The 121,545-nt window shown below is 40.7% G+C and overlaps 1 protein-coding gene across 4 annotated transcripts; it reads right to left on the reverse strand.

Moving 5' to 3' along the window:
• Positions 1-17,980: 17,980 nt before the first annotated feature.
• Positions 17,981-90,484, reverse strand: enpp2 (ectonucleotide pyrophosphatase/phosphodiesterase 2). Of its 4 annotated transcripts, none has more exons than XM_052022749.1 (27): positions 89,952-90,452; positions 89,660-89,756; positions 86,506-86,661; positions 85,989-86,030; positions 82,110-82,235; positions 81,157-81,217; positions 80,227-80,324; positions 77,546-77,625; positions 76,091-76,210; positions 72,821-72,876; positions 71,939-72,004; positions 55,666-55,738; positions 52,633-52,741; positions 51,039-51,164; positions 49,597-49,628; positions 48,054-48,181; positions 46,368-46,455; positions 45,965-46,052; positions 39,068-39,237; positions 38,109-38,157; positions 36,927-37,066; positions 35,531-35,666; positions 31,680-31,757; positions 30,456-30,588; positions 24,290-24,443; positions 21,952-22,161; positions 17,981-21,321 (listed from the first exon to the last, which is right to left on the reverse strand). In XM_052022749.1, exons 1-26 carry the CDS (start codon positions 89,982-89,984, stop codon positions 21,991-21,993), a joined length of 2,610 nt encoding a protein of 869 aa, XP_051878709.1. In that variant the 5' UTR covers positions 89,985-90,452; the 3' UTR covers positions 17,981-21,321; positions 21,952-21,990. The 4 variants fall into 4 exon arrangements, with proteins under 4 accessions (XP_051878709.1, XP_051878708.1, XP_051878711.1 ...); XM_052022748.1 differs by having other exon boundaries at positions 86,491-86,661; XM_052022751.1 differs by lacking the exon at positions 85,989-86,030.
• Positions 90,485-121,545: the final 31,061 nt, after the last annotated feature.

Here is a 121,545-nt window from a genome sequence, read left to right on the forward strand (position 1 = left end):
TACAAATAGTGCAAAAAATGGTATATACAGAATACAAAATTAGTGCAGGGTTAGTGCAAAATCGAGTTGGACGAAAACAATACAGAACTCAGTGTGTTGCACTAAATGTATAAACATGTTCAGCTGCAGCCAAAGTTCTTATGCACCGTTGTGCAAACCAAGGCTTTTGATGTGGCATTTGTCTGAGACTGCCTCCAGGGTATTGAGGAGCCTGACAGCCTGGGGGAAAAACTGTTGTGCAGTCTAGTAGTTCTGGCCCAGATGCTCCGGTAGCGCTTGCCAGACGGCAGTGGGACAAATAGGTCGTAGGAGGGATGAGAGGGGTCATCTATGATTTGGCAGGCCTTGCGGGTGCTTCGTGTGTTGTAGATGTCCAGGGTAGAGGGAAGAGGTACTCCAATGATCTTTCCAGCCGTGCTCGCAATTCTCTGCAAAGTCTCGCGGTCTGAGGTGTTACAGTTACTGTACCAGGCAGAGATGCAGGTGGTCAGGACACTCTCAATGGTACCCCTGTAGAATGTGGTGAGGGTGGGGGAGTGCAGGTTTGCTCTCTTCAGCCACTGTAGGAAGCGGAGACGCTGCTGTGCCTTCTTGGCAAGGGAGGAGGTGTTGGTTGACCAGGACAGGTCATCTGCTATGTGTATTCCCAAGAATTTACAGCAGCTGACTCTCTGTACAATGGTGCCACTGATGCAGAGGGGTGAGTGGTCAAACTGGGCCTTTCTAAAATCCACAATCATCTCCCTTGTTTTGTTCACGTTCACCACAGATGCTGCCTGACCTGCTGGGTATTTGCAGCAGTTTCTGTTTCTATTTTCAGGCGTTATTATAACCAGAAGCTTCCCTTCCTCAACAGTGCCAGTGGGTCTGTGGGTAGATCAAAGACTCATTGTGAGTTTGATGCACTAGCAGGATCCTCTCTCGTGGAACACAGGTGGAACCAGTGAAAGGGGATTCCAATGAATTAGCACTGAGTATTGGGACAGGAAGAAATGAGAACATGTAGATGAGTCGTTTTTTAAGAAAATCTGCCATAAATCCATGCACTCTGGACACCGGCTCGCATTCTGGTCACATTCCGGACTAATGATTGAGCCAGAAGCCAGATCATCCAGATTTCCACATATAAAGATGCCAGATTATTGTTTTGCTGAATCACTTTAATCCACTTTGATTAACTATCAAGGAAATTGTCATTTGCTTTTTGTTTCAAAATTTTACATAACTAAATACTTCCTGAGAAGGTGCAGAAAATCTTGAGCGTGGCTGGAAAGGAGATTTGTGACGCTTGTTCTTAAAGCTTTGGCAATTACTGCATCAGCTCAAGAATAGTTTGAGGTCACTGTCCGAACACTGTACTGCTGCCTCTCAACAAACTTAACGTCATATGTCAGTGATAATAAATCTGATTCTGATTCTGATTCTGATTCATTCACCTCAAAGCAAGATTGAGGAATGAATAATTCGCCCACACCACCAGGTTCAAGAACAGCTACTTCCCTTCAACCATTTGGTTCTCGAACCAACCAGCACAACCCTAATCACAACCTCAGTCCAGCAACAGTATGACCACTTTGCACTACAATGGACTTTGTTTTTGTTCTAATTGTGTTCTTTCTTGTATAATTTATATTTGTTTTTCTTATAAATGTTGTGTACCTGATGCTATGTGCCTGTGATGCTGCAGCAAAAAAGTTTTTCAATGCACCTGTGCATACAAGTACTTGTGCATAGGACAATAAACTTGACTAACTTAGTCTTCCAAATAAGGCCAATAAAGAGAGCTCCCTGTTATTGCTTTTTAACTGATGGTTTCCCTGTAAGCAGGATGAAGTGCAGCGAAAATATTTTCTCTTATATGAGTAGTCATTGTCCCTCCATGACCCCACTGTCTGCATCCTTGCTCACATGACAATTCATCACGATGACTGTGGAACAATTTCAGTTCCTCATCCATACACCATCAAATTCCGTCACCTCATCAATGTCTGTTCACAGACCCTTTCAACATTGGGTCTTTCTGGGTCTTTAACATTGACTGCTACTCAGATCGCAAGTCCATGCTGAAGGACTAAAAACTGTGAAATCCAGAAATCTGAAATAATGACAAAAAAAAAGATTTAAAATATCCAGCAGGCCAGCACAGCATCTGTGGAGAAAGAAACAGTATTAATGTTTCAAGTTAAGCCAAAGCTCCCAATACCATTCAAGGCTGAATTTGATGCTTGCACAGTCCAGTGACAAGTCCCTTGCCACTGAGACCTGCTGTGCTCTGCAGTCTCATGGGGACATACAGAGCTCATGAGAGTAATCACAGGAAAACACCACAATCACTCATTTTTGTTTCCATAAAATTATCTAAAACTTGCCAAGGGAGAGTCATCCAATCATTCAACATTCCAGAGGGAAAAAACAATTATCTTTGGCACAACTTTGTATTGTCTTCCAAAAGACATAGTTTATACATATCCCAAAATGCAGTGGTTCATTTGCAAGACACAACGTTTAAATTTAAAGGGACTATCTGTGAAGGTCTGCAGGTGGGGCTGTATGAGTGTGACACCTGTGAAGCTGCAGCAGACCTTCTGCTCCTCCAGAAGAAATCCCTTTACCCAGAGGGTTGTGAACCTTTGGTATCCTCTACCCAAGAGAGTAGGCTCAGTCACACAGTATATTCAAGATTGAGATCTTCAGATATCATAGGGACCAAAGGATACGAGTCAGTGCAGCAAACTGGTGCAGAAGTATAAGATCAGCCATGATCTTATTGAGTGGCTCATTGGAGCAGCCAAGTTGTCTAGTCCTGCTTTCACTCCTTATTCTCAAATTTCGTTACAACAGGAGACCGTTTAGTCATAGAGTCATAGAGCACTACAGCACAGAAACAGGCCCTTCGGCCCATTAAGTCCATGCCAGCCTGGTTTTCTGCCTAGTCCCATCTACCTGCACCCGGACCATATCCCTCCAAGTCCCTCCCATCCACGTACCTATCCAAACTTCAACGTTACAATTGAACCCACATCCACCACTTCCGCTGGCAGCTTGTTCCACACTCGCACCACCCTCTGAGTGAAGAAGTTTCCCCTAAGATTCCCCTTAAATATTTCACCTTTCCCCCGAACCTATGTCCTCTAATTCTAGTCTCACCCAACCTTAGGGGGAAAAAGCCTGCATGCATTCACCCTATCAATGCCCTTCATAATTTTGTATACCTCCAAGCCAATACTGGCTCTCAGTACAATCCAATCAATCCCACTTGCCTACCAGTTTCCCTGTAACCTCCTCAGAGACTTTTTCCCAGGGCAACAATGGCTAACACGAGGGGGCATAATTTTAAGGTGATTGGAGGAAGGTATAAGGGGGATGTCAGGGGTAAGTTTTTTACACAGAGAGTGGTGGGTGCGTGGAACGCACTGCCGGCAGAGGTTGTGGGGGCAGATACATTAGGGACATTTAGAAGACTCTTAGATAGACACATGAGTGATAGCAAAATGGAGGGCTATGTGGGAGGGAAGGGTTAGATAGGTAATAGAGCAGGATAAAATGTCGGCACAACATTGTGGGCTGAAGGGCCTGTACTGTGCTGTAATGTTCTATATTCTGTGTTCTTCTCTATCACATCAAGTTCACTCTGATTCTCCTTCTGCTCATCTACACAGTGGGCAATTTACAGCGGTCGATTATCCTACCGACCAGCACATCTTTGGGACATGTGAGGAGACCTGGGCACGAGGGGAAACCCATGCAGTTATAGAGAGAAGCTGCAAACTCTACACAGGCAGCACTAGACGTCAGGATTGAACTGGGCTCACTGAAGTGTGAGACAACCGCACTACCTGCTGTGCCACCTGTGCTGCCCATTTCCCTTTGGAAGATCTTGCATGACATCAAATGTTTACATTACATTGTAACTGGCAGCTGAAGGATCCTCGCTGGCAGACCTGTATGTTGCTGACTACATTTGAAATGGAGTCATTCAGCAGGTGTTGTAAACCCTCAATGACAAGTCCCAGGAGGTTCATCAGAGGAACTCAGTGGGTCAGGCAGCATCTGTGGAAGCATGGGAGCTGGTCCTGATGCAGGGTCTTGCCCCAAAACACCAATCATCCCTTTGCCGCCACAGATGCTGCCTGACCCACTGAGTCCCTCCAACAGTTTGTTTTTTTTGCTCCAGATTATAGCATCTGCAGTCTCTTGTGTCTCCAAGGAGCATCATGGCTGTTTCAGTCATCCATGTGGACTATCTAATAAATGGGTTCCATGATTTTAGCAGTGGGATTGGTCTCTGTGTAGACTGGGCACCAGTTGCCCCCATGCTTACCCATTTGACTTGTACCTACTTTCTACCCAGGAAACAGACACACGCTCAGCAAATCTTACCCCTAATTGATCTAGGCACGAAGGTACATTTCGATGTTACGGTACCGGGAGTACAGATGTGGCTCGATGTACTAACTGGAACAAATATAAGAAAATAATCTTATTACTCAATCTCCAGGCTTCCCAGCACGCTGACATTCTTGTTTTTACAAGTCAAGCAATAGGAAGATTCACCTGCTGCAGGATTTTTACCATGAATCTGAAATCTGAAGTGCACACAAACCATTGAACTGCAGCGCCCTGAAGTGGTGAACTTCAGAACTGCTCCCTGCAGCACCATCCGTAGCTCACCTCTGTAGTGTGAAACTCAAAATCATTCCCCCTGTCCTAGAAGTCATTATGTCTGAACCATCTGCAGCACGATTTAATTCTGCCTCAACTGAACCTTAACCTGTGCAGATAAATTGCACACAGCTACTTTTTGATTAATCAAAATTATTAATCAGAACAAATTAGGTGTTAGGAACTAAAGAGGGCAGTTTCAAAGAGATAGCATAACAGAAATTCTTACCATGTAGGATTACCTTGCACGTCCAGCTCAGAAACAGGCCATTCAGGCCCACAGAATTCCTCCTTTACCATATCCCAACTTATCAGGTTATCCTTGTCTTCATTCCTGCCAGCAACAACCTACCCCCCCCCCCCCCACACTCACCCCCACCCATGTATTCATCCAGTTTACCCTTAAATGCATCTTATACAAATGTCCCAACTCTTCCTAGTGGCAAGTTACACATTCTCACTATCCAAGGTAAAGCAGTTTCACCTGAATTTTATTAGTATGCAATTATAGAAGTGTGTGCATGTGTGCGTGTGTGAATGCATGTATGTGTGTGTGTGAGTGCACACGTGTGTGGCTATTTGTGAATGTGCACATGAAGTTGTATGCGAGTGTGTGTGTGAGACTGTGCATGTGGGCATATATTTAGGAGAGGACGTGTGTGTAACTGCAGCAGTGTGTGTAGTGTTCATGTGTGTACGTGGCATGTATGTAAGTGAGATTGTGTGTGGATATGATTACTTGTCTGTAAATTCAGGTGTGTGTGCAAACATGTATGTGAACTTGTATGTGATAGTGTGAATGAGTATGAATGTGAGTGTATTTGTGATTGCATATGTGAGATGAGTGAATGTGTGTATTATCTAAGTGTATCGGGTCTATCTAGCTGCCCATGGGTGGGGAAGAGGGTGGTGGATGGCATTTTGTTCACTTTCATTAAATACCTAAAACTTGCCTAAAAACACCTGAGAGGTAATTTCATGCTCTTGCTGTGGTCTTGATGGAACTGCTGCTTGTCAAGTGGAACATGAACCATTAGAACTGAGAGCCACTCTGTTTTAGGTTCTTGCATTCCAACAAAGTGCACACTTTTGCGATGTTTCCCCTCCCAGTTTACCTTCTGCCTAGAGCCGTGGGTACTGAGGACTGGGGTCGGGGGCCAGGATGTTGAGTTGGGAGCAGTTACCGATAGCAGCTCGTGTGACAAAAAAATCAATGCTATGAGTCAACAAAAACAGTTGCAACAATGTCTACAAAGTAAATACTGCAGGGAACCAAACTAAATTTTACCTCAGCAAAATTTTAACTTTTGTTTAGGATCATAGAGCCATTAAAACCTACAGCACAGCAGGAGATCATTGTGATCTTGAAATCAATAAAGCGCTATTTAGGCAGTCCTCAGTCCCAGCTCTTGATCCAGAGCTCACGTTGTGATTCTTCAGTTGGTCAGCTAGGCACTTTGATTGAAGGTTTCAGCCTTTGTCGTTCTTTCAAGCAGTAAGTTCCAGAAACCCAAACGTTTCTCCACTCTCCTCTAACCTTTTCACCAAGGACCTCACACCCATGCCGGCTGGTTATGGATCATTCCACCAAGGCTGATAGGTCATTCTTGTTACCTTGTCCAGGCTTCTCGTAACTTCATACATCTGGTTTAAATCCACCCTCTAACAGTTAAGTCTACCCTCTGTTTCAAAGTAAGCAACCTTAGCCTGTTTCTTCTTATCACTAAAATTCTCCAGTGCTGGGAACCTCTCTGTACCCTTTCTAGGAGGACTGACAGCTCCTCAATTTTCTTCCCATTGGCCCGGCTCAGTTGGTGATCTGAGTGCTTCCTGACAATAGTACAAACCACGTTACCTCAGCTGATGCCCTTGTTGCCACATCATCTGGGAACCTGCTTCATAATTGCCTAAGTCTGGAGTCAACCTTTCAATAAATTTGATTTGTCAAGAATCAGAATAAGAATCAGGTTTATTTTCACTGACGTGTGTCATGAAATTTGCTGTTTTGCAGCAGCAGTACAGTGCAAAGACATAAAAATTACTATAAGTTACAAAAATAAATAAATAGTGCAAACGGTTCATGGACCGTTTAGAAATCTGATGACGGAGGGGAAGAAGCTGTTCCTGAATCGTTGAGTGTGGGTCTTCAGGCTCCTGTACCTTCTCCCCGATGGTAGTAACATGAAGAGGGCATATCCCCGATGGTGAGGGTCCTTAATGGTGGATACCGCCTTCCTGAGGCACCGCCTCTTGAAGATGTCCTCGATGGCGGGGAGGGTTGTGGCCGTGATGGAGCTGGCTGAGTCTACAACCCTCTGCAGCATCTTTCAATCCTGCATATTGGAACCTCCATACCAGGTGGTGATGCAACCAGTCAGAATGCTCTCCACCATACATCTGTAGTAATTTGCAAGAGTATTTGGTGACACACCAAATCTTCCCAGACTCCTAATGAAGTAGAGCCTCTGGCATGCCTTCTTCGTGATTGCTTCAATGTGTTGGGCCCAGGATAGACCATCTGAGATGTTGACCCCCAGGAACTTGAAGCTGCTCACCCTTTCCACCACTGACCCCTCAATGAGGACTGGTGTGTGTTCTCCCGACTTCCCCTTCCTGAAGTCCACAATCATTGCCTTGGTCTTGCTGATGTTGAGTGTGAGGTTGTTGAAGCGACACCACTCAACCAGCCGATCTATCTCACTCCTGTACACCTCCTTGTCGCCATCTGAGATTCTATGAACAACAGTGGTGTCATCGGCGAATTTAGAGATGGCACTTGAGCTGTGCTTAGCCACACAGTCGTGAGTGTAGAGACAGTACAGCAGTGGGCTAAGCACACATCCTTGAGGTGCACCTGTGTTGATTGTCAGCGAGGAGTAGATGTTACTACCGATCCACACTGACTGTGGTCTCTCGATAAGGAAGTCGAGGATACAGTTGCAGAGGGAGGTACAGAGGACCAGGTTTTGAAGCTTGTTGATTAGTACTGAGGGGGTGATAGTGTTGAACACCAAGCTGTAATCGATAAACAGCAGCCTGACGTATGTTTTGCTGTTGTCTAGGTGTTCCAAAGCCGAGTGAAGAGCCAGTGAGATTGCGTCCACTGTAGAAGTGTTGTGGTGGTAGGCAAATTGTGGTGGGTCCAGGTCCTTGCTCAGGCAGGAGTTAATCCTAGCCACGACCAACATCTCAAAGCACTTCATCACAATAGATGTGAGCGCTACCAGGCAATAGTCATTGAGGCAGCTCACCCTGCTCTTCTTGGGGACCAGTATGATTGATGCCCTTTGAAGCAGGTGGGAACCTCTGACTGCAGCAGTGAGAGGTTGAAGATGTCCTTGAACACTCCAGCCAGTTAGTCGGCACAGATTTTCAGTACCCTGCCAGGTACACCATCAGGGCCTGACGCCTTGCAAGGGTTCACCCTCTTGAAGGATGTTCTGACGTCGACCTCTAAGACAGAGATCACAGGGTTGCTGGATGCTGTAGGGATTCACATAGGTGAGGTGTTATTCTCCCTTTCAAAGCGTGCATAAAAGGCGTTGAGCTCACTGGGGAGTGAAGCATCACTGCCATTTATGTTGTTAGGTTTCACCTTGTAGGAAGTAATGGCTGCAAACCCTGCCACAGCGGTCGTGCATCCGGCTGTGTCTCTAACTTCACACGGAATTGCCTTTTTGCTCTCACGATGGCCTTCCGTGGGTCGCAGTGATCTCCCTCAGAAATGACGCAACAGAAACACTTCAGCATCTGAAAACAATTTGGCTCTTCAACTGAGACACAGGAGAATCTGCAGATGCTGGTATCTGGAGCAACCCACACAATGCTGGAGGAACTCAGCAGGTGGGAGAGGACAGTCGGGCAGTGGGAGAGGACAGTCGGACTGTGGGAGAGGACAGGCGGACAGTGGGAGGGGACAGTCAGACAGTAGGAGAGGACAGTCAGGCAGTGGGAGAGGACAGGCGGACTGTGGGAGAGGACAGGCGGACAGTGGGAGGGGACAGTCAGGCAGTGGGAGAGGACAGGCGGACTGTGGGAGAGGACAGGCGGACAGTGGGAGGGGACAGTCGGACAGTGGAAGGAGCATGTGTGACAACAGGAAAGGCCAGTGCAGCAGCAGAAGACAGCAGATGGACAGCAGGTAACAGTGGGAGAGGACTGTCCAACAACGAGAGTGACTTGTTGAACACCAGCAAACTACAGGTGCTGGAAATCAGAAATAAAAAGTGAAAATGCTGGAAACGCAGCAGGTCCGGCAGCATCTGTGGAAAGAGGAACAGAGTTAATGTTTCGGGTGAGGACCTTTCATCAGAACTGGGAAAAAGGTTAGAAATCAAACATGCTTTGAATTACAGAGAAGGAGAGAGATGGGGAGGATAGAGAGCTCAACACTGGTAGCGTGGAAACCAAGAGAGACGGAATGACACGAAGGCTGGTGGTGCCAGTGGGCAAAGAGTGAATTGCAGCTCGTCTGTCTGGAGGTGATGTTCTGTGAAGAAAAGGAGGTGAATACAAACAGACAGAAAATGACAAAACTGTGAGATACAAAACACTGTAGTTGCTGGAAATTTGAAATAAAAATTATGTTGGAAATACCCAGCAAGTTAGGTAGCATCTGCGGAACTGGAATTGGTTTATTATTGTCACACGTACCGAGGCACAGTGAAAAACTTGTCTTGTGTACCGTTCATACAGATCAATTCATTACACAGTGCATTGAGGTAGTACAAGGTAAGACAATAACAGGATGTAGAATAAAGTGTTACAGTTACAGAGAAAGTGCAGTGCAGGCAGACAGTAAGGTGCAAGGTCATAACGAGGTAGACTGTGAGGTCAAGAGTCCATCTTACTGTACTAGGGGACCGTTCAGCGGTCTTATAACAGCGGGACAGAAGCTGCCCATGAGCCAGGTGGAATGTGCTTTCGGGCTTTTGTATCTTCTGCCTAATGGGAAAGGTGAGAAGAGAAAATGGCCAGGGCAGGTGGTGTCTTTCATTATGCTGGCTGCTTTATCAAGAGACAGATAAACAGGGTAACAGGGCACTTCAAAAATAATAATAGGATTGAGCTATGACAAACTTTTTGGAGCTTTCTGAGGTGGTAACCAGCAGAACAGGAAAGGATGTATCAGTTGATGTGACGTATTTAGACTTTCAGAAGGCCTTTAATCAGGTGCCATATGAGAGATAAGTTAATAAGATTGAGCACTCAAGGTAGGAGGTAATATACTGGTGTGGATTCAGGATTTGTTAACAGACAGCAAATAGAGAGTAGGAATAAAAGGAACGTTTTTAGGTTGCAAGTACGTGAGTAGCAGGATGCCGCAGTGATCGGAGATTGGGTCTTAGATGTTCACATTCTATATCAGTGACTTGGATGAGGGGATCATGTGGAATATATCCAAGTCTGCTGATGATACAATATGGCAATGTGAGCAGATGGATTTCAGCGGGATATAGACAGGTTGTGAACAGACAAAGGCATGTAGGTAGAATATAATGTGGAAAAAATGTAGAAAAGGTGAGAAAGCCGATTTTTTTAAATGGTGAATGAGTGAAATGCGTTGGTGTCCGGGAGGACTTACATGTCCTTGTATATGACTTAGTGAAAGTTAACATGCAGGTACAGAAAGCAATCAGGAAAGTAAATAGTAAGTTGGCCTTTATGGCAAAGGATTTGAGTACAAGTTGTTTTGCTCCGATTATTATAGGCTCTGGTGAGACCACATCTGAATCTCAATGAATACTTCTCTTCAGTATTCACCGAGGAGTGGGGTCTTGATGACGCGGGAGGGAGTGCTGGTAAGGGTAATGTTCTCGAGGTTGTAGATATCAAGAGGGAGGATGTGTTGAAGTTGTTAAATAATATCAAGACGGATAAATCTGCTGGGCCTGGCAGGATTTTCCCCAGGCTGCTTCTAGAGGCGAGGGAGGAGATTGTTGAACCGCTGGTAAGGATCTTTGAGTCCTTGTTGTCCACGGGGATGGTGCCGGAGGATTGGAGGGTGGCGAATGTTGTCCTCTTGTTCAAAAAAGGTAGTAAGGATAGTCCAGGGAATTACAGACCTGTGAGCCTTATGTCTGTGGTGGATAAGCTGTTAGAAAGGATTCTAAGGGATAGGATCTATGAACACCTGGAGAATCATGGACTGATTAGGGACAGCCAGCATGGATTTGTGAAGGGAAGATCTTGCCTCACAAGCCTGATAGAGTTCTTTGAGGAGGTGACGAGGAAGATTGATGAGGGTAGTGCAGTGGACGTGGTCTATATGGATTTTAGTAAGGCGTTTGATAAGGTTCCTCATGGTAGGCTTCTTCAGAAGGTCAGAGGCCAAGGGATCCAGGGAAGCTTGACTGTGTGGATTAGGAATTGGCTTGCCTGTAGAAAGCAGAGGGTTGTGGTGGAAGGAGTGCCCTCGGATTGGAGGGCAGTGACTAGTGGTGTCCCGCAGGGATCGGTTCTGGGACCTCTACTTTTTGTGATATTTATAGATGACTTAGATGAAGGGATGGGAGGCTGGGTTAGTAAGTTTGTGGACGACACTAAGATCGACGGTGTTGTGGATAGTGTGGAGGGCTGTCAGAGCTTACAGAGGGATATTGATAGGATGCAGAGCTGGGCTGAGAAGTGGCAGATGGAGTTCAATCCGGAGAAGTGTGAGGTGGTACACTTTGGAAGGACAAACTCCAGGGCAGAGTACAAGGTAAATGGCAAGGTACTTGGCAGTGTAGAGGAGCAGAGGGATCTGGGGGTTCATATTCACAGTTCACTGAAAGTTGCCTCACAAGTGGATAAAGCAGTTAAGAAGGCCTATGGGATGTTGGCTTTCATAAGTCGTGGGACTGAGTTTAAGAGCCGCGAAGTGATGATGCAGCTTTACAAAACTCTAGTTAGACCACACTTAGATTACTGTGTTCAGTTCTGGTTGCCGCATTATAGGAAGGATGTGGAGGCATTGGAGAGGGTGCAGAGGAGATTTACCAGGATGCTGCCTGGATTAGAGCATATGGAATATGAGGAGAGGCTTAAGGTGCTAGGGCTTTATTCACTGGAAAGGAGGAGGATGAGATGAGACATGATAGAGGTGTATAGAATATTGAGAGGAATAGATAGAGTAGACAGTCAGCGCCTCCTTCCCAGGGCACCAATGCTCAAGATGAGAGGGCATGGCTTTAAGGTTATGGGTGGGAGGTTCAGGGGAGATGTCAGAGGGAGGTTTTTCACCCAGAGAGTGGTTGGTGCATGGAATGCACTGCCTGGGGTGGTGGTGGAGGCAGATACATTGGACAGGTTCAAGAGTTTGTTGGATAGGCACATGGAGGAATGTGAGATAGAGGGATATGCGGGAGGAAAGGGTTAGATAGTGTGAGGGTGGTTTGATGGACGGCACAACATGGTGGGCCGAATGGGCCTGTTTTGTGCTCTATGGTTCTATGGTTCTATGGTTCTATGGAAATATTGCATTCGGATCTGGTCTCCCTACCTAAGGAACAATATACTTGTAAGAGAGGTCAGCAAAGGCTCACCAGATTGATGCTGGGATGGTAAGGTTGTCATATGGAGGAAAGGTTTAGAGGTTGGACAAACTTGGGTTGTTTTCTCTAGGTCAACAGAGGCGGAGGGCAGACCCGATAGAGGTTATTAAGATTATGAGAGGCACAGATAGAATAGACAGCCAGTATCTTTTATCGCAGGGTTGAGATGTCTAATACCAGAGGACATGCATTTAAGGTGAGAGGGGGTAAGTTCAGAGGAGATGTGCTGCCTGGGGTGGTGGTGGACGCAGATATGATAGAGGCTCTTAGACAGGCACATGAATGTACAGGAAATGGAAGAATATGGACATTGTGTAGGCAGAAGGGATGAGTTTAGTTGAGCATTTGATTACTAATTTAGTTAGTTCAGCACAACATTGTGGGCCGAAGGGCCTGTTCCTGTGCTGTACTGTTCTGTGGTCAATAATTAATCAGACTAAGAATAAGCATTGAAGTGGACAAAACTTTACAGGGCTGACATGGTAGATCCGGAGTGGGGCAGTGGTGAACAATTATAAATGCAACAAACTGTCACCGTCTCAGGCCCCATATTTATTCGCCTTTCCATCCATGCCCGATCACTCACTCATTCTTGATTCCTCCATTTTGCGCCTCTTGCTTCTTTGGTCCCTTGAAGCAGCAGAGTGATTATTAAAGTGACCACATTCCCAGGATTGGGACTGGGCTTGCAAGGCTATCAGGCAGGTGAGATAAAGTGCTCAAGCGGTGTCCTTGGAGATGTTCGGTTAAGCTTGCAAGGTCCATCCTGAGCATCCCTACCAGACCCGAGGGAAAGACTGTTGCAGACGAGGTCTTCTTGAGCAGACGGATGGCAGACTGACCCCACCAGACTCCTGAAAGGAGAGCTGGGAGCCCCAAAACTTTTCCATCCTATTTTCATCAAAGGAGACGAGCTTTCACTGGAGAAGTGATTGGTATGGGGGAAGCAAAATCTTGATTCATGCAATTTTGGCTCAAACCACTAGGCGACACTGTGGATCAGTCAGTTTCTGCTTAATTTATTATTTTAGTATTTTTAAATAATTTAAATTATCATTTTGAATATTCATTTTGGTTTATTACAAAGTGCAGGCAGTAAATATTACATCATTTAGAAGACGAGCTTTTTATTTTATACTACTGTCTGCATTTCAATTACCTCTAACAAAGTTTTCCATTAAACATCAACAGCAATAGCTGTTGACGATAAAATCTGAGATTGATTCAGTGAGCCTTTTTAAAACCAAGGAGGACAATTTGGATAACAGTTGAAGACAGCGGGTGGGAGCCTAACACAGGAGTAAGCTGTGCCCCTGGGGTCTGGTGCAGGCAGCAGCACGTCGCGAGGGACTGCAGCACCAAGTTACTCCACAATACAAGTGCTGCAGCAGGTGCTGGTTCAAGGGGGATGTTCACAAAGGGAACAGTGTGCGGGGAGAGTGGGTTCTAGGACATTACAGTGCAGGTCTCAGCACAAGGGATGGGGGGAGACACAAGAGATTCTGCAGATGCTGGAAAACTGGAGCAACACACACAAAGTGCTGGAGGAACTCAGCAGGTCAGGCAGCACCTACGGAAGGAAATGGACAGTCGATGTTTCAAGCCGAGACCCTTCACCAGGACTGGATGAAGGGTCTCGGCCCGAAATGTCGACTGTTCACTAGGGGTGGCGGGATGTGCTGTTTTCACAGAGTCCAGGAGGAGATAGCTGAGGAGGTCGACCCCAACCTGCGTGCTGATCATGTGGTGACACTGATGACGAAGACACACAAGACGCCGGCAGTTCTGACTCTGGCACTGCACTTAGTTTAGAGCTTGGAGGCAAGGTCTGGGAAAAATAGCCTGCAGCCAGGCCTAAAGCTTGGAGTCTATCCTTTCCACCAATGATATGGCACCTGTTGGCTGACGTCTCATCTTCCTTTGCAACATAAGCAGCAACCAGCTCGTACCTGGGTGGTCAGACTACTGCCCTCGTGGCTCTGGTTCCCAGCTCCTCACGGGCTTGCAGACACTCAGGGTTTATGATGACCCTTATGGCTCTGCCCCAAGGAGTCACGGTGGTCTCTGTACAATGCAAGTCTGGCACAATCCAGGCAGCGCATGAGTAGTCTGCTGGTTCACCTTTGCTTGCGGCAGCATGTACAACAGGTACAATGGGTTATCTGCAGGAAGCAGGAGCCATACCTTCAGCGGACAGACGTGGGGGCACAGCGGAACTGCTTTGAATCACAGTACATCTCAGAGTTAACATGCAATGACCCAAGGCGATGAGTATTCAGTCAAAGGCAATTTATGCCATGGGACTGCCTTCACAAGGCCATGTGCTTTTCCCACCTGTTTGGGAAAAATGAAATATGCTCAGCGCTCTTTGAAGCAGGGTGATCGTTGCCCTCCTTACTGCAGCAGGGGGCCACAAGCTGTGAGAGGTTGGAAATGTCATCAACTCCACCACAGGATGTAAGCTTACAATGACCTTGACAGCCATTGGCTGTACAATCCTCTTCCCTTCTGAGGCTGGAGTTGTGACTAGAACAAGTGGTGGAATTTAGCAAGGAAGTCCTTACTGAAGTCAAGATCCTTCCCATGTTTTTGCTGGCTGAGGATCAGGTCAGGGATACATTTCCCCACATGGCCTTCTGCTGAGAGCCTTACTTCCCTTCTACTTCCTTCTCCTTCAAGCAGCCTGTTCTGTGTCCTCTCTGCTAATGATTCATGTCTGCAAATGACTGGTTGCTGTAGAAGCACTGAAATCAAGATGAAATCCTTCAGCCTGTAGACTCCAGTCTACTGTGGGCCCCCTCCAATACTGCCCAGGCAGCAAATCATCGTCTGAGCTCACGTTGTCTGAAGACTCGAGTAGACTTCAGCAACTCCATGACACATCAAACAATATTTAGATCTGCAAAAGCAGCAGGTTGAAATCAGTCAACGACCAGTCTGCAAGTAGTTTATTACCTTCGACCACAAGGCTGGCAATGGATCTTCCCTGCTCGTGTTCTGCCTTCCAAATAAAACATTAATTGAAAAATAGAGAAGCATTTTGGCAGAGCTGGTATCATCGCAACATTGTGTGCTTATCGAAATCATACTCTGTCAACTCCCGCTCTTTAGAAGGACAGGCAAAAAACATGGGGCAGCTCTGATATTACTGTATGAGATCAGTGCAGTAGTGATAAGTGATCTTGACTCAGATCAACTTGTAGAACCAATCTGGGGTGGAAATCAGAAATAAGTTTGATAAGTTCAAGTTTATTACCATAGGCATACATAAGATTTCTTTATTAGTCACATGTACATTGAAACACACAGTGAACTGCATCTTCTGCGTAGAGTGTTCTGGGGGCAGCCCGCAAGTGTCGCCACACTTCCGGCGCCAACATAGCATGCCCACAACTTCCTAACCCGTACGTCTTTGGAATGTGGGAGGAAACCGGAGCACCCGAAGAAAATCCACACAGACACAGGGAGAACATACAAACTCCTTACAGACAGCGGCGGAAATTGAACCCGGGTCGCTGGCGCTATAATAGCGTTACACTAACTGCTACACTACCGTGCATACCCAGGGTATAAGCGCCATGAAAGTTAGCTTTTTGCAGCAGCAGCACAGTACATTACAAACATGTTAACATAAACTTAAATTAACATAACTTATACATAACTTACACGACAAAATAAATATAATGACACTAGCGCAAGTTGAGAGAGAGAAAAAGAAATATAGTCCAAGGTAGTGTTAGGGTTTCTCAGGTGGGTTCAAGAACCTGATGGCAATGGGGGAGAAGCTGTTGTTGAACCTTGAGGTGTGGGACTTCAGGCTCCTGTACCTCCTGCCTGATGGCAGCATCGGGGAGAGCGCATGGCCCGGATGGTGGGGGGGTCTCAAGCCCCAACATTTCAATCTTACCTGAAGTCCTCCCTGATCACCACATTTTCTGGCACAGTGAGGCCTCCCTGACACTTTCAGGTACCTCACTGGTCTTCTGGGTGGTCTGTACTGCCAAGGCTCTTGGGTCTGTCCAGTGATCATAAGATTGCTGATGTATTTAAATGGCCCAAAACATTGTTTGTCATTGTGGCTGCAGATCTCAGCTTTAGAAGGTAAGAACAGGAATATTTCAGTGTTCCCTGGAGAGCTGGCTGCAAAATGTCACCACATTCCAGTGCTACCACATGATCCAATATAGCAATAGTGTGTCAGCTCCATAGCAGTGACTACAAAGACCGTGTATAAACCAAGAAATAATGGGGTCCTGAATCTGAAAGTCCAGAAGGTATTAGATAAGGCGTCACATAAAAAGTAATGGCAGAAGGTAAGACCTCGTAACATTGGGAGTACCATATGGGCACTGATGGACGATTAGCAGACTGACAGGAAACAGAATCAAGATACATGGGTCACTTTCAGCTTGGTAAGCTGTAACTAGCAGGGTGCCAGAGGGATCAGTGCTGGGGCCTGAGGTTTTCACAATCTATATTAATGACTTAGAATGAAGGAAAGAGAGAATTGTGTTCAAAATAGCTGATGGTTATTTGAGTGCTGTGGTTGAAAGTCTGCTCCAAGATGGTAATTGATGTGTGCACCTAAATTATGCCTTGGGCAACATATTGGTAATGGTCTTAGCACATGAGAACAAGAGAAACAGGTCCATATGGTGGGAAAGTGAGTTTTGAAGAGGGTACAGAGTCTACAGATGGATATAGGTAGGTTCAGTGAATGAGCAGGAATTTGGCAGATGAGGTACAATATGGGGAAATGTCTGGTTACCCAGTTTGATAGAAGGAAAAGCAAAGCAGAACATTGGTTAGATGGAGTGAGACTGGAGAACGCCGCTGTCCAATGGGACCTGGGTAGATCAGTAAATGAAACACAAAGTAGCAACAGGTACAGCAAATAATTAGGAAAACAAATATCAGCCTTTATTGCAGGGAGGATGGAATATAGACGTGAAAGCCTTGCTGTAAATATTCGGGATGATATTGAGATTACACCCAGAGTATTACACACAGTTTGAGTCTCCCGATTTAAGAAGAGCTTTACTTGCATTGGAGGCAGTTCCAAGAAGGCTCCTGGGATGAAGGTGTTGGCTAATGAGGAAAGGTTGAGCAGCTCCTGCCTGTTCTCAATGGAGTTTAGAAGAATGAGAGGTGAACCTATTGAAACATCTAAGATTTTCAAAGGGCTTGACAGGATAAATGCTAATGAGGATGTTTCCCTTCCTGTTGGAACCGAGAACAGGAGTCATAGTCCAAGAGTAATGAGTGGTCTTCTTCAGACAGATGAGGAGAAATGTCTGCTCTTGGGGTGTTGGGCATCTTTGGAATTCTGCACCCCAGACAGCTGAAGAGGCGAAACCACTGAATATACTCAAGGTTGAGAAAGATTATTGGGGTTTTTTAATGGAAAATCAAGGATTATAGAGAGCAGCAGGGAAGTGGAGCTGAGGCCAAGATCAGATGAGGTATCATTGAATGGTGGAGTAAGCTTGAGGGGCCATATGGACCTGTTTCTCTTGTTCTTATGTGCTAAGACCATTAGCAATATGTTGCCCAAGGCATAATGTAGGTGCACACATCAATCACCATCTTGGAGCAGACTTTCAACCACAGCACTCATTTAATAGGCACTGGAGAATTAAATGTTGCAGTCTATACCACTCAAGTAGATGGCAGACAATATGTAAATGGCGGCTGGTAATGAGGGGCCATTCACAGGGTATACCAGGATTAGTGTCTGTACAGTTTTTTCTTCCTCAGTCATCGGTAATCCACCAGCACAAATCCAGGAGGATAAGATATCTTTATTAGTCACATGTACATCAAAACACACAGTGAAAATGCATCTTTTTGCGTAGAGTGTTCTGGGGGCAGCCCACAAGTGTCACCACGCTTCCAGCGCCAACATAGCATGCCCACAACTTCCTAACCCGTACATCTTTGGAATGTGGGAGGAAACCGGAGCACCCGGAGGAAACCCACGCAGACACGGGGAGAACATACAATCTCCTTACAGACAGTGGCCGGAATTGACCCCGGGTCGCTGGCGCTGTAAAGCGTTACACTAACCGCTACACTACCGTGCCTGCCCAACGTGGGCCTCGTGTATAAATTGAATGCGTCTTTTGCGTAAAAACTTCAAAACAATACGCAAGGTGATCCTTTACTGTGGTATTTCTGACAAGACATTTAAATAAAAGAATTTCCTTTTGACGAACCACTTTTCATTGTTCAAGAGACAGGCTCCTCTCTCCCTCTCAGTCACTCCCCACACTTGCAGATCTGATCAAATTGATCAACAATTGATTGTGTTGTCTCATCCTTATATAGCTACATGGAATAAAACTATTGTGCCACATGATTTTGAGCTGCCTGTCTCCCTTATCACACCCCACTTTCTTCTACAACCCATACTTCATGCACAAATAAATTATTTACCCAACTTTGCCAGATAAAGGGTTTTTTTTGTATTCAGGAAACCAGCAAAAAAAACGTGGAATATTCTCTGAAACAGGTCTTTCATAAATTTCTTTCAATAACTTCAGTGGAAGTCCTTCCCCCATTGGATTTCACTCCAGACCCTCCCGTGCACAGTGCAAGCACTGACACAGGAGCAACCGTATAGATTTGCTGTTCATTTATCAACAACAACAATGACTTCTTTCAGATGCCAGGAAGTTGTCCATTTCCTTTCCACAACTCCTAAACGTTTTGCTGTTTGACCAGTTGCACTGATATTTTAGGTCACCTTTTGATCATCCTGTTGGTAAATGAACTTTGCCTGGCCTGTTTTCTAGCTTTGCATATTATAGAAAACCATGTTTAATTCTAAGTTATTCAACATTTAATTTAGAAGTCTTCCAAATCTCCATGAGAAAAATCGCCAGGCTCCATAATTTTTTTTCAAAGCAACCATCAACAATGGTTTGCTTTTATATTCTTGTCTCATAGGAGTTACTTAATGTTAGTTGATGCCCAGAAGATCAAAAGCACTATTGTTTTAACTCAATGTTGGCGCTGTCGTCACACCTTCACAGTCCTGAGTTCTTGGCTCCTCTACTCACTGACCTTGAGGCAGGTAAAAGGTGAGGCTGACAAAGTCCACACATACAACTTTGTGTTCACAATGTTTAAAAATATCTATTACCTCAGGTTAAGAAAGATTCATCTGCTGCAGTAGTGAAAGTGTTACTGCCAAGGGAAATGTTACGTGCCTGCTCCCCGTTGATAGGACTGGAACTACTGCAGCATCAGCAAGAACACTCGTAGAACAAATGAGTGGGTGCTTCTGGCTTGCAAAGCAAACAGTCCTGATGACAGTGATTGAAAGGGCAGATTTCAAAGATTATAAATATTACTTCTTTCAATGTTCAACTCAGTTTTTCAATTTATAGGGCTGAATCGCCTTTACAAAATCAATGAGCAAAACTGTGGATTATTGCAAGTGCTCAGGAATGCCCATACAATGAACAAAGCACAGAATGATATTAATCCTCGATCCTTTGAAGGACAGTATTCGCATCGATTAAATGGTAGGTCAATTGCCTGCTGGACACAAGGTTGAGTTTGGAGGCCTGGAGTTGCACAGATCTATCTGATTGTGCCTGACCGTCAGAAGGTTTGCAGAATCAGCAGCACTGTTTTCCAGTAAGAGGAGGGGGGAGGTGGAGAAATAATATGAAATAGTCACAGTTCTCACCACTCATTCAAAGGTCATGACTCAATCCATGAAGAGAGACATGAATCAGGGTCATCTGCTTCAGCACAATCCCATGAGGTGTTTTAACTGCATATTAAGTTCTAAATACTATTAAAACAGCAAAGAAAATACGCAAACTTTTACAATACAATGATCAAGGTTTTTCTCCCCCATCATGTTTATTTGTTCCCATTGTTTTATTAACCAAGTACACATAAATGACCTACTGTGGCAGGCCAATTCAATTGCAAGTACATTTTGTACAGCGCTCCTCCCAGTTCAACAGAAGATTACTTCAATGAAGAATCTGGAGGAAGCAGTACAAAATTACAGCTTGTTTTAAATGTATAGTCTACATTATCCAGCAAGTTTTTTTTTAATATGATAAATGAATCCCAGAGGAGATGTTATCTTTAATTGGAACAGATGTACATGTATGAGGAGAAGCAAATCCATGACAGATAAAAGAAACACTTTCCCCCCCTTTTTTTTAAGTAATATATGAAATAGTTCACTCCACACATCAGCCCAGATTATGTTAATTCGATAACCTCAGAAATATCTCTCTGAATCACAGAGATGAACAAAACTTCAACATGTTCATTTAGTTAGCTTGTCATATTTTGCACCCACAGCTCTGTTGTTAAAGTAGTACTACTTATTTATATTTGAAGTTTCAATTTCAAAAACAAAACCTAAATTTATGGGGGTGAAATCCTGTGCATACCCTCACTTTCTCTCTTAATTTTAGCAGCAGAGCTGTGATCCTGAAAAATTGGCAGAAGCCACTGCTGATATAGCACTTCCATTGTTGCATGGCAGAATGAAAACCAAAATTTCTGGTTGAATTCTTTTGTGGCAATCATCAACCTCTCAGCGCAATAATGGTGAGGCTTTTTAAGATGCACAAATACAGTGTACTTTGTACTTGATTTATCTAACTGGATTACATAAAATAAACTTATGTTAACAAGCATCAGTAATTATTTGCCACTTGTTTAAAACCAAGGCGGTAATCTTTGACAACATTTATACAGTGAATTTTGACATAACATTTTTCTTGCCTCTTTTTCCATACTATTTCTGTAACTGACCAGAGCATTTAGATTGCAGTGGACATGCCAAACTGCACATTGTTCCACGTCTGACCCATTTAATGTGGACTGACCCATAAACCCCATAAAGAAACTCATGACTTACTGAGATGCCAAAAAGCTTCTTTAGAAAATTTACATTTAAAATACATTGATTGCAACTTATTCCAGAGCTTGTTTGTACACGTAACATTTTCAATAACAGGTTGTCAAATATCAAAGAAAATAGATGACCCCCCACCCCCCAATACAAAAACAGCCACAAAACTATTTTCTGTTCCCGTCTGTCTTTTGATCGCTCAGGTCACATACATCATTTCAGCTGAGAGCATCTCTGCAATACAAGATAAGATATCTTTATTAGTCACATGTACATCGAAACACACAGTGAAATGCATCTTTTATCTTTTGCGTAGAGTGTTCTGGGGGCAGCCCACAAGTGTCGCCATGCTTCCAGCGCCAACATAGCATGCCCACAACTTCCTAACCCGTACGTCTTTGGAATAAAACTGTAAGTAAAAGCTTGTTTATTTTGCATTTTGTACATTTCACAGCAGGCAAATCATTTCTTCCCCAAATCAAAGCACAATTGTTACAATTTATTATATTTTTAGAACATGAGTAAATTGCAAATACAAGTCTACGTCACAGTAATAGTGAAGTATATATAGTTTTACATATCATCTCTCTGATATGCAAGACTGAAATTATAGAACAATGTACTGAATAATCTTGGATTTTTCTCAGTGTAAGTTTATAAATTCTCGCAGCCTATCCTAATATTGGGCAAAGATAAAAGTTGCAACAGTAACAACACAAACGTCACACAAATAACTAAATAATGACCAAGGAGGAGGATAAGAAAAAGGCACATGCTTGTTATTTTAAAAGCTTTAAAGAATCGGCTTTTAAAATATTCTGGTTTTGAATTAATAAATACAAAAACAGTATCAAAAATATACACCTGTAAATAAAAGATGTATTGCAAGACAAATAAAGAGATTTAGATTTCACTTTCAAATGTCTGTAAGAATGTCTTTAAAGAAAGGATTTCGGGGTAAGCTCTGCTGGTCTTGCGGTAGAAATCTAAACCAGTTAGGTGCTCGATGTCACGCACACGTGCTGTGTGTAACTTCATGAGATCTTCAATCCATTTTGGGTCCTCATCGTTACTCTGAAATTAAAAAAAAAGAGACTTCGTGTTTGCTAAACTTGTTTGTGTTCTGAATATATTTCTTCCACAAACACACTGAAGCAGTACTGTTCGTGGCTGGGGAGAGCAGTGTTCCTTGCCGATGATACAATGAGTATTGTTGAGCCTCTTGGCCACTCCTTGCCCTTTCCTATGCCTCTTGCAGGCAAGAGAGAAAAATACATTCCGGCCTGCATTCAATGTCAGTTCCAAGGATAACAAGGTCAAAAAGTCACCTAACTTGCTCGGATCTACATTTAACACACATCTCCCTCCCATTTGTCTAATCCTACTGAGTTGCTCATTTGTCTTTTCTCCCCCAAGCTGCTCAAAATCAAAACATTGGCCGCCTGCTCTTGTCACAGGTACTGATTGCTCTGCTGCGCTTTTCCAGTCTCTTCTTTCAGATTTGCAGTTTTCCTCTTTGTATTGTATTGTTTTAATTATTAGCACTTTTCTTTCTGCAGTGCCAGCTTTGAAAATCCCTTCCAAACTTTGCTAGGATTTCTCTTCCACTGCTCATATTTCTCACTGTGACTTCCTATTTGCCGAAGCCTGATTTGTAGCCACGACCCTTTTCTCACCACCTGCTTCCAACTCCAGCTATGGCTCCGAGTGAAGCAGCAAAATGCCCATGAGTATGCTTGGGTCTTCATGTACAAGACTGCTGTTCTCAGAGTGCAGTGAATTAACCAAACTGATAAAGTAGATTACAGATAAGATCATTTGAATTCTAATACACATTATTTTGGAGATGAAGGGGAATGAGTCGGAGTACAGGAAAGAGATAGAGAGCTTAGTGGAATGGTATCATGACAATAGTGTTTCCCTCAACGTCAGCAAAACAAAAGAGCTGGTCATTGACTTCAGGAAAGGGGGCGGTGTACATGGACCTGTCTATATCAACGGTGCTGAGGTCGAGAAGGTTGAGAGCTTCAAGTTCCTAGGAGTGAACATCACTAATTGCCTGTCCTGGTCCAACCACGTGGACGCCACGGCCAAGAAAGCTCACCAGCACCTCTACTTCAGGAGGCTAAAGAAATTTGGCATGTCCCCTTTGATCCTCAATTTTTTATAGATGCACCATAGAAAGCATCCTATCTGGATGCATCACAACTTGGTACAGCAACTGCTCTGCCCAGGACCGCAAGAAACCACGGAGAGTTGTGGACACAGCCCAGTGCGTCACGGAAACCAGCCTCCCCTCCATGGATTCCATCTATACCTCTCACTGCCTTGGTGAAGCAGCCAACATAATCAAAGACCCCACCCACCTAGGTCATTCTCTCTCCTCTCCTCTCCCATCAGGCAGAAGATACAGGAACCTGAGGGCACTTACCACAGGCTCAAGGACAGTTTCTATCCCACTGTGTTAAGACTATTGAATGGTTCCCTTATATGATGAGATGGACTCTTGACCTCACAATCTACCTCGTTATGAACTGACACCTTATTGTCTATCTGCACTGCACTTCCCTGCAGCTGTGACATTTTACTCTAGATTCTGTTATTGTTTTTACCTGTACTACCTCAATGCACTCTGTACTAACCCAATGTATCTGCACTGTGTAATGAATTGATCTGCAAGACAAGTTTTTCCACTGTGCCTCGGTACAAGTGACAATAATAAACCAATACCAACACCAGATTCAATACATTAAGGATTTGACCACACATGTGTATACTGCTGGTGTGAAGAGATTACCTACTGTACCTGACAGACCAGCAAGTGATGCACTTCCTTGTGTTTCTGATGACTTAGTTGATTTCACGCAGAATAGGGAAGTGGGTGTAACAACTGTACAGTTATGGTTCTCATCCATCTACCCCTATTGAAGAATGTGCAGTGACAGCTGCCTGGCTCCACTTGGAGACAATATAACACTCATTATCAACTCCCAGAAAGATTTAAGATGGCACTGGGTGCAATGGGCCATCAAAAGAAGGGTATCAGAGCATAGCCCGTTCTATCTTAGTCCCTCAAGTAGTGGTGGCCCTGGGAAATCACGGCATGAAAAGAACTTGAGGCATCCGTTTATATAGAGGTAAACAACGTCAGGCCCTTACAGGCAGTGGCACTGGAAGAATGCCATTGTTACACAGTACTTACGTTACAACTTTCATCATTGTCAGGTCGGTGTGGCAGAATGAACGATGATGCAGTGAGTGGCCCATCACATTTATCCACAGGCTGAGTGCTGTCCAGGCAGCTGGTAATGATGCTGTAGTAATGGGTTGGGACTGGGATGGATGCATCAACTTGCCTAAAAGAACAAACAAAATTCAGATGGTACCAAAAACCCAAATACACAATTGTTCATCTTTTCATTCCAGTGCAGATGCTTTAAGAGGAAGTACTAATTCATCATATTTAGGCATTTTAGACCAAATTCTATGAAGGCATACTCCAGTGATAGCAACATATTCCCTTATATTTCAAAAAGATGGCTGGTCAATTTGAGTGTGTTGCTGCTTTATGTCATGCAGTTGTCTTTATTATGTAAACTTTCAAACCAAGGGTGATGAATCTGAACTTTGCCCCCTCTGGTACCCAGATGGGGCCTGACCAGGGCTCTGTAGTCTAAAACATCCCTTATTACTTTTGAATTTCAGTCCCACTGAGATAAAGAACATGCCAATGGCCTCTGGGGACACCTCTCTGGACTTGTGCACCAGCTTTTAGGGATTTGCTACATTAATGCATCAGTCCTTTTGTTTTTAACAAGTTCCCAGTTTTTCAACATAAGAAAATACTTGGATTTGCCCTTCTCAAATCTGCAATGGATGACCCGCACTTGACCATTCCAAATATCACCTGCTACTTTTATTTTTAACCCTTTCATTTATTCTTCTGTTCCTCAGTGTCTTCTAATCCCCATCTACACATGACTGTACCCTGTACTCTAGTGTCAACTGCAAATTTGGGTAAATAACTTCTTATACTTTTGTCCAAAGCATTAACATGGTGTAACCTGTGCTCCTGGGAATGTTGGGTACCATCAATCAGAGAATAAACACTTTTTACATTGCACCATATACCCAATTATTGCCTCTCTCACATGGTCACCTAATCTCATTCTTGCTACTAATTTCAGCTGGACTTTCTTCAGTCCCTCATGGAAGCCCACACAGATTCTATCCATAGACATAAGATAAAGATATCTTATCCTATTAGTCACATGTACATCGAAACACACAGTGAAAAGCATCTTTTGTGTAGAGTGTTCTGGGGGCAGCCCACAAGTGTCGCCACGCTTCCAGTGGCGATATATCATGCCCACAACTTCCTAACCTGTACGTCTTTGGAACGTGGGAGGAAACTGGAGCACCCGGAGGAAACCCACGCAGACACGGGGAGAACATACAAACTCCTTACAGACAGCAGCCAGAATTGAACCCGGGTCGCTGGCGCTGTAAAGCATTATGCTAACTGTGTCTGACTATCTACACAGATGTGCATACCCACATAAATATTGGTCGCTCAAAATCTACTTCTAGGTTAGAAAATTCTGCTAGTAGATATTCTAAACATTTTGGCAGCTAAATTGGATAATGTGGGAATTGTGATGCACAATGAATTTCCCCATTTGCAAGAAATTCATGCCACCTGATCCTTTTCATCATTTAAATGGCTAGCCTACATTACAGGCCTTCATCCACAAGGCTCAATTTCTTAAGAAGGTAGCACTAAGTCCAAGCTAAAGCCAACCTACAGCTCTTGATGGGGAAATCCATTGTGTCTGTAATGGGTAATGGGAAGGCAGGTTAGGGATCAGTGATGCTCATTTCAAAAGATGGTACAATACCAAAATGAGATGTCCTCTACCTTCAGGGAGGGCTGGAGATTCCCGGGACATATGCTGAAACGGAAATGGGAGTGGAGAGCTATAGGGGTGAATGCCGTAAATGCAGTACCTGAATGAAGCCTTGCGGAAGGTTAATTACCTGACACTGTGGTTAAGTGAATTCACTTCTGAGTGTCACTTGACATAAACTGAATCAATGGCCTCACTCACTGCTCACCAGAAGCCCATACTTCAGGAACAATTTCCATCTGTTTGTTCTTTTACCCAACACTCTCATGCTCCACTAACCATAACAAGCACAACACTTCAGCAAACTCATGCCCACATCTCACAGCTGGCATACACTACTGCCTTTTCAATCCTGGAAGACACATCCAAACACATTCCACCATGGATTACAGCACAAGAGACAAGGTGGCACACAACCAGAGGCAACTGAAGCAAACTGGTGTGGAAGGAGAGTAATCAATGGTGGCCTGCACCACGAGCTTGCTTGCAATCCTGGTGAATCAGTGTGTTCACTTTGCCCACTGCTCTCTACCAAAGGTGAACAAAATGAATTCTGCTCTCCTGACCTAGAGTGCATCAACAATCATCCTGATGCATTACACCTTCTGCTAATCACAATATGGTACATCTCCTGCCCCAGACCAGAAAATCCCAGAAGTTGGTGGCTATCAGTACCTTAACAGCTCCTGGCAAAGCAGTTCTTACCCTACCATGTAGCAATAGTTATAGCTGTGGTACATGCCTCAGGACCTCCTGAAGGAGTATTCCTGTTGACTGTGGTCCATATTGGACAATTGGTCACTGAACACCATTGTTAGCTAGGACCCCATGCCCTTCTGTCCCTCGCTGATTGCCTTGTTTTGCTATGCTCTCCTTGATTTCCCTGTTGTGGTGTTTACTTGGGGGAAAGGGAGCTAAACCACCCGTCTAATGGAGTAATTTGGCTCTGCTGAAGCCTCTGAAAGGTGGTTAATCCTTGATCCTGCCACATCACTCCCTCAGACTTCACAAAGTACAAAGACCTCTGAAAACACCAGGAACTGGAAAGCAAAAAAAAACTGAAATAAAAGCAGAGAGAGAGAAAAAAAAACAAAAAGTGGTGGAAACACTTGGCATCTATGGAGAAAGAAGCAGGAGTAAATATTTCAGCTTGGTCATCCTTCATCTGTTTTTATTTGGAAACACCATGAAGTAGCTGATCTAAACCAGTACTCTCTACAAACCAATCAGCAATTAACCTGCAAGTAACTGATGATCCCTCAGTGTTCACAAGTTAAAGCCTCTCAGTTAATAGTTCAGGAGATGGAATACCTCCTGCTGGCCTCTCTGTGCAAATTGAAATGTGGCATTATCCACATGGCTGAGCTCCAATTTGACAGCATTGGAATCAACACAAACTCGTACGTCCATTGATGGCACATTCTGGCTACAAAGCATCCATCCGGCTTGTGAAAGTGTCCCACTCCAGCTCCCTTCCCAATGTTTTGGCTGACGTGACTTGAACTATATGCATAGATATTAGCTTTGAAGCATTATATGATGGAAGCTGTTATAGTCATTTGTGCAATTTTACCATAAAATGTCAAAGGTCTTTCCCCGAATCACTTTGCCACTTACCACTTCAAACAACCTTTCTTTTAAAAGATAACTCTCAGCATTCCTCCCAACACACTCTAAAATAACACTTTTAAGTTTATGAATCTTGTCACTGGCTCCTCAGTGCATCAAAATGCTTCAGAATTTAATAAATTAGGAGGCCGTTGATCTATCATCTTTTAATGATAAAAAAAAAATAATCTTGAGTTGAAAAGTGAGGGATGGAAGTGTAGCAGAGTACACTAGAGCAAGTGTGGTGATACAGCCTCCAGGACCATCACTGGTTTGAATTTGCTGTTCAACTCTAGATCGGTGCTGTATTACATTGTTCAAGTCCCCAGGGTGGGCTCTGGGTCTCTTCACAACTTTTAAAGTTTGTATGTAATGTTTTTAATATTTGGTGGAATGCATTCTCTCACCATGGATGCATTGAGGTCAACAACATGCATGCAGAGCTCCCAATATATTCACTAGGGTTTACTGGTAAATGCTAGAGTTGAGTCATTAGCTTCACTCTAACAGTTGCATTGCTCCTTTTCTTTGAATATTTTTCTGTAAATATTTGATAGTGCACACCAGCATTCATAGGTATCAAATTCCTCTTTAATCTCAAGCGAGAAGTCAGTCCATATTTACTTTCATTCTTGTTGCTGAGTGGGATTTTCCAAATGAACTCTAAAACAACAAGCAACATCATGAACATACTAATTCCTACAACAACAGTGATCCATAGCCTTTTGTTCTGTTTACAACTGATGCATTAGCTCTGGTATATATTCTACCACAGATCTGGAGAATTCTGCATCATTTAAGTTATAGTTTAAATAAGTAAATATTTCAAACTGTTTGTGATGGCCCGTTAAATGTTATGCTTTAAAACAATGTTTGTGCAGAGAAGCACCAAAAGATTTATGGTAAACATGCAAATATAAATTTTATCATTTAACTTTAGGCTTGCAGCAATCCAGGAATATTACTCAGAACCTTGCAGCAATATTTAAAACTTGATTTCAGCTCACTTGCTGGAATATCAAAACAATGAATAATGTCACATTAGACAAAGAGATTTATATCAAGCGTTTCTGAATCTTCACAAGACTTTTTTTTAAAAAAGAACTTCAGATCTGCTCTAAGGTTTCATTTTAAAAACCTTGAAATACTTGACATTTATGTTTTGTTCTGTTTCCTAGGTCCAGAATTGATTTTTTAGAATGGAAACCTTCAGATGTTGTTTTCCCACTCAGTCATGACCTATAATTTCAAATATTAACCAGGCACATTTATAGGTACAACGTGTTCTATTTATTTTGTGAAAGAGTGATATCAATATGTAGGTACTTAAATTGGGCAAATTATATTGTCCGCAGCACAACATTTTGTGACTTCATTTCAACTTTTTCCTCTTAAATTTTACCATTTCTTAAACTTTTTTTTAATTTTGGTTACCTCTTCACACTTCCCTTTTTATACTTATCACTGCCAACTTTCCATCGCTATAAGTTCATTGTCTTATTCCTCTTTTTATATTGTTACCATCACACGGTGAGCATAAAACTGAAGCCTTGAACAACATCCAATAAATGCAAGAAGTTCTGAAGACACTGGAATAGGCATGTTTCAATTTTATTTTTATCTCCCTCTGTAAATCTATTGTTTTGGTCTCTCCCTCTGCAAATCTACATGCATCTACTTCTTATTATTCATTCTCCTTCTTGGCTAGTCTGTTATGGTTCATGTAATTGATGTGTGAAGCAACATTCACATTCAGAAAAGATTTTTCTCTCATTAAATAAATGATCCCAGTCATACAAGCCTTCCAAAAGAACATATTTTCAGTTATAAGTTATTCTTTTTACTTATACTTCAAATTGTTTGATAAGAGTTTTTGAAGCTGAAATATTTAGCTTCATCAGCTAAAAAAATCTCAATGGGTAAAAGTAGGCTCATGACCACCTTTGAGGACGACAGGGAATGGCAATAGTTGCTGACCACGGCAGAAATGACCACATCCCAGAAATGAATAGAAAACTAATGTTGGGAAATTTCTTGAAGCTGGTAGCACCTTCTATTTTCTACAGCTGGAATTGTGATACACAGACACATAAGCAGTTAATTGAGTTTTCAGTAAAGTTATTCTGTTAGAGTGGGAACATTTCCAAAGAATTTCCTGTCCAATTTGAAAAAGTGGGAAAGGATAAAAGCATACAAATGCAAAAGGAAAGAAAAGGTGTTTAACATTAATTCCATGGCATGTTTCATTATTAATATTTTGTGACTGACATTCCTTGTCTAACTAAGTGGCAATGTGATTAACTGCATCTGGAGTTTTTGAAAAGTAGCTGTTTAAGTTCTTGCTCTGCTGGTAAATGAAAGGTTACGTGAAGGTCTGAAGAATAACGGAAGATTTACATTTAAAATAGCATGGTTCAGATCCCTTCCTGGTCTGAAAACACATTATAGCCAATTACTACTTTTAGAAGTATGATCACTGTTGCAAAATAGGAATGACAACAGCCATTCTGCAAACACCAGGGTCCCACAAATAGCAATGCAACAATGGTCAACTGTAGTAACACTGCAGAATAAATGCTAGCCTGGATACTAAGGTAAATTCTCTATTCTTTCTTGAAATAATGCTGTGAGATCTTTTGTATCCACCTGAGAGTTCTGGTTTAAGTGGGGAGAGAAAATAAGAGTCTGCCATCAGATTTATTGGGTCAGTTAATGATAAGCTTTTTGTGTTCTACTTGTTTAATTGTGTTTCAGTAACTAGCCTATCTCAAGAAATAAACATTAAAATGCAACATAAATAAAGTGCATCACCTTATATTTAAACAGACAAAAAGAAAAACAGTCTAGGCTTACCGTTTAATTTTATCAAGTGTGTCATAAAGACCATCATAGTCATAATCAAACACAGGTCCACTTAGAACATTAATTCCATTCCGTTCTGTTGCCAGTTTTTTCACCACTACCTTGTGAAAATGGTTCCACACTTCTGCTCAGCATCAACCAGAACAGAGAGAAAAAACAACAGCTAATGAAGGGAACGCAATTGTTAACAAACAACAGTAAAATGTAACTGACATTTACTTGGAACAACATGCACCTTGCCTACCTTAGATCCCTCACAGATACGCAAAACTATATTGATAGACATTATTGGGAAAGTAACCCAGAAGGCTGGATTATTGCATGTTGAGTGCTGCCAAATCTATTGCAGGATTGTACAAGCAGCCAGGTAGCAGCTGCTTGATGGCTTTACACATCAATTGATATTTTCTTGTTATCAAATAATATTGATAAAGCTGCAGAATACCTGGCTCTTGACTATTGTGATAGGAGCTCAAGATTCACATCCCTGCAAGCTTTTAAAAATTGTAATCTAGAGGAAAATTAACAACCGTGCACAGTCTCAAGTTGTTAACTGGTAGGGCACAAAAGTGCATTTCAAAATATTTTCTTCTCTTCCAAAAAGAAATTATAGTCCCAGGAAAATTGATGGATTGAGACAGGTAGGAACAGAATGATTTTGAAAAAGAATACCAAACACATGAAACGGTTACAAGGTCACTTACCACTGCATATTGCAACCAAAACCTTCCAAACAGATGCAAGGAACACATGCAAGGACTTGGGCTGATGAGTGGCAAGTGACATTCATGCCACACAACTACCAGGCAGAGATCACCTTCAATAAAGAAATGTGGATCTACCTTCCCTTGTCATTCAGTGGAATTAGCACTGTTGGATTCTTTACCCCATGGGGTTGTAGGGGTTAGGTTATTACAAGTGTACAAGGTGGAGCTACATAAATTTTTGAAAGATCGGGGAACTGAGGGCTATGGGGAACCGGCACAGAACAGGAGGTTGGAGCTGCCATGATCAGCCATGATCATATCGAATGGCAAAGCAGACCTGAGCAGCCAGATGGCCTTCTCCTGCTCCTATTTTCTTATGAATCCTTCAACATCACCACTGATCCTTGGGAATCACCACTGACAAAAAATAAAATCTCAGTAACAAAAATAAGGAACCAAGATTTCCCCACTTTCCTTTCTGAATTTCCAAGTGCTGACATATACTCACTTTTAAAAGCTGGATACATTGGAACTATATTTGAAGTTAAAAGGGCATCATATTTAGCATCAAGAGAGGATCCAAGGGCTGCAAATGAAGGAAAAGCAAATTGAGCAGATGGGAATTACATTGAAATATATATTTTCAAAGTAGAACCAATTTTGTATATCTGATTTAATATGCCCAAGTTAGTACTTAAAACTTCATTTGAAAGTAAATTCAATGAGAAATACCACACATCCAAGAGATCTAACTGCCTTCCTTTGTCATGTAAGGTGATTACCACTGTCAGATCCTGCTGCTAGAGCAGTACAGGGGCTGGGTATCCTGCAGTGAGTCATTCACCACATGACTCCTCAAAGCCTTCCCACACTCTCCAAGGGCACAAATAAAGAGTAGGTTTACTTTCTTGCCTCGATGAGTGCAGCTCACACCATCCAGGAAAAGCCACTTCATAGGCTTCCCATCCCCTGCCCTAAACATTCATTTCCTCCACCATCAGTATAATGTGGTTACAGAACAAAACATCCACAAGAAGCTCTCTTGCGACTCCCCAGTGCTAAAGCGACAGCGTCTACCAAAGTTTTAATTGCTGCCACCAAGCACACAGGACAGCAGGCACAAGCAAACATCACCGCCTCCAAGGTCCCCCCACACACACCACCCCAAATCGTAAATGTTTTTGATTTCCTTCATCCTCGGTGAGTCAAAATCTTGAAAGCTACCAGTCTGTACTGGGGGAGTAGTTTCACCACACAGGTTGCAGTAGTACTCTCAAGGGCAACTAGGAATAGGCAATAAAGGCAAGGTTTTCATTGATACCCCACATCTCGCAAATGGATGAAGAGAATAAAAAAGATACATAAACTGAATTTCAATCCCTGTCTAACCTGTGTCTAATCCCTAGAGAGAAAGATTTGATAGTCTGGGTTTGATTATCTGCATGAGTGAGTATTTTTCCCCTTGCAGCATTGTCAGAAGATAAGACAAGATAAAATTTCTTTATTAATCACATGTATATCAAAACACACAGTGAAATGCATCTTTTGCGTAGAGTGTTCTGAGGGCAACCCACAAGTGTCGCCATGTTTCCGGTGCCAACATAACATGCCTACAACTTCCTAACTCATACGTCTTTGGAATGTGGGAGGAAACTGGAGCACCCGGAGGAAACCCACACAGACACAGGGAGAATGTACAAACTCCTTACAGACAGCAGCTGGAATTGAACCCAGGTCGCTGGCACTGTAAAGCATTACGCTAACCGCTACACTACCATGCCTGTAGTTATCTGGAACAACTATAGAAACCTGGATTCTTTAGTCTTGAAAAGAGATAGCTAAGAGAGGCCTCAAGGTTATATAAAGTAGTGAGCTATATGGAGAAGTAAATCTAGGACCTGTGAAACCATGACAGCATGGCGTAGGTTCAAATGGTAATTTGATACCAACTTGGCTTTTCTATAGACAAGAGAACGTGAAGGTAAAAGAAAGCACTTTGGAACCGTTTAAAGAACAGTGGCAGAAGTAACGGAGCACTGCAAGATCTTGCTTTCTCCTGTACAAAGTTGGATCAAATGATTTCTCCCATTAGTGACCTTTCGTCAGAACTTCTCTGTTCTGATGAAAGGTCATTGTCCTGCAACAACGACTCTGCCTCTGCCTCCACATATGCTGCCTGATCCACTGAGTAATTGCAGCATTTTCTGTTATTTCATATTTCCAGCGTTTTTATTTTGCTTTTCATTTGTGTCTTCCAGCTTTGGTATTGGTATTGGTTTATTATTGTCACTTGTACCGAGGTACAGTGAAAAACTTGTCTTACAAACCGATCTTACAGGTCAATTCATTACACAGTGCAGTTACTTCAAGTTAGTACAGAGTGCATTGGTGTAGTACAGGTTAAAAAAAAACTGTAGAGTAAAGTGTCACAGCTATGGAGAAAGTGCAGTGCAATAAGGTGCAAGGTCACAACAAGGTAGATCACGAGGTCATAGTCCATCTCATTGTTTAAGGGAACCGTTCAGTTGTCTTATCACAGTGGGGTAGAAGCTGTCCTTAAGTCTGGTGGTACGTGCCCTAAGGCTCCTGTATCTTCTACCTGATGGAAGAGTAGAGAAGAGAGAATGTCCCAGGTGGGTGGGGTCTTTGATTATGCCGGCTGCTTCACCAAGACAACGAGAGGTAAAGACAGAGTCCAAGGAGGGGAGACTGGTGTCCATGATGCACTGGGCTGTGTCCACAACTCTCTGCAGCTTCTTGCGGTCTTGGCAGAGCAATTGCCATACCAAGCCGTGATACATCCAGATAGGATGCTTTCTATGGTGCATCAGTAAAAGTTGGTGAGAGTCAAATGAAATGAAATGTTATGTAAAGCATTATTTATTCCGAAATTGGGAAAGAAATTAGCAGTGGCCCAAATGAACGATGCAGCAAGTTAAAATCAAGACTAAAACTGGCAAGAACTTTTCCCCCAAAATATTGGGCAAAATAATCAGAGAACATTTTCACGTCTTCTATCGAACAAACAACCCTCTGACTGTGAAGAGAATGCATTGCTTACTATGTTGCTTTACATTTTGATCACTGGAATGGACAATGCTTATGTATTGTGAAGATCTCCTTTAAAAACAGAAATAAGTCATTGAGATTTTAACTTAATTATCTGCATTTAGATTTATTATTGATATTTTATGTCTTTCTAAAGGATGTTGGTATATCGAATAGAACATTTATTCATTTTGAACTTTAAGGCTTCTCAGGTCAGTCAAAAGCTTCCATTATACTGTCAAAAATGTGTGTTAATGCCAAATTCATTAAAGCATCTCTAATTTTCCACTTTCCACACCATCCATACATCCTACCCAATTGAGTCTATTTTTCATTCACTTGCAGAACAAACTAATTATCCCAGAGAAACAAAGGACTGCAGATGCTGGAATCTAGATGAAAAACACGATGATGCTGGAGGAACTCGGCAGGCCAGGCAGCATCCGTGGAGAAAAGCAGGCGATCAATGTTTCGGGTCAGGACCCGTCTTCAGGGACGAGTTCCTCCAGCATCACAGTGTTTTTCAAACTAGTTATCCCCTTTCCTTAGTCATTAATTTTCCAGTCAAAGCAAAAGAAGGTTTTGATGTCATAACGCCTTTAACATTAGAAAGATGTCCCAAAGTCTTACAGTATAGAAAGTGAATCTGAAATGCTAATCCTGGTTTAATAAACTGAGCTGCAGCTTTCTTTGGAGAACCAGTGTCATCCCCAATACAGAATCAAAAAAGTTAATATTTTAAATATTAGACATCAAGTTTTAATTTTGTATAAAAGATTAAGGTACCTTTAGTTGGAAATTGATCTGAATTGGGATGACCTCCAAATGTAATAATCGTACCCGCCTCTACAGCTTCCCCTGGCAACTCGTTCCACATACCCACTGCCCTTTGTGTGAAAAACTTGCCCCTCAAGTCCCCTTTAAATCTTTCCCCTCTCACCTTAAACCTATGCACTCTAGTTTTAAACTCCTCTACCTTGGAAGGAACGCTGTGCCCCTCGTGATTTTACATACCTCTCTGAAGTCACCCCTCAGCCTCCTACACTCCAGGGAGGAAAGTCTCAGCCTATCTAATCTCTCCTTATAACTCAAACCCGAGTCTTGGTAACATCCTCGTGAATCTTTCCTGCACCCTTTACAGGTTAATGACATCCTTCCTATAGCTGGGCGACCAGAACTGTGCACAATACTCCAAGTGTGGTCTCATGAGCGACTTGTACAATTGTAGTAAGAGGTCCCAATTCCTGTACTCAATGCCCTGAAAAGCATCAATTCAGTTTTGTATAGATTACTTGAAGTAAATTAACTTACTGGGAGGATAAAGAAACCCATATGAAATTTGTCTGTCTGCTCTATAAGCCGAACAACTTTGACTGTGACTTGCGGAGATGCGGATGTCAGGTCTCACACAATTACTCAGGAAGTCCGGAATGTTAAACAGCTCCACCTAGATTTGATATAAAAGGTTCTGTTACAATACTTTAGTGAACCTCTCACAGTTGCAAAGTGACCTTAGGCATCATTATTCTGGTAAAAATAAGCATTTAAGAAAAAGAAACTTTTGGCACTTTATGATCATCATGCAATCGTAACAGATTATTGGACTTAAACGATATCAGGACTGCCCAACTCCTACAGAAATGCAACAGAAAGAGAAGAAATTCGGCCCAGACTGGATGATAGTTCTCTTTACAGTTTTGTTTAGCAATGAATCAGTCCAACCTAAGTGTTCCCTGTGCAAGAGGCATGGTCATAGAAGGGATTTCCAATCCAGGAGCTTCAGCAGAATAAAACCAGTGCACCACCCATCTGGCTGTGGAATAAAGGCCTTCTTGAGGGGTCCAGTCCTGTGTGGTAGCCTGCTGAGATGCCCTTCTTCACGTCTCCATTCCTATCACACTAGAACCCAGCCTTCTCGATCAGGTTGATATACAAACTCCTGGAGGAGAGGCAAGCAGTCCATCCCACTCTCCAGAACCATATTAAATGTGAAATCCCTGATCATTTACACAAGATGAGATGAGATGAGATATCTTTATTAGTCACATGTACATCAAAACACACAGTGAAATGCATCTTTTGCATAGAGTGTTCTGGGGGCAGCCCGCAAGTGTTACCACACTTGCAATGCCAACGTAGCATGCCCACAACTTCCTAACCCGTACATCTTTGGAATGTGGGAGGAAACCAGGGCACCCAGAGGAAACCCATGCAGTCACAGGGAGAACGTACAAACTCCTTACAGACAGCGGCCAGAATTGAACCTAGGTCGCTGGTGCTGTAATAGCGTTATGCTAGCCGCTACACTACTGTGCCTGCCTGAATTTTTTTTTTACAGTTCAGTACCAGAACTAAAGGACACAACCAAGGTGTTGAAACTATAGATTTTCAGCCACTTCAACTAAAATATTTTCAGCCCTTTTTGATAACTGATAAATAATTGTTTAGCTATTATAATACTTGCTCTCTTGCATAAACTAGAAAATGTAACGCTCACACATTAGAACGTCTGGAATGAAAATCTGGTCAGAATGTGTTTTTACCAACAATTTGCAGCACTTCAGTACTCCTATGCCCGATATTTGTGTCCATCAAGGCAAACAAAGCACCTTCCTACTTTAGACCAGCAGTGTTAACAGCAAAGACACCCAAGTCAGCTTCAATCTGCTGCACTCACCATGTACTTTCTAAACAGCTGAGCACAAACCTGTTTGGGGACCGTGTATGAAGTCCACAGTGACATTGAGAAGGTTTCACTATAACCACTTATATAACCTTGATGATGCAAAATATAGTACTTGGTACGATAAAGAACACCAGGACGACCATAGAGTAAATGCTTGTTTTCTGAAGGGAGAAACCAAAAAGATGTTTTTTTTAAAACTAGATTATATAAATTCAGAAGTAATCAATTAAACATTATTCATTATTTAATAAACACATTTAAATGCAATATTCCTCTGCTTCTGGTGAGGCTGAGGGAGATGCTTGGAGATAAAAACAGTAGCATGAAATGAGGTCATTTTTGCTGCACACCCTATATTGTCTCATATAGAAAGACTACTGAAGTCTCAGCCAGCCTGCATAACCAATTAGAGCAGTAAGATTCTGTTACTTCCCAGAACAAACAAAAACAATTACCATTCATTTGCCACCTTAAAGTCATTAAAAAAAAAAGTCTGTCTACTTATCGAGGGTATGATTTGGCACAAAAAGGAGAACAATTTAGGAAAGGTGACCAAAGTTTAATAAAAAAAAGCACGGGTTTGAATGTTGGGTTAAAGACAAAGAAGAATGCACAAGGTCAGAGAAATGGCAAACCCCAGTGAGCGCGAGACCAGCCCAAATAAGTGCCTGGGAGTGTGTCAGAACTGGTGGTACAGGCATCGCATGGACAGATATAGTGGCTTTGGTTTTCACAATACTTTCCTGCTTGTTTCCATTTCATTCTTTACACCCCTTCACACACCATCTAAAATGTAGTGCTATCCAGGACTTTTTGTCTTCGGTTATGTACTTCTGGCAAATAATTCAACAATGCAAGAAACAATTTGCAATGGAACTGTGTGTTAAAGATTTGTAATGTCTGTAGAAGAGCATATTGAAGTGACCTACGTTAGTTAAACCTTCAGGAAGCTAGATAAGCAAAAGGGCTAAAATTTCTCTAGCAGGATTGGGAATGTCAAATTTTTTTTAAAACAAACCAGAAACAGCCTAGCCATGGGGATAATGGATGGTGGAAGTCCAGCTTCTCCCAAATGATTCTAATCCTGCTAAGTGAGATGACTATCAGGCAGACTTTGGACTGGTTAGGCAAATTGCTCTGCCAGATTACCCGTCGTGTAGTGAAAACAAAAACTGAGTGTGACTTCAGTTCTGAAAGACTCACCTTCTGTTCCCCTGTGCTGCAGACGTTTATTCAACTCATCTCCTTTATTCTAAAAAAAGTAAGATACATTTAAAAAGGCAATGAAACCATTGAATGTAATATAATCAGCAAATCTGACAATAACATAGACTTTCAATTTTGAGAGTTGGAATAAACATTAAGTTGTAATTAATCTAATGTCAGCACTGTATAAAGAATCAAAGATCTACAACTGCAACCTTGATCTTGGGCTTGAGATGTGCAGGTCCAGGGGAATATGGACATGGGAATGAAACCTCCAGCCTGCACCTGATGGGAATAAAATGGAGGCTGGTAAACTGGTGTGGAGTTTTGGATGGTAGAAGACTGCCAATGCAGATCAAAGGCTGTACTTCCCAAGCACATAGTAAATGTTTGGTGGGTGGGTATGGAGATAGCTGGGAGCAGGGTTTCTGACATGGTCACTAGCGGGATGAAGCAGCGTGGACCTCTCTGGTTCCTGAGGGAAGCATTCCATCTCTTCCTTAAATATTAAAACCATCTTTTTAGCCCAACCTCCGTGGGTTTTGTCTGATCACAGTTCTGCTACTAATTGTCACAGTTCCAATTCCAAATTAAACTCATGCCAGGATCAGGGGGCCACAAAATTTCTGTATTAATAAGGTTGATGCCTACACGCAAAACCAATTAAAATGATAGAAGGAGTGGCATTGCACTGAAAATACAGCAAGTAGTGTCTTTCTACCATTTTGCCCTTTGCAGGCACCCAAGTGAAGGTTAAAAATCAGGGCTTTGTTTTCTGAGCAAGGTAAAATAAAGTAAGTTTTGAATTAATAAATGAATGGGGATTTTGCTTTAAACTGGATTAACAGGCAAAGTTGCATAAGGAAATATTTTTCTATCAAGGTAATTGACCACCCCAAATATTATCTCAGCAATTGAAAGGAACAAATGATTGGAAGATGTAACTATTCTCTGACCCTCTCATCACATGTACAACCCAGATCATCCTGAACTGCTGGAGCAGCTACAACGTGAGTCGGTTTAGACACTTCATCTGGGATGGAAGGTCTGAATGGAGGGTTTCGCAAAAGATGGTTCATACTGCCATGGGTTCCATTGTTAGGAGCTGGTTTCAGTCCAAGAAGATCTGAAAGTGAAAAAATATTGACTGCTGTAATTTTTCATAAAGGAACTGCACAACATCAGGAATAAAGTTATTAACCACTGCACACAATTCACCCGGACATCCTGTGAAAGACTAGCTTTCCTGCCAAGTCTAAATAAAATTTCAGATCTCGAAACCATGAGATAATCTTCATTATTAAGCTTGACATATTAGGACGAGACATTGGACCTCTGCTCTTGGATTGCAAACTATTTCTAATATATCAAATCAAAAATCAGCTTAAATCTAATCAACTGAACAATATAGTCAGTAAAACAAAGATCAGGCAGAGAAAAAGAATGAAGATAATGCAATACAATTGATATTAAAACACAAAAAATAGGGTTAGAAGGTAGAATATATGGTGAATAACGTACATGGGATGTGAGTGGGATTATGATGTAGTTGCGATAAAAGTGGGCAGGATCGGGCACTGAATGTTCTGGGATGTAAGGTGCTCAGAGAAGGCAAGGAAAAACAAAACGGAAGCTGAGCAATAAGGCTAGGAAATTAACTTAAAAGGGAGAAGGCAGGATGTGGTAGCAAACGGTTGTTATTCAGACTGGTGGATGGTAGATAATGGTGTTCCCAAGGAGTCAGTGGTGGGACCCTTGTTGCTTTTGATAATACATTGATGACCAAGACACAGGTGTGCGGAGTATAAATTTCCAAGTATGAAGATGATACAAAGCTTGGAAGTGTGGTAAACAGTGAGGTTAGTAACAGACTGCAAGACAGAAAACAGGCCAACAGTATGGGAAGACTAGTGGCAGATGAAATTTAAATTATAAAGGGTAGAGTGATACAATTTGGAAGAAAGAATAAGAGACAATATGGACCAAATGCCATTTCTAAAGGGTGTACAGGAACGGGAGGACCTGGGTGCACTTGTGCATCCTTGAAAGCGGTGGGAGGTTCAGGGGAGATGTCAGGGGGAGGTTTTTCACCCAGAAAGTGGTTGGTGCATGGAATGCACTGCCTGGGGTGGTGGTGGAGGCAGATACATTGGACAGGTTCAAGAGTTTGTTGGATAGGCATATGGAGGAATGTGAGATAGAGGGATATGCGAGAGGAAAGGGTTAGATAGTGTGAGGGTGGTTTGATGGACGGCACAACACGGTGGGCCAAAGGGCCTGTTTTGTGCTGTATTGTTCTATGGTTCTATGGAATGTTGGGAGTAAAGTTAGTGAACCAGCTGGAATCTTGGGATTCATAACCAGAGGCATATTTGATTCTGATCTCCACACTCGAGGGAAGAACCTGGTGAGGGTGTAAATCCCATTTACTAGATGGTTCTAGGGATGAGGGCTCTCAGCTTTAAAGGTCAGATGAAGAAGCTGGAGTTCTACTGAGCAAAGAATGTTGAGAGGAGATTTAATAGAGGAGTAGAGATCATGACTAAAGTAAGTTGAGAGAAGTTGCTCTCATTAGCTAATGGCTCAATGACACTGATTTACAACGTTGGTCAAAAAATTCGGGAGAGATTTGAGAAAATGTTTTTTTAACAACACCAAGAGTAACAATGATTTAGAATTCTCTGCTGTACAGGCAGTGGAAAAAGAATGAACCAGCACTTGCACAAGTAAATTGAATTGGCACTAGAGAGAGAGCGCGAGAGAGAATAATTTGCAAGTGGAAAAGAGGAATGGGGCTGATGGGATTGTTTTACTAGCAGCCTGCTGGATTCAATGAACTGAATGACTTCTTTCTGTGCCATAATGATTCTATGATTTCATATGAAAACATATTTCTCTTGATATTTAGAATTATATTTTGTGAAGACCACCTTTCATAAAATTTTGCATTTGTTTGCCTTCAAAATTCAAAGAAAAATCTATGCACGGATGTCACGTTACATCACTTTCAACAGCTGAACTGAGTACCAGGTAAAGACACAAACATTTAGGCAAAATATTAAAATTATTATCCCCATCTCAGGTATAGTGAAGAAGCACTGAGTGTTGTAAACAGGTTGTAATTCCTCTTTGTATACATTCCTTTCATAAAAGTTTGCAAGAAGAAAAAAATAATCAATGCTTCAGTTCCGACTTGTTTATTGACAAAAGTCATTCAGAATAATTTCCTTTTGTCTCCTTCCCTGTTCTGTCGGAGGGTTTTCGACCTGAAACTTTAACTCTGCTTCCCTTCCCACAGATGCAGTCTGACCTGCTGCGTCTTTCCAGCATTTTGTTTTTACATTCAGAACCAGATGTTACTTTGCCTTTGGCAGAAGTCTTTGTGAGGCAGATGGAAGATTATAAGTCGTCTCTCAAGAAAGATGAGAGAGAAGCCAGTTCACAAAACATCACGTATATAAAGCAGGTTCAATTAGAACCGATAATCCAAGAAAGATGGATAACCCTGTCACAGAGAAGGAAGGAAGTAAGAAGGACCCATCTGTACTTGTTATGACAATCAAATATTATTTCTCAATATTGTCTTACACACACGTAACTCAATGTATTTGGCAGGCAGGCTTTTGAAAACTGTTCAATAGTCAGCTAAAAAAGTCCCCTGAAGTAAATCTCATCAATTTATAGCTACCCATTTGGACATCCATTCCAAATGTTGATCTCATTATTATTTCCATTATAATTTTGTCCTTATGTTCTGCTGTTAATATTTAGTTTGCTGTAGCATTCCTAATCTATAGTTTTCATTTTGTCATATATGCATCAAGGCAACCAGCAAGGAAGCCGATGGTTCTGTCATTTATCCTCATAACTCAACCTTCCAATATTAAGGATCAAGCAAGATGGCTCTACTCTGAATTATCTCAAGTAGTTGTACATCCCAGAACTTCTCTGTTCACCACTTTGACACAATTAGGTTATCTTTTTTTAAAAAACTTCTACACAAGGCATTTTTATACTTGCTAATCAAATTCAATGTGCCCTTATCCCATCCATTACATAGTGATTAAGTCACGTTGCAGTTCCCAAGCTGTCTTATCAGATTTAAGTCCCCAACGTTTCTTGGCATGACTTTGCATTGAGCTCTGAATTAAAGTTATTAATGCGAATTAGTAATAAGGATTAAAACCTCTCCTCCGATATCACAAAGAACCCCAGTTTTAAATCATTTCATGAATTTCTTAACCATCCTTTTAGCTTGAATTTCTACCACTTTATGTTTAGGTTTAAGATTAAGCAATGTGTCAGATGCTTTTCAGTAACTAATAGGCATCACCATGCTTTTGTGAAAACTCATCAAAAAAAAAATCAGATATATATAGTCATGTTGAAGTAATTGCCTGTAACTGGAGGTGATGCAGAGAACTGAGAACAACTATTCAAGAAGTTCAGACAGATTGGAGAAGGAGTGCTTTTTTTTGTATATAACCTTGCATTTTCTGTATATAAAATTGCAAAGGATTGTAACATCATACAAAACAGAGGCTCCAGAATGGAAATATGCCTGTCAATCCAAGTAGTCATAGATTTATACAGCATGGAACAGAGCCTTCAACTCACTAAGTCCACGCCAATCGTCTACTCTGTACAATCCCCTTTTATTCTCCCCACATTCCCACCACCCAAATAGGCACTAAGGGCAATTTACAGTGGCTAACTAACCTAACAAACTACATGCCTTTTGGAAGAGAGAGGAAACAGGAGCACCCTGAGGAAACGCATGCAGTCACAAAGAGAACGTGCAAACTCCACACAAACAGCACCAGAGGTCAGGACTGAACCCAGTAAGGCAGGAACTCTACTGATTGCGCCAAAACAGTTTGTGTCTTCTCCCTTGTAAGCAAAAAGGTCCTAATCACAATTAACCTCAGTTTCTTTATTTCATCCATTTATCCCAGCTAGTCATGATTGCAGACATCTGGTTGAAATTTTCTTGGAGCTACTATTGCTTCATGGCTAGAATTTCCCCAGAACTGCAATGGATCAGATGCCTCAGATTTTATAGATGTAATGACAAAGAGACCATAAAAGCGTGTTGCAATTAAACTAAAACTGACAGTATCTTTGGAATATTTACATGCTTAAAGCAGAAACACAGACAGTGATTCTGAAATGTCTCAAGCTTCTGAGACAGACCGTTCTGTTCTGCAGCTTTCTCTACCTCCATAGCTACTAAAGGTGAAGGAAGTACATTTGAGAATAATCTAAAGGACCGAATAAAAAGAGCCCAGATATCTCAGAGTGTCGTGGGCTTTGAGGAAACAGGGAGGGGGAAAATACCATAAGAGGATTTGAAAAAAAATGGGGGAAAAAAATGAAAGTTGAAGCATAGCTTAACTGAAGGCCAATGAATACCAGCAAGCAGAGCAGTGAGAGGTTAACCAGACGGTGAAAATTAGGAAACAAGTAATAGTTTTTAAGATGACATCAACTGTTACACGAACAGAAAATAGGAATAAATTGAAATAGTCAAAGCAGGGGTAACAAAGAAATGGATGAGTGTCTCAGCAGTAGAGGAAATGAAGCAGGAACATGGTCAGGCAATGTCACACAGATGAAAACAGACCATCTTAATAACGGCTCAAATATGTGGTCCAAAGGTCACTTCAGGATAAAATATGACAATAATGTTGTGACCAGTGCAACTACATTTCAGAGAACAATCAGAAAGTGAGGCTAATCACAGAAAGTGGTCAATGATATGTGTTTGTGATAGAAGCAAAAAACAATGGCTTTGGTTTCCCCCAAAATTTAAATTGAAAGATTTCTGTTCATCTTGTTTTGATGATCTGCACTACCATGGACAAGGGCTTCAGGCACACGGGAACACCCATCACCTCCAGGTTTCCCTCCAAGTCAGAACGCCATCCTGAGTTGGAAATATACTGCCATTCCTTCTTTGTCCCCGGATTTACATCCTGGAAATCTCAACCCAACAGCAGTGTGCAAGTACTTTCACCAGATTGCAGTGGTTCAAGGAGATGGCTGACTACCAGCTTCTGAAGGGAAAATAGGGATTAGCAATAAATGTTGGCCTTCCCAGTGACGTCCACATCTGGAGAAACAATTTATGGACAGTGGAGGGATCAAGAGAGACGGTATTGTAGATCCAGGTGGCAACCAAGTCAATGTATTTTCATATGCCACTGCTGAAGAGCAGCATGCAGTGTAGGAGGTGATGGTGGCCAGGTGCAGGAAGATGATCTATTGCTGGAGGTTCTCGGGTGATGCCAGGATGCATAGGAAGGGACCCAGCCAACTGTGGTCCCACCCGGCTGATTACAGTGGGGAAACAATGGAGGAGGATGATATGCTTAACTGCATCAAACCAAGAGCTCTGAGTAAGATGGGCATGAATGGAGTGAGGCAACACATTCAAGAATATCAGGAGGAATGCAAGTTTTAAAACAGAGCAATTGTGGACAAGAGGCATTCCATCTGAAAGGTTAACTATAGTGGCTCTCTCTACAAATGCTGCCTGTCCATCTCAGTATTTCCAATATTTCCTGTTTAATTTCAGATTATCAACAGCATTTTCTTTTGCAATGTTATACATATGCAATGAAGTTTATGTGACTTTACAGTTTCACGCACCATTGCGAAGAAGTTGGAGTTCATAGTCAATACCAAATTATTTATGTAACTGTACAATGTTAGAAAGCTTCCTTCTGTGTCCATACACCAAATAAAATTGACCTAACACTGTTGATTACACTCTCTTCTATAATATATTGCAAGTGCCCACATTATAGCTGACTAATGGAATTTAAGGCCCATTCCTAGCCTTAAGTAAACTTTAAGAAAATCTGTCCTCAGCTCTGAGAAAATTTGGTACCCAATTTTGTAGCCATTAATATTAATGATCAGAGAAGATGTTACACAAGGAGCAGTGTCTCCGAATATTTATCTCAATGACTCTGAATTATCAGAAAGCATTTACATCATTGAAATGGGTCCTTTGTCCAAACTGGTCAATACTTGCATTTATGCTCTAGACAAGCCTCTTGTTATCATACATTTTTCTCGCACTATTAACATATCCTTCTATTCATTTCTCTCTCATTGCTTATCTATCTTTCCCTTTGTATCTGTCTTATAACAAGCTTCAGTCTAAGTGATAATGAGCTCCAGATTTTAACTATCCTTTGAGTAAAGACCTTTTTCCCCAAATTCCTTATTGGATTTATCAGTAACTTATAATTGTGGCTTCCCACAACATCTCCCTTACCAGAAACTTTCATAGTTCTAAGACTTCCAAGAAAAATCAACTCCAAGCTTTTCCCTTTCTTGAAAGAAAGATACCCAATTTTTTGATAGTCATAACACTTCAGTCCAGGTTTCTTCCCACCAAACTTCACAAATTCATTCATCTCCAGTGTCAACAAAACTGCAAGTTTTAGCTGAATAAAAAGGGTGTCATAAAAGTGATAATCCAGTAGCCCAAAGAGGCGAGTACAGAATGTACTTTCACATAAAATAGCAGCTCGGAACCTTTCCCACATACCTTAGAACACAAGGGAATAGTGAAAGCATTTACCATTGTTACTTAGTGGCCTTTACATAAAGTCAGATTCTTTATATTAATCACATATTTTCATCTCTTAACATCTATGAACATTTTTTTTAAACCTTCTTGAGATTACTCTTTCTCTATGAAAGATTTAGTCCTGAAATGTCTGCATGAAAGTACTTTGGGTTTATGTTTTTGTGGCAGAATACATTTGAAATTCCAGGTTACAAGCTACATTTTTCCCAACGGTGTATGCACTTTGATATAAATACAAAAAAAAACTTACCACACATAACGTTATATAGTTCAATATTTTCAAAAGGTGGCACTTTTGTTTTAAACTTGAAACTTGGCCCATACCCGATAAAAACAGTCTAAAGAAAACAAATCAAAACCAGAGAAATTAAGTCATCAAATAATCCCACTAGGCAACCCATACAAAGAGCCACAGAGTAATGCAGCATGGAACAGGCCTGTTGGCCCAATTTCTCCATGCCAACCAAGATGTCCACCTAAGCATGCTTCACTTGCCCGTGTTTGGCCCATATCCCTCTAAACCCTTCCTGAACGAAGTGCAAAAAAAATATGAAATTGATGACTGAATTTGCTTCTACCCAGGCTGAAAGATTCCCAAAATGTTTTTAGAAAAAGGATCATTCAAGCAATTGAAAGTAATTACATCATCCTACCTGCATGCTATTGATCTTATTGTCATAACCATGGTCACCTTGAAAGGTACATTTTCCAGAGGGTTTTCTGGTTCCCTCTATTGGTCTTCTAAATGAAGGAGGGAAAGTTAATTTGTATCTTCTTAAATAGTATGTGCATGCAATTCTTTTTCAACATAAACATAGCACAAGGTATAAACATGACATATATGCATTTGCTAATTTATAGAGAGCACAGGACAGAAAAGGATTGCAACTATCTTTTCTAGCCCAGAAAGTTTCTCTGAATGGCTTACTATATTACTGTCAGAGTCACAGAGCAATATAGCACAGACACAGGCCCTTCGGCCCAACAATTCCATGCTGACCACAGTGCCCGTCCAGTTAGTCCCAATTTCCTGCGTTTGGCCCATATCCCGCTAAGCACCACCCCTCCATGTACCTATCCAAGTGCTTCTTAAGTGACATTATTGTACCTGCCCCAACCAGGTACAATAAATGTTTGAAAGGAGGTAAAATTGTTTCTCTGTATGATTTTATTTGTCAATCTCATGCCATTTTGTGGAAATAGCTGCATTGTTTTTTTCCCCCATTATTCCTCAGTGCAATAACTCACTCAACATTGTACTTCTCTGCTATTCACATGTGTACTTGAAAGCATTTTATTTTAAGCAATTAAACATTAAAAATGCACGACAAGTTCAAGGAAACAAACAGCGAAGTATTTAATCATTAACTCTCCAGGTATAAATAAGTTTTAAATTTAAAAATAGCTAGGAATTGGTCCACAGGGAGGATGCAATTACAATTTATTGTGGAATGAAACAGAACTCAGTATCGCAGGAGTGGTATTACAAGCCACGATGGCGCGAACCATGAAATACAGCTGCGGTGTGTGAAATCCAAAGCAAAAATGTTGGTGGCATGCAATGCAAACTTTACTTCTATTTTATACTTTAAAAAAACAAATCACTTTTGTGTGTATATTTGAATAAATACCACCAATAAAAGTAGATATTTTTAAGTGTGGGTTTGGAGAAATTGGACAATGATAGAATTTTAAACCTCGATACATTATGAGTTTGTAACGGCTTGTAGATGAACCAAGATGCACAACATGAATATCTGTGGGTAAATAACTTGTATGGTATTAGCAAAGTAGGTTTAACTCATCATCTTGGGTTATTTGGCCTAAGATTCACGTGGATGCATTAAAAACAAATATAAGCTAGTCCAGTCATTTGATACATAACATATCTCAATGCGAGGCTCTGAACATGATCTTTAACTTAATCCTAAAAATTCAGGCAATGGTAAATCATAAGAGTCAGGCTCAGGTTGTTCACACATTTTAAGAACAGACCAATTTACAAACAAATTCAACTCTCACTGAAAAAATAATTTGAGTTACAGTCTCAACAAAGTGAAAACATTATTGAAGTTTACAGGAAGACTGTAATTATACAAAAGCCAAATATCACTATGGTATTATTAATGAGAGACACTGTCACAATTCAAAGTGTGTCAAGAAATTAAAAGACTACTAAATTTTAATATTTTAACAAACACAAATCTCAAGAAAACGCAAAGAATGCAGTTGCACACATATTGTGTATTTTAGTTATTTTTAAATGGACAGTCATTTATAATAAAATCTTAAAGCACAAACAAGCAACCTGTGATTTGTAAACAATTGAGCATAAATACCTTGCAACTAGCCACTTCCTCTCAACCATTAAATGAACATCTTCAATTCTTCTGTTATTAGCATAATGCAAACGCTTTGGGAGGTTCATCTTCAAGTAGGGCTTAAAGTGCTGGTCAGGCCTTCTACACTGAAAACAAATGAAATGGAACAAACGTTAGAATATATTCAACACTTAAAAAGCAAATCATGCAAGGGCTTAGTACTAAGCTACATCTGCTTTTAGGTGTGGCAGTAATATGTAAGCAGTGGAAATAGACAATGCAAAAAGCCATTTCGCATACCCTACTCAGCTCTTCCATTCAGGATGCACATGGCATAGCAAAAGCAGAAACCCCATCACTTTATGGTGCATATTTCTTTCCAGAGCAAAATTCACAAAATATAGTGAAATTAAGTACCCATTGCTAACCCCCTGGACAACATTTAGAACCAGAATGAATTGTACGCGTGCACACAATTCTGCCTCTAATCATGGCAGATGTCAAACTGGTTAAGGCATAATAGGCACATAGTTAACTAGCACTGGGAGTACACAGAACAGGCACATCACAATGTCAATCAGCATGCAATGCTACTTGATGGTAGTGCCAACATTTTGGATTTACACCTGCCTATGCTCTCTTAACACATCAAGGAACATGATATTAAGCAGCAGGTATGACCAGAGTCCACTACCCATGTTTTTAAAGCAATCATCTGTTATTCGGATTACATACTTGATGGTTTCCTCAGATAATGATACGAGTCTACAAGTTATTTATGCTTTCCACGGTTATTTAAAGTTTCAGATGTCTACAGGTAGAGGTGTGTCAGCTGCTCATGCTGACCAAGTCCTCTGCAAAAATCAGCTGCTGCCAAACATTATTAAGTATTTCCACCGAAATATAGCATGACTGTTAGAAGCTAAATAGGACAACCAAATGCTTGAAGAGGGGGGATAGAAATGCTCTAACCAGAAGGCTATACCTGCTCTAAGTGTTGAGCAATTCTTCTACCCAAGACTATAAACATGGAAAAATTTTTATACTCTTTAATTGCCTACTTGCACTACACTTTCTCTGTAACTGTAACACTTTATTCTGCATTCTGTTATTATTTTACCTTGTACTACCTCAATGCACTGTGTAGTGGATTGATCTGTATGAACGGTATGCAAGACAGGTCTTTCATTGTACCTTGGTACAAGTGACTATAATAAACCAATACCAATTAGTAATGAAAATGATTTTCTTCAATAATTAGGAAATGGATTAGCCTGTAGCCTCTAATATGTTATGATTAACTGTGAGTAAATTGTCGAGTAAACTGTAGGACATTATAGTAAACCTTTAGTGATTAGATCAATAATGAGAAAAGTATTTCAGCTTCTGTACTTGCCAGCCTTAGGTATTCTGCTTATTCACTTCCAAGAACAGAAACTCATTTATCAGTGAGAGCAGAATTGAAAAACCCTGACTATCTTCAGTAGAATGCATGATTAATCAATATTTGATAACTTTCAACTATCCTTGTTTTTAAGTAGTTTCATTAGTATATACTCACAGTAAGGTTGGCTACCAATGCTTTGGGATCATCTGTGAAGAAAAGTAATTGCATTTTTTTTAAAAAAAACACTGGACAGTAAACTGAAAGTGCAGCAAAAAGGTTACTTAATAAATAATATTTTGAATAAATTAGTTATATTCTGAGCTGACCACAAACCAAGAGGTGGCTGTAACAACAACATCATACTCCAAGCAGACTGCACCAAGCATCACTGTGTTTAAAACAACGATGATAGCCCTCAGAGGGAACAAACACTGGGCAGCAAATTCTGGTTAAGGTCAGGTGTAACTACCCGCCAAACAGTGGAAATGGCCCCACCCAGAAGTCCAGGCAAGACTGTGGCCTGAACCCTGAAAAATTACGATTTCAACATGGCCTCTTAGAAATGGTGCTGGGGGGGTACACTGAAGTTCTTTCCTGAAAGTAGGCAACTTACCCAAGAACAGGCAGTGCCATCCACATTTGCAGTTAGGCACTTGAAATCCACCTTAATTGCCACAGGTACCTTGCATCAGTGTACAAAACTGGTAACGTACTGATATCAGGAGATAATGCAGGCAAAGACTAAATTCCCAGCCATACAAACCCATAAAATGCTTCAACACATTCAGAAATATTCCTTCTACAAATACTGCTTCCAGAATTAAGCCTTTCCAATAGCAAACATGACTTGCACTGAGCAGAAACCAGGGTCTGCTCCAGGTACTTAGCTTGGAAAATTACTCGACATATTGCTGTAAATGAAGTTGGTGAAATGGTTTAATTTGGGTAAAATGTCTTGTAAATCAGAATTTACAGATTTCATATGTAGAAAATTAAATTTAAAAATAAACTAGCCAAAATCAGCCACAAAAATGTGCTGAAATTACAGCAATTAGTTCAATCCAGGATTTGTAGGTTACTTCTGATAGAAGGCAACCAAGTCAAAATGTCAACTTTGCTTCTACCTCCACAGATACAACCTGACCTGCTGAGTATTTCCAGCATTCTCTGATTTCTTGCATTTGCAATATTTTGATTTCGTTCAATGTTAGCACAAATAAAAGATCCCAAGTTCTGCAAACAATAGCAAGCATTATTTTAAACATTAAAATCGCCCCTTCCTTTAAAAATACTTAAATGTTTCAGATCTATTCCTTGTACCTTATTTTTTTTATATATAAAGAAAGTGAGGTACTGCAATGACAAACTTTGCATCTCATCATTTTCCAGATTTATTGAAAGATATTTTGTTTTAATTCAATCCACCATGAGGGCATTCTCTCCACAAATGGTGGCAATGCACAGTTCCAACTGGTGGATCATAAGCATAGCTAATCCATCAGAATGCTAATGAATCATTGTAAAACCAGTATGAAGATTTAGAATTTTTGTACGGAATGTTGGAAAGCAAAGATAAACATTAAAAAGGGAGTGAGACCCATCTAAAATTTACTTACATCTGGCATTGTTACTGTATCTGGATCGAATACGTCCCAGGGATCCAGGGAACAAAATTATGTCATCGATATTGGACAGGTAGTTACTCAAATACTCAGTCTTATCACAGCTGGCATCTTCCATTCCTTTAAGATAAATCAGAAGTGGTATTACTTTTCTATTCTTAAGTTTAATATGTAATTGAATATTGGGTTTAGTCAGTTGATACTAGAGAAACAAAGGACTGCAGATGCTGGAATCTAGGTGAAAAACACAGTGATGCTGGAGGAACTCAGGAGGACGGGTAACCTGGCCTGCTGTGTTCTTCCAACATCAGTGGTTTTCATTTACCCCGCTGATGCTCCATTCATACAGTATTTAGTAGTTTTTTTTTTAATTATAGATTTGTTTCTTGAGTTTTACTGAATTTGCAGATGTTTTATGATTTGGTATTGGCTGTTGGCTAGCACACTGTGGAAGTGATGATTAGAAGTATATTCTGGAGCAAATCACACATCACTGAGAAGTATGGGAGCAGGCCACCCGAGTTCATTCAATTGCACAATCACTTTTATTATGAATAACGAATGGGTTCGCCAAGTAGCTGTCCAAAATTAGAGCCAGGTTGGTCTGGTAAAAGTTCTGCAACATGTGCAAGTTTATTTTGTAATAAAATTGGCAAGAAACATTTGATACTAGGTTTCAGGAAAGCAACACCCAGCTGGAGATTCATTCTGATTCAAGTGGAGAACACAGAGATGACTGAAGATAACTTTCTCTTCAACTTAAGTCAACAGTTGTTCTATTGTTCTGCACATTCTCCTCCGTTTTGGAGCCATAAGCTATAAAATTTCAAAGCAATGAACTCTCTTGACAATTCCATGTTCTATACTTTTGTTTTGATTGATTTACCAGCACATTATGTCAGTTATGAACACCAATAAAAACAGCATTCTAACAATTGTAGCACAGTTTTATTTCCTTTACTTCTGGCCAGATGGCATTGCTTTAGGATATGAGTTTGGCAGAACTGAGTCAATACTTTTAGATCCTTTACTGGGTTACAAGGAAGTGCCCACTGTAGTATCTGTTTTGAGAGAAGACTTCACAGTGCTAGAAGCGGAAGACATTACCTCCTCATGTCCTTTGATCTGAGTACACCACAGAATTGATACTCAATCCACACACACACACACACTTTCTAAGCTGCCCTTGCCAAACAGCAACATTTTGAGTGAAGGATAAATATAGGCCAAGGCACCAGGGATAACTCTCTTCTCTAAGGTAATGCCACTCAATCTGTTCAGTCTACTGTGAGCTTAGGCAAGACTCCAGTTAAACATCTCCACTCAAGGATGACACATCAGAAAAGGCAGCTCACCCCTACCGTTGTACAGGAGTGTCAGCCCAGATTTGTATGCTCAAGTCTCTGCAGTGGAACATGACCCATAGTCTCAGGGAAGTGCTCTCCACTATCTCATTCCTGACACACTTGCTAAAATTCAATTAGCTGTAAATGGCAACCAATCGAGAAGCAGTACGCCCGTTGTTTTTGTTTTGTGAAAGTAAATTAAAATTTCAACACCCAAGAATTCAGCTGTTTAAATATCTTACCATGATCACCAAGAAAGATGATGTTGACACAACGGTGGAGGTTCATTTGTTTGAGTCCATCCATTAGCTGCCCCATAATTCTGTCTATTTGCCGAAGATTTTCAGTCACCTAAATGTTAAAAAATAAAATACTGGTAAAGGAAACTATTTGCATCCCTTTAATTACTTTATAAGGCTATTTGAGCCACTTAATATAATTATTTTTTACCTCTACGTTATTTTCATTTACCATCAATGTACAAATGCTTACTTTTCACAGGACAAAGTTACCTATCACTTGAGCAGGACAATAAGAGTTGCAAGCTGCAAAGCAACAACTTGGCATAAATCTAGCACATTTCCTTGTGTTTATTAGTTTTCCATTAAGTACAATTTGGTCTCGAGCCAAAGGCGGCAAGTAAGAAAAATCTTGCTGAAATATAACTTCAATTATACCCTGCAGATTTTAAAGAAGATACAACTTTAAGTTAGGAATGTGGTTGTAATGTTAATAATTCTTTCAATCATATATTGTAGATATAACAAGAGGTGGCGGCATTTCTTCCAAATTTTTATATAATAAAGGCAGGCCAGATCACCTCCACGTTCTCCAGTGACTAAAGAAAACCACTGAATAAATAGAATATCTTGCAAATCATGATTCAGGATTACTTGATTTTCCAGTATGTTAACCCCACTCAAAGATTCTACATCACAGCTTGAAATCAGAAAATGTACTCGTATGTACTGCAGCTCCACCAAATTCAAGGGCTGTAAAACTGTAAAGGTTTAAATTAATTGCAATTAGTTATTAATATTGAACAGTTCTACTCTTGACAAAGTTAACTGTAATTCATTTTATTGATACCTGAAACTGATGAATTCGATGAATATTACAGACTTGATATCTATACTCAATACGTTTATTAACTGTGGTTGAAAGTGTGTCTGCGATTTGTAGGACCTCCTGCTTCCACAGTCCTGCCCAGTTAAACAGTTTTTACCCTCGGACCCAATATTTGTCTAATTAATATTCTCAACTGTCAAAAAAACTCCATTTTTTTTAAAACTGCCCCTACGATTTCATTTTTGAGTTGTTTCTACCAGTGTCCAGGTTAATCTTCAATTTAAAGATGTCCAAACAATCCTAGAGAACAGTTAACAACACCATTTAAAGAAAAGGTCATTGCCTCCCTGCCCGGGACAGCCCCCTCCTCGCCCAGGACTGAACTCTTCTGCCACTTATCATCACCAAACTGGTTATTCATTGTGAATTGTCAGATAGCAGGGGTAGCAAGATTTTGTGTTTATTCAGCAGGTTATCTGCACGATAGTTCATTTCAAAATCAATGGATCCGTGCAATCACTTCTGAGATGACTTTGCAAGATGAAATGTTGCGTACAGGGGACAACGGACAACTTTCATCTTGGGGATCAGGTCAACCTGACTATATTCTAACAGTCAGTCTCTCTTGGTCTCCACTCTGTCACAGACATCCGTTTTGTTCTCTCCAACCTAAAATTTCTAACTTTACTCAGTCTGAATAAAAATTCATCAAACTCTGCTATTCTCTCCACCCATGGTGTCTGATCTGCTGGACACTTCCAGCAGTTTGATTTTAATTTCAGACTTCCAGGAACTGCAGTCATTTTCTCTTCAATTATCTTTGAACATTCAGTTCTCAGAACAGCAGCTTTCAACACTAAAGAATTCAACTTCAGTTAAACAACCAATGCTAAAACTTGTAGCATAAACAAATTCTACTTGAGAAACGCAAAAGGAAGCATCATAGAATGAAAGTGGTCTTTGTCAGTCACAGAAAGCAGCTGCATTGTGAACTGGCAGATCACTTTGCACTCAATTTTCTTTTCCATTACATTATTTTCTTTGACTAATCTCAATAACAACTTCTGGCTAAGATCAGTTTCACCCCCTTGTATATACACAGCACCTCTCAACATTCAGGATGTCTCAAAGAACTTTGCAGCCAATAAATTAGTCATTGTTATTGGGAAATGCAGCTGCTGTTTTGTTTAGAACAAGACCCTACAAATGGCAGTAGGATAAAAGACCAATTATGGGTTTTAATAATGTTGGTTGAAGAACACATGCTATCAAGGAGTGTGTTATAACTTTTCTGCTCTTTTTCATGGAGTGCATGGCATCTATTACACCCATTTCAACAGGCATTTGATAGGGCAGCACTCCCACAGTAACGTCTCTCTCTGAAATAGATGGAAGATATTCCTTGTTATAATCGAAGAGACAAAATGCTCTCCAGGTGATTCTGGTAGCCTTTATTTCTCAATCAACATTAAATTTCTGGTTATTTAGCTCATTGCGGTTTATGGGGCTTGGCTATGAGCAATTTGCTAACATCACAACAATGTCTTTACAGCTAATACTCTTCATGGGTTTGTGAAGTTACTTCTGACATTCTAAGAACAGGATTTGAGTATTAGCTTCCACTGCAATTTAAGAGATTAAAAAATAATTCAGATAAAAGCTACATTGAGGAGCCTTGAGCTCAGCAGGCTGAATGGGATGTCTCCCTTAGCCCTGGCTGGCTGTGTTTCAGAAGAGAAACTGGCAGTCAAGAACTGAAAATACCCAATTAAAAACTGATTTTGGCCAAGCAGTAAGTAAAATAAAATCCTGAAATACATTGAAAAGATGCCGCTCAATATTTAAACTTCTTATACATTGCAATATTTTCAAGATAAAGCTTTTTTTAAAAAAAAGAATCAGAGATACTTTCACACATTCAACACCATGGGTGCACTATAAATGATCTCATTTTCAAGCAGTCATTTGTGTTCTCCAATCTTCAGAACTTTCTGCATTTATTTCAGCTTACTTTTCCCCACAGTCTGGACACATGGAAATGCACCAGAGAACAAGAACAAAAAGCCTTTTTTCCAAAATAAAAAGCAACAACATCTGGTTAACATTAGCCATTAACTTCTAACAGCAGCACCAGCGACAGGTGTTTCACAGATGGAAAGGTTAGACTTCATTTGTGCCCCAGCTTAATGCTAACACGCTTTACTAACCTCTGTACTAAATGGTCCGTATTTGTGACCGACAGCATCTGGTTGCTCCGAGTAGAAGGCATAAACATAGGGCCTGAAATTGAAGCAATTGTTGAAATTGAGTCGGGCTATTTGTTGAATTGGGAAAATCTGGTTCCTCTTTCTTTCCTGGAAGCATTTCTGTTCAATGTTTAGACAGGCAAAGTAGTCTGCTGGACATTACAGCTTTTCCATTCACCTCAATTAACTAATTATTGATCCCTCATCCTGTGTTTCATTAGATCATTAGCTCACTTCAAAGAAAGAAAGCACATAAGCACACAGATTTCTTTGAACTATGATAAATTTAATAGGTTCATCAGACTTTTGTCCTTAAAAAAAATACAAGCCACTTCTTACCTTCATTACATAAACAATGTTAATAATGATCAAACCACATGTCCAGAATATATACTGTCCATCCTCAAACTACTTCCCTTCAACTGGCAACAATAATTGCTAGCTGTTGAGCTCGCTTACAGAGAGAAATTTCAGGGCCGAGAGGAGTTGTGCAATCAAACAAAGTCAGAGAGCGAGGGAACCTTTAACCCCTTGAAGCAGGTGCTGTCAGTCCCCAGCAATGGCAGCACTCTCCGTGCTGGCCAAGGTACTGTCCCGAATCTCACATCTCAGTGCTGAATAGCCTCACCGCTCTCCCCCAGCCCTCACCAGCAACCTTGCTACTCTGAAGCACAGGGCGATTTATGGCTGCAAGAGTGCCAATGGAGGGCAGGGATTTGGCCCAGGTACCTGGCACTGCAGTGGAGTGGACCGGGGTTCACACCAGATTTCCGACACGCACCTCTGTAATAACCCCTGAGCACCGATTCCAGTCACGTTCTCTTTCCTGGGAATGCATCCTGAGCACTAAGTGATTAACCAGTGAAATAGCCAATTGGTGCAATGGCTTAAAATGAACTTCACATGGTGTTCCTTGAGGGATCTCTAATCACTATATATGTGTAGACTGCCCAGAAAAGTTAGCCCTTAATGCATCTCCCTAGCCACTGCATGCCAATCTCACCTAGATATTGTCATGTCACCTGCATTGCCTACAATGGTGAGTAGCCAGCATCAATGTTTAGCAGTAGTCCAAAGCAGTCAAGCTCTCGACCAACGTTTACCCCTGCAGAGTGCAGCTTTCCTGAAGAAAGCATCGTTTTGTGGGGATCATTGTTCTTTAAGCCACGTGCCACTCATAAGAAAATGCAGGAATATTTACAGCAAAGTCCTAAACCGGATTAGGATTTCATTCACAATGTGTTAGCAGTGCAGGCGAACCCACGCACGTGGAAGGAAGTGAAATTTATACATCGTCTGGGCTCTTCAATCTGGTTATTGACGCAGTATCAATTGGAGTGTGGAGGAGATCACTTGGTTTGCTCTAGGGATAATTATTATTTAACAGGCTCCTTATAAAAAGTATCACTCTGTCAGAGACTCCCCCATAGTCCAAGCAGACAATCTCTCCACCTTCTTCTCCGTTGAGAAACAAGCCTGAATTTGAGCTAGAACATCCCCTTGACCTCCTGCATCGTCCTTCTACAAAAATAGAAAGCGCTGGAAAAACTCAGCAAGTCAGGCAGCATCTGTGGAACGAGAAACCGTCGACACTTAAGGCTGATGAAGGGTCATAGACCCGAAAGGTTGATAGCTTCTCTTCCCACAGATGTTGCCTGACTGGCTGAGGTTTTCCAACACTTCCTGTTTTTGCTTCAGAATTCCAACATCTGCAGTTCCTTTTTATTTTCAGCATCCTCCTGGCTCTGCCTCATGGACCTCAGGCTGCAGGTCGCCACGTAGTTCATCCTCCAACCTACCTGGACTCAATAAGGTTACTGTGCAGCATGCAACACACTTTGATGAAATCTCTGCACCTGGCTGGCATATACTGCAGGACACCCCAGGCTAATGTGAGGGCAAACAAATCCCATCTTCAGAAGATCAATGAAGTCTCCTACTGCACCCCTGTAGTCGTGGTTGGAATCCACACTGATGGGGGTAGGGTACAGATAGAGGGGTGGGTATAGAGTGGCTCTTGTCTCCAGGATCCATCCGTTTTGGAACACTGCTAGTCACAGAAGGTGTGCAGCAAAGTAAACACCCTTCGGATGAAGGAGTTGTGGCTGCTACCAGCTAACATGGCATTGAACTTCATGAAATTCTCTCATGATCATCAAGCTGTATATTTAAGGAGTGGAAACCTGCTTATGAGAAGGCCTAGGTTATTAATTGGAGACTTTATGGTCACATGAGTGCAATCAAAGGTTGCCTAAACTCATGGGAAGCCACCAGTGTTCTGTCCTTACTAAAAACAAAACAGATGAGATCATTCCTTCATGAGTCCAGAGTCTTGGTGAGCTCTTTGTTCTACGGTGAGCAGTAAATGGAACGCTATTACAGCGCCAGCGACCTGGGTTCGATTCCGGTCGCTGTAAGGAGTTTGTACATTCTCCCCATGACTGCTTGGGTTTCCTCCGAGTGTTCCAGTTTCCTCCCATATTCCAAAAGACGTATAGGTTAGGAAGTTGTGGGCACGCTACGTTGGCACCGGAAGCGTGGCGACACTTGCGGGCTGCCCCCCCAGCACATTCTTGGACTGTGTTGGTTGTTAAAGCAAAAAAGACGCATTTCACTGCGTGTTTTGATGTACATGTGACTAATAAATAAATAGATAAATGGAGGTACATGGTGTGAATCTGTTGTTGCCATCTGGTAAAATCCAAGACCAGGAAGTTAAGAATCATCACCACCTTGATCTCCCAAGGTGAGAAGTCCAGACACAAGATCATAGCCGAAAGTCATCTTGCAAAGTTTCGCCTCTTTCCACACCCTTTCCGGGGAAAGGAAATCAAAAACTAGAGGGCATAGGCTTAAGATGAGAGGGGAAGGATTTAAAATGGACCTGAGGGGCAACTTCTACCAGAGGGTGGTGCATATATAGAACATTCTGCCGGAGAAAGTGGTCGAGGCAGGTACAATGACGACATGTAAATAAACACAAGGATAGGAAAGGTTTAGAGGGATATGGGCCAAATGTGGGCAAATGGGACTGGCTGAGGTGGACACTTTGGTTGGCATGGACGAGTTTGCCCAAAGGGCCTGTTTCCATGTTGTGTTGCTCTATGACTCTTTCACATTGGCATCCTGTGAATACATTAGGTTTCAGACAAGTCCGCGTAGTACATGGCGCTTCTGAAGACTATGGGAATGGGTTCTTCACAGATAGGCATGTCTTTGCCTCCTGCCCACCTCTCCTAACTCATCCAGTAATGGAGCAGAGATCCAGTAACGGAGCAAAGCCAACAGCATCACCACCAACACACCCATTGAATGCGTTGCTCAGCAACTAAATGCTGAAAAGGACACCTGCTCTAAGATGTAGCCCGCTCTGTGGGCTTTGGAAGGTGCTTGAACAGCATGCAGTCAGTGCTGAGATTGCCCAGTCAACTTTCCCAATGCCTGCAGAGTTTCCCCTAAAGTAGAGAGAGAAAATAAAACTAGAGTCTAGCCTCCTACTTCTGCTGAGACTGTGCGGAGCAGTGAGCCCCAGTTTCTGTGGGCATGGGTAGTGTGCCGTGCATAACCAATGACAGCATTAGGTGGTGGGGAAAGATCAAGTGCACTGATGTGGATTGTGACCGGAGCGTCCAGTACAATTTTACTCCAGGTAAAGTCAATTTTCGATCATCTACTGCTTTTTGAGGTTTCGCAATACAACCTGTTTTCTCACTTGGGATACATATTTTTGATAAAACATCTTTTTAAATGTGGATGCAATTAAATAAAATAACATTCACAGAGATCCCCACCAGGTTATATAGCTTACACTTAGACAAAAATTAAAACAAAGTCACACATTGGAACTCCTCTGCTACCTCATCCCACAGTTCAACTTAAGGCAGAAACACACCCTGTGACCATTAAATAAAGAAATATCGGAGCAATTAGAAGGTGAATTCAGAAATTATATTTTGGTGCCATAGAAATCATAGAATGAAATAGTAGGTTCGGTTCTGGCAAGAGCCAAAACAACAGCCATAAAATATACCTGCGCCGGTTTTGAGGTCTGGTCATTTTTCTCCACAATGTACCTTGTTCTCGGGGGAAGCAAGTCTGGGACAACTAGGCAGTGCAGAATTGCACTTCCAACCGTTTTTACAGATAATTTCTACTGCTGAGCCTGTTTTATCCGCAAGACTAATATCACCTTCAATGCCAAGTCTCCATTGTGCTCATTAATCCAACACTTGTGATGCAGACAATAATTGCAACTTTCCCACTTTATAAGAAAGAAATATTGACAATGAAAATGATGACAGAAAGAATGTTAACTTCAAAAGCTGTCTGTGCTAAGCTCAAAGTACAACAATAGAACCAAAATGATTTTGCTGGTCAAAAAAGTGGTCATTATCCAATGCCTTTGTGCAGGCTCTTTGCAAGAGCAAACTTATCAGACTGTTGTGATGTCACATATTTACCTGGTTTTTCACTTAAAGAATGCAGTGATTTCAGCCACAAATACTCCATGACAAAACTTTCAATACTTTAAAAAACACTGCCAATAAATAAATTTCTTTCAAAATCATTCCTCAATCTCTTACTAATAATTTCAAACTCTTGCAAATATATTTCACAATACTTTTAGTTACTCTTTTTAATCTCAACCACTAATTGAGTAAATACAAGGCACACTATTCATAGTGTACTGCAACAAATATTTTCTATTTGAATTATTAAATGTAAAAGAAGACTCCACCAAATAATAGAAAAATGTTATTTTAAATTTATCCATTTTGGACTTCAAAATCAGAGCTTTGCCCTGATAACTTTGTTGATATATGGATCTCCTGGAATAAAAAATAAGTTTTGTTTTTTGTTATAAACTAATCTTCAGAGATTACTTTAAAAAAAACTAATTAAAAATTCCTGAATGGCACTGTCTGTGCTGTGTGAAAGGCTGCACGTGGAAGAGAACTTAGTATGAATGTAAGCAAGCTTGATTTATTGTCCTCTCACTTGATTTTCAAAACCAGAAAATGTGTGCCCCAAAAGGGCAATTCCTGTTGAACCAAACAAATCTATACATCTGGAGTGAATGTCACCAAAAAGTTGCTTTGCAGTTTGTTGTCTGCAGCAGCTGTCTTTCCTCCTCAGCACAAAAACTTTGAGACACTCATTTTGCTGCAATTGTATAAAGTGCTCTTTACTCACACTCCACATAAAACAAAGACTTCCTCTTTCCTCATGGCTCTCTTTCTCCGCATCTAACAATTTGTTTCCTCCTGCCCTCACACTCCCCCTCCCATTTTCCTTGCCTCTAGAATATACCTTTACATTCAATGTTACACTATACCCACCCAGCCTCAAAAGCCCCACATCTGGTAAAGAAAACTTTCTTGCTGTTGTGCATTTCCTACAAAGTCCATTTTGGTCTCTCCATTTACCAGTGTACAATAATGCTCAAATATAAAAATAAAAGTACTGTTTTGCTCATTGGAGAGGAACACCAGCACATGCATGCATCAATTATCTTCATTTTCTACTGACATCTTTTGATCACTCTCTCAGCCAGGAAGGCTTCACTTCCCATTTCTGTTTTAAATCTCTTTCCTGTTTGTTTCTGCAACATTTCCCTTCCCTCCATATCACCCTACTTCCCAACTTCTTGTAAGGTTCTCACGCCAGGACATGAAAGCTGCAGGCAGGAAAGCAGCAGAACACAGAATGGGCAGGGTGAAATCAGTAGCCAGTGAACACAGTAACTTCATTGGGGAACGCATTGGTAAAAGTGGCTTAGCGCTGTGCATCAGAAGGCAGATAAAAATAAAGTTCTAAAGCTGAACAAACTTGACATTATTTTGATGAATGAATTTAGATAGAAATATTTTTGCTGGATGTAATGGAAGAGAGGTTTTATGCAATATAACTCAATTATATACAGAAACTGGTTGAACTCTTTGACCAATAAAGAGAAGAATAATTAAATCCTCCACTGACGTAACACACAAGACAGGATAGCAACACCAGAGGAAAGAGCCCCCATCCTCAATGAAGCAAGAACATGGCTAATTTTTTTAAACTTTCCAACATTCCCAGCAATTTCTATCTCCCTTAGATTTTTGAATGCTGATGGAAACAGTCAATCAGGCTTGAATAAACCGAATGATTGAGTATCCATAATCCTCTTGGGAAGAAAATTCCAAAGGTTCAAAACACTCTATTGTAAAAGCTCATCTTGGTCTTGAATAGCCAATCCCTTATCTTGAGACGGTGCTCACCAGCACTAGACACTCCTTTTACAGGACTATTTAACCAGGTAGAAGATGAGCCATATCTACAATGAGATATTTTGAGGACAGAGGAAGTAGAAAAGAGAGAAAGTTTTCCCTCCAGCCAAAGGAAGTGCTCAAAATACATTGGCAATTCCTTCCACATTGTTAACTGGGCATTCATGAGGTGCTGTGGGTCACCAACAGCAGCAGAATTGTACTCAACCCCAATCTACAATCTCACAGCCCAGCAATATGCAGACAAAGTGATCCCACAAATAACGGATCAGATCTAAGCTCTGCAGCCCTGCTACATCCAGTCATGAACGGTGGTGGACAATTGAACAACTCACTGGAGGAGGTCCCATAAATATCCCCATTCTCAACAATGGTGGAGCCGAGCACATCAGAAAAAATGCTTAAGTATTTGCAGGAATCTTTAGCCAAAAGTGCCCAGTGGATGACCCATTGCAGCCTCCCCCGTGGTCCACACCATGATAGATGCCAGTCTTCAGCCAATTCAACATGTGATATCAAGAAATGGCTAAACAGCAAGTCTATGGGCCTTGACAACATGCTGGCAATAGTACTGAGGACTTGTGCTCCAGAATGTGCTGCGCCCTTGGTCAAGCTGCTCCAGTATAGCTACAACGTTGGCATCTACCCAACGATGTGGAAAATTACCCAGGTACGTTCTGTTCGCAAGAAGCAGGGTAAATCCAACCCAACCAATTATCACCTCATTAGTCAAGTGGCCCTTGCTTAGCAATAATCTGCTCACAGAAGCTCAATTTGTGTATCGCCAAAATCAGTCAGCTCCTGACCTCATTACAGCCTTAGTCCAAACACAGACAAAAGAGATGAACTCCAAGAGGTGAAGCGACAGTAACTGCTCTTGATATCAAGGCAGCATTTGATCGAGTTTGGCATCAAGGAGCATTGGGTAAACTGGAGTCAATGCGAATCCAGGGAAAACCCTCTGCTGGTCAGAATCACACCCAACACAAAGATAGTTGTGGTGGATGGAGGTCAATCATCTCAGCCACAGCAGGAGTTCCTCAGGGTAGTGTCCTTGGCCCAACCACCTTCAGTTGCTTCATCAACAACCTTCCTTCGGTTGCAAGTTCAGAAGTAGAGACGTTTGCTGATGATTGCACAATGTTCAGCACCATTCGCGACTCCCCAGATAATGGAGCAATACACAACCAAATGCATTGAGACCTGGACAATATCCAGGCCTGCGCTTACAGGTGGCAAGTAACATTCACACCACAGAAGAGCCAGGCAATAACAATATCCAACAAGAGAAAATCCAGCTATCACCCCCTGACATTACCATCACTGAATACCCCACTATCAATATCCTAGGGGGTTACCATTGACCAGAAACTGACCTGGAGTAGCCATATACACAATTTGGCTACAAGAGCAGGTCAGAGGCTAGGTGTCATGCAGCAAGCAACTCACCTCCCAACTCCCCAAAGCATGTCTACCATCTGTAAGACTCAAGTCAGAAGTGTGATGGAACACTCTCCATTTGCCTAGATGAGTGCAGCTTCAACAACACTCAAGAAGCTCAGCACCATATAGGACATAGCAGCCCTCTTGATACACACCCCATCCACAATCATTCACTCACTTCTCCACTGATGCACAGTAACAGCAGTTTGTACCTTCTAGAGAATGCACTGCAGCAACTCACCAAGACACCTCAGGAGAGCACCTTCCAAACCCACCACCTTTACCAGCTAGAAGGACAAGGGCAGCAAAACATTGGAACACCACCCCCTGGAAGTTGCCTCCAAGCCCAACACCGTCCTGACTTGGAAATATATTGCCGTTCCTTCACTGTCATCGGATCAAAATCCTGGCACTTTCTCCCAACAGTATTGTGGGTACACCCACACCTCAAAGACTGCAGCGGTTCAAGAAGGCAGCTCACCACCACCACCTTCTCAAGGGCAACTAGGGATGGGCAATTGAATGCTGACTCAGCCTGCGAAGCCCACATCCCTTGAATGAATATAAAAAAGTTTCAATAAGATGACCTCCAATTCTTCTAAATTTCCAAAAAGCCCACAGTCAAAGTTTCTCAGAGGCATCAACCCTGTGGAATTTATGCCACACTCTCTCCAAACTATATCCTTTCTGAGGTAGAGACCAAAGCTGCATGTTGTTCCTTATGTGGTTTCATCATAGCCTTGTATGATTGCAGGCAAGATTTCTTCTCCCTTCTACACCAACCAAGGTTAACATAGCATTTGCCTTTCTAATTGCTGACTATAACTGCAGGTGTGTGGTGTATACAGGCACACCTAGATCTCTCTCTACACTAATAGAACATAGGAACAGCACAGGAGCAGTCCCTTCGGCCCATGATGTTGTGCCGAACTAATTAAATTATTAATCAAATGCCCAACTAAACTAATCCCTTCTGCCTACACAATGTCCATATCCCGATATTTCCTGCACATTCACGTGCGCATCTGAGAGCCTCCTGAACACCTCTATCGTATCTGCCTCCACCACCACCCCTGGCAGTGCATTCCAGGCACCCACCACTCTGTAAAAAAAAACTTGCCCTGTACATGTCCTTTAAACTTGCCCCCTCTCACCTTAAATGCATGCTCTCTGGTATTAGACATTTAATAGTTATTTAACAATAGATGCCGATTCTTCCTATTTGAAAACAATTCTGTTTTCCTTTTTTTGTGAGCCAACTCACTTTTCCCCAGGTTATACTCCTCCTTGAAATAAAGCTGCAGATCAACCTTATTTTGACCATTCTTTGTAGAAAGAACACAAAATGATAGTGACTGACATTTATGTTTTAAGTCACAGAACACTGTCGAACAGAAGAAATAATGGCAGGAATAAGACGTGGCACCCCCAAGCTACTCCGCTGTCCCAAAAGATCCTTGCTGAACATCAAATAACATGAATTCTACATTGCTGCCCTGTTCCCATTCCCTAGATTCCCTTAGTGCCCAAAATCCCACCTATCTCAGCAATGAACATCCTAAAAAATTAAACACCCACAGTCTGCCACAGAGGGACAGGTCGTGCCTCACGAGCCTGATTGAATTCTTTGAGGATGTGACAAAGCACATTGATGAAGGTAGAGCAGTGGATGTGGTGTACATGGATTTTAGTAAGGCACTTGATAAGATTCCTCATGGAAGTCTCATTCAGAAAGTCAGGAGGCATGAGATCAAGGGAAACGGCTGTGTGGATTCAAAATTGGCTCACCCATAGAAGACAGGTGGTGGTGGTAGATGGAGCGTATTCTGCCTGGAGGTCGGTGACCAGTGGTGTTCTGCAGGGATCTGTTCTGGGACCCTTGCTCTTTGTGATTTTTATCAATGACTTGGATGAGGATGTGGAAGGGTGTCTTAGTAAGTTTGCTGATGATACAAAGGTTGGTGGTGTTGTGGATAGTGTAGAAGGTTGCTGTAGATTACAACAGGACATTGATAGGATGCAGAGCTGGGCTGAGAGGTGGCGGATGGAATTCAACCCAGAAAAGTGTGAAGTGATACACTTTGGAAGATCGAATTTGAAGGCAGAATACAAGGTTAAGGGCAGGACACAGCAGTGTGGAGAAACAGAGAGATCTAGGGGTCCACGTCCATAGATCCCTCAAGGTTGCTGCGCAGGTTGATGGGGTTGTTAAGAAGGCGTATGGTGTGTTGGCCTTCATTAGTCGGGGGATTGAGTTCAAGAGCCACGAGGTAATGTTGCAGCTTTATAGAACTCTGGTTAGACTAGGCTTGGAGTATTGTGTTCCGTTCTGGTCACCTCATTATAGGAAGGATGTGGAAGCTTTAGAGGGGGTGCAGAGGAGATTTACCAGAATGCTACCTGTATTGGAGAGCATGTCTTATGAGGATAGGTTGAGTGAGCTAGGTCTTTTCTCTTTGGAGAGGAGGAGCATAAGAGGTGACTTGATAGAGGTGTACAAGATAATAAGAGGCATAGATTGAGTGGACAGTCAGAGACTTTTTTCCCCAGGATGAAAATGGCTCACACGAGGGGGCATAATTTTAAGGTGATTGGAGGAAGATACAAGGGGGATGTCAGAGGTAATTTTCTTTCTATACACACACACACACGCGCGTGGTGGGTGCGTGGAACGCATTGCTGGCAGAGGTTGTGGGGGCAGATACACTAGGGACATTTAAGAAACTCTTAGATAGCCACATGAATGATAGAGAAATGGAGGGCTATATGGGAGGGAAGGGTTAGATAGATATTAGAGCAGGATAAAACGTTGGCACAACATCGTGGGCCAAAGGGCCTGTACTGTGCTGTAATATCCGACGTTCTATGTTCTCTGGAACATGTGATTGAAAAAAACTTGTAACATTGAAATTTCTCTGAACTTCACTCCTAAACAGCAGAATTATACTATCAGTATTAGTCCCAGACCCTCCAAACAGGGTGATAATCCCTTGGCTTCAAACCTTCTAAGAAATTTGTATGTCTCAATTAAATTACCTGTCATTTTCCTGAAATCCAGGAGATTAGAAGCCCATCCCATTAACTGGGATCCAATCTAGTGGCATCCACTGCAAACTACGTTCATCCTTACTTGGCTAAGAAGACAAATCTGAACAGAATTTCAGTCTCTGTTGTACATAAAAACTTAAAGAATTTGAGGCCAAATTACCTCTTGAACTGTTCCACCATTTAGTAAGATCTTGGCCCAGCTTCACTTTCCTACCCTGCAAGTCCAACAATCTATCTCAACCTTGACGGTATAATGATTCAGCCTGAACAGCTCTCTGGGGCAGAGAATTCAAAGGATTGACAACACTCCAGAGCAGAAATTCCTCATCATCTTCACCTTAAGTGGATAAGCTTTTATTGTAAAACTATGCCCCCTTGTTCAAAATGTCCCCACAGGGAGGAAGTATCCTCTCACCACTTGCCCTGACAAACTCCCTCAGAATGTTCTGTGTTTCGACAAAATCAGCTCTCATTTTTCAAAAGTGAGTATAGGCCCAATTTTCCCAAACTTTCCTGACGAGACAACTCCTTCATCCCAGCATCAATGTAGTGAACCTTCTCTGAACTGCCTCCAATGCAAGAATATGCTTCCAGAGTAAGAGTATCCCTCCTTAAATAAACAGACCAAATCTGGCCTCACCAACACCCTATACACCTAGAAATAATCGCTTAAATACGGAGGGTTAAATTTATTTTGGATCGTACAACACTGGGGAGAGAAAAGTATTCTGCAACACCATTCCTGGGTATTGGTTTTCTGTCTGTTAACCAATCCCAAATCAATGCTTATATATTTCTCCCATCCCATGAGCCTTATAGACTCACTGGTGGCAACTGATGAAAATCCAACAAAACAACGTTCACTGGTTTCCCTCCCCCCTTATCCATCTGTGGGTTACACCCTCAAAAAAACCTCATTTCATCCAGTTTCCATTTGTAAAACCACATTGATTTTGCCTAACCTCCCACACTCTCTCTAGTGACTTGTACTTCATAACAGATCCCTGCATCGCTGTAAGATCGATGTCAGGTTCTTTTCACCCTCTTTTCTTGAGATTGGTTTTATGAGATTATATCATAGGGACCTTGATACTGCCTGACCCGCTGAGTTCCTCCAGCGTTGTGTGTTGCTCCAGATTTCCAACATCTGCGGTCTCTCTTGTGTGCACTAACTACCTCTGCACCCATCTCTTATTCTCGTAACCCATTAGATGCAAGGCATTTGTTGGTTTTGGGTTCCATGCATTTCTCTTGTTTTTTTTAAAAATTAGAAGTATTAATTGTTTCAAGCTTTTCACTCTCATTGGACCCATCATTTCTAGTAAGCTTCAGTAAGATATTTGTGCTTTCAACTATGAAGACAGACATAAAATATTTGTTGATCAACTCTGCCATTTCCTTATTTCTCATTATAATCTTTGTTCTCTCCCGCTAAGGAACACACATTATGCTAATCACTTCTTTTGTCCATATTTATAAAAGCTCTTAAAATCCAAGTCTATATTTTTTGCTTGTAGATTAGATATTCATCTCCCCACCTGCACCAAATATTAAAACATTAACTCCATAATTTAACACAGAGGAAGTAAGAGCTAATTAATAAAACTAAAATCAAAAAGATTAAAATGAATTTACTGACTATATGTATAGCCTGACAGTAGTAACCGGGACATTATCAGGGGGCAGAGGCAAACAATATAATGGCATTTTAACTCAGTAGCTGAAACTTGCAGTAGAACTCTGAAAAGACAGCCCATGGATCTCAATGGAAGGCCAGCCCTTATTTCTCTGGCAAAAAGGTTTACTCTATATGAGCTCAAACACAGATAAGGAGAAAGGTAGCAAACACATCTAGTAAGACAAAAGATCAAATCAATGATTTAGAATGGTCCTTATCTGGGATAGTTGTATAACTGCATCCTCAAATATTTTTTGTGGAAGACAGACATAAAACAAGAATATAATCTATTACCTAAACTGGGATGAGCTCATATTTGGAAATTGTCAGCTGGCATCTGGTTTACCAATGGGATGAAGCAATTAGAATTATGATTGATCGAGAGCACTCACCTACTCCTTTTGAAATATGGTACTTAAGTTGGTGCAAAAGAGGCGAGTGTGGACAGACAACATAGAGCTATCCTTGGTTTATCACAGTTCGAGAGGATAACCACGAGGAAAACTATGACTGTAATGCAGACAATGGACTGCGAAAGCTGAGGGACTAAAATGGCTTGCAGCTGGGAGCTCCAGATGGCCATTACAGAGAGTGGACAGGTGCTCAACAAAGTGGTTGCCTAGTCTGTACATTATGCCCTGCTGTTTGTTAGCCACCTCTGTCCAGGTAATGTGTCAGTTCACAAGAAAAGAGTGAAAATATTATACATGCTTTCATGAGGTGTGACATGTCACAAGTACTCTTACCCATGAGCTGGAGCCGTCCAGATGCTCAGCTTTGGACCTTTAGCCACCACCCAGAAATGGAGCCAACACACACAGAAGTGATCATCAACTGGAGAACTCTGGCCCGAGTTAAAGAGCAGGAAACAGAAAGCCTCTATCTCTGGTCCTTGCCCTTCCTTTCTGGCCCATCCCTGCCTTTTTGATATCTGTTACTACCCCACCCCCCCACCCCCGCCTCGGGTGCTTATCACACAATCAAGTTTTACATCACTTGCAAATCTTGACACTGAACCCAACTCTAACCCTCATAAACCTTAGAGAACTTTACGAAAGATTATATAGGATTTACAACACAGAAAGAGGCCATTTTGCCCAACCAGACTATGCTGGCATTGGTGCTCCGTCTGAGCCTTCTCCTATCTTTCCTTATCTAACCATATCAGTATAATTCCCATCTCCTTCCACGTCTGTCCAGCCTTCCCTTAAATGCACTGAAACGATTCTCTTCACCACTCCCTGCAGTAAACCATTGACCTTGTCAGCAATTTTGATTAAAGCAGCATCTTTTGAATTCCTAGTTAGCTTTTCTATGACTATTTTATGACCTCTCGTTATGCGCTTCCCAACAAATGGAAACATTCTTTCTGCATCCACGCTATCAAAACCCTTCATTTTAAAAACCTCTATGAGGTTACACCTCAAATTTCTGGAAAGATGTAGTAAATCATACCTGCATCTTCTCCATTGCTCAATATGCTTCGTAAAATATGGTATCTAGAAGCGGACACAATGGTCTAAGTGCGTCCAACCAAGATTTGATTGAGGGTTAACGCAATTTCTCATTCTTTTCACACTATCCCTCTAATGATTGGCTTGCTTTCTTTATGGTTTTGCTAACCTGTGGACCAATATCCAGTGACCAGCATAAATCCTCTATTCCCCCCCCCCCCAGAGTCAACCCTTCCCAGTAATTAGCACAATCCTGCACTTATCTGTGTAAAACCTCATCTTCTATTAATTGGACCACTTTGCAAGTTTATTAATGCCCTGTAATTAATTGCAATTCTCGACAGGAATGACTAACCCTTTCCTCACTCTATAACTCCTCCCAGTATAGTATTGTGCTCCTGATTAAAAGTCTAAATCACTAATATATATAGTGACCTGCAGCAGTCCTGGCACTGATTCTTGTGGAACCCCACTACCCACCACTTGTTAATAGCTACTCCCCACTCACAACCTCTACTTTCTGTCCTGAAGACAGCTAGCGATCCATTCTGCTCTTTGTCCCCAACTCCATGTGCTGAGAGCCTTATTCATTAGGTCATCATTAGGTTTTATTGAAGGCTCTTGTAAACAGTACTGCATTACTGTTGTCTATTTCCTCTGTGATCTCTTCAAAAAATTCAATAAGCTGCATTAAGCGAGACCCTCCCTTTTGAGAGTCGTGCTATTCACGGTTATTTTCTTTTCAAGATGTTTTATTCTCTCGTTTAGAAGCTATTCCATTATTTCTTATATTTGGGTACTATGTTACTAACCACCAATCTGCTAGCACTATACCTTTTTCAAACAATAATAACTATGCAATAATAACTCTGTTATCGTTTCTCTAGATTCTGATATGAATGCAATCCAACTGGACCAGGGAATCTATCCTCCGAATTTGATTAGAGGATATCTCCTTTCTTTTTTTTTTTACTTTAAGTGCATCTGTCTTTATTCCTCATTTCATCATCCAACGTTACGTTCAAGTGGCTTACTCCTGCTCGTATGTTCATATCTTCCCAGTAAATACCAAAATAACAGCAATTTAATATTTCAGTCATTTTCTGTGGTATTATGTCTTTTGTCAAAAGACTGCATTCCTTCCATAACCTTCCTTTTTTGTTGAAGTATCTGCAAAATATTTTACTAATTTTGTTTTACATTCCTTAACTATTTAATTTCAAAGTTCCTCTGTGCCTTCCCTAATGATTTTCTTTTTAAAACTTTTCTCTTTAGCACTTCATATTCTTTCTCAGCATGGACTCCTCTGATGGATGGTCCTTAATATATTCCTCCTTCCCTCCATCGATTGTTCCCATATGCCTTATTCATCCAGAGTTTCATGTTTAATTTGCTATTTACATTTTGTGGAATACAAGATTTTGTACTCTGTGAGCACCATTTTAAATGTTTAACATTGTCGTTGCCAATACTGTTGCCATTTCATCTTCACAAGTTCTATTCTCAGCCTTTCCAAATTAGCTTTTCTCAAATCTATTAACTTGGTCAAGCTTGTACTTACGACTTTTGCTATTATCATCTTAAAGTTTATTTTATTATGATCACTATTGCTTGGATGCTCCCAAATTTTTCATTCTTTGATCTGCTCTGGTTATTGACCATTACTAGATCTAATTGCAAATCATCTCTTGCTAGTATTTTCCCCCACATTTTGGTATACAAAAAAAAACAGCCTCAAACACACTGTAGAAATTCTATTATCTCATCTTCTTTGACTACCTTTTTAATGCAAACAGCTTTGGGGTGGCTGACACTACCTGCGATTGTTCTTGGATATTTTGCATTCATTATCCCAATTTGCTGACATACTTCTTTCCCCACTTCTCTTCTACTATTAAGTTTTTATATCTATCTCTAGTTGAAGAAACAGCCAATCACCCTATTTATGTCTTAATGAATTTGGTTTCATTGTTGTTGTTCTGAAATTTACCACATGGCTTTTGAACTCTATATCCATACTGTCTGCAGGTCCTCACCCAGCCTCTCTGGGTATTATCTCATCAATGAATTCAACCAAGGTAATCAAACAAATTTCTTCCTTAAAACAATCTTTTGAGATTTATATTCCATGCGGCTTTTAATTTTCTCCTATCCATGCAGCTATCAAGCTTCCCACCACTAATATTAAACTGTAATTTCCAGGTTTATCTTTACCCTCATTATGCTGCTTAAAGCATAAAATTATCAAATGAATATTTTATTAAGTTTGGCCCCAATTTAAAAAAAATACTGTTAAACGAGATTGTTAATTTTATAGTACAATCTATTGAATAAATATGTACCTTTCATTGTCTGGTAAATTCAGCCACTGAAGTATCGTAAATACCCGTTGCTCATGGGGAATAACACTGTGATCAAAAAAAAATACAAAATAAGTGAATTAACAAAGGCCAAAAAGTAAATATAACATTAAAATCAATTACTGGAAGTAAATATCAGGTTATTAGGCTTCTAATTTGTAACCAGACATGAAACTCACAAAAGAATAGCCTTCTTCATGCAAAGTAAACCATGACATATGAGCAACTTCTTGCAAATATGTGAAAACAGGACAGGCAGCAAACACAGGCAAATGTAAAGCATACAAGTTAGAGGAAAGGATCAGTAAATGCCTACTGCAAATTATAAAAATTTAAGTGAACAAAACACACATGCTAAGAGAGCACAGTAGTGTAGCAGTTAGTGTAATGCTATTACAGCACCAGTGACCCAGGTTCAATTCCGGCCACTATCTGTAAGGAGTTTGTACATTCTCCTTGTGACTGCGTGGGTTTCCTCCAGGTGCTCCGGTTTCCTCCCACATTCCAAAGATGTACAGGTTAGGAAGTTATGGGCATGCTATCTTGGCGCCAGAAGCGTGGTGACACTTGCGGACTGCCCCCGGAACATTCTACGCAAAAGATGCATTTCACTGTGTGTTTCGGTGTACATGTGACTAATAAAGATATCTTGTCTTAATTCAAAATATACAAATATATTTTACTGATGCCATTAAATTGACAAAAATATAACAGAATATTATATCTGAAACACATTCATATATTATGTCTCAATTTTATTTAATTGGAGTATTCAAACATTGTGTCTTTTAAAACAATCTCAATTGAAAGACCTTGGCCCATCAGTAGAGTGAGTGCCAAAAGAGAATAAAATGTTTTACTTACACAGGCCAGAAAAATGTGCCAGCTTTTACTGCTTGATTGACAGTTGTTACCCAGATCTAGCAAGATGCAGGAAAAGATATCAGTCGTCATCGTATAGGAAAACGTAAAAAGCTATGGAAGTAACTAATGAGCAAAGTTAAAAGTTAGCTTTCTCTTGCAGTGTATAATGTACATTTATTCAGTTCTGGAAGTAGGGCAGGTCAGCAGGTGTTATACATGGTGGTGGATCCCTCAGCTGCTGATGTCAAAAAGGCAAAGGTATTTCCAGGGTGGGGTAAGGTAGGAAGTCACAGCCTTGCGATGAAACATGTCCATGGCTGTTTGGTATGTCGTTTAAGAGGAACTTGGTGGCAAGTTCTTCAGCCAGAGGGTGGCGAATCTGTGGAATACGTTGCCACGGAGGGCTGTGGAGGCCAAGTCATTAGGTGTATTTGAGGCAGATAGGTTCTTGATTGGTAAGGGAGTTAAGGGATACAGGGAGAAGGCAGGAGAATGGGGTTGAGAAAAAAAAATTAGCCACGATTGAATGGTGGAGCAGACTTGATGGGCCGAATGGCCTAATTCTGCTCCTATATCTTATGGTCCTAATAGCATTGCCTTCTGCTTGTCCTTCTAGGGAAGCTTTCAAAGGCAACCCATCTGCACCCCAAAGCAGGTGAAAATGAGGATAGACCATGGATCTTTTCAGTCAACGTAATTCTTCATTAGAAGCCATGATTTTTGATTGTAGACTGTGAAATGATTTGCATCACAAGGTAGGTCACAGGCGGTGCAAGAATCGTTCTACCCAGAAGTTCCACGGTTGTCTGGTTCAGCGGAAAGAGCTTCCTTTGGGGAGGATACAACATGATGTTAAACTGGCCTTGCTTTACTTTCATCCAAGTGGTGATTTTTGATTTTCACAGGGTAGTCTCATCTCATCGCTTCACTCCCTCCCAGTAACTTTGTAAAAGTGATCACCAACCCTTTTAGGACATGCTAGATTTTCATTCCATTTAATACCCTTCCTACGCCAGAGTGTACATCCTGGTGCAACGGATTGGTATTGGTTTATTATTGTCACTCGTACTGAGGTACAGTGAAAAACTTGTCTTGCGTACCTTTCATACAGATCAATACATTACACAGTGCATTGATGTAGTACAAGGGAAAGCAATAACAGAGTGCAGAATATAGTGTGACAGCAACAGAGGAAGTGCAGTGCAACCATTCAATAGTCTTATAACAGCAGGATAGAAGCATAGAAGCTGTGCTTGAGCCTGGTGGTGCGTGCTTTCAGGCTTTTATATCTTCTGCCCGATGGGAGGGGGGAGAAGAGGGAACGTCCGGGGTGAGTGGGGTCTTTGATTATGCTGGCTGCTTCACCAAGGCAGCGAGAGGTAGAGACAGAGTCCATGGAGGGGAGGCTGGTTTCCAGTAAATGCATTTCTGACAGGGTCCACGTAAAGGAGGCTGCTGATGGGGTCAATGGGGTGAATGCTCGAGTCCTTTGCATCACTATATTTAAGCTGAAAATCCAGTTCTTTTATTAATTTGGTGGAAGGGTCTTCTCCTGCATTGGGAGGGCACATGCTGACATAGTTAGATAGCTCCTGACTTCAGTAGTGGAAGAAATAAATGGGTTTAGAGCTGGCAATCACTGCCAGACTGTTGGAGATGAGAACAGAAAGCGGCCTCCCACCTCCAGGCCTGCTTAACCTTTCAATAAAACCAGAGTCATCTGGTCTTGGCGTACTCCTGCCCAATCCCTATTGCCCACTGTAGTTCTGTACTCCAAAAATTAGTCACCCTTCTCTATCTGTTCTACCTTTCGCTTTCCCTCTACTATTGTACTTGCTTTTCCTGACATCTCACCCTCAAGTAACCACATCCCTCTCAACCACCCGTTCCTATCCTGAATGCCCCCTTCTCCTCCCAAACAAGCCCTCTCTCTATTATTCGATTTAGTTATTTTGTCTCATTTTTTTCTTTCCTTCCACTGTCTTGCTGGAACCTACACGAGAACATAAGAATTAGAAGCAGGGTATCTGGCAATTCAGACCTGCTCTGCCATTCATCAAGATCATGGCTGATCTACCTCAACTTCATTTTCTGCACCATCTCCACGCCCCTTGATTTCCTGAATAGCCAGAAATCTATTAATCTCTGTTTTGAATTGACTCAGTCAATGAGTTTCCACTACTCTATAGGTAGACAATTCCAAAGGTTCACCACCCTCCAAATGAAGAAATTTCTGCTTATCTCTGTCCTAAAAGACCTCCCCCTTTCTCTGAGACAGTGATCCCTTGTTCGAGAGTCTTCAGCCAGGGAAACATTCACCCTATATTCAGCTGGATGAGCCCTGCAAGGATTTTCTTTGTTTCAATGATATCATCTCTCACTTGTCTATACTTTTGATAATAATGGCTTGGCGATATTTTTCCAGTGCCTTGAGATGGCTGCTGCAAACAATCCAGGTCTTAGAGACATATAGGAGTCCAAGGATCAATGAAACTGCCTGGAACTGAGGGAATATCAGACTGCAAATACCATCTCATCAGAATGCAATAATTTCTGAAGTTATTTATGGAAATGTCCTTTTCAAAATCTTGTATGCTAAATACTCTAATATTGATGAAAATTATCTCATGTTATGTGTGTGAACATCATAAGTTATGAAAAGCCTTTCAAGAAAGAAAACTGAATACAGTGCTTTAGTACGTTTCAAAATATTTTTCAGAAGTACTCATTTGGGACTGAAATGTAGCCCACATCACAATAAAGAGAAATTATTGCCCAGGACACTAGAAGTCTTCCTAGCTCTTCTTGAATTGTACCAGGAGATCTACCACATTCATCTGAGAGCAAATGGGCTCTCAGTTCAGTGTATCACATAAATGAAAGCATCTCTGATAACTTAGCGCTGATATGTCGGGTGAGATTGATGTTGAAGACCATGGAAAGAACTGATAAATTAAGCGTCAAGGCTCAGAGAGAATGCTAACACTGTGATAAGATTATTGCCTTTTAAGTTTTTAAAAGAGTACAATTCATTCATCTATTTAAACTTCCAAATTCATTATTTCAGAATGAATCAGTGAAAATAAAGCACTCATTTCATATATAATTTATTGGTTACCTCATTTTAAGTCTTTCATTTCCTTTCCTTAATTAGGTTTTGAAACATTAACAAGAACATTTTCATTGGAGGATAAATGGACTCCAAATAGGAGACATACTGTGCTACTTTCTTCTGCCAAGGTTTCAAACTGAAAAGCACTTAGAACTTACTGGTTGTCCTCCCCACCATCGTGGATTGAATTTTTCTCTACTTCGAAGGCTGAAGTTGGCATCAAACACAGGGTCATGCATCAAGTTTCCAACAATTCCATGTGATTCAGGATAAAGTCCCTTTGTATGAAAAACCAAAGTAAATTGATTAGATGTGGTCTTTGATCATTAGAATCTACACAGCTTTTTTCCACAATCAATCATTTAACAGAAGAAACTGTATATTTAAAAGCCACACATAACAACTTAAAGCAGGAAAGCCAAGGTTGTCTTTCTAATTTAGTTAAGTATTGAAAAGTGTAAGTAAACTAGCATTTGTGTGTTTGGTTGGAAGAATATTTTTCCCCCTCATATTTCAGCTTTAAATGTTTTGATCATTCAATGATTTCAAAACCCGAAGTGCATACTACACACAGAATGTGCTGAAATAGTGAAGAAAATGGGGTGGGGGCGTGGCAAGGCATTGACATATTTATGAAAACACTATTGCCATTAATGAATCTCATATTTTCTTTTCCTATGCACACAGGGTCTCCACTATTGCAGCACATTAGGACTGGTTTATCCTAAAATTAGTTTAAAATCAGGCTCCTGAGAGCAGTACTCAACAAAAAAAAGATAGAGCTCCTCAGCCAATCATTAGAAATGATTTATTTTTACTCTTGATGTTAGCTTATTTCCAAACCTTTATGTATGCAGGTTAGTCAACCATGCGTCATTTAAAAAAAATCTCTGCTAGCTTTCTAAAAACCTCTGTTGCTACTTTTTCCCTTTAACAATATTAGTCCTGATGACATCGACTGCAGCATAATACCTTGTATGCCAGCAACCTGCAGTACTTTTGGGATTAATATTACCAACATCCTCACAACAAATTCTAATCCATTATCACCAACAATTCATACATGTATTTTTTAGGTGGGGTGGGGGAGGGGGTGGAGGAAACTAACAGCAATCGAAGCAAAAGATTAAAGCATGAGCATGAAATGCTGGAATATCCACAGCAGATCTGTCAGCAACCAAATAGAAAGGCAAGTCAAATTTTCAAGAGAACTTTCATTACTTGTTTTCTGTCCCTTTTATTTTAGGAGCTACACTTTTGACTGTTTGCTCCTGCCTCCTTTCCAGTTATGCTACCTTGAGTTTCACTGCCTTGCCTAATACTGCTTAAATTACCACAGATTAAGAAATATATGTGGTACATTCCTGGTTGTTTTTGACCAAGTGTCATCATATGAAATATGCACAAATACACAGCCATCATGTGAATAGTTACTTCTTCACTTGGTATTATGGAAAGATTTTTAATGTACAAAAGTGCAGAAATCAAAAATTACTCAGTTTGAATGCAAGCAAAATGTTCATAAATTGGTTTATTTGCCAAGAGATAAAGAAATTGACATTCTCAAAATGAATGAAGCAAAAGCAGCTAGTTATATAAAATGTAACACTTACAGTAGCAAGAGTATACATATTGGGGAAGGTTTTGGTTGGATAAACTGGTCTCATGTAGGGTGCATGAGTTCCACAAGATCCTAATTAAAAGCAAACATGTGTCACCATATGCAAGAAAGTGTTATAATATTGACATCTGTGGGAAAGAAACACTCACGTGTGGAGTTCTAAAAACTACTACAGAATATACAACTGAGATTTGATATGTAATTCTTTAAAGTCATCAACCTGAATAATAAGTATTGTTACATTTGAAAATACTCTATCCAGATTTATTTTATCAAGTTCTTGCAGAATTTGTGATCTGAGCATCACATCAAATTTGCATCTGGAAGTTATTATATGGTGGCATTTCCATGCAAAGCCTAAACATTTTCAACTGTGGAAATCAGGGACAATGGCAAAGTGAGTAGGCAAAATAGTCACCAAACCGAATTAATTTAAGCAACAAACCACATGCTAATAAGTTTATCATTGGCTTCAAGGAATTAAGCATCATTGATTTCCATTGACTTCATAGAATCAAGTATCAGGGGATCTGTGCAATAGCCAATTTCACATATCTCCTGATACTTAATTCTTTGAAGTCAATGGAAATCAAAATCGGGAGAGATGTCAAACTGTGTGCTGATTCGCTCCCAGTCATTTAGACAATCACATAGTCGATCTCTAACCCATTGTGTCTGAAAACCTAGTTAAATTTTGATGGTTTTAGTTCACTTGAAATAGTCACTGTCAATGAATATCAGGTAGTAATAATAAAAACTACAAATTTTTATGCTGTCACTGTAGAGACAGAGGGTTCTACTTTCTCCAATAACTACTAATGTTATTTTTAGGTTTTCAAAGAGAACAAGGCTTGATTCAAACCACAGATTTGTTTAACTTTACTTGTGAATGTTGTATTACTTCACGTAAATCCAGCAGAACTAAAAATAAAGGACAGAAGACATTTACGTGGAGCTTTAACTCTTTCCTACTAAGAAACTTTCATCACTTTCCACGGGAACCAATCAGACTCTTTGGGTAAACCGAATGGGGAAAACACAAGATGAAACAACATTTCCCTTCTTGTCTCTCAAAAAATGAGGCTTGAAAACTTGTCAGTGGAATGTCTCCTCTCAAGCAGGGGTGAAAATTGACTGAAGCATTCATGAAGGGGAAGTAATCTGCTAATGTTAAGCAGAAGGTTTCCAACAAAAAAAAACAGGTCAATTTAAGGAATGTTTTCCACAAAGATAGTCTGCTTGCAGAACAACAATGTTGAACAGAATGTGGTCAAGTGGAGGTGCTTTCTGAAGATCTTTGTATTGCTTGTAGGCAAAGAGAGTTCATTTAGAATTCCTCAAATCAACTGTCTCAGCTCACTATGTCAACTTTACAACTGTTGATTATTTTTCAATCTAGAGGTGGGGGTAGAGGGCAAGGGGAAAATGTATTTTACATTTAAAAGTAGTTGCCATACATAGATATGTCATTATTTAAAGGTGATTCGGTTTTACAGAGTGCTATAGACTAAACAGGACCAAATTTACTAAATTTGGAGTGGATCCCAATTTTAAAAATGCACCATTCATGGTGCTGGAGTCAGTCCGAATCAACTCAGAATTTATTCATTCCAGTTTTTTTTTTGAGGGAAATTATGTTAAGTTTACTGGCATTTTCAAATTTACCTCTTGCTTACAGAACATTCTCTTAAAGATAAAAGACTCAGTGCCATCAATTGAACAATTTTAGAGTAGCTAGGAAATCAAAGAAATACCTCTGCAGGGATAAAACTCTAACCACAAAAACATTTTTCATGTTAAATATAATCAGCCACTTTCAAACTTCTGCTCTGTGTAATCTGAGATGAGATTAATATTGCATAACATTTGCATAATTTAAGTGCACAAAGAATGTGCCTTAAAATGAATGTATATGTATCCATAATTATTTAGGGTTGCCAATATTTAATAAGGAGCCATTTGTGTCTCTGCAGTTCAGAACAGTACGTGACAGCTATGCATGTAAGCACCAACCATTTCATTTGAATATGCCACTGGTGTCTACTGTCAATCACATCCAAACATCACACAAGGTCAAACATTGGCGTATCAAATCCTGAGGAGCAGAGGTAGCATGAATGCAGTCTTTTCCCAGGGATAGGGAATCAAAAACTAGAGGGCATAGGTTTAAGGTGAGAGGGAAAAGATTTTAAAGGAACCTGAGGGGCAACTTCTTCACACAGGGTGGTACATATATGGAACGAGCTGCCAGAGAAAGTGGTTGAGACATGTACAATAACAACATTTAAAAGATATTTGGATGGGTACATGGATAGGAAAGGTTTAGAGGGATATGGGCCAAATGTTGGTAAATGGGACCAGCTTAGATGGGCATTTTGGTCAGCATGGACGAGTTGGGCCGAAGGGCCTGTTTCCATGCTGTATTACTCTATAACTTTACGAGTGTACAACTGATCATAATCACTTGTGTAATTGAGCTACCAAAAGAATATCACAGGACTTCTCCAAAACAAGCCATGCTGAACTATTAGAGCATAAATTCATACAGTATTACTAAATCTGAATTCGTTCCAGCTTATTTGATTCTACATTGCAGAAATATTTCATCTTTTAATAAGCATAAAACTTAACTGAAATTAAATATAATTAAAGCATTTCAAAAGGTAGCCTTACTTAGTTTCTCAATGTTGGGCATGACCTTGCCTCCTTTCTTCATATACGATGCACGAAAGCCATCCACAGAGAAAATGATCAGTGGTGGACGAACAAAGCTACGAAGTACAATGCATACGTGTTGAAGTAAAAGGTCTAAAAACAATAGCCACTTTAATGATTGACTTTTTACACTCAAGGGACTTGAAGAATTAAAGTACAGCCATTCCTCAATTTATGAAAGGGATGGGTTCCTGGAAAACATTTTGTCAAGCAATACTTTGTAAATCAAAAATGCTGTGCTAAATGCATTACAGATATTTTGGCATTATGCATTCCCATGGGCAAAGAGTGGTGCTTTGTTAGATATAGCAAAAAAAACTTATAAACTGAATGTTTGTAGATCAAGGAAAACACATCAAGATCCTTGAACATACGGTCTTTTATCTGCACTTTCTACACAATATTATAAAATTCAGTGGTAATTATTCCTAATTACTATTTAGTTGTAACAGTTGGTCTGTCTATTAAGAAATGTAAAATGCACATTCATGAAGAAATGTACTTTAAGACAATCTTTAAAAAATACATTTTAAAACAAACAATGTCCAGTTGTACTGTTTCAGGAGAGATTTAGCAGTTCCTTATATCCAAATAAGTTTGAGCAGCAAATAGAAGAACACTTTTCAAAACAAAATTTTGGACTAAATTTATACTAGAATGGCTGCATCAAAAAGTGAACTTCCAATTTATTATTGGTAAAATGCGGGGTGCTGCACACAATGACATGTCCTGTGTTCACCAATTCTAACTTCAAAGGGAAAGAGATTAAAGTTGAGTACATGTTTCCAACCCTACAGCAATCAAATGTTTGCTTAATTATGCTAAGCAAATGTAGATTTTCCAAACTAATCAACTTTATTATAGTTTTGCATGTTGGTTTATACATACCCTGCTGGACAATCTAGTGTTTTCAAATCTTCACAATCTTCATTGACCCAGCGCATCTCACCTGGTGGGAAAGTTCAACATATAATTGACAAAAAATTGGATTACAGCATTCATATAAAATGCATGACAAAATCTAAGATATTTTAAAATGTAAACTAATAATTGGTTTTGATGAATTCCAAAGAGAATAAAAGACTACAACTGAGAAATTAATCTGTAAATCACCTTCCACTCAACTTCTGAGACAGAAAACTATGGTATATAATCTGCAAAAGTCTATTTAAGAAAATTACCAAAAAAAATTGGTTAAAGCATCTTAATGGCTATTAACTTAAAAATATTTAAAAACCACAGTTTTTCCAAATATTTTTATTCTGTCAAAAAACTGCAAAGGAGCAATCATAATCAAACCAAACAACATTAACGCTTAAATGCTCTGAAAGAAACCTCATTTGTAAAGGAGGCCAACAACATTTCACCCACTACCACTTAGTCTTATAAACAATTACCAAATTGGAAGTTACTAATGATTATGGTTCATTTTTAAATGAACCTATCTACTTGCAAATAATTCTGTCTTAATTAATAAAAGCATCCAGAGACATTAACTTCCCTATTCCACAAATGCAAAAACTAAACAAACCTACCAGAGCAATCATGAATGAAAGCAAAGGAGTTAATGCCTCCATTAAAACAGTGGACTTTATTAGTTGGCAACCTACAGCTCCATTTTCCATCTTCTACACTTCCTCAACTCTCAAGACGAAGAAGACTGCAAGACTGATTTTATTGAACGTCAGAGATGCATTAAAGTGCTTGTATTTTTTCTCTATTAAAAGCCATAACAAAAGATTGGGAGGCACTAACGTCTACATTTGATTCTCCCAAAATAGAAGAGATTTGCGCTACACCTAGATTCTTGGAAGGGTAATAACGTAACAGGCCGAGATTACCTTTGCATGTAACTTTATAGTTGGTGCAGCAATCTCCTCTACTCACGCAGTCTTCGGAACACTGACAAGCATTATCTTCGTTTCGGGCTTCCCCACAGCGTTCTTTGCTACATTCCCATCCACGACCTGGAATATGTGGCAACAGCTACGCCATTAAAAAAAATTACCAGCCACTGGAGTATTCAGAGGAGATTTCCCAAATTATCATCATCACTTCCCCCATCTTTCAATCATTTTTGTACCTTAGATTAACACCCACCCAGGTCATCCTCTCTTCTCTCCCATCAGGCAGAAGATATAGGAGCCTAATGGCACGTACCACCAGGCTCAAGGACAGCTTCTATCCCGCTGTGATAAGACTATTGAATGGTTCCCTTATACAATAAGATGGATTCTGACCTCACAATCTACCTTGTTGTGACCTTGCACCTTATTGCACTGCACTTTCTCTGTAGCTGTGACACTTTACTCTGTACTGTTATTGTTTTTACCTGTACTACCTCAATGCTAACCCAATGTAACTGCACTGTGTAATGAATTGACCTGTACGATTGGTATGCAAGACAAGTTTTTCACTGTACCTCGGTACAATTGACAATAATAAAACAATACCAATACCAAATCATTAACACAGTATTCATGTTGATAAACATCATTACTTCATTGCCACCTGTTATAAAGACACAAGCTCCATCTTTTCCACCAGAAAAAGTTCTCAGCTCTGGGTTAAGTTGTCAAATTGCACGGTGGTAATGAGAAATTCACCCCTGGTCAGTATTGCTAAACACAAGGCAAAGCACAGGCTGAACATTGCATTTTGTTTCTAAAATTTGATCCTGTGAAAATAAATAGATCCAGATTTGAGAAGAACACCAGTTTAAATAAAGATGATAAATGCAATCTTGCATGTACATTTCTGATATTCTAAAGCACCACAGGCAAAAGCAGCACGTTTTGGAAGTCCAGTGATTGCTGCGATTTAGGAAACGCAACAGTCAATTTAAACACAGCAACATCCCACAAGCAGCAGTGAATTAACCTATCTTACTAATGTTGATTAAGGGATAAATAGCCAGGGCACAGGGTTAACTCCCGTCTTCTTCCTTAAGCGTGTCCTTTGGGGTCTTTTCCATCCACCTAATACCCAAAATGGGGATTCAGTTTAACAGCTCATCTGAAAGGCAAACTATTCTGACAAAAAAAAATCACACATCCTCTGTTTGCATTGGAAGTTAGCCTTGTTTCTTTGGGCTGAGGTCTTTGGAGCGCAAACTGAACCTATGGTCTGTTAACTCAAAGGCTAGAATGCACCAAATGGGCCAACTTATATTGAGTTTTTTTAAGCTACTGGCCAAGGACAAATTTCCAGTTGAGCAAGTGCAGTATTGAATAAGAACTTAAATGCGAGTAGATAATCAGACAGCAGAGAGGAGAAAGGAAGAGAAGAGAACGTCACAGGAAGCAGAATGGAAATGGGGGAAAGAGAGAAGGGAGGAAGTAGAAGGGGTTAAGGAAAATGGGAAGAATGGAAAGCAAATCGGGGAATAGTCCCAGCAAGGAGGACTTAAGTGTTCACAATGGGGAAGGTGGAAGCAATAAGCCACCCACTTCTCAACCAACATCACTAAAGAAAATCACATGAGGTGGTGAATGCAGAAGAATCCTTGTTCCTCGGTGGGCCTGGATTTTACCTCACCAAGGAGAGCATCTTCATATACAACCAGAAACATGTGATGGGGATCTCCATTTCCCTGGACTAGGTCCACCATATTATCTCAACAAAGGGATTCGCAGTTCAGAGTGGTCCATCTCCTACCATTACATACTAAGGGACGATCATGAGGTGGAGAATTTTTTTTAATGTTGTCATAGAATCAGAAGATGGCCATCACACTGATACTGACCAGAGCAGTCTCCATCCCGATCCCACTTCCCAACTCTCAGTACATAGATTTTGGCATTTCAAGCACCCATCCAGATACTTTCTGTCCCCACCATCCTTTGGGTGAAAATCTTCTCAACCTCCTAATCCTTTCACCAAATACTTTAACACCTTTGGTTAGTGACCACTCTGCTAAAGGAAGCAGGATCTTCCTGTCTGCACAATACTCCTCAAAGTGTAAAAGGTCTCAGCTTCTTCTGTTCCAAAGTAAACAACAGCCAAAGTTCCTTACAGTCCAGAAGGGATACGAGAAAAGCCAGATAAAGTGTTACATTATCTTAGAGTGCAGTTGGGACGAGAGTAATCCCAACATGGGGGCAAGTAGCCAAAGATACATGACTAGAGGTTCTTGACAGAAAATCACATGTGCTACTGAGACAACAACACATTCATTTCAAATCAAGGAATCTAAATCCAGTTACTGGGCTCTGGAATGGTACAGGGTCAGTTCAAACAGCATGCCAAAGTTCAGCATGTTGAAACCACAGCGGATGTCAGCATTCTTTTTCAAATGGAAATCAAAAAAAAATGCAAACAGGAACAGAAAAAGCTGAAAGCACTCAGCAGTCAGGCGATAACTGTGAAAACAGTGTTAACATTTCAGTTCCAAGACCTTTAAGACCCTCAGGTTTGACGAAGGGTCGAGGGCCTGAGCCATTAAACCTGTGTCTCTTTCCACAGATGCTGCCTGACCCAATGTGCATTTCCAGCTATTTCTTTTTTTAAAAAAAAGTTTTCTTCCCCACATAATGTGAAAGCTTGTATTGTCAACTGACACAATAAATGGGCTGCATCATTTACATTCATAACGAGCACTGCATGGAATTCTGTGACAACCTACTATTTTTACATACAGGCAAAGGCAAACAGGTTTAAAATATATACATACATGGATTAAGTGATAATTGCATTCAAGAGTCTTGTAAAACTAAAATAGCATGGTTATTATTGCTTTGGAACCATTCCTCAGCTAACATTAAAGTAAGCTTTTTAAAAATATTGCCAGGTATTAAACAATAAACAGCAGTCCATATCAATTGATGAACCAATTAAAGCAAATGTTATATATTACACATGAAACAAATCCCCCATCCCGTCATGTACATGTCCTTGGTAAACAACCCGCTCTGAAGCCTCTAGATATGAACAGATGAACCTAGTCAGGACAGACTGTAAGCTCTTCTGAGGTGGCTACTAGGATGCATGTAAGAGCATTCTAGATTATCTTAGTATCACTATTTTCCTCTGAGAGAGAGCAACATATTGGCAACACCATAGGTTTTCAGCTGAGGCAACCTTTTCCTGGATTCTTGACTTACCATTTGGGAAAATACCATCCTACATTTTCAAAACTGTTGCTAACTGATAATTATGTTTGATAAAAGATTGGAAAGACATGTTCTTTCTTTTCACACATAATTTAACAACTTAAACCTTTCTGGATGCAATGGTCTGGTTGTAGATTTCCCAATGCCATGACCAGAGGCATAAAACTGTCCATCAAGAACTAACAATATTCGTTCAACTAGCAAAAGCAAATCAACTAAAAGGCATGCTGAAGAGGCTTTTGATTGGCTTATTAGAAGTCAACTGACCCGTTGCTTCACCTTTAGCTAACTAACGGAAAGTCAGGACTTGTTCTGACACTACAACTGTCCTAACGAAGAAAATGATTTCCAATGGTTGTTATGATTTACGTGCAAGTATTTGTGAAACTCACCTGAAGAGGGCAGGCAAGTATAAATAGGCATGGTTGTAATCAGATTTCATTAACTATTACCCTATTAGATGCCCATAACATAATTGCAAAAATACTGGCCAGTTCAATTGAGCCATTATTACACAAGACTTTATTCATAAATAGTTTTACAGTATAATACATCACAGCATGCTAGCACTATACAAAGATTAAATATTTTGAATACTAGCCAACTCACCTGCCTGCCCTCTTGTTCGATAACGTGTTGGGAAAGAGTGACCTAAAGAAGGGAGAAAATAGACTTACAGAAAATGGGGAGAAAATAAAAATACAGGATCAGGAATATTTCTTTTGGATATTTAGACCCGTATGTCTAGATCAGATCTCTCATTTCAACTTGCATTCCAATGTTTTGGGTTAGAAGTACAAAAAAATGCACAATTGGTTTAAAAAATATATTGTTTTACTATGCAACACACTACAGAGCATTCTCTTCTTAGTTGCATTATCATGCAGTGTAATGAGTGTTTACTATAATCACTGCAGGGAGACATCAAGCAGAGATGAAGTGCTACAAACAGGGCTTGAAGCAAGAAAAAAGAAAAGCCATTTCAGACCATGAAGTACCCTCTCAACCACAAGTGAAACATGACACAAAGGATGCAGAGGGAAAACTAGTGAGAGGGTAACAACCCCTCAAAAGTAAAAATGTCCGAACATACAACTAAAAGCATGTTCACCTCTGGATGTAGTACCTGTCTTCAAACAAAGTTGATCAAAATCTAAACAGCAGCTGTGATAACTTTTGCACAAATTGTCACAACGACAGTTGGGTGGGGTTGCCTCTTGCAGTTCAAAACATCTGCCCCTGCATGACCCAGCAGCAGTAGCTCGGGCTGAATCTGAAAGAACTGTGTGAAACAAAAAGATAAACATCAGTTAGGGATAGCACTCTTTAGCCAAACAATCCAAAAAATTGTTTGAATATACTTCCCTACAAACGGATATTACATGTAGACAACCACAAAAAAAAACTCAGAATTATAATTAACTTGCCATAATAATTGGATAACCATCTAATTAAGAGATGAAAATTATAATTAAAATTGCTAAAGGTGCCCTATCCAATTACGGTTCAAACTCTCCACCTTAAAGTTGCAAGTAACTAAACTAAAGTCAAGGCAAGTATGCTTTTTTAGGATGCACTGACTTATTTTATAGAAGTTGGGAAAGCAAATTACTTGTAAATCACAATATGAGATCAAACAAAAGATGAGTTAGATTAAAACAAAACTGTCCAAACAACAGAAACTTTTGGCCAAAGCTGATGTCACTAACAAGGTCTGTGTTTGTTCAAAAGGCATACTGTCTCAGATGTGCTTGAAAAGTTGAGAAAGAAAAAAGATAAGAATACGTCCTCTTGGAACAGTAAGTAACTATCAGGGTCATGCACTCACCCTCCACAGAAACAAAACAAATTCTTGCAGGAAGCGGGCAATAACCCTAACTCTCTCCGAAAAGGGTACAGTTAATCACAGATGACCACAGAATGAAGGGGCTTAGCAGATGGTCTGTTTAGGAAAATTTTAATCTATTTGTGCCATGAATACTCAACAACTATTTTAAAAATAGTTGCAAATCTAATTTTGATGAAAATTTGAGGAATCTATATATACATGGGTATCTATGCTCTGAATCACAGTGATGTAGTTGACACCAAATAGACAACTATAAAGTAAAATAATGGCAGTGTTTTTGCTATAAGGGCTTCTGAGTTTCACTTTTTTTTAATTCATTCTCAATATCAAGTATTTATATGTCCAAAATACATTATAAAAAGTAACAATTTAATCTGAAGTTAGTTCAATCTGGATAGCAATTAATAGAATTTTTGAGAGAGATTAATAATATAAATGAAAAATCCTGATTAACTAGGAGTAATCTCATCAAGAGCCTTAGATAACAATATAAGCCTCAAAACTGAGCTTTAGTTGCTTTTTCTAACATGCCTCTAAACTACCAGAGGAGTCATAGTTTTTTTGCCAATGAACATTATGCCAGATATCAACGTTCAGAAAGGTTCAAGAAGCTGATGTATAATGACATCTCTAAAGAATGATTAACAACAGTAATGCAATCCCCAAGAGTTGATTGAGTAATGATCTAAACCTGATCATAAAAGTGCCTCTATAGGTTAAATTAATTACTTGATTGTCACTCCTGAATGAAGCAAGTGCATTATTCTTCATAAATGTTTCCCAATATTGTATTTATTTTATATTTTTAAATGCACACTATCAGAAAAATATTAAATGCTACTGGATTTTTTCTACCTTAATGCAAATAGAATTTGAATTCCAGTTAACCTTTAAAGATTTCTTTCCCATCTGATGATTTGATCTCCTTCAACACCCAACTTTGTTTCAGAGTCAAACTGCAATATCCTTTCTAGATAATACAAACTATTTGAATAAAAACTGATTTTTATGAGATTATTCACATTAAATTTGAAAAGTTTAATGATCAATTCTAAAATAAAATTTTAATATACAAAATATTCAGCAAAATATACCAACTTTTCCATAGGAATAAACAATTTTATTTCAAAAATAGCTTATCCACATCAGTCTAAAATATATACGTAGTGGCAAAATGCTCACGTTAATTCAGTCTAGGGATGAATGATACAATCGCACTGTGAAAAAGTTCAAAAGCTGATGCAGTCAGATTTGACAGTTACAAGTTAAAGTAAAACATGAAGATGAATTGTTATATTAGAAATACAAGACACATAATACTAAGGATTTCTAGAAACGGTAACTAACAAAAAAGCTTGCTTTTGACTTGAATTTATTGCTATAAAGTAAACAGGTCAATAATTCATCAGCAGAACAAACCAGTTAGAGGTTCAGTAAACAGTGGAAAGTTCTGAACATGGTATAAACAACCAATATCTATACTTTCCTGAAATTAATGGATAGTCTCTAAAATTAAATTTAAAACATGTTAAATCAGGTTACAGTTCCAAATGTTCTGATCATGCTCTCTCTCTAAGTATATTAGATGCACTTCACTGTTGCAGTCTCATTTAGAACCACTGCCTGTGTTGGAATAAATATCTCAATCTCCCTTAGTTGTATTATGACACACTCAATTTGTAAACAGTACTTCACTGCAAAATACGAAAAAAAATGTAGAGAACGAAAGTAACTTTAATATCCCAGGTTCCTTGGTGAGAAGCAGGTTGATTCTTCTTTGGAAATAGGCACCATGCTGCACTCTTAATAAGGAATAGACAAACACATTATATAACCAAACAACAGCAATTAACCCTTCATTCATTAAACCTCCATAACCCAACATAAATTGCTCTCGTTTTGTTTATTACAATCTCTACTGACGAAAAGGCAAAATCCATAAAACCTTTGGTTCGTTTGCATATTCCAAAGCTTCATAAGCACACGACTAGATGGTGGCGAGTTTATTGAAGTCCTTTTTCACTGATCGGAGAGCTACTGGTTCTACAATATGCTCATTACTGTGTTAAACTGGGCAATAATTAACAGCATCTAACGACTTCGCGGCACGCAGTGCTAAAGTGAGTTGATGTGTTAACGTGAGTAAAGGTATCGTTGTAAGTCTTGGTGTGTCTGTGGCTGGACTACACTGGCTGCGATAATCAGGACATTATGAAAGGTGCTGAAACAAACAGACGCAGACTATCAGAACACTGTTTTCTGCTCATTCATTTGTGTCATGTCAAATGATTGGAAATGCAAGTCGATGAGTACAGACCTCAGCACGGAGAGGCTTTAGGAGCTGTCGCGGTTACAACCTCCGTCCTTAGCGGTACATTCCCTGGTCAACCAGACAAGCCCACACGAGTGGGGAATAAACAAAAGTTAGTACCTTCACGGTTGTTCGCTTCTCCTGATCTCTGCAAGCGGCGCAAGCCAAATCCACGGCAGACATTTACCCCGGCTACGAAAGTTAACAGCGACAGAATCTGCAAACAAGATCGGCCTCTATTAATGAAAGAGAAAAAATAACATGAACTGTCTTGAGGCTTTGGTGGGCGCTTCAACACTTGAGCACCGTCTGCGGCGGGCGGGGGTGTGCGCCGGCCGCCGCTTGGAGCGCCCGGAGCCCCCTGGCACCAGGATCGGGACGCCGGGGACCCGCCGGACCACCTCACACTCACCTGGGACAGCTTCAGCCCTCTGCTGTTCCGCATGGCTGCCTCGGAGGGACTCCCGCTCCTGCCTCGCCTCAGACTAAACACCCCCACCACCTGCTCGGGCTCTTGACAATCTCCCCGCCCGCTTCCCTCAATCTATCTTCAACATCTTTCCACGGCAGATCTTTTTGTTTTTTTTGCTTTCGAACTGATTGCACCTTAACTTCAGAAGAAGAAAAAAATAATTGCCACGTCGTGCAGTTTTTTTTACCCCCCCCCCCCCTTTCCAATCAACAGGAAAAGCCGGCACGTGTTATCTTTTGTGCCTTGGCTTTGAGCTGGCGGGTCTCAGCTGCTGGGTTGAGCTCAGCGCCAGTTAAACACTGTTGTGTTTGAAAGGCATATTGTTCAGCCGCAGAGAGTGAGCTCTTTGTCTGCTGCGCGCCGTGTGATGTCCAGCTGCCCCCGTTAAGCAGGGTCTCTTTTAAGACGCCGTTTGTTTAGGAGCAGTGCGTTTGTGCCGGCTTCCTGTCTGGCAGCTTTCTCCATTTCTCCCCGCCCACCGACAGGACAAGCAGGCGAAATAGAGCCTGTCGCAATCTGCTGGGCCACACACACACACACACACACACACACACACACACACACACACACACACACGTCAGTAAACATCAACACACACAAAATGCTGGAGGAACTCAGCAGGTCAAGCGGCATCTGGGAGTTTCTCCAGCATTTTGTGTGTGTGTGTTGCTCCAGATTCCAGCATCTGCAGAATTGGTATTGGTTTATTATTGTCACTTGTACCGAGGTACAGCGAAAAACTTGTCTTGCTTACCGATCGTACAGGTCAATTCATTACACAGTGCAGTTACATTGGGTTAGTACAAAGTGCATTGAGATAGTACAGGTAAAAACAATAACAGTACAGAGTAAAGTGTCACAGCTACAGAGAAAGTGCAGTGCAGTTACATTGAGTTAGTACAGAGTGCATTGAGATAGTACAGGTAAAAACAATAACAGTACAGAGTAAAGTGTCACAGCTACAGAGAAAGTGCAGTGCAGTTACATTGGGTTAGTACAGAGTGCATTGAGGTAGTACAGGTAAAAACAATAACAGTACAGAGTAAAGTGTCACAGCTACAGAGAAAGTGCAGTGCAGTTACATTGGGTTAGTACAGAGTGCATTGAGGTAGTACAGGTAAAAACAATAACAGTACAGAGTAAAGTGTCACAGCTACAGAGAAAGTACAGTGCAGTTACATTGGGTTAGTACAGAGTGCATTGAGGTAGTACAGGTAAAAACAATAACAGTACAGAGTAAAGTGTCACAGCTACAGAGAAAGTACAGTGCAGTTACATTGGGTTAGTACAGAGTGCATTGAGGTAGTACAGGTAAAAACAATAACAGTACAGAGTAAAGTGTCACAGCTACAGAGAAAGTACAGTGCAGTTACATTGGGTTAGTACAGAGTGCATTGAGGTAGTACAGGTAAAAACAATAACAGTACAGAGTAAAGTGTCACAGCTACAGAGAAAGTACAGTGCAGTTACATTGGGTTAGTACAAAGTGCATTGAGATAGTACAGGTAAAAACAATAACAGTACAGAGTAAAGTGTCACAGCTACAGAGAAAGTACAGTGCAGTTACATTGGGTTAGTACAGAGTGCATTGAGGTAGTACAGGTAAAAACAATAACAGTACAGAGTAAAGTGTCACAGCTACAGAGAAAGTACAGTGCAGTTACATTGAGTTAGTACAGAGTGCATTGATGTAGTACAGGTAAAAACAATAACAGTACAGAGTAAAGTGTCACAGCTACAGAGAAAGTGCAGTGCAGTTACATTGGGTTAGTACAAAGTGCATTGAGATAGTACAGGTAAAAACAATAACAGTACAGAGTAAAGTGTCACAGCTACAGAGAAAGTACAGTGCAGTTACATTGGGTTAGTACAGAGTGCATTGAGGTAGTACAGGTAAAAACAATAACAGTACAGAGTAAAGTGTCACAGCTACAGAGAAAGTACAGTGCAGTTACATTGAGTTAGTACAGAGTGCATTGATGTAGTACAGGTAAAAACAATAACAGTACAGAGTAAAGTGTCACAGCTACAGAGAAAGTGCAGTGCAGTTACATTGGGTTAGTACAGAGTGCATTGAGGTAGTACAGGTAAAAACAATAACAGTACAGAGTAAAGTGTCACAGCTACAGAGAAAGTACAGTGCAGTTACATTGGGTTAGTACAAAGTGCATTGAGATAGTACAGGTAAAAACAATAACAGTACAGAGTAAAGTGTCACAGCTACAGAGAAAGTACAGTGCAGTTACATTGGGTTAGTACAGAGTGCATTGATGTAGTACAGGTAAAAACAATAACAGTACAGAGTAAAGTGTCACAGCTACAGAGAAAGTGCAGTGCAATAAGGTGCAAGGTCACAACAAGGTAGATCATGAGGTCAGAGTCCATCTCATTGTATAAGGGAACCGTTCAATAGTCTTATCACAGTGGGGTAGAAGCTGTCCTGAAGTCTGGTGGTACGTGCCCTCAGGCTCCTGTACCTTCTACTCGATGGAAGAGGAGAGAGAATGACCCGGGTGGGTGGGCAATCTCTTGTGTCTCAGCCGAGTGCACAGCACGAAGGTGAAAAGGTCATTTTCCTTCTTTTCCCCAACGCCCTCTGCTGAAACAAAACCCTGGCCTTTCTGGTTCACCTGAGCAAGAGGAACATCTCGACACTGCAAGCACACCACACACACCCCCTTCATTTTCACCCAGGTCCAGTCCAGCTCACAGGGAAATGCTACAAGTTTGTGTAGCATGTGGTGTCCTAACCCAAAACATTGACCGCCTGCTTTCCTCCACGGATGCTGCCTGGCCCGCTGAGTTCCTCCAGCATCATCGTGTTCCTTTTCTACAAGTTTGTACTTGACCGTGTGTTAGTGCAAACACATGGCATCGGAAAACGGAATGTTTTCAGAATTGCACTGCAGCTCTTTTTATTTTGCTTCAGAATTATATCACAGGTTGCACGAAACAGTTGGTTAAACCTCTGTTAAGCAGACTCCTGCCAGTGGAAGGGGTGTCATGCCAGCAGTGGCAAATTCGTCAAAGGTCAGAAACCAGAGGCAACTTCATCCCAAGAAGGCCGCAACTTTTGTGACGCTTATATGATCGCCTCGCCTTTGGTAGAATTTCCGCAACCGACAGTTCAGAAGACTTAGCCGGCTGCACACGATCCAAGGGCTCTGTGTCTGCAGTTCACGTCACTGGTACCAGCATGACATTGTCTCAAAATATACCAAGTATAACTTGTAATATCTTTGGTGTAACCAATGTCACATTGCTTTAGGTGTGGATTTACCAGAACAAGATTCCAATCATTGTTTTTAAGTTAATAGTATTAATTTCCAAGAACTGCAAATCAACTCAGCAACAGGATTAACAAAAGTAACAATTTTATAACTTATGGAATCATAGAATCCAGTCAGCTCATTGTGGCTCTGCTGGTTCTCTGCCAGAGCAATTCTCTGGTTCCACCCACTGGCCCTTTCTCCATGGCCTTGCAAGCTTTTCTCCACCATACAAGGCCTCAGTGGAACCCATCTCCACCACATCCTCCATTCCAGATTCCAACTACAATACTGAGTAAAGAGACGCTTCCCATAACACTCTTCCCCTTCATTTTATATGTAGGACTTCTGAACATTGACCCTTCACCAATGGAAACAGCCTCCCAGCATCCACATGTCCTCATCATTTTATATACCCATCAAATCTCCTCTCAGCCTTGTCCAAAGAAAACAATCCCAGCCTTTCTCATCTATTCTTAGTGTAGTCCCTCATTACCAGGAACCATCTTCATCCATCTCTTCTGGAGTCTCTCTGTTGGCTTCGCAACCTTCCTGAAATGTGGCAACCAGAATTGACAACAATACTCTAGTTGAGGCTAGACTAGTCTTTTATAAAGGTTCAGTCTAACTTGCCTGCTTTTATATCTTATGCCTCTATTAAAGCAGCTCAGGTTTGTGTATCCCATATTAAATGCATTTTCAATTTGCCTTTTACTTTGTGCACACATAGCCCAGGTCCCTCTACTGCTGCAACCCTTTTAGAGCAGTATTCTTTAGGTTATATTCTCTCTCTTAATTCTTCCTACCCAATGCATCACCTCACATTTTTCCACGTTAAACTCCATCTGCTATGCATCTGCTTATTCCACGAGCCTGTTTATATCCCGCTGCAATTCATCTATCGCTATCTTCTTCACATTTACATTACTGCCAAGTTTTGCGTCATTCTGAATTTTAGTAATTGTGGCTGGCATCCCCAAGTCCAAGGCATTAATATATTTCAAAATACATTGGCCTCAACATCAATCCTTGGGGATCATTTTTATTCACCTTCCTCCAATCTGTTCATTAGCCAATTTCTTATCCATGCCATCAATTTCCCTTTTATGCCATGTGCTTCAAATTTATTGATAAGCCTGTTATGTGGCACCTGATCGATAACCTTCTGGAAGTTCATTTCAACAGCATTATCCTCTCTATTGTGTCATCAAAAAAGTCTAAATTGGTTAAACACAATTTGCTCTTAAGAAACCAGTGTTATTTTCCTCAGGTGATTAATCCTATACTAGCTCAATGTTTCTAAAAGCTTTCCAACCATTAAGGTTAAACCACCTGACCTGTAATTGCTAGGCTTTTCATTACTTCCCCTTTTTTTAAAGAATGCAGTAACATTTGCTACTCCTCAGTTTTCTGGCACTACCCCAGATTCAAAGAACATTGGAAGATAATGATCAGTACACCTGCAATTTCCCAACTGCTCTGCCCTGGACCGCAAGAAACTGCAGAGAATTGTGGACACAGCCCAGCACATCATGGAAACCAGCCTCCCCACCATAGACTCTGTCTATACCCCTTGCTGCCTTGGTGAAGCAGCCAGCATAATCAAAGACCCCACCCACCCAGGTCATTCTCTCTTCTCCCCTCTCCCATCAGGCAGAAGATACAGGGGTCCAAGGGCACATACCACCAAGCTCAAGGACAGCTTCTACCCCACTGTGATAAGACTATCGAATGGTTCCCTTATACAATGAGATGGATCTTGACCTCACAATCTACCTTGTTATGCCTCTGCACCTTGTTATGACTTTGCACCTTATTGTCTACCTGCACTGCACTTCCCTGTAGCTGTGACACTTTACGTTGTATTCTGTATTGTTTTTACCCTGTACTACCTCAATGCACTTTGTAATGAATTGATCCGTAAGAACGATATGGAAGACAAGTTTTTCACTGTACCTCGGTACAAGCGACAATAATAAACCAATGCCAAGTATCCTACGATGCAATCCATCCATTCATGGTGGCTCACCAACTTTCAGATCGGCCAGCTTCTCCAACATCTCTGCATTATCAATTTTTTTTCATATCCAGTATCCTATCTCCTCTTTCACTCTCACTATGGAAGATGCAAAACGCTCAGTGCCCTCAGCATCCATATGCAAGTTCTGATATGTTCTTTTATGGGTCTCGCTTCTCCCTGTACTACCCTTCTATTACTTAAATGCCTATAGAACACTTTTGGATTCCCATTTATATTGGCAGCTAATCATTTACCTAGGCTCTCTTATTCCTTCTTATTGTAATTTTCACTTACCCTCTGTTTCTTTTAAAATCGCCCGGGACCTCACCGGTATTTACAACCCTACACTTGTCATATGCAGTCTTTGTTTACCTCAGTCATAATGAAGAAAAGGAAGGCCATTGTTCTATAAATGTTGTCAGTCAACGTTTGATTCCACTTCACCAAGACAAGATCCACTCCTATCCCAATGAAATTGGCATTCCTCAAATTAATTTTATTTTGGATTTTTATTTCTCCTTTTCCATTGTTGACCTAAAGCTCATGATGTTATGATCATCGTCTCCTAAATGTACCCCTACCAAACCTTTGAACACTTGAACCAATTAATTCCCCAGAACCAGATGTAACAATGTAGCCTTCCTCGCGTAATCAGAAAAATTACTGCTCTGGAAAATTATCCTGGACACCTTTTAAGAACTCACCATCTCTGCCTTAGCACCATTATTATCTCAGTTTACAGTAGAATAATTGAAGTATTATTGTCTTTGCATGTCTATGTGATTTTGCTGGACATTTGCTCTATTATATCTCTCCCACTCATCAGTGACCTCTGGAATACATCCAGCAGTGTAATGTTCCCTCCACTGTTTCTTAGCTCTAACCAAACAGATGCCGTCCTTAACTCCTCCATGACATCCTCTGACACCAGTCATAGTAATATTCTCTTTAACAAATACTACTGCCATTCCTCCTTTCTTTTCTTCCCTATGCTTCTTGAACACTTTGTATCCAGGAATATTTAATGTCCTGTCCTGCCCTTTAAAGCCAAGTTTCTGTTACTGCCATCGCACTATATATCTGTGCTCAAAATTCACCAACCTTATTCACCTCCCTCAGGTGGTTGTTACTTCATTTCCATTTTCACTGACTCCACTAAGATCCTTATACAGACCGAATTTAGAGTGAACTCTCTTTCCCAGTTCTTTTTGCTATTTCCCTCTTTTAGGTTTCCTTATAATTTTTCCTTACACTGACTCTTTCTTCTGCTTGTATGTTCTGCCCCTTCCAGGTACAGTCTGGTCATCATTACCTGTCATTGCCTTGCACAATTGACTTTTCCTTCCTAAACATCCCCTCACCTCAATCCCTATTTTCTGTTTAGTTTTTCTTCTATTTGATTCTAGCCACAGGTTCCCACCCACTTGACAAACTAGTTTAAACCCTCTCCAACAGCACTTGCCTAGAGGATACTGATACATGCTCCCCTAAAAATACTTCCAATTCCTTAAGTGTCCAAAACATTTCCTCCTATACCATGTCTCCAGTGACACATTCATTCGCTTTATCTTCCTACATCTGAACTCACTGATACATGGCACTGGTCGAAACCTGGAGATTGCTACTTTGAAGTTCGGCTTTTTAACTTCTTTTCTAGCTTCCTAAAATCTGCTTGCAAGATCCCATTCCTCTTCGTACACATGTCATCGGTAATGATAACGGACCAAGTTTTCTGGCTATTTACCCTCTCCAAGATATTCAAGGAGTGTAGATATTTTAGTGTTTGGAAACTTCTTATATACCACAGACGTCTTAAACTCATCCCTGCATTAAAACTAGAAATCAGGTAAATGTTAAAAAGGCTAACTTCACATAAATGACAGCTTTAAGTTGGTTGGTAGAGGTTGTTCACTTTCAATGTTGACAGATGGATAGCTTTATAAAAACAGTGCTGCAAACATATTTACTTGGAATTAGCAAACACGTGATATGCAGAAGTAACACTAACTAAATTAACAAATTAATCAAAATGGAATTGCATAAGAAAATGACGAATACAAAACAAGTAACAAGAAACTGGAATAAATGTTCAGGGGTGCTTGCAGTTACATTAAAAAGCACAATAAAGGAGTCAATTGGGCAAAGAGATTTTGAAAAACATGCCTGTTGAGGCAAAAGATAAGAGTAAAACATTTTTTCAGCAACTTAACAGTAAGATAGTGTTCTGAGAAGAGGAGCGAAAAATTACTTAAGTTGCAAACTGGCTTCAGAGTTTGAGTATCAGACATTTAACGTTCCAAATAGTCATTGCTCCAAATATTCACAACGGAAAGCATGAATAAAATATACCGCCACCCAAAAATAAGAAAGTAGAATTAATTACTTCAGAATAATTAATGGACAGGCCAACAGGATTCAAATCAAATAACAGTTGGCATTCATCCCAGAATACTAAGAGAAATTAAGGAGATTTGTGGAGACACTGATGATCATTATATGCATGTTTCTAGACACTGGGAATAGTCCAGAACAAAGAAAATATCGTAATGTGGTTCCCCTTTCAAAAAGGACTATAGAACAAACACAAGAACCATTAATTATCCCTCAGTTCTGGGTCCATGGAAATGATTAGCAGGAATAAATGTATATATACTATCTGCATAATCACCAAAACAAAAGTCAACATGAATTCAGAAAATTGGAATTTTCCCTTTATTTTTATTTGTGTATGTGCCAAATACATTATGGAAAGTCCCATGCTAGATTACCAAAAGATACTTGACAATGTTCTATTCAGAAAGTCAAACCTAAAGGGATTCGGGATAAATCTTGGAAGGTGGTTAAGAGATTGGCTGAGGAATAGAAAACAGCAGAAAACTGGAAGGTTATGATGGATGGGGAGAGAAAATGAACAGGGTGCCCCTGGGATTGAGGCTGGAATCAGCTCAGTTTCTAATTTACATCAACTGTTTGGATTCTAAAGCTCAATGCAAATTGGTAACATTTTCAGATATCAAACTAAGACGATTTAGAAGACAAAATTCAAATGTATAAAAGTCAGTCAAGAAAATTATCTAAGAGTGTAGAACGGTCGTTGAAAATTGACGTAAACAGGTATAAAGTGCTATACATAAGAATCAAATTCAGCTGTGCCTTGATATTGAAATAACCAACAATGTTTTTGAAAGAAATCTACGTATCAGACTGGACTTGACCTTCAACAAGTGAAAAAGCAGCAATCAACTATTTCAACAGAATGCTGATCCACAAAGTCAATGTAAGAATCATATGAAGTTAAGTTAAAAATGCACAGTGCTCTGCTGAGAACATCAAATCTGGTCACCATGGCACTAGTGACACATAAACATACTGGAACATGCAGCTGTCTACATCAATGGTGCTGAGGTCGAGAGGGTTGAGAGCTTCAAGTTCCTGGGAGTGAACGTCACCAACAGCCTGTCCTGGTCAAATCACGTAGATGCCACGGCCAAGAAAGCTCACCAGTGCCTCCTCTTCCTCAGGAGGCTAAAGAAATTTGGTTCGTCCCCTTTGACTCTCACCAACTTTTACCGATGCACCATAGAAAGCATCTTATCTGGGTGTATCACGGCTTGGTACTGCAACTGCTCTGCCTAGGACCACAAGAAACTGCAGAGAGCTGTGGACTCAGCCCAGCGCGTCACGGACACCAGCCTCCCCTCCTTGGACTCTGTCTTTACCTCTCATTGTCTTGGCGAAGCAGCCAGCATAATCAAAGACCCCACCCACCCGGGATATCCTCTCTTCTCTCCTCTTCCATCGGGTAGAAGATACAGGAGCCTGAAGGGCACGTACCACCAGACTTAAGGACAGCTTCTACCCCACTGTGATAAGACTATTGAACGGTTCCCTTATACAATGAGATGGACTCTGACCTCACCATCTACCTTGTTGTGACCTTGCACCTTATTGCACTGCACTTTCTCTGTAGCTGTGACACTTTACTCTGTACTGTTATTGTTTTTACCTGTACTACATCAATGCACTCTGTACTAACTCAATGTAACTGCACTGTGTAATGAATTGACCTGTACGATCGGTATGCAAGACAAGTTTTTCCACTGTACCTCGGTACAAGTGACAATAATAAACCAATACCAATACCAACTGGTGCAGAGAAGAGTTAGCAGGATTCTGAGCCACTAGGAGAGATGGGAGAGCTTATGATTGTAGGTCTAAAGAGTGATCCTATGGAGGTGGAAAAGATGGCTGGAGGTATTGGGAGATGTATCAGAATTACTACACAGTAAAATTGAAAGATTAAGACAACAAGCTGCAAGTGCCTTGCCATAAGCAACAAAGTACTTCTTCAAATAAAGAGTGACTGGTAATTGAAATGGAATCCTGGATATTATGGTGCAGGCAAAAAAAATTCCTGTATTTATAAAAGGTCTAGACAGATGATGCCTCCATTAAAAGAGTGGTCAAAAGAACATTTTTCAAATGCATACAGAAGATATCCAGTCCAAATTACTTGTGACTGATTTTGAAAGCATTTGAAGTACAGATACTGTATATTCCTATTACAAGTGCCAATCTTAGTTAAGAGGGGTTTTTGTATACCCAAGGTAATTTTAAGTGTTATTTGTAAGTGCTTTATAAGTATACATATATTGTATCAAACGTTTTGAAACACATTTATTGCATTCACCCAAGTGCAAGGTATGAAAACTTATGATTCACTTTGCAAAGGACAAGCAGTGGGATTTGGGATGCTTTCAAAAATTGGCTTTAGACAGGAGATTTTCTGCAATGTATTTCTACCCCTGCAGTTCTGATCTCTTGCACATTTCCAGTTTTTGCTACTATGGCTATGCCAGAACTGATTAGTCTATAACCTTTCCCTTAACCTCACTGTATCCCCACCTTGCTCTTCTTTTTTAAGATGATAAAGGACAAATTTAAGATTCTGGGCAAAAGATTGGAGGAAAATCTTTTTATTTGGTAATTCTGGAATTCACTGCTTGCAAGGGTGATGGAAGCAGAATCAATCAGCGACTTCAAAAGGGAATTGGTTAGGCACCTGGGAGAGAATAATTTGCAGACTGTGCGGAAAGAATTGAGAATTGGATTGACTGGGTTGCTGGTTCAGAACTGGCATAGACTTAGTAAGATGAATGACTTCCTTCTATGCCCTAACAATATTATGATTATATTTTCTTTAAAATTTATCACTTTGATGTAGCTTTTGATCATCTGTCCTAATGGCCCCTGCACAAGTATCAAGTTTTGTTGGGTAGTTCTTTTATAAAGAACCTTGGGATAATTTATATAATTACAGGAATTATATAAATGAAATTTGTCAGTGTCCCATGTTTAACAATATTCATGCTTCATTTTAATGTACAGTTGAAACCAAAATCAGATTTTTCCATGATAGTTTCATAGTTAAATAAATGCCAATATGTACCATTCAGGTTCACAAATAGAAAATGTGCATTTACATAAACATCACAAACTACTGCCACTCATTACCACACACAATCAAATGGCAGGCCTCTGGAGAAAATTAAGAAAAACGGAGAAATTATTGAATTAACAGATGTTCTGTTATAGTGGGGTTTTTTTTAAATATTCTGAATATACCTTGAAACAAACTTTATAATGGCTTCACATATATATTTTAGTTAAAAACACAATGAACATGCACATCATCAACTTGGCTCTATAATCATCTGTGATTAAAACATCATTCTCGCACAGGAAACTAAATATTGGGCTAGCTGCAACATGTTCTTTTTCACTTAAAAGAGGTACTTTGTTCAAGATTATGGCAAGACACGTTTAATATTAACAGTTCAATCAGATGATTTGGCTTGAATAAGCTCAGATAAGTTGTAATACGATCCTGAGAAGAGCACACTACAAAATCCTATTCCTTCTTCCATCTTGAAGAGGTAATTGGAAGTGCCTGTACACTTCACCTGTCTGAAAATCACATCAGGCCACCAATAAAATGCTCCCATTGACCTGTGAGCTCACCGCCCACAGGATTACTTGCACCCTCAGGGAAATCTCTAGCTCTTGGGTACCCCGTGCTGTTTTATCCAAACCTACCATATTTTAATATGTGACACTAAAACAAAAAGAAACCTGGTTCTATATATTTCAATAGGATTTCAACATACGTCATTTGTATTGACTAAAAATGGTAAACTTAACATTTTCCCCTTTGAGGGAGGTCTGTTCCCCAACTGATAGGACAGTTAAGTGGCCTCCAAGGCTTCTATCAGTGGAAGAACAGAACTTAGTATTCAGGAAATTCATACGGTCCCTACAATTTTGTTACATTCCTTGTCACAACTGTCTAAATATTAGATCCAGCAGTTCATATTAGGAGAGTTATGGGGTACAAATTCTCTTCTTGCCATTTTCAAATACATTTTTCCAAAAAAATTACAAGAAATGTCTAGAAAAATTAAATTCAATCAGAAGCAGAAGCTCTTGTTTGTATTAGAGCTAATTCAGGAAGCGACAGCTTGCAAATGCTAATTGCAGGTAAGTATTGCAGGGCTGCATATCTCAGCAGAGGACCGATATCATGAGCAGTCAGCAATGTTCCAACCAGCCGACATTACAGTTAGCCTGCACCTGTCAAAGCCGCACTGTGAGTGCAGGAGGTGCCAGCAGGTAATCTGTAACTCGTTCTGACCTGGGAAATAGTGAGGAGTGGTACTGCACCAGAGAGCAGGTTCCAAAATTTTCCACCGCTGCAGTGAAGCCACTTGTACAATAGATAAACAAGGAGACACGTTCTCCATCTCCACAAAGATCCAGAAACCCCCAAGGAAATATTCGGAAAACTGTGGAAACTGATTGCCAGGAGTCACATCCTAAGAACCTGGATCCAGTACTGGACCTCACCAGTACAGTGAGAGCCAATGAATCCCCCAACTGGGCAGCTGGATTCCGACACTGGTCAAGGCACCATTGACATCTCAGGTTCTAAGGAGAATTCTTACCCAAGATTCATTGGATTGCTTTGATATCACAAATTTAACATAACTGTAAGTGACATAACGAACATCACACTGCTCACACGTGCTGCCACATACTAAGCCTATCAGGCACATGACTGAACACTCACCAAGGCACTTGCTGTCTCTTTCAATACAAGGTGATGCATAGTCATTGGCAGCCAATGCTAACCTCATGGCATGGAGAAAATAGTGCTCATGATAATTAGTACAGATATTAGAGCATTTCGGTTGACACCAGAGATGAAGCCATGAAAATGATTCTCACATATAATCCTCCTTTTCACAGGCCACTTCCCTCTTGTCCCAGAATCACATCCGATCTACAAACAGCAGTTATTTTTTTCCATTAATTTAATTTTTTCAGGGACTAAACATTGCTGGTAAGTTCAGCATTTATTGCCCATCCCTCTATGCCTTGAGAAGGATGAGCTATGCTCTTAAACTGCTGCACTCCTCCTTTGAATCTGCTCTCACAGTGCTGTGGGGAGTGAATCTCAGAATTTGGATTCAGTTATGACAAAGGACTGGTGATACAATTCCAAGTCAGGAGAGTATGCACCTTGGAAGGAAACCTGCAGGCGCTGGTGTCTGCGTATATCTGCTGCCCTCAGTCTTCCCATTGTCAGATGTCACACATCTGGGAGGTGCTTTCAAAGTGACCCAGTCAGGGAAGTGCAGTGCATTTTGTGGAATGGTACAGACTGCAACCAGTGCACCGGTGGTGGAGACGATGATGTTTAAAGTGGTTGATCAGGAGGCAATCGAGCAGACGGCTTTGTCCTGGACAGAGTCAACCTTCTTGAGACATGGAGCTGCACTCGTCCAGGCACGGGGAGATCGTTCCATCACACTTCTGCCTTACAGATGGCACAGAGGATTTGGGGTGGCAGGAGGCGAGTTATGTGCCACAGAATGCTTGGCCTTTGATTTGCTCTTGTAGCTATGGTCTTTATGCTCTGCTGCAGTTCAGCTTCCAGTTAATGGTGACACTTACCATCTCCCCCACACAATGATAACGCGATTGAATGTCAAGGATATGTGATTAGAATCTCTCTTGTTTGAGGTGGTTGTTGTTTGGTGCTTTTGTAGTGCGAATATTACTTGCCGCATATCGGCCCATGTCCGAATGCTGTCTGGGTCTTGCTGCTTGGAGGCACTGGTTGCTTCATTTGCTGTTCAATCATCCACAAACATCCTCACTGCTGACCTGGTGATGGATACACTGCTGGATACACATTCACCTCTTCCATCTCCCCCTATTGCAAAAAAATCCACTTATGTTTTCTCATTTCAAGGTGTTAATTGCAACCTGCCAGGCAAAAGACAAGGGGGAGATGGAGACAAAGAGACACTCAATTTAACACACTCCATCCAGTAGCTCAAGTATCGACAGTGCATATAATCTAGAGGTTAGCTGAGAGGTGAGAAATTGGTTATCTACACATGGTTATCACAAATGGAAAATAGTCAAGACAGGGCAAATACAGTGCAGGTGTCAACTCCCTGCAACACAAGGTTGCGTACAACTCCTGCTACACACAACATAGAAGTGGAATTTGATGAGGCCGTCTACAGAAGGCAGCTACACACAACAAAATGTTCAGTGCATCCACAGTCCATGCGTATTGTCACCGTATAAGGAGTCATCCAGCGTCAAACTTGCTCGAGGTTTGGGAGGAGCAGGGAAATTCCATTAGTGAACTTGCATGCCCAACCATTATGCAGTATCTGGTAGCTGGAGATTCGGCTTCCATTGCAAATCAAGCAGAAAGGAGAGTTGTGGACACAGCTCAGCACATCACAGAAACCAGCCTCCCCTCCATGGACTCTATCTATACTTCTCACTGCCTTGGTAAAGCAGCCAACGTAATCAAAGACCCCACTCACCCCGGACATTCCCTCTTCTCTCCTCTCCCATCAGGCAGAAGATACAGGAGCCTGAAAGCACGTACCACCAGGCTTAAAGACAGCTTCTATCCCACTGTTATAAGACTATTGAATGGTTCCCCAGTACGTTAAGATGGACTCTTGACCTCAATCTACCTCATTGTGACCTTGCACCTTATTGTTTAATTGCACTGTACTTCCTCTGTAGCTGTTATTCTGCATTCTGTTATTGTTTTACCTTGCACTACCTCAATGCACTGTGTAATGAATTGATCTGTATGAAAGGTATGTAAGACAAGTTTTTCATTGTAACTCAGAACATGTGACAATAATAAACTGATTCCAATGAAATCACCCAACATCAGGGTGCTGCAATGAAAGCTTTTATGTGTGACATACAAACTCAAATTGCTCTCCTGCAGGGTCAGACTGCTGCCATCATGGCTGTAGATAGTAGTTTTCAAAGGGGTTGCAAAGCGTCATGAAGTCCAGAAATCTATCCTGGTTGAGGTGTGTCAGTAGCTCCACAAGGCACAAAGATGCTCTCCTCCTTTAACATCATAGAATTCATATCCACCCCACTTCCTACTGTCTTTCAATCTACCATCTAAGGCTACTGCCACTCAAATCTGGTTGGTGCAATCCAAAGCTGAGCAGCTCCTGAGCTGTGAGCTCCTGCATTGCAAGTCAGCAGCCTTCCATCAACCGTGCTGCAGCTACCACTGTAGCACCAAGTGGGAACACGAGGAAAGACACAGGCACCAAAGAAATGAACAAGGGAGTTTAGCTGATACTTCAGTGTGTTATGACCTGCTTTGATTTATAAATCTAGCTTGGAATATGTATTTTGCGTTGTGGCCAATTGGGCCACTTGTGAGGACTCGAGCACAGTAAAGGGAGGTGTGGGACTGTTGGGGTCAAGGAATTGAGGTTATAGAACACAGAAAACCTACAGCACAATACAGGCCCTTTGGCCCACAAAGTTGTGCCGAACATGTCCTTACCTTAGAAATTACTAGGCTTACCCACAGCCCTCTATTTTTCTCAGCTCCATGTACCTATCCAAAAGCCTCTTAAAAGACCCTATGGTATCCGCCTCCACCACCGTTGCCGGCAGTCCATTCCACACACTCACCACTCTCTGAGTAAAAAACTTACCCCTAACATCTCCTCTGTACCTACTCCCACAGCACCTTAAACCTATGTCCTCTTGTGGCAACCATTTCAGCCCTGGGGAAAAGCCTCTGACTATCCACATGATCAATGCCTCTCATCATCTTATACATCTCTGTCAGGTCACCTCTCATCCTCCGTCGCTCCAAGGAGAAAAAGCCGAGTTCACTCAACCTGTTTTCATAAGGCATGCTCCCCAGTCCAGGTTGTGTTATGTTTAACTCATACAGCAACTGTCAGAGGTGTTCACATTAAACAATCTGGATTTCCTTTTCCCTTCCTCCTCCAATTGCTTCTCAGATGTTCGGTATCTACTGGTGCCTTCATGTTAGCCTGCAGCAGATGAATATGGATGCGCACTCTGCTGGGTAGAGCAAAAGATGTTCCAGAACCGTCCAGGAAATGGGGACATTGTCAGCAGAATGAAACAATCTGCTCTGTCCAGTTTTGTGCCACAGCATTACATACAATACAAGAACAAGATCCGCTGGTGTCTGGTTCACACATTGGATTTTCACATGACACCAGTGGACAGCTCTTGTTACCCAGTACTGCCTTTGGTCTATCACGGGTGCTGGAACAGAATGATACTGGTATTGACTTGCAGGCTGCATTGCACGTGGTCACACACCAGCTGGCAGCTGAGGAGTGGGAAGCCTTTTGGTTGCAGTACATCTCAGAATTGACATGTAGTGCCTGTGAAGCAACATGCATACAATCAAGGGGGCAATATAGCATGGGAAAGCCAGCAATTGTTGCTCTGCCAGAATCTAGAAAGGTGGCAGACACGGCAGTGTAGCGGTTAGCGTAACGCTATTACAGCGCCAGCGACCGAGGTGAACCCTCTTTAGAATAGTAAGTGACTTCCTTTGTGCAACATAGATGGCAAGACACTGCAAATCTCTCCAGTTCAAGGCTGGAAGGAACTGATACATAAAAAAAGTTAATGGCACAGTCACTTTGACAACCACAAGCAATGCAGTCCATGCTCTGCTGGTTATGACTGCAATTGTGGCTGGAGCAAGTAGATTTCAATGAAGCACAGAATGAGGTTCTGGGTCGAGATCTCCAAATACCATAGACAGATATGACCTCCTGTTGAAAACACTGTTCCTCTCTCTGGCAATTTGTATGTCTCTCTGTGGCTCTGCTCATTCTCCCAAGGGCAGGCACGGCAGTGTAGCGGTTAGCGTAACGCTTTACAGCGCCAGTGACCCGGTTTCAATTCCAGCCGCTGTAAGGAGTTATTACGTTCTCCCCATGTGTCTGCGTGGGTTTCCTCCGGGTGCTCCGGTTTCCTCCCACATTTCAAAGACGTACAGGTTAGGAAGTTGTGGGCATGCTGTGTTGGCGCCAGAAGCATGGTGACACTTGTAGGCTGCCCCCAGAACACTCTATGCAAAAGATGCATTTCACTGTGTGTTTCGATGTACATGTGACTAATAAAGAATCCTTATCTTGTCTTATATTCCAAGAGTAAAGTCTTTAAGTGCAAGGTGGTAGTGACTGGTGCACAAAGTAGCACTGAAGTCAGTGCAAAGTTCTTCAGCATCTCAGCACCAGTCACTGTAGACCTTAGAAATCTAGAAGGCACCAACATATGCAAATAGTAGAATCACTGAGCAATCAGTCTGCAGGTAAATGTTGATCTTTTATGAATAGTGCGAGGAGGGACCTCTCCTGCTGGTGAGCAGGTGCTCAGCTGTACAAAGTTAATGAAGGACAACATCTGGAGTGTTGAACTCCAAAATGACAGCATTGGCATCAAATTAGCATTGTACAGTGATTGACAATACTACTTGCCTCCCATGTATACTTCCTGTGGAGGTGAGATGCACACGGACCAATACCCTAATCAACATACCATTTAGCGCAGCTCAGGTCACCAAATGTGCTGACCCCAGAGACCAATTTGGGATCGATTCTTCTCCCGTCCACACAGCGCGCCTAGACTTTTAAGTGCACAAAACACCGCCTGTTGAAGAATGGATTTAGAAATCTTTGTTTGACCATGAGAAGATTTCACATTTCAGATCCAGAGTTTATTATACTGGCAAGTCGCCTAATTGAGCATTTTTTTTGGAAAAAACAAGAACCTACCAAACATACTGCACGTTTAAAGCTGCAAGATAGAGAATGAAGCGACACATATAAAATGCTGGAAGGACTCAGCGGGTCGGGCAGCATCTGTGGAGGGAGATGGACGGTCGACGTTTCGGGTCGGGACCCTTCATCTACATCAGGACCAGATATAGGTGTGTGTGTGTGTGTATATATACAGTAATAAATACTTCACATCTGGATCACAATGGTACGTTTTTCCTCTTTTTTTCTCCCTGCAAATCCTTGTACCAAAAAAAAACAAGCAGAAAGCAAACAGAACAATCTGTTTCCAGGCTCCCGGTGTTCTTATTTACGGGCCTTAATGCTTACAGTTTTCTTTCATTTTACTTTTCATTTAATTCTTACCTTTCCTGTTGTTAACTATGATATTACGTGTTACTTGTTCATTTTTGCTAGTATACTTGTCTGATTCACTTCTCAAATACCTCACCCAGAGCCCAAAATAATGAGTAGCATATGCTACAACAAATTAGTTACAGAAAATGTCAGTGGGCATGTTCAGAGCTCTCTGGTGTATTAGAATTGTGAGCTGCGAAAAGCCCGGCGTCTCTCTGTAGGCAGTATTTCACGTGCGGTTCTGAGCCCTGATCGGAAGGTGACGGGAACGTCACAAACTACAAGGCGTCAACCGGAACGCACTGTTTTGATATCCCTAAATCCTCGGAGTCCTAATAAATTTCAAGACAATTAGCACTTACGTGTTTTTTTAAATTTTCATTATAATACATGTAAATAATTTTGAGTTTCTATCGAGTGGCACTGGCGTAGGAATCGAACCGATGATGAAACTGCTGTAGCATTCTCCGAGACTGTCTCCAGTCGGTCCTTCCAGCCAGTTTTCCTAGCTGGTCGGCGCATCACGCGTTGTAAAACATTAATTTTAGGATTCTGACTATAATGTTCATTGTTCTCTGGTGCGGGTAATGTATTTTCCCAACTTAAAATCAAAGTCCCCTGAAATATGTCAACACCTGGAAATATAATTTATTGTGGGTTCCAGGAGTGCCAACATATAGGTCATAGATCATATAGGATGTGAAGATCAGGTCGGCTATCCGACAGTGATTCCAGTAAGCTTCTCCATTGGAGTATTTGTCTCCTTTGATGCGGGACCTTATTGCTTCAGGTAACGTTTGCTCCCTTCACTTAGGATTGACATTATTCTTCTGTGGGATGCCAACCACGCTACAGCTCCTGGTAATTTTAAATAGCAATTCAAGTACGTGAAACTGCCCTGCTATTTGCAGATTAAAGTACAATTGAGAAAGCTTACTGTAGGCAACTATCAAAGAACTTGTAACAAGTGGCCCAGGCAGTGTATTACTGTACATTCTTGTTTCAGATCCTCCAAAATGTATTGTACTATATTGCCATTTGAAATCTGATGGTTTACGTTGTACATATGGCAACCAATGGACCCGAGGGGCGTCGGTTCTCTTCCTCTCAGTGGTAAGCAGTCACCGTTCACACTTTATCATGTTTAACTACATCCGTTTCCAGAGCCCTTGTAATTATTTAGGAGTGAACTGAAGGTCATTAAAAAGCGAATAAACTGGTCGAATATCGTCATGTGGTGATGGCAGAGACCTGTGCCTTTCCACAGCACAGTTGGACTGCGGCCCCCTTTGAGAAGTTTGTAAACCACATCTGGATTCGATTGCCTTCCCCCCTCCTATCCAGTTACATCACTATTGCTAATCAACACTCTTTCCGATAAAACTATGTCATCACGAAACTCGCGCTATGGCATCGAGAAATAACTGAAAACATATCAGGATGTGTAAATATTTTAAAAGTCGTACTCCTTTACCTATTTCGAACTCAAAATGCTTGTCACAACTAAATAAATATACTGGTTCATCTGATGAAATTTGACCGACTGGTAAAGTTTTCATTAAATGGATAATTTGAAAAGCTGGCAGGAGTATCTAGAGTATTTAAATGCAGGACTCAACACTGTTCAAAATATCAAACTAGCTGAACGCAACTTCGCGCGAAAGGAAAATTAAAACGAGTCTACCGTACCAGTTTCTCCTTAATAGCCATTGTTTTCCAGTGGTTGGATATGACCTGTCCTTTTTCTGTTTACTCAGTTCGAGCTGATTTCATGCATATAATTTGCTAATACCAGTTCACTCCAATTGTTAGTTGCTGGCACTGGTTCAACCCTCAGACACTCTGTACTTATTTGTTCTCTGACGTTTGTTTTCTCCTCTCTCTTACCCTGGCCTTATCTTCGATGTTGATGAATTAACAGTGGCAGCAGGCTTTGAGGACAATGGTTGCACTGCGGAAGTGGCCTTCAAACCAGGCTGCTGGTACAAACTCCCACGCCTATGAGCAAGTCGATCCTCAACATCGAGAGCCAAGTGTGCAAAATCCTAGAGTTTATTCTGTGAATAGGGATAAAAACAAATCTTCATTTCATAAACCTTCAGAGCACACAATGCCATTTGGGTAATTCCAAACTTAGTGTAGTATTTTCGTGGAATAGGTTTCTTCTCTGGTGTTTGTACAGACGATTAGAACAGTAACAATCATATCATTGGAAGCATATCGAATATTGAAAAGGATACTTCAGAAAAAGTTTAAAAGCTCTAATGAATACGTTTTATTCTTAATGCCAACCATTTGACACATCTCATTAGTATTCCTCACACTGTATCATTCTGATCTCGCCTTTGCACGTTGTATATAGTCAGACATTTAGAAAGCTGGCCACATTCTGCTTGGCCAGGTCTTCAAAATGGCTCCACATACCTCGAGGATTGGAGACATTTCCCTGGTGACCATTCTCCGCCCTCCACACCCCTCCCACCATATTATTAATGACTAGCAGGGGTGACAATTAAAATTAATCGCACAAACGCTAATGCTTTGGAAAAATTCAATGGAAACGAATTAATTGAAGTAATTAAAGAACCTCCTGTGTTCAAAACCTTCCTCGGGTTCACCCTCCCCATCTCCGCGTCACAATCCTCAGATTTCTGCGCTCCTCCAGCCTCTTACACGTCCTTAATTTCCTTTGCCCAAGGCCGGGATCTGGCCAAAGATTACATCAGTTAATTTGACGGGGAGATGGTTCTAAGGAACAGGGAGTGGTTAGTTCTAACACTTGAAGAGTGAAATGTGGTTTCATATTCCACGTTAAATTTCCCTCAAATCACATCTGCCTTTCCAAACTAATTCTCATCAATAATTATATTAAACGTTAATAGTCCAAAGAGCAAGCCCAAATTATCAACAAGATTGCAAGGACGTGAACAATTATCCAAGTATAACTGTTAGAAATTCAGTTCATTTAATGTTGAAAATTACTATTTGCTATTAGTCTTTTAGGTTATATTTAAGGTCCCTGTCCCACATATGGTCACCATTTGCCTTGTCAAGTGCTTACTCGGTGTCTTAAGTTATTAAGGATTCTGGCTCCGCTATTGGTTTGTCCTAACAACGAACGCGTACAAGAGTTCAGCCCTCTCTATAATGATCTCAAATTGATGGCTATATACCTACCGATCCAATGTCTGCGGGAATACTGTTTCGAGAATGATTTTTATAAAATGTCAAAAACCCTGCAATTTTGAACGTGCCCATCAGATATTTTTGTTTTAACTGAAGAGTGGCAGAATCTTTCACCCGAATATTGCCCGTGTATCTCTTCTATTCTACGTCTGGTGTGAATACATGTTCTAATATAGGTCCATATTCCAAGTGCCTCTTCATCTACAACTCCTATAGGCTAAGCGCCAGGTTATATGAACCATATCAACAATGTAATAAATAAGGTTATTATGTTTGTAATTATTTTCGCGTCTGATTGGAATTGATTTATTATTGTCACTTGTACCGAGGTACACTGATAAACTTGTCTTGCATGCCGTTCATACAGATCAATTCACTACACAGTGCATTGAAGTTGTACAGGGTAAAACAACAACAGAATACGGAGTACAGTGTCACAGCTACAGAGAAGGTGCAGTGCAGGTAGACAATAAGCTACAAGGTCATAACGAGGTAGGCTGTGAGGTCAAGAGTCCATCTTATCGTACAAGGGAACCGTCTTATAACAGTTAAATTCCTACACGTTTCCTACAATACTGCAAATTTACAAAAACACATTCAAAAGCTAACTGACAAGTAAAATAATTACCGTATTTATGATTCAGATGTTCGAGACACTCTGATATGAAGGGTCGAATATTGGGGATATTAGTCTAGTGTCCCATGCACTTGACGAACGAACTAAAAGATTAAGACCAAAAGGAAAGAAAGTGATTAATTTTCCCAATCCATAACCTGGTGAAGGAACATCAAAGAATTAAGGAAGGATGTAACTTATCGGTTGCTTTGCTTGTCGAGCAGGAAGCATACTTAACTAACCAATATCTTCACCTTGCGACCTGTCATACCCCACTTGTTTTAGTCCTTTAGATGTCAGATGGTTTTCTCATCCTTATTCAACCCAATTTATTCTCCTATGTATAATCTGCGAGAAATACATTTCAATTATTACAATGCGTTGGTTGGGGGGGGGGGTGTTATTCCTTGTAACGTTGAAAATTAACTCGATTCATACAAAGGAATAATATGGTGCATATTCATAGAAAAGCATCTTTAAAATGTGTCTTCAGTTGGGCGGTGAGCTGTCAGAGAGAATTGACCGTGTGTCCAGGTGAAACAATACTGATTTTGCTCATCCTTCGCATATATTAACAGCAATTGAGACACCTTTCCGGTTACTAACTGTTGGGAAGCGGTTTCTCAATCTAAGGCGCACTTCCCTGGTGTAGCAATTCCTCGTTACCCCTTGAATGATAAAACAGGCCGTGTAAGGTTCCGTTGATTAAAACGCCCAAATACTTCAGAGGATCTCCTTCAAATCCAAGCACAGGGCCGAAGCAAACTGCACGTCAAGTCACCATTTTAGATGATACTTAATCACTTCAACATGAGTTTGAACACGGCGGTGGATAATTAGACCAGGACCCTGGTTACACAACGTAGACATTTAAGTCTGTCAATGTTATCAGATTAGTTCAAATCGTCTCATTTCGGCAATAATTATAAACATGGGACACAGTTCACCGAGCAGAAACGATTCTGCATGGCAAGGAAGCAATGTTACAAGGCAAGGTATTGTTGCTCTGAAACACCATTCATATTGTTTTAAAATGTCCAAATAAGCCGCAATGTTACTTCACGTGCAGGTACCATCACCATCGGGAGAAGAAATCATCTTGGTAAATTGCTAAAATATGCAAATACCTAATTAACTATTGCTAAATATTAAACATTTACTATAACAGGATGTACACGGCAAGGTGGTTATATTTGTTCATATTCTGTAACATATATCACGTGATTCTTAACTAACGGAATACTTCACAAAGACATTTAAACAGAATTTATAAAGCTATTTAAACTGCCCAAGGGCTCGGTTATATTTTGTTCCCTAAAATCAGCATTTCCTCTGGTAGTTGAATTAACATGCATGAACATATTTGGAAAATGAATATTTTGTGTTCACTATGCACAACACATGGTTCCTGGCAGTTTAGCACTATCCTAGTGATGAATGGCTATGAGAATGCGTTATTTCCACGGAACAGCTTTATATTAAACGCAACATTAATACTATATGTTTAACGTAGCAGGGATCAACACCAGTAATTTTCCGAGTTGAACTTATCGGACATTTAGCTGCAAAAATAACTACAAGATTAATTAATAGTCAAATAAATACTTGGCAGAATAAACCTCGGTAGCCTCAACTGAGTATTATATCACCATTTAATTTACGATATCAAGTAGTTCCAAATATTTCCTCATGATCAAAATTTGAAAATAGCAGGAGATATCAAATCTTCTAACTTCCCATTCTGTCCAGTTTAAGATTGTTGTTCAAGCCCCTCCAGCTAAAAGAGATCTTTTCACTATTTCTTTCGTTTTTCTGCTCCTGATACAAAAAAAACAGGAATTACTTAATTACGGACAGGCTCACGGAATAGCCAAGCGAGCGGTTCAGGCTCTCAGCCTGACACACTCGGGTAAATAACGTCGTAAACTCCTAACTGCATGTTTCCTTCCTGTCTGCATGTATCAATGTAACTTTTAACTTACACAAAATTTATACCCAATTTTGCCTTAAAGTATACATCAGATTTCATATTGAGGGTTTCTTCGGGGCTAAGGAGACAGACCGGGGACTGTTAAACAGCTTTTCACTGCTGTTAAACACATTTATCTTCATTCTAGTTTTAAGCTATTTTCCCGTTACATCATTTTAAATGTATCCAGCTATTCCATCCTTACATAACCAGGATCTGGACTAGAAGTGGCCGTAGTGGCGAGGTTGGACACAAGTTTATTACAGCCATTTCCTTTAGAATATTTGCCCCGTGTATGCTTCGCAAAACCGAATCGGATATAATGCTTTCAAATCTAAACAATTTAGAAAAGTGCCGTTGCACAACAAACAGGATGCTTGGCATGGAGTAGTGCGATAAACCTTGACCTTTGGGACTGCAACAGAGAACCCATAACGATCAAGAACAAGGCTGAGAACAGACAATGTCTTTGAAACAGATTGCTGCAATGCTAATCTTTTTTCTTAAATAAAAGTAGAAGGATGATCCTATGGGCAATTTGATAAAGACCAAGTGTTTAGAGGTGAGCCCCTGACTAATGCTTCATAAAAGTGCATTGCTACTTAAAACAGATAAACTTTAATTTCTACACACCAACAACTGGGATAGTGACCGTTTTGGCTAACGCTCTAACTGTCCGGCCGCTGGTCATGTTTTTCCAATGAATTACAGACATCCCATTCAGATAATTATCGTTATGTAGTTGTGGCAACTGCTGCCATTAATTAATCATTATCCACTTCTTTGACTCATTCCACTACTTGGCGTAGGACTAAACAATTCAGAATCAAGTTGGATTTCAGAGTAGATGGCTATGAAGTAACCATAATAGATCACAGCAACAAAATGAGGGGAAAGGCAGTTCTGTTACTGATCAATTTTGATGCATGTCGGATAAAATGGGACAATATGGTTGAACAACTTATATTCAAGGTTCTTATATGAAGAGTAGCCATGAGAGTAAGATATCAAAGTAGTTGCTGATAAAGCTTATAACACTGCTGATAAGCTGTCCACATCTTGACATCATGCTTCAGTAAGAGTCTTGGGGAATGTGCAGAGGTGATTTACAACAATGATATCAAGGGTAAAGGACTTCAGTTTGGCGGCTGGGGTTGTTTCCCTTGGAGGAGTTGAGGGAAGATACAGTATAACAGATGCTCAAAATTAGGAAGGGTCTTAATACAGTAAGGAAGAATGTTTTCAGTGACAGAATGAACTATTCGAATATATGGTCACATGCACCGAGGGACAGTGAAAAACTTGTTTTGCATGCTATCCATACAGATCGATTCATTACACCATGCATTGAGGTAGTACAAGGGAAAACAATAACAGAATGCAGAATAAAGTGTAGCAGTTACAAAATGCAGTGCAGGTAGACAATGAGGTGCAAGGCCATAATGACGTAGATTGAGAGGTCAAGAGTCCAGCTTGTCATACTAGGGGACCCTTCAATAGTCTTATAACAGTGCGATAGAAGTTGTCCTTGAGTCTGGTGGTATGTGCTTTCAGGCTTTTGTATCTCCTGCCCAATGGGAGGGGGGAGAAGAGAGAATATCCAGGGTGGATGGGGTCTTTGATTACGTTGGCCTCCTTCACCGAGGCAGCGAGGAGTGTAGACAGAGTCCATGGAGGGGAGGCTGGTTTCTGTGATGTGCTGAGCTGTGTCCACAACTCCCTGCAGTTTCTCGCGGTCATGGGCAGAGCAGTTTCTGTACCAAGCCATTGATAAAAATGCATTGATAAAATTTGGTGAGCGTCAAAGCGGACATGGCAAATTTCTTTAGCCTCCTGAGGAAGTAGAGGCGCTGGTGAACTTCCTTGGCTGTGGCATTTGTGTGATTCAACCAGGAAGACAGTGAGGGGGGGGGGGGGGACAAGACACAGGGGTGAAGACAAGGGGGGAATGGGGAGAAGGGGGCAATGGGGAAGACAAGGGGGAGAAGGGGGGAGAAGGCAGCAAAGGGGAGAAGGGCCAAAGGGGGCAAAGGGGAAGGGGGAAGTTGTATGTGTGTGTGTATATATATATATACACATACCCACACATATATACTATAGGGCTAATGGCTAAAGAAATAAAGGGATATGGGGAGAAGGCAGGAGCAAAGTGCTGAAGGTGGATGATTAACAGTGATCATTTTAATGGCAGAGGAGGCCCGAAGGTGCAAATGACCCACTCCTGCCTCTAATTTCTATGTCTATGAGGAGACACTGGGACTATTCAGCTCGTTCAAAGACTACAATAATCCAACAGTCACTTTGTTCTGTATTACTCTATGATGGACAGCAAATCATGCCCAACCATTTGCTAACACAGGAGAAACAAAGGACTGCAGATGCTGGAATCTAGATGAAAAACACGATGATGCTGGAGGAACTCAGCAGGCCAGGTAGCATCCGTGGAGAAAAGCAGGCAGTCAACATTTCGGGTCAGGACCTTCAACCTTCATTTGTTAACACACTTGGAGAAGGAAAGACACTAGAAGGAAATAATTTTAATTTCTACTTAAAATTTCTACACCAGATTTTCACAATCACTAATATATCAGCTGAAAGAATGTAGAGAGTCGTAGGTGATTTGTAACTGATCAACACCATCCAGCTATCTTAAAAGCTGGCACAAATGCATGCTCTTTTCAATGATGCTCCAGTGGTAACATTTTCCATCTTGCATTCTGCTGGTGTGTTCTGGTATCGCAGTGGTTTTTAATTGCATGATGACATTCCTGCCATTGACTAAGCAATCTGATCCTTCGAAAACTGAGGGAGTTCTTTTGATTCAGGGTAGGTAAGTGTGTCAAACCCTGCAAATTTCAGATGGAGTCTGCTGTCTTTTTGGTAGGTCCAAGTAACAAAAACAAAACGAGCAAACAGATGAAGGTCCCTTGGATCCATTCAGGCATTTAATTAAGTCATGGATGATTAGCCCTTCAACTTCTCTGCACATTCAGATCAGATCAGATATCTTTATTGGTCATGTGTACATCGAAACACACAGTGAAATGCATCTTTTGCGTAGAGTGTTCTGGGTGCAGCCCACAAGTGTCGCCACGCTTCCGGCGCCAACATAGCATGCCCACAACTTCCTAACCCGTACGCCTTTGGAATGTGGGAGGAAACCGGAGCACCCAGAGGAAACCCACGCAGACATAGGGAGAGCGTACAAACTCCTTACAGACAGTGGCCGGAATTGAACCCGGGTCACTGGCTCTGTAATAGCGTTATGGTAACTGCTACACTACTTTCTTACAACACTTACCAATCAGAGGTTTATCTTTGCATTTCATTTGAAAGATCCAATATTCCCAATTTTCTGCAACTTTACAGAGAAAGAATTATAAATTACTCTATTATATTACCTGACAAAGAGCTTTCCTTAAATAAAATAAAAGCATAAAATGCTAGAAACACAATTCAGGTCGGGCAGCATATGTGGGAAGAGAAATGGTTAATGTCTCAAATCAATGACCTTTCATTGGATCTAGAAAAAGTTTTAAAACAAGCACATTTTAAGTTTTGGGGAGGGGGAAGCAGTAATAGATTCAAGACCAAGAGGAAATGAATGAAGCAAAATGAGGTCACACCAGTTGAAAGAGCGGTAAAGGCTAACTGCAAGTTGGGATATCATCCCTTGAGCTTGTGTTGGGCTTCATTCCCACCAGTTCTTGCAGGGGAAAAGCAATTCTCTTGTACTTCTTCAATATAGGGAACTACTTTCAGCGCTCTGTGGAGAAACCAAATGCAGATCGTGTGACTGCTTTACAGATGACCTCCGGTCAGTTCCCAAGGGTTGATCCTGAGCTTCTGGTTGCCTGTCACTTTAATTCTTTTTGCATTCTGACCTCTTGTACTATTTCAGTGATGTGCAACGCAACCCCAAGGCACAGCGTCTCACTAGATACATGACAGCCCTCAAAATTCAACAATTTCAAGAAACTAGCCTTTTCAGTTTTCTACTGGAACTGGGTGTTGATAGGTCATTAACCTGTAATGTTGGAAATTCAAGAGTCTGAGTTGTAGACAATCAAAGACAAAGCACTAATAGTTAAGTAATAGAAAAAACATGGAAATGAATACCACATCGATGCAAATTATCCCTGTAATCTAACTTTCTAACCTTCAGCATTGTTTTAGTGAATCTGCAACCCCCCCTCCACTACCCCAACTCTACCCTTCCTGAAAGCTAAATACAATACTTTACATGGTGAGTTAACTACCAAAGAGTAACCTTCTCCCTTTGCACAAATCTTTGAAAATGGTTGGACAAGGTGAGAACACTGTTCAAAAACACATAGGATCCTTCAGTGGAAAATCAATGAAGTTAAGGTAAACCTATGTAAGTCACTGGTTAGATCTTAGCCAGAGTATTCTAAGAAAACTGTCAAGGCCTTAGGAAGTGGACAGAAAAGATTTATTAAAATAGTAAATGGAACTTGTGTTCTGTCATGAGACTGGAGAAGCTGATGTACTTCACCCGTGAACAGAGAAATTGAGATTTAATAGAGGTTCAGAACAATATGGTGTTTTAATAAACCAGATTAATAAAATCTCTTCATTGGCCTGAAAGTCAGTAATTGGAGGATGCAACTTTAAGCTATTTGGCAAATATCCAGCGAGTAAACAAGACGACATTTTTCTTGTACTGAGTTGAGATGACTGGAATACATTGTCTGACAGTGTGGTGAAACAATATTTGATGGTTTTAGATGAATATTTGAGAAAGTTAAATCTACAAGGCTATGTAATAAAAAACGGAAGTGGGATAACACAGTTCTTCGAGATCCCAGCAAAACATTGGGCTGAATGACCTGTGAGATAAATAACTCTATAGTTACATTTGTTGTCTTATTCTCTTGAAACAAGTTCACAGGCTTTTAATAATGTGTCAGTCAGTTCTCTACAGAACTAACTTTTTGATTTTTAAGAAAATAATCCAATTTACATTTTTTTGGTCTGAAGTGAATTACTTTCGACTGCACCAAAATTGAGCTCCATCTGCACCACTTACTGTCCCGTCCTACCTTAGTGCAATTTGCCAGGTTAGATATACAACTCTCTATTCCTTAAACTAAATTGTTCGTAAATTGTTACATAGCCTTGTAGATTTAACTTTTTCAAATATTCATCTAAAACCATCAAATATTGTTTCAGCACACTGTCAGACAATGTATTCCAGTCATCTCAACTCAGTACAAGAAAAATGTCGTCTTGTTTACTCGCCTCACAATAAATCCCTGGGAGATCCATTTGTCAAATCTTCCAAATCAGAGTAGATTACTTTTACGTATTAATTTCATGACCAATCCTACCCTGGCTTAACTTCTCTGCCTTTCCTGCTTCTAGTCTTGATGATTTCAAAACAAAACTGTCAGTCTTTGCCCTCTGTAAATCTTAGATCTAAACCTAACTTGTGCCAATTTCCTCTGTATTTGCTGGTGTACATCGGCTCACAGTTAGGTAATGTCAATTTTAAAATCTTCACCCATTTTCATATCATGCTATGACTCCCACCTTTCTATCTCTTTCTAATCTATTCCAGCACTACAATAATGAATTGAGGTCTATTCACTTCCCAACTGTAGCCTCTTCATTCCTGACTTTAATTGCTCCAGTATTAGTGGTTGTGCCTTCAGCTGCCTGTGGCTTTCCTCAATGACTTTGACTTTTCCTCTTCCAAAATATTTATTAAAACCAAATTTCGATCAATCTTTTTGGTCAGCTGGTTTACTGTAAATTCCACTGGAATATTTTGTTGTGCTTATGGCACTATAGAAATATTAGTTTTGTGGTTATTCCCATTTTGGTCTTCAACCTCTCATATTATCCACTCTCATGTCTCACTTATTGAATGTCTGCGCAAGTCCACACACTTTACTCAAAAATTTTGACCAAGTTTGTTAGGCAATGACTTATACTTAACATAAACATTTTGGCTCTGATCAGTAGTTTTTATTCAAGTGCTCATTCACTCCATCTCTAATGATCATTCTTGCAGCTTTCCCCACAACTGGCATTAAATTATCATGCTTGTATCGCTTGTTCTCCCCGTCCCAACCTTCCTAAGTAATTGTGACATTAGCAATTTTACAATCAAGGGCACAATTCCCCGATCAGCAAAGCTTTGAAAGATTATAAATGATATTTCTGCAGTTCCCCCAACTACTTTTTAGTACCCTGAGACTGAGAGCACCAGCTCAAGATTCATTTATTTGATCTTCATTATTTTATTCATTACCATTACCTTATTTCTGTTAGGTCCAGTAATTTCCTCCAGTTCATCTATTTTCAATTATCTCTCCAGTAATAGTATTGTATGCTCTCCCTCTACTGTGAAAATGGATAGAATGTATTAAATATTTAAGTAATTATTGTATATAACAGTACTGCCTGCTTTTAATAGGCCACATTTTCCTAAACCATTTATAAAAAGTTACTATAGGCCTTTATATCATGCACTTGATTTTTGTTTCCATGTTCCCTCTTTGCAGCTCTGTATTTCTTTGGTCATTTTAAAGGGTGATTGTTCTGCAAGAAAAACTGAATACAAATCAAAACACGAGAACTTAAGACAATCCATTCCATTTATCCAATTGCCAGCTGGCTCCAGTAAAAGTACTGTAATTGTTAAGAAAACTGGCACCAAAATAAAAAAAACAATCAAAATGAAAATGCAAAACTTCTCCTTTATATAATGAAATTAAAAGCAGATTGTCAAAATTTACAGATCGCAGTTGAGACTGTATTGAATGTGCTAGAATTGGCCATTGCATCCTTGGTTTAGGATCCCCTTCAACTCTTACTGGAAGTTTTGTTTCATGGGTGAAGAGATGTTCAAATAACTATGAACTATTGCACGGTTAATGAACCAAGGACCGAGTTGTGCAGAAAACAAAAATTAAGCAAGAATTCTATAACAAAATGTTGCAGAAAGTCAACCCAAATAACTTAGAGCCCCAATTTAGTGCAGGTTACAGCAGCTTTGCTCAAGATGTAACATTGCACATTTAGCCCAAATCAGAAGGTTATAGGTTAAAACCACACTCTTGGTGTGCAGACATAATTTAAAATGCATTGTCAAAGCTATCGCTTCTCTGGCACAATTTAAATTCAAGGTCTAATTTGCCTCTTTATTTGACCACCGAGGATTTCATGGTTCTACTTGTGCCACCTGTGGCTGAAAGGCAGCATTCTTGCCCCCAAATTAGAAATTTGCAGAGTTAAATCCCTTTCCAGAAACTCGTGTGCAAAGTCAGGTCCAGTACTTCAGTACACTGCAGAAAGAGGGCTGCACTGAAGCAAAGTCTTGCAAATGAGGCTCAAGTCAAAATACTCGTGTTAAATTGTTACCTTTCTTGAGCACATTGATAACATTTGTTCTGTTAATTTACTCCTTTTGAGCCATTAACTTCTGTGTAAATCTTAAGCATATTTTCTAAGTACTCTGTTGGTACACGCAGTGATGGGCAACTGCTTAATCAGCTGAAGACTTGTACTCATACCTGCAACTTCCTCTGATGTACCCATACCAGCAGTGGTAATTGAGAAATCCTAATTTTTGCATTGAACAATACAAGGCCAGCATTTATTGTCCATCTAGAATTGGCTTTGACCTGGCACAAAAGGAGACAACAGCTTGATGTAGTCGTAATCACTGGATCGCACCTGACAGACAAAATACCAGAATTCTCCCTCACAATCCATGGGTAAGAACAGACCCACCACAGGTGGTGGCACAGTGGTAAACAGGTGGATGGGAGTAGCCTTTGGAGGTCTTATCATTGAGTCTGTTGAGGGGTGACGAGATGTGTTCATGGGGAAGAGGGAGAGGTTGTCTGGACACGTATAGAATTTGACACTGTGCCTTTTGATGACGTCAGATCATGTAGATGTGAA

This window comes from Pristis pectinata, chromosome 9, assembly GCF_009764475.1.
Source record: "Pristis pectinata isolate sPriPec2 chromosome 9, sPriPec2.1.pri, whole genome shotgun sequence".
Classification (NCBI taxonomy): Eukaryota; Metazoa; Chordata; class Chondrichthyes; order Rhinopristiformes; family Pristidae; genus Pristis; species Pristis pectinata.

Excerpts from the sequence above, each read along its gene's own strand:
- enpp2 (XM_052022748.1), bottom strand. The coding sequence starts at position 89,984 with ATGCGGAACAGCAGAGGGCTGAAGCTGTCCCAG. Across the intron at positions 86,662-89,659 it reads AGAAGCGAACAACCGTGAAG|TTCTTTCAGATTCAGCCCGA; the intron begins GTACTAACTTTT and ends TGTTTCACACAG. Across the intron at positions 49,629-51,038 it reads ATACAGTAACAATGCCAGAT|ATGATCCCAAAGCATTGGTA; the intron begins GTAAGTAAATTT and ends TTTTCTTCACAG.